This window comes from Carex rostrata, chromosome 11 (assembly GCF_964058835.1).
Source record: "Carex rostrata chromosome 11, lpCarRost1.2, whole genome shotgun sequence".
NCBI lineage: Eukaryota > Viridiplantae > Streptophyta > Magnoliopsida > Poales > Cyperaceae > Carex > Carex rostrata.
Genome location: NC_135928.1, coordinates 5534835 through 5678204, shown reverse-complemented (window position 1 = coordinate 5678204; position 143370 = coordinate 5534835). Strand labels below are relative to the sequence as shown.

Sequence of the window (143370 nt, the reverse complement as noted above, 5' to 3'; positions counted from 1 at the left end):
TGGACTTCACATCCGGGGATACCTATCGAAATAAATTTGCACCTTAATTTTGTTGTGAATTTTAAAGTTGCATATATGATTAGAAATATATTCGTACAATATTGGAACGGTCAGGATCATGTGATTTGAAGTATCTGACCATTCCCTGCCATTAATTAAGTACCCGAAAGGATACTAGCTGTCAGCTGCGCACAGCAATTAGGGAGAGGGGGGTTTCCGATGGGCATCGGACCAAATCCTGTTCGATGGGCTGTTGGAACCGTCGGATCTGCTTTAGGATTCGTGCCCGCAATTTCATGTCTGCTTTAAAATCCGTATACACGAATCCTAAATCAGATCCGATGGTTCCAACAGTCCATCGAACAGGCTTTGGTCCGATGCCCATCGGACACCCCCCTCTCCCCAGCAATTAATGTCAAAGCAAACAATTTTGGGGTAAATATTTTAACAAAGTAGTTTTAGTTTCATGCAGTGCCCATAAGTCCATACCATATGGAGGACTGTTTTAATTGTATAGTCCGTGCCCTGCATGAAGCCATAACTGCTCTGTTAGAATTTTGCCCCAATTTTGTAGCATAAGAGAAAAGAGGCAGAGAGTAAGACGACGACTATATATTTGCAAGTTTGTACGGAAAGAGGCAAAATTCTGAGACAAGAAGAATATTTGCAACCTCATAACATTAGTTAAATTAATTTGTAAACTATTTATACACGGACGACATGCATGTGCTAGGCAAAATTGGAAATAAATCTGTTACAACATGAATATGTTATTCTGATTCCAACCGTTGATCTTCATTGAGATTCGCGCATGAAAATCTTTTGAACGGTTGAGATCGGAATAAGAAGTTCATGTTATTTCCAAGGGATAACAACATAGATTTATTTCCGGCAAAATTACTTCTCACCAATTGATCTGCACAAGGATGACTCAGGAAAGAAGAAGTAAATACAATGCTTCTCTGTTTACATGCATAATAGTTCTCTTATATCTGACTGCATATGTTTAATAAAATAAAAATGTAGTTCTTCTCTACATTTTATTTCCAGAATGTAGCAGAATAATTTCTGTACTCTCCGATAAGAAGATGTTGTATATTAATTAAAGAGAGAAGTGACTTTGGTTAAAAGAAACATTTCTTCAGAGGCTCTAGAGCCACATTAAAGTTATATATTAAAAAAAAAAACCTATAATAGAGGTGTGTGATGAGTCATGACTCATGAGTAGGGCTGCTAATGATTAAGATTCGGCTCAAACTCGACTCGGCTCGGCTCGTCAATTGTAGCCCAATGATTCGGCTCTTAACTCGGCTCATTTTTGAAAGAAAAAACTCAGCTCGACTCGGCTCATGAAAGAAAAAGCTCGACTCACTCGGCTCATAAAAGAAAAAGCTCGACTCGACTCACGAACTCGCGAGCCGACTCATATTTTTAATACATGTATATCTTCATTTGCTATGAGGCCTACCTTCATGCTAATGTTTAATTAATTTACATGTAGAGACGATTTTTTTCAAATTTGTAATACATGTATATTTTCATTTGTCATGAGGCCTACCTTCAAATTTTTCAGATTTAAATTTTTTTTCAGATTTCAAAATTTTCAGATTGCAAAATTTTTCAGATTGCAAAATTTTTCAGATTTCAAATTTTTTTCAGATTTTAAATTTTTTCAGATTTTAAATTTTTTCAGATTTCAAATTTTTCAGATTTCAAATTTTTCAGATTTCAAATTTTTTCAGATTTCAAATTTTTTCAGATTTCAAATTTTTCAGATTTCAAATTTTTTCAGATTTCAAATTTTTTTCAAATTTCAAATTTTTTCAGATTTCAAATTTTTCAGATTTCAAATTTTTTTCAGATTTCAAAATTTTCAGATTTCAAAATTTTTCAGATTTCAAATTTTTTTCAGATTTCAAAATTTTCAGATTTCAAAATTTTTCAGATTTCAAATTTCAAATTTTTCAGATTTCAAATTTTTTTCAGATTTCAAAATTTTTCAGATTTCAGATTTCAAATTTTTCAAAAATTTTCATATTTCAATTTTTTTTCAGATTTCAAATTATTTCAAATTTCAAATTTTTTCTTTTTCAAACTTCAAAGTTTTCAACATGTAATATGAGCCGGTATTTTGAAATTATTTTAAAAAAATGATATTTTTTTCAAATTTCTTTAGATCATTTCTTTAAAAAATAATCAAAGTTTTTCAACATTGAATTTAAAGTCACAAGAATATCTCTATCCCACTTCAATCATTTCTTTAAAATAATTAAATGATCATTTTTTTTACATGTAATATGAGCCGGCTCACGAGCCGACTCGCGAGCTTGCGAGTCGAGCCGAGTCGAGCCAAGTGTTTACATGAGTCGAGCCGAGCCGAGCTTTTTTCTTTCAAAAGTGAGCCGAGTCGAGTTAGGGCATTTTTTAGTTTCGAGTCCGATTCATTATGAAATATTGAGCCGCTCAACTCATTGATTCGCGAGCCGGCTCGACTCATTAGCAGCCCTACTCATGAGTCATGGGTACGGCTTCCGAACTATTGATTTATGACATGTTGGTCGTCCGAACTTCTAATTTTGACGATCACGTCCTCTCAGAAATAAATCGATCTGCTGTTATTCCTTGGGGATAACAGGATCTTGTTATTCTTCATCCAGTCATTCAAATTTTTTCATGTGCGGATCTCAAAAATACTTTATCATGCACGAATCTCAATAAAGTTGAACAGCTGAATAGAAAATAACAGAATCCTGTTATCTCAAAGGAGTAACAGCTGATTTATTTCCCATCAGTGACAAACACCACCTCCGCCAGGGCAATTAATTTATTATTAAATACTCAATTTTAAGAACAAAAACGACTATACTATCTTTAATAAATTTATAATATTTTTATCAATTATAATACTTCAAAATTTACAGTTTTAATTTCCAATTAATAATAATTTCTTACTCCATAATGTTTGCTATTTTCATGTATAATTTAGTTTTACCTAGAGGTGCTATTGGGTCGGGTCGGGTCCGGATACTATTATATTTGGACCCGTACCCTAAAAGTGTTCGGGTCCAAATTTCGATCCATACACTTATCTGTTTCAATTCGGGTCGGGTCCAGGTCCGGATCCGGATACCTATCTACCCGTAGATATTTCGGGTCCAGTCTTTCGGTTCCGGGTAGATATATACCCATAACTTGTTTGTAGATTATCGGGTCCGGTTCGGATACGGGGCGGTTCCGGATCCGGAGCAGGTATATGTCACAAAAAAATCAGGAGGATGTAGAGAAAATAACTTTTGAAAAAAAATATATTGAAGAAGAGATGTAACTTTTAAAAAGTAAAATATTAGAGATGACGATTTCATTTTCTATGGTTCAAAAAATTTATGAATGGAATACTAATAATTTGTAGAAATGACATATCAATGAGAGCAATAAATTTCCATTATTATGCAAAGGATATCAAGGCAAATATTGAAGAATATATCCATAGTAATAAATTTTATTTAAAAAATTAATGCGGCTGTTATAGAAGGAATAAATTTGGCATCCATCTATATGTATAAACATAGCGAATATGTCACTGCATTCTATTTTCTCATATTCAAAAAAGTATTGAGCTCACCACGGCTTATGCAAAAATTAATATGCAAAGTTGTATTTTTATATATTAATAGCTATTGATATATGTTTTATCGGGTATTTATACGGGTATCGGGTCAGGTTCGGTTATGGGTCGGATAATTAAATGAAACCCATATCCTACCCATTACAGTATCGGTTCCGGTTTGGATCCGGGTCGGATATTAAATTATTAATTTTGTAACCATACCCATAATTTAACCGGTCATATTTTTTAAACCATACCCTATCCAAATTAATCGGATCCGAGTCAGTTGGGGGAAACTTGGTAACATGGAGAAGTAAAAAAACAGAATGTGGTTGCCTTATCTAGTGCTGAAGCCGAATTTAGAGGCATGGTGAAAGGGATCTGTGAACTATTATGGCTACGAAAATTGATCAATGAATTAGAACTAGGAACAAGAAATGAGATGAAGTTGTATTGTGACAATAAGGCTGCAATTGACATTTCACATAATCCAGTGCAACATGACAGGACAAAACATATAGAGGTAGACAGACACTTTATTAAAGAAAAACTTGATTCTCACGTTATTTCTCTTCCCTTTGTTAGATCAACAGAACAGGTGGCTGATGTTTTAACCAAGGCGGTAGCAACTAAACCATTTGAAGAAATGCTGGAGAAGATCGGAATGGTAGACATTTACGTACCCTCGTGAGGGGGAGTGTTAAGATTACACTCGATTCCAGCATAACTTGGAGATCAAGCCGAATCTTTTAGAAGATATATATCTACTCAAAAGAAGGAAAGAATAAATTGAAGAATATCAATCATATCTAGTGAAATAGGCAATAAATAGTATTTGATTATTTGTCATTAATTCTAAGGATTGGTTTTCATGTTTAGCATGATATACAAAATATTTTTGAATTGATAAATAGGCATGTAAGAGCTGTGTAATTCAATCAAGAAAGAAAAGAAATAAAAGATAAGGGAGGGAAGGGAGATTCATGGGAGTCTTATGTTCTTGAGTTGTTTTATTATTTTTTGACAGTTCTATTATTATTATTTTTGACAAATAATAATAATGATGATAATGATGATGACAACGATCATATATTGAAAGTACTGATAATGAAATAACAATACCAATAACAGTGTGCTGGACTGCTGGTGTACGGTTCTGTCAAATCAACAGTAACTAATCATTATGAATGATTAATATAACACAGCACCCTCCTACTAATAATTGGAAATTAATGCTGTGCAAATGTCAATAATATGATTTCCCCTCGGGCACCTAACAGAGAATCAAGGTCATACATGCTTACACACCTACTAATATATGGATCGATTATGATACAATTCCTTGCTTCAATGTATCTATAAGTGATTGGTTAACAGGATTAATTGTCCTTATCTCTACAAATTTGGTTAGGCAATTAGTGGCTAAGCGTAAGGCTCTCTGATTAGTTGTTATCTAATACAGCCTTTGGACCTTTGGTACCACAAAAATAGCAATACCTAGGGTACCTGATCATGACATTCCTATACGTCCTTTCTTATATGTCGGTACAGGTGCTGTTTATGGCTCGTTTAACTAGACCTTATCCTCAACTAAAACTCAAATTTGGGTTACAATTTTTTCGACATTTTTAATTAGCTAAGACTTGAAGAGAAAAGGCGAAAATTGAATAGAATATATAGTTTTTGGTTTTTTTTTGTAAAAATTTGGAATCAAGCAACTTAACTATTTATTATCCACAAAAGATTTTTTGATCCGAGTTTCGAACTTTGCGACCTCTTATACGGAGAACATTTTCTTTGCCACTAGACAAGACTGATTCTCATAACATATAGTTTTATAAATTAATGAATTATGTTTTAAATTGTAAATTAGAATATAGTAATACAATGCTGATAATATTTTTGAACTTTGGTTCATTACATTCGGTGGATCAGCATCGATCTTGGCAGCACAATTAATTATAAGACAACCTACCATTTTTGTCCAATGATCATGATATGCAAACTAAAAAAATCCTCCTAATCAAATTATCCATTTTTTGAATGTGAAATGAAAGGTCAAGTCTTAGTCTTGTATGATGACATTTCTTGTCATACAGTCCCCAGTTGAATAGTGATTTTGCGTTAAAACATCATGATTAAAAATGGTGTCATTGGGACAAGTAACACTATCTATTGCCATTCAAAGTCTTATTCATAGCAGATATATTATTTGTTTTTATCAGTTACATTTTTCTATAAAAAATTGATAGTTACACTTTCAATTAGCACAATCATATTATCATTTTTTTTTTAAATTACATGGAGTGTTCGGCCTTAATAATTATTCAAATATTGTAATGATTTGAGAACCACACTTGGCGCAATTGGTTAAATCTCAAGATCGCAATTAGTTTTTTTTTTTTTTTTTTTTTTTAAAAAGTGAATCTAAGTCCTTTCTTTACTAAAAAAAAAGAAGAAAGTATCGCATGCAATAATTTACTAGTCTTACAACAGGTATGAAGATACTATGACAGACATGGATTGCAACAAATATGGTTGCTACTTTGGAATATTGATTTTATTTAAGAAAAAAAAAATGGATCACTATTCACTGCAAACCAAATAATGGGCCATGACTAACAAAACTTTTTGAGCGCAATATGCTTGCAAAGCATGTGGCAAGTATATTCAAACCTGTAACGAGAGATATATATATACCCTACATGATTAATATATGAATGGTGAAGCTGTGATCCCCACTATTTCTCTTTGAAAATCATTCAGAAAACCCATGTCCCGTTGCTCCTTATCTCTAAAATATATTTTTAACGATTTATTTGATAAAATATATTTCTTCGTATTCAGACGATAACCAGCATTAAATGCAGTTGTGCAACCTGTGTTGGCAGTATACTGTTTTTGGGGATTTATATATATAATATATGTGGTGACCTCCAGGTGAAAGTGAATGTACAATGCACCGTTCACCGAATGAATATTGTATATATGTTCTTTAAATTTATATATATATATGTCGATCTTCCAATCTTTATATGTTGACTTCATATAGGTTTAATTTGTACCGAAGCTATATATATCGTCACAAGTACACTTCAAATATTATTGAAGTTTACTATATATGATGAATTTTGCAATCTGCAATTATGTATGTCAACAGACAAATAGTGGTACTGAAAATGATGACATGACCCCAGTTTCTTCCTGAAAAAAACAGGCAAATACTGGTAAAATCCAACTTCAATATATTAATCGCATTCTTTACCCACAAATCTGATTGTCGTTTAATGATCACTGTTTTGTTTAACATTAATTTCAACTCCAGCAGCAATTAAATAAAAGAAGAACAAGCAAGGTAACGCCAAAAAACACTCAATATTTTTAATTGAATTTATTAATTAGAAAAAACCGATTTTTTTATTTATATCCAAAAAAAATTTAAATAACTAAAGAGGGGCTGTATTTTCAAAACTACCCAAACCGGAAATTTTTTTTTTCCGGTTTTAGCATCAATTACCGGAAAAAAAAAATTCTGGAAATGGGACTTCTCTTTTTTTTTTTTTATAAACTCATTTACATATATACATATACATATATTATATATACATAGAGTAAGGCTACGGTGCTATGGGTTGCATAGAGGGCTAGGGTGCTACGGCTCAATATTCGAGTTTTCAAAATCCTAACGGTCAATCCGAACCGTTCATCTTGTTCTCCATATTAATATATGTTTGGAGACCAAATTTTACATTTTTTGGAAACTTTTTACTATTTTTTTAGATAGGTACGTAGAACAACAGACGACAATTGTATGCAAGCAAGAAACTGAGATGTTAGTTTTTTGGAACCAAAATAAAAATAAAAATAACAATGTATTTGATTTTGATTGAAATAAATATTGTCATATTCATAAAGCTTCTAAATATCTATTTTTCTCATCAAAATTTAAAAATTACTTATTTTCCTACTCTATTTGAAAGAAATTACTTATTTTCCTACTAAAAATAAATAACATTTTTTTTTTGTTTCTTTATTCTATGTCTAAATTTTTATTTGATTGATTATAATAACTCACTCAATTTTTTAACTTTTAATTTAAATTTTGAACTCTTTTTTTAAGTTGTAAACAAATATTATTTATTTTTTATCAATACAAATCTAGTAGCTAAACTTGCATATTAGCATTAAACATTATTTGAGTAGAATGCAAAAACAATATTGATCATAGTTTGACAGTAAGAATGTGTGTTTGAAGATTAATTAGTCCTTTGATCTTAAAACAAAATATTAATTATATAAGCTGAAATGAAAACTTCAAATTAAATTACATAAAGGGAAAATGAGAAAAATTATTTGTTTTTAGTGGGAAATTTTGATATTTAAAAGTTTTTTATTGATATGACAACAATCGCTCTATTTTAAAATGAAGAATTAGTAAATTTGAGTATTTGATAGAAAAATTGACAATTTAGAATGTTTTATTTAAAGAGTATACCAACAATTATTTCATATTTTTTAAACAAAATGGAAAGCAAACACAGTTCTAAATTAAAGCTTCAGTTAAATTTGATTGTATGTGGTAAACATCTCACTACGGTGATAGCATCGTACCAAAAAAATTAAACAACAACAAAGTCTATTAGTCCCCGCCAACTAGAATTACATATTTCGAATTTAAAAAAATTTTCCTCAAATTAGGTCAACTACTTGAGATATTAATTAGTTAAGCAATGTAATCATATTTATAATGGTATATTGCAATCGGCAAAATCAAAGTTGATGCATGCATGCGTATATCGTGGGTATGCACGCCCGTATTTTTTTTTTTCTAGGCACGCAGATCTTAGTATCTGACTCGATATCGATTTTTAAATCTTACTGAATCCCTTGAATCATTGTCAGTTTGTCACTTTTGATAAGGGACACCTCATCATATTAGTTTGTTTGGCAGTTTCATATATGTATTTTGATTCAACATCATTTTTTTTAACCACTTGCTCATCCTTTCGCTTTTTTTTTCCGAGTATACTTTTTCATCTCTGTTCTATTCTTTTTTATTTTCTATTAAGTTACATATGACAAGCATATATTTGATTAGGCACTAAGGGAGCCGCAATGGCCAGAATTCAAATTCCCTCAGGTTAACTGAGTACAATTAAATCGGACAATCCAAGATTAGAAAATTTTAATTTGGCACGAATCTCAAAGCACAAATAATACAACCCCCTCCATCATTCCGAACCAGCACCGGCTGATATTAAATTTGGACCGTCCGTTTCAATTTTTTTGAGTCAGGTACCTGGGAGGATACGGATCCGGCCAGAATAATTTTCCAAATGGCCAAGGGAGAATTAAAGCCAGTACTATATATATATGGTTTAATTTGATAAAAGATGTACAATGATTATTTTTTAAATTTACTGTACTCGTGATGTTTGTCGTATGCATGATTTTTAGCAGTGACCACCTATATTAGGCTACATATTGTGGGAAATAAACTATTGTCAGTATAGGTAGCTAGGTGGAGAATATTTCTATCATTAGAGTAGCTGTTACGTAATTCATCATTTTTGCGTACGGATTATATAGATATATAGCTCTATTTTTTGAATGATGAGCTAGCTGGTCAACTAATTCATACATGCTACAAGGTCACAATAATTCTACTATTGATCGATCATGCTTATAATTAACAACATGGTTAGTTTTTTCCAAGTCCAGCTAGAAGCCTAGAGGCTAGAACTACTTATTTTGAAATTAAATGAATAATTAATGGAGATAGGAGTTTTGCTAAAACTGACAAAGCCATAATTAATTACGATTATGCTAAATGAGAGCGTTCATGTTCTAAATAGAATTACTGCAAAACTAAGAGTGAAGCTATGGTACATTGCAATGTGCGGATTGGTTCATGCATTGAATTTATATCTTTGTTTATAAAGTCTAAATAATCAATTTGAACCGTTCAACATTATTATCATATGAAAATATACTTAGATATCAAATTTTTATATTTCTTGGAACTTTTTATTATTTTTTAGATAATTAGTAAATCACTTGATCAATAAATTTGGGCCATTCGAGAGTAGTGATTTTCTAATACCTAAAAAATAGTAAAATTTAATTTTCAAGTATATTTTTATATGATAATAATGTTGAACATTTTATTGATTATTTGGACATTGAAAACAAAAATATGAATCCAATACACGAATCAATCCGTTGCAATGTACCATAGCCTCACTCCAAAACTAATCATTATTGTTGTTAATATATCATTAATGCTCTAAACTACGTGTCACACGATGGGCGGTAGTCTAAAATGTAATTCTATTTCGATCTCTTTCTTTATAATTTGCTGAAAAAAATATAATTTTCTTTTGACTTTACGCTAATTTGGTGTTCTGTTTTTTATTTTATTTTTGTTTAATTACGGAACACAATGGCAGCAATTAATTAACGCAAATGGACCAGCGCCAATTAGTTATTAAAGTTAAGTTTGAACATTAGTTTATTATTATCATAGTGTAGAAGGCTAGAAGCGCATGCATTGAACCAAGCTGGATCAGTACCTAAATTAAGCTCCAGTTGGCAAAGCATATCAAAAGAGTAAAAGACAAATTACCAGCCTCGACTGAACACGTGTCGTCCTACTGAATCGCCACGATGCACGAGGAGAGCGAGCCACGCCTCTAATTACTGCTTAATGGGGAGTGGGAGTAAATAAACACAAAGCGGACGATAACCATCCTACATACAGCCGACCGTTGACTTAATTAGAGCATCTTAATTATCATCTAATGTGACCAAAATAACCCTCTTTCTTTGCTACTTGTATATATAGTGCAGTTATAAATTAATATAGGATATTATATAAGTGTCGTTTTTATATTATTTATTTCCTGTTTTTGTCGTTTTGGCCTAATGCCTATATATACAGGACAGCATCTGTGAATCATCAATAAAAGTTTAACGCGTTTTCTTTATTTAGAAATAAAAAATAAAAAAAAGGGCAAAGGTAAGGAATGTAGCTGATTTTTCAAAAATTGATGTAGGATAATGAGCGCTGCACAAAAAATTCACAGTTCGTGATTCGATTTGAGTTTGATTCAAAAAAAGTTTACAATTATTTAATTCGAAATTAGTTCGTTGTGAAACAAATTAAACCAGTTCGGTTCAAATCTTATTCAAATCAAACTCAAACTGGGTATAATTCATTCAAAATTATTAATATAATGATAACTTATGATAGAAAAATGTTTCAGCAAAGTAACAAATTAACAATGGAATAAGTTCTATTTGACTAGGTCCATGTCATGATTTTAATCAATCCAGCAACGTAAAATGTAAGAGAATCTTAAGCTGGCCCATAATTCATCAGTGTAAATTCTTAAAAGATAAAAGGAAACTGCGTGAATTTTGTTCCACGAGAAGAAAATTAATGCATAAACTACTAGTATAACTAGGATTGCCAAAAAAATTGTAGTTCGTAATTCGATTGACTTCGATTTGAAAAATTTGTAGTTTGCAATTTATTTGATTCGGAATTAATTCGTTTTGAAATAAATCAAACCAGTTCGGTTCGAATCTTATTCAAATTCAAACTCAAATTATGGTAAGTTCGATTCGGTTCAATTTGTTTGCACTTTGCAGCCCTAAGTATAAATATGTGGAGCTCCTCGCATCACAACATGGTACAGTTTAGGAGTGGAATTAGAAAATTGAAATAGTTTAAATGAATAAATAAGTGTTTTATAATTTTATTTTATAAAAAAATAATATTATAACTTTTTGCAAAAATATAGATTTTAAATGATAAAATAGAAAAAAATTCAATATATTAATAATAAGGAGGTGCTTAGCAGCGCCCTTTTGTCTAGACATACCTTTGTTCTTGGTGCGGTTGGTACGGAGTGATTATTTTTTGACGGGCCACAAAGATCACAAGCCAAACTATACAAAAAATGAGAATAATGGTCATATTGCACCAGCCACCAGTGATGCCGTGTGAGCAAATTTCCAGCATTTTATTTGACACGGTGTTATCATTTTTTTGCGAGTCACAGTCTGGAAAAAATTCAAATAAAAGAAGCTTACATCTCACATATATTGTCACGGCCGGTGTGAGAGGGTATTGAAATTTTATGTGGTAGCCGGTAGGTTAGAGAGCTGGGTTGAAAAATAATCACACCGCACGACCAAGTCAAAAAATAGTTTCCATAATTAATTACACCACACCGTACATTTTTCGAAAATCAACCTCGTTCATTCTCTTTCACGCATGAAATAATTTTTCTAAATAAAAATAATAATTTAACACTGAAGAAAGTAAAGTTAAATTAAACAGCTCCACATCTTCAAACTTAGAATATATTAATTTTATTATAATTAAGAGAACCGACATTTTTATTTTTACCCCATTAAAAAATCATTTTAATAATAATAACCAAAGTTTAGCAAGAATTTTAAAAATACCCCACCCGTGAAAATTTTCCACGGGCTGGAATTTTAATTCCCATTTTTTTTTTATAAAACAGAAATTTGTTTTTATTTTTTATTTTTTGTATTGAAATATTAGAAATGTTGGATATATTTCTTTGAAAATATGGAATACAATATAATTTGATTTATTAGAAAGACTGTAACAAATAACCCGGATCAATATTTTTCAGGTCGGATTTTTCGCGGCTGTAAAAAAAATTAATATATTTCTGTATGTGTTATTGGAAAAAAATAAAAATGCTTAGATTCTGAGTTATTGATCCCGGTTCAAAAGTCACTTCTATGTAATCTAGAAAATATTGTGATCCTTCTAGGACATTTAATTTATAAAAAGTTGTATCTATTTTGAGAATTCTTTTTGAATAATAATTATTAAATAACTTAAAGTTTTTATTTTTTTTTCAAAAATAGATACAACTTTCCATAAATTAAATGTCCTAGAAGGATCACAATATTTTCTAGATTACATAGAAGTGACTTTTGAACCGGGATCAATAACTCAGAATCTAAGCATTTTTATTTTTTTCCAATAACACATACAGAAATATATTAATTTTTTTTACAGCCGCGAAAAATCCGACCTGAAAAATATTGATCCGGGTTATTTGTTACAGTCTTTCTAATAAATCAAATTATATTGTATTCCATCTATTTTCAAAGAAATATATCTAACATTTCTAATATTTCAATACAAAAAATAAAAAATAAAAACAAATTTCTGTTTTATAAAAAAAAAAAGGGAATTAAAATTCCAGACCGTGGAAAATTTCCAGGGGTGGTGTATTTTTAAAATTATTGCTAAACTTTGGTTATTATTATTAAAATGATTTTTAATGGGGTAAAAATAAAAATGTTATTTCAAAATTATTATTATTAAAATATTAGAAATCTATTATTATTAAAATGTTTATGTTAAAATGCTTTTGAAATAATAATTATTTTGAGAAATCTATTATTATTAAAATATTTTAACATAAACATTATTTCAAAATTGTTAATATATTTAAAATGCTTTGGATATAATGTTTATGGTGAATTAAAATTTGTCATAAGAATGATATTTTCTTTCTTTCATTAATAAGACGACAGTACAAGAACTGACATGCTGAAATATTATATGGAGATGAAAAATAGCATTCTTCAAAGCATGGAACCGTTGCGGGATATGAATCGTTCACTAGCATCAAGATCTGCATATAGATTTCATATTTAGCAAAGGAAATAGTACAATGTACATAATGTTTATCTGAAACGGCAAGTGTGCGCTTTCGAAGTCTGCATGGAATTCAACTCTTTTTTTTAAGGTCAGAGGCATCGAATCCAAATTGGTCTGATGTTTGCATGGAACCGTCTGATTTGCTTCATAATTTGTGTGTACTGCTTCAATATTTATACACACGGCTTAAATATTTGTATGGACCAAGCATGCACAAATTATGAAGCAAATCAGACAATTCCAAACAAGTATCTACTCAGGGGCGGATCTACAGTGTTCCGAGGGGGGGGGGGGGGGCGGGGGGGGGGGGGGGGGGGGGGGCCGATGGACTTTGGCCTCACTGAATTTTTTTTGCTCCCCTCTGAATATTTAAATTGTAATTCGAGCTAAATTTAGAGTTAAAATTAAAATAAATTTCTTAAATTATGATTGATAATTAGAATTATAGTTAAAGAATCAGAAATTACAAGTCAGAGTATTGAAAAATACAAGTTAAAGCAATATTTTTTATCGAATATCTAATTAGTTAATAGATTTAAACCCGATTAACTATTTAAATCTGGTTCAATATATTTTTGTACTCCCTTAACAAAAATCCTAGGTCCGCCCCTGTATCTGCCGATTTGGGTCCAATGCCCATCGAGCTGCCCAGCTTCTGAATATATGTGTTATAATAGCTAACTAATTTAGAGGGAAACATAGCATCATTCAACAGTTGAAGTGCCGCATGAAATCTTGCGAGAATTATGTTTTTGCCATATGGATCGTGGTAGGGGACCGTACCAGAGTCTACACGGGCCTTACGCATGGCATGGTCGCAATTGAAGTGTCGGCAAGATCTTCTATTCAGTTTAAACTGTAATATTGTATGTTGCTGATTTGTGGACCGTCGAGATTTCAATATTTCATGCAGTGTATCATGTTGAGGCTACTTAATAGTTAATACTGTTGTTCTAAATAAATTATTAGAATGTGGAAGGTACTTTAAACCTCTATAACAGTTAGACAAAATCGTGATGATTGTTGTCGTTCTGACTACAATGTTTGCTAGATACTTTTGCAGACTTGCTTACACAAACAGTTGGAAAATACTTTTCTCTGATTGACTGATTGTAGCGTTTTGGATGCCTCTTTATTTACAGCCAAAACAACTTTAATAATTTGCATATGTGCAAGGCCTATATTTGATAGAATATTAAAAATTTCAATAACTATTTCCGGTCATCTAATAATTTTTTACAAATTTTGCATGTAAAAATATCCCTCATCAAATAGATTGATTTTAATAATTTTGATTCATCATTTAAAACCAATCAGATTTATAGATTTTGGAGTTGAGGTTGACAAATTTAGGCCCTGTTTGGTTGCACCAGTGGGAATAGGAATGGGTACGGGAATGAAAAATTTTGAACTGAAAATTACTGTTTACGTGGGAAAAAAAAAATTCAGTCTGAGTGAATTTTCATTTTCCCACGTGAACAGTGATTTTCACGGTGCAGCCGAACACGCCCTTAGTGAACTTAAGAACCCATAGTTTTACTACTACAATTCTATCAATCTATACCAGTGCTTAATATCAATGAGATCGTCTACAAAAACTTTACTTTAAGAAAGAAAAAAAAATCAACTTCTTAAAAAATTTCCTATGTACTTATCACATATACATATTGCATGTTCTACTTAGTTGGATGCTTTCGTTGTTTAACTATAACAAAGTAGACACTTTTTGCGAGGGAAACAGTGATTTTACGACGGTCGTCCGTTGCAAAAAGAAAAAACTGAAAAATAAGAGTAGTCCGTCGCAAAAAGTCACTTTTTTATTCTCGCGAAAAGTGTTCCATTACAAAAGGTCACTTTTTTATCCTTACAAATTTGTCATATGTTTAAAGATTTGATGGGTCCATTTTTCTCGCATAAAAACTAAAAAGTATTCTATTGTCTAATTTTAATCGGATGGTTTTAATACTATTATTCTATTTGGAAGTCTTGCTGTTCATTTTTTAGATTTTGAATTAATCCTTAGAATGTTGATCTAATGATTTGGAGAAAATGATGTTTCATGTACAATGCTTTGTACTGTATATTTCAAAATATTTCAGTAGAAAGGCTTATTGTAAAATGAAAAAATAACGTTTAATGCACTTTCTACTTCTATCATTTCTCGAACTCTAGAATATAAAGAAACGGTTTCATGTATCTTTTATAAACAATGTTTCTTATATATTATACCGACCATATAATATTTATATACCGATCAGATAATACAGAACAAATTATATAGTGATACATCATTTGATGATTAAAGTAAAATAGAAAAAAAAATACTATATATTTAATAGAATACATTCATTCTCGCACTCCAATGCCCCTCCTTATTTCTGTAGCTGGAGTAGAGAAAGGTTGTACTATGGTCCCCACTAATTATATGGTCCCCTTTTTTAGTCCCTGCACTTGTTCCCGCGTCAGCTTTTATAGATATAAATACTTGTGAAATAAGAGATTAATACTTGTGTAATAAGATATTTATACTTGCCTTGATATGATGATCCCTCTTTTTCAGTCCTACAATAGTTCCGCATCAACCTTCCCCTAATGAATTAGTGGGAACCTCGTATTCCCGCATCAACATTCCTATAACAAAAATAATTGATCTCATAGGTATAAATACTTTAGTGCATAGGTATCAATACTTACGAAATAAGATATTAATACTTGCAAAATAAGATATTAATACTTCAATGTGTAACTTGATATGAGATTAGACTTTATACAATGTATATACATATAAATATTTTAGTGCATAGGTATAAATACCTTCAGACATCATACATCGCCATATGTAAAAAAAAATTAAGTATTGTGGTCCCCCCCCAAAATAGTTGTAGCAATATTGATACTTTTAGAAACGTGTATGCCCCCCCTCTCATTTAGTTTGAGTGGTCCCCATAGGTATTTATGATGCGAGGACAGTTTGAGAGATTTTGTTGGGGAGACAATTATTTACGTTAAAGTACTGAGTATGGCTTAGGGCTGTAAATGAGCCGAGTTTGAGGGAGTTACCCCCAACTCAAACTCGGCTCGTTTAATAAATGAGTGAGCCAACTCGAGCTGAGATGATAATAACGAGTTGTAGAGCCAACTCGAACTCAGCTCGTTATCAACTCGAGTTGGCTCACAACTTGTTTATAACTCATTTAACCAGTGATAGTAGTACAACACAAATTCAAACTCAGCTCGTTATCAACTCGAGTTAGCTCACAACTCGTTTGTAACTCGTTTAACCAGTGATAGTATTACAATACAAGTTCAAACATATTTCACACAAATCTCAAAGCACAAATAACAATCTAGAGATTCGAGTTTGATTATTTTGAGATTTATTGTGACCAAAACTATGTAACTTTATGTAACTCGAGTTATAAATGAGCGAGTTGGGGCCAACTCGAACTTAGCTCATTTATTAAACGAGTTGGCCAACTCGAGTTGTAAATGAGCTAAGTTGTAAATGAGCCAAGTTAAACGAGATGTAAACGAGCGAGTTACGAGTTCGAGTTTTTTTGCCCAGCCCTACAAGTATATGGCTAATATAACATCAGTGTCATTTCGATCTATATAACACCAACTCCAAAATCTATCAAATCGACTTCAAACGGTGAATCCAAACTGTTCAAACCGATCTACTTCATTAGTTGTGCGTTTACATGTAAAATTTATAACATTTTAAATTTATTTGGTATCAAGTCAAGCGGTCAAACAAGTGAGTTTCTAAGTTAATTTTAATACATTCATTTTTCAATTTTTGTACCGCTTGATTTGATACTAAAATAACTCAAAAATATAAAAAGTTTGCATGTAAATGCATCACTCATAAAGTAAATTGGTTTGAACAGTTTGGATTAGTCGTTTGAAGTCTATTTAATCAGTTTTAAAGTTAGTGTCATATGACACCGATGTCATATTAGTCGGACTCTAAAATACTTTCGTGCATAGGTATATATACTTTCGTTCATAGGTATTAATACTTTAAATATTGTGTTGAAGATGATACATATTATATAAAAAAATTGTGCGGGGATGATCTCCCGAGTTAGTTATGGAAGATTATCATCGCCCTATTTAATATTGATGACATGGTACCGAAATAAAAGGAGTGCATTCATCTTTCTATTTTTATAAATTAACATATTTTTTAAACGCAGAGCAAACTCCATTTTGTATTTTAATATTAATAGAAAATTAAATCCCTGACATCAAAATAAAAAAATACACCATTCATTAAACCATTTCTTTACTAGTTTGTTCCTTCTAAAATAAAAAAAAAATGAATAATTTGTTGAATGTACTATGATATATATATAGGTGCAAAGTTTATAAAATGGGAAAAAAAAATTTAGAAGAATTCTACATGAGGTTTGATTTCTCTAATTCTTATTCTATAACAGAAAAAAATATTTTAAAATCAAAATTTGGAAGCATTCTACATGTGGTTTAGAAATTTAAAAAAAATATTATTCTTGCGTCACAATTAAAAATTATTACTTCTAACTTTTTGTTTTGTTTGCCGGTCTAACAAATCCACGAAAACAGATTTTCAGGGATTGCCTAAAATCATTGTAACATCTTGCTAAATATATAATTGGTTTTGCTAAATATTAACATTGAGTATTGACGTCATAATTATATTATAATGTTTTATCAGTAAGCATGCATATGCCTACAATATCAGACTTGTCGCAAAGCACCAAAATCGAACCTTGTTTTACTGATGTTTATTATAGTTTCCACTACTAATAAAGTCATTGTCCGTAATATGAATTTGAATTTCTTATTCGAAGTATTAGAAGAATCTGATTTATACACACCTAATATTTGCTAAAAAGAATTACTGCATGGTGACAATCATGAGGTGCCACATTTTTGTAGGTTAATTAGTCAATTAGATTATGCCTCTGAGCTGTTACTGGTAGCTTCCGAGTTTTTACATTTGAGCTGTGATTTGTATATATGCTACGGGTTAGATTGTAAACATTTTTTCCTTTTCATTAATATATCTGTCAGTGGCAAATTGCCACCTGATTTTTAAAATAAACTTAGCGAGCGAAACTTATTGGTACATACTGGAGCGAAGAAGCACTTAATTTTCTCTAATCCGAAGAAAGTTTAGGCAAAATTAATAATGAAAGAAAAGGTTCAGTGGGTTAAATCAAAGCCGTTGGTAATAAGAGCGCATCACATCCGCAAAAGCCAGGACAAGTTACATGGAGCCACTGGACATTTGCCACAGTTAAAAAGGTCACACAAGCACAAGCTTCATGGCACTGATGTGTGGGTCCCGATGGGTTTTGTTCCTTGTGAGTTTGAGGATTTGCGGGATCTGTCTTGTCCATGTCTCAATATTTTCGGAAAGCCTATGAAATACGCCACACTACTCATTATATTCCTAATTCCTCCTACCTAACCGTGTAACGAGTTGGTACATTACTGTAACACTGTTCACGTTAAATTGCAAAAATTACCTTACACTGTCGTCACAAAATAAACAACTGTTTGACCATAAAAGATGAAGCTTACGCTCAACCAACATGTCCAACTCTTTCAAGAAATTTGTCATACATCTTCACAGTTAGGTGAACTAATTTTTTTATTTTTCATGTACTAGCCATACCACTATATCACATTGACTAGGATTATTTGCAGCAGTCAGCAGCGTTTTAGGAGTAACTATTACATCTTCAGGACATTTTTATTTGTTGACAAAATATATTCTTGAAAAATGTAGGGGTGCAAAAATTAAATATAAATATTTGAATATCCATACGGATATGGATACAAATATAGTTTTGAATTTTAATTATCCGTATCCGAATAGTATCATATAATTTAAAATATATTATGAAAATATTTACGTATATATGTATGGATATCCGATCCGTATATATACGTACCTATCTAATATTCAATCCGTATTCTAAAAATAAAAATGGATATGTATATAATTTTACCACTGTCCGATCCATATCCGATCTGTTTGCAATCCTAGAAAAATGTCATATTTATCAAGATTTTTTTTTATGCTAGTGGTTTAGGACTATGTAACAGTAACTAGAAAAGGGCAAAAAAAAAGAGAGATGGAATTATGGAGAAGGTGGTGCCTCCTGCTTTATTATTTTGACGGGGTAAAAATCTGGAGACGTGGCCTTGAATGATTGGACAACAACAGGTCATTCGGGGGATGGCCCACGCACAGGTGCCTGACAGAGTGACAGGGAGATTGGGTGTGGGGTCCAGCTGATCATGCTTTTTCTCCGGCTGCGCCCCTTGCTTTTCCGTGGATTATTCAAGCTTCAAGTGTTTAAAAATCTACCGTGTATTTATGAGTGCGTATCCTCTGAGATATCTCATATTTTGCGTGACCAACGTGTCCGGTGCCTATTCGGGGGTGACGTAAGGGGCCAGTATTATTGGAGCTTTGAGATTCGCGCAGAACGTATTGAAACGGTTGAGATTTTCCAAAATGTCACGCAAAATATGAGATATCTCAGAGATTCGAATTCTGTATTTATTGAATCTTGCAGCGGCGCAGCCCATCACATGTTCCTGTATTTACTTTTTATTTTTATTTTTTCATCAGTTGATAGTAGCGTACAGAATTTTCTATTTTTTAAAAGATGATAAATATTTTTTAAAGAATCAGAAAACTGATAAAATAATTTTGATATCACAGAAGGAACCACGTTAGATGTATGGTTATTCTACAAACTTTTAATGGAACCGCATATTTAATACAGTTTCTTAGTGTTTTACACAATTGGAGTAGCAGTAGGGTGTTCTTAAGTTCATCAAGTTCTTTGGTGAACTCAAGTCTAAAACTCATTAAATCGGTTTCAAATGATGAATCTGAACTGTTGAAATCCACATATCTTACGAGTGATGCATCTACATGTGAAAATTTTAAACATTTGAATTAATTTAGTATAAAGTCAAGCGGTCAAAAAACGTTCAAAAAATGAATGCATCAAAATTAATTTATTAAGCTTCTAATTTTGACCGCTTAACTTTATACTAAATTAATTTAAATTTTTAAATTTTTTACATGTAGACACATCACTCGTAAAATAGGCGGGTCTCAACGTTTAGATTTGTAATTTAAAGCTGATTTGAAGAATTTTAGACTTGAGTTCACTCTACACAATTGAACACCAAAGTATATTGCGCTCTCTAAAGAGTCGTAAATTTGTTGCGATTTCTAATTAGCCTTTAGCAATTAATACTGGAGTGATTACTTGAAATGATTAATTTTAAAAGAATTAAATAATTTTCAAATAAATTTATATACTAAAAATTGAAGACTGACTTTATTCAGTATTTTATTTGACCTATAGCTAGTATACTAACAAAATTTCATACAATTTTTTTTTTCTTAGTGATGCATCAAAGAACGATAACTTAAATAGTTAAAAATAAATCAAAATCATTCAATGACAATGTGTTTTGACTAGTTATACTGTTATTTGAATTACGTGCTATGTTGCGACTTGCGATCAAAGTTAGATTTTTACATATCTGTGATTAAATTTTAGAAGAATGATTATGGCACGTTAATCACGTTGTGACAAATGGCGTTCGGTCGTATTTAATATTTTTTTTTTCAAATGTAAGTTTCTTTAAGGATGAAAAACTTGAAAAAATGTCAAGAATATAAAAAAATTATAAAATAAAGATGAAATATTGTAAGAAAATGTTACGTGTATAATTATGTTTGATCGTGTGGTGTTGTGTCGTGACTTAGTCGGTTCGTATGTTGTGACATTTTTTATGAAGAATAGTTATGATACTCAAAATGCGAGTAATGTCACACGACTAACACACATACTATGTCATAATGTATACAATCACGACATGACTTTTTTTTTTTTTTTTTTTTTTATATTTTAGAGTCTATAATGTTAATTTTTTTTTTTTAAATTATTGATTTTAATCTCGATCTGTAGTTGTCTTTTGACCATGGTTAGGGACAGGTCGCACGGAGAAGAGCGGTTTACTCAGAGGCATCCCCAAGAGGTGGGTCTAGAATTTTCGTCAGGGGAAGCAAAGAATTATTGAATCGGATTTAAACCCATTAACTAATTGAGTACTCGATAAAAAAATAATGCTTTGATTTATACTTTCCAAATTCCAACGCCTTGACTTGTAATTTCTGATGCTCTAACTTATAATTCTAATTACCAATCATAATTCAAAAAAATTATTTTGATTTTAAAACTAAATTTAATCCGAATTACAAATCAAATATTCAGAGGAGAGTAAACAAATTTTCAGAAAGGAGCAAAGTCGATCGGAACCGATAAATCACCACTAAAACTTAAAAACTGCTTCCTCGTGAAATCATGTAGGTCCAACCCTGGACCTAATATTTATCCTCAATTACAATTATATTTAACCTTGAAAATGTTCAGATTTATCCCATAGATAACATGGAGAATTATTCCTACTTCACATAAATTATCTCTCATATACATGTAGCGTAAAATATACACTAACAGCAGTCAGCAGCGTATTCGGCATTCTTAAATATTTTATAATTTATAATGCAGCATTTCAATTTTGATTCTGGAATATCTCATGTCAACTTATGTGTGTAATGTTTTTCCTTTTTTTAAGAAAGGAATTTGAGTTGCATTTTCTGACCTATAGATCTGTCGAATTTATGATTCTTTTGTACGGTGCAAAATGCTAAATTATTGGTCGGGCTAGGAACATTTATCTGGCGGTCTGAATTTTTTTTAAGGGCTCACCATTAATTTGACTTCATTTTACTTTACAGGTACACCATCAGTGCCGACACGCTCAAAATTAAAGCTCAGTACTTAAAATAAAAATCATGCTTAGTCATAAGTAAACCAATCTAGTTCTTGAAAAGATAAATACCTGATTAATATAATAATAGCGGTATTAGACAACATGACAATATTATTGGAGGCAGCTTAACATATTATTTTAGAGAAGATGCACTGTACAAGTAAGCACATGACAGCCATGAAATCTAGGCATGCTTCCTCTTGGCGCACATGATTCTCAAACTGCATTTCTTATATTAGTTATTCTATTCCTTAAGCCAGCTGGATTTAGGTAGGCGGCTACTTAAGCATACTTTATGTACTCTACACTAGAAAATGCAACATCATTTAGTACTTAATAACCTTAACTTTAATTCTTGAAGTCACAAGTTCACACTTATATTTTATAATTAGACAGTACAATTAGTATCATGCAGCATATTAGCGTTTTTGTTTCCTTTTTAGGATAAACCATACATGGTTTTATTTTCTTCTTTTTTATTATTGTTGTCCCTTGTCAAGAACCTTCCAAATTATCCCCTCAATGTGATATGATATTACCATTGGTGGATCAGTAAGCAGTACATTTGCCTAAAAAAAAAAAAATCAGTAAACAGTACACAATCGTGCAGGTAAACAGTGTGTAAGGTAAGAGACGCCATGCTACTTTCCTTATGTTTGTTGGATACATCATCCATGCAGCCATGCTACTTTTCTTGTGCAATGCAAACTCATATTATCCGTGTAATGAAATGTCTCGGTTGCATGACTAGAATAGCTAAGTTGACCTCCGGGTATACAAAGCACAATTTCTTTTTGTTGTTTGTCTTTTTGTTATTTTTGTTAACAAGAAGAAAAGAGAGATATTAATGTTTTGATAGCTATTAGGCACTAGGATTTCCTTAATAGAAATTTATGATTGAGATGTTTTAACTTACAGCCTTACAAGTGATTAATACATTGAAACAATTAATTATTAATTAATTGTTTGGATCAAAAAGGTCTTAACCTTTCAACGAAATCCTAGATGTAGCATGGCAGGATCCTCTCAACTAATCTTTATAATGGTGTCAAATGATTAATGGTCCTTGCCACCTAATTTAATCAAGACATCCATCCCTATAAGTGTAAGAGCCCCAATTATTAATTAGCTATGTAGTTAATTAAATAATTAATTTTTAGATTTTGTTACATTAATTGGAATGCCTGTGATTAATTTTCACCGTTTAAGGGAATAAACAATTGCAAGTAGGGTTTTAAGATGAAACAGTAGGGTCATGTCTGTAATTTGGGTCATGCATATACGGATGAGATTTTGGCAGGGTAAGCAGGAGGCAGCACAAAAGAAAATAAAGCACACGCAAATAGACCAGTAGAGAGAGAGGGAGAGAGAGAAGCAGCGTGGGAAGGAAGAGAAATAAGAAAGAGGTCAGTACCAGGACACAGAGAGAGAGAGAGAGAGAGCGAAGGAATCAAAGAGGAAGTTTGGAGAACAAACTTATAAACAAACAAAAGCTTCTCTCTCGTTGCAACCAAAAATCCATTACAATCCCGAAAATCACTCTCTATAAGAGATAGATTGCTTTCATTCGACGCTCTTTCCAACGCTTTTAATTTCCAAATATGGTGAGTTCTTTCTTTCCACAAATTAAATCTTCCACCTTTTACTCCAAACACCCAACTTAGGCAGTTTTACTTGATGCCACTATTTTTATATTTTGAAATCTGTGCCTCAATTTTTTTTTTGTCAATTCATGTTTGTGTTTCACTAATCAGTGGGATTTAACTATGGATTGGGGCAATTAGACTTTAGTTCTCCTAATTTAATAGTGTCATACCATCGTTTTGACAAGGACTAGGTTCATTGCCCCTTGGATTGGGACTTGTGTTGCATGCTTGCAATCTAGAGCTCATCGCATTTGCGAGATTTGCTCATCAATGGTATAGATTTGGTTCATTTTTAAATATACCCCCCTTTGATTTTTATCTCCACTTTTTGCGCAGGTTATTTAGCTTCTTGTTCCTCTGTTTATAAAGGGGCACTGAAATTGGACTATTTGCTCTACTGGTCTTTTTCTCTTTCTTTCCACTCCGCAAATTGCAAAACACAGTCATGGGTTGTGACCAATATACCCAAATTGAAGGGTTTGGTGAAGAGGTGTTCTTTGACTCGAGTGAGGATGTTCAATCTGTGTTTGATACGTGCCCTGGCAGCCCGGGTAGTCCAGAATCAAACGTGGATCTCAATCTTTTCAATTGGGTCTCAGGTGTGTGGACTGAGAACCCATTAAGCGTGCAGCAAAGGCGTGAGAAGTTTACAAGGTTAATGTGTTTGGATCCAAATGACAATTTGGGTGATGAGATCAAAATTGTAGAAGAAACCGACTGCTCGTCTTTGTTTTCCACTTCAAATTCTTCTCTCTCGACGGAAAGTTCAAGTGTTTCTGACGAGAGAATATCAGAAGAGAATCTCAGTTGTAGTATCAAGAATCTAGATGATGGAACAACGTTTGTTGTTAGTGAATTGAGCAAAGACGGTACCTTTACCGGCCTTAGGGAGATCGGGTCAAACAGAGAGGTCACATTGTCAGAATTTGAGAAGAATTTTGGCTCATCTACATTCATCAAGGAGCTCATGAGAAGACAGGAGGATAAACCAGAGAAACCCACAACTAAATCAGAAAAAAATTCAAGGAGTAAGAGAAGTGTCGGTTGGCTCAAGAGATTAGGTGTGAGTGCATGCATTGTGGACAGAGAAGGAGACGATATTTCTTCACCGAGCTCATCAGATTGTGACCAAAGTACAAGTGGCCGATCATTTGAGAGGGTTAAAGTGAGAGCTTGTAAAAAGAAGTCGAAGGAATTGTCAGCAGTTTATGGAGAACAAGCTGTAAAAGCACATGACGGTGCTATACTGACCATCAAATTCAGTCCTGATGGCCGATACCTGGCCAGTGGGGGAGAAGATGGGGTGGTACGCATCTGGCAAGTTGTGGTCTATGAGAGAAATGGAGAGAATGAGATTTCAGGAGAAGACTCCAACTGTGTTTATTTTAGAGTGAACGGTAATTCTGAATTAGCCCCTCTCGATCCTAATAATCACAATTGCGATAGGAAGAAGAAAGGCATGGGTAAATTTGGAAAAAAATGTACCGAGTCAGCTTGTGTCGTTGTCCCACCAAATGCTTTTCGAATTTCTGAGGAGCCATTGCATGAATTTCGGGGGCACAATGGGCAAGTTTTGGATATTTCTTGGTCGAAGGATAAGGTTTGCTTTCGAACTTAATACTTCATTTTTCTGTAAACTTCTAACGATTTCTCTTCATTTATTTCTTTCATTCGACTAAAATGTGATATCTGCTTTTTACAGCATATACTCTCTTCATCGTCCGATAAAACAGTACGGCTGTGGCAAGTTGAATGTGACACATGCCTAGGGGTTTTTCAACATAAAAACTATGGTACATAAATAAGTGCAATCTCCTGATATACTCTTTGATTTCATGTCCATTATTATTGATCTTGGTTTATATTTTATTTTAAACAGTGACAGGTGTGCAATTCAACCCAGCAGATGAGAGTTATTTTGTGAGCAGTTCTATTGATGGAAAAGTGCGTGTTTGGTCAATACCTAGTTGCCACGTTGTTGATTGGGTTGATGTCAAAGAAATTGTTACTGCAGTTTGTTACCGTCCAGATGGGAAGGTATTTTTTAATTCCTTTGCAAAAGAATTATAGTTAGTGGTGGAGTTTATATGAAGAAAATCTTATGTTGCTATATTTTTTCAGGAGGTTGTAGTTGGTACTTTTAATGGAAATTGCCGTTTCTACGATGCTTCAGGTAAAATTCTAGTCTATATTAAAATTTGTTTTCAACTTTTGATTCAAATATTTTTTTCTGGAATTCATAATTTATGTTTCATTTGTTAATGATTATGCCCTTAATTTGTGTAGATAAAAATTTGCAATTGGAGCATCAAGTCTCCTTGAACGGAAAGAAGAAATCCCCTCTCAAAAGAATCACCGGATTTCAGGTTGGTTAGCTAAGGATAAAGATGAAAAATATTGTTTCATTTCATCATTTATCTTTGTGATCAAAGACACCTGTTTTAACTATTCTCTTTTATTTTAATCATAGTTTTGCCCGAATGACTCCAAGAAATTGATGGTTACCTCAGCAGATTCCAAAATCTGCATCCTTCAAGGAGTCGATGTGATTTGCAAATATAAAGGTAATATATTAAATTGTGCTTACATTAATGACCCAAGTAGAAATAAGAAAATAATTTTTTACATATATACGGTATGTTATATCTAAGATGCATCTCATTTTCACTTTGATGCTTCAGGGGTTAGGAGTGGATCTACGACTCCAGTGCCTGCATCATTCACAACCAACGGGCACCACATCATATGCTGTGATGAGGATTCCAATATATACTTGTGGAACCACACAAACCCAGATCCATTAACCCATTTGAAGACGACATACTCTTGTGAGCGTTTTTCTTCTCCTAATGCATTGATTGCTGTTCCATGGAATGGCTCGTCTCCTCATGAAGACCTTTCCGGGTACGCATCGAGTGGCCCTGTAGCAGGGTCAGATGTCCAGTACCTGTCTCCTTCAGGAAGCTTCACATTAAATCCAGAGATCTTGGCCGAGATGCTCCCTCGAGGCACCGCAACTTGGCCAGAAGAGAACCTGCCTAGTGGAGCAGCAGTACTGAACAAATCACAATGTAAATTTCTGAGGACGGCTTGTCAGAATGACTCACATGCTTGGGGCCAAGTAATTGTCACTGCGGGATGGGACGGCCAGATCCGGGTTTTCCAAAATTACGGGTTGCCCGTTGTCTTATGAGGAGTTCATGGAAACAGAAATGTTTGTTTTAGGTGAAACAGAAACTGGTCCATGTAAGAGGATAAAGACATGGTACAAGGTATCACTTGCATGGTGGCACAACTCATGCCCAGGACCGGTACTCACAAGCTTTTGTGGTCCTTGAATGATATCTTGGTAACATCAACCAAATCATGTCAGGGCCTAGTGCCTTTAACGTTTTGTAGATCTGTGCAGTGTACATCTGGTTCATTTAGTTTTCACCTTGTATTCCATTATGTTCCAAATTTTTTTTTTTTTGTTTTCCTTTTCATTCAATTGTAGGAGATATTGGTACAAAAGATAGTTTAGTAGATGTAAAGAAAATCCACATCACCCAGAATAAGAGGTGGATAGATGTGAGTGGATATAATGAAAACTGTATTATTCTGTTTTTTGTTGTGGCATTATATGAAATTTAATTAATTGATTTACTGCAGTTATCTTTGAATATGATAATTATTAATTACAATGTAGATTTTGATGTGTGGTGGTTTGTATAGGGGACCAATATCTCTTTCAACGGGACACTACATGGTATCATGGGGCCTTAAGCGGATGGTGATTAGTTGAGCTGTTTAATTTCAATTATTTTTCTTTTGTGAATTGGGGACCTGATGAAAATGGTTTGGATCTAATTGGACCCATTTAGTTTGGTGAAATTGGGGGGCGGCGATCTAAAATCTGTCCTTGGAATTGGCTTTAATGTGATGTTTGTTTGATTCAAATCCTTTTGTAAAAGAGTACTATCAGAGGCAATGTTCGCTGTGTCTTTTTATGTTTGCTTTCTTATTTGATCTCCTGATGATTATTTCAACTACTTAATCATTGAAATGAAAGCACCCATTTAACTAAATTTGTACTGTTCATATAGATCTAAAATTAAGGGATAAGTATGCATTGGATTAAGAACATTTTCCAAATAAAAGAAACCAAAAGCATATTAGTTATGTAATCCAGAATACAGAACGAGGGAAAGTTATCAGCTTTTTCTCTGTTTTTTGCATTTTTTGAATGGAACAAGTCAGTCTTTTTTCTTTTCTTTTTTTATGGATGAATCGGGATCACACCAAATGCTTTGGGAGCTGAGAAGGTCTAAAGAAGGTGCTTTGTTTACCATAACAGCAATTATTGACCTACTGCTTTTAATTAAGAAATATTGCTTCCGTGTATGATGACATCATATGATCAGACCCTTGCATCAGTGATGACGATTGACGACTTCACTCGGTTAACTTGTAAAAAGTTTGATGCATGTTTTCGCTCCTGGTCACCTTCACATGTGTCAAACTTTCATCTCTCCCCTCCAATATAAAAATGTATTTTACATGGCCGATTTAAAGGACAAATTGCTACTGAAAACTTCGGCTATTTTTATTAATACCCTAAAAAAAAAAAAAAATTTAAAACTGCCCCCACATTTTTTTTTTTTTGAAAACTGCCCCCACCGCTGGGTCCACAGGCGGCCCAAAAAACCTAGCAGACCTAGGGGTGTAAACGGTCGAATACGAATCAGATAGTGACCTTACCATATCCGTATCCGTTATAATTTTTCGGATACGGATACGAATACGGATCGGATATTAAATGAATACGGATACGAATCGGATATCGGACGGAAACGGATACGGATATGAATATAATTCGGATAATTAAAAATAAATTACTAATATACATTTTAATAAAGAATAACATCTAAATATAACTTTTTTCATCCATAAATTAGATCTAATATTTTTCATAAGAAATTATTTGGTTTCAATCATAAGTATACATGTATATGTACTTATGTAGTTCAATAACTCATATATATATATAGAGATGGGCTATGGTGCATTGCAATGCATAGGCCATGGTGTGCATTGGACCATAAATCACCGATTCAAAGTTCAAATGACCGATCCAAACCGTTCATCTTGTTCTCCATATTAATGTGTGCTTGGAGACCAAATTTTATATTTTTTGGAATTTTTTTACTATTTATTAAGCCACTTTGAAAATCGCTGATCCAACGGTGACTGTTTGGAACAGTAAAATCAGAAGCCACTGTTGGATCAACGATTTTCAAAGTGGCTTAATAAATAGTAAAAAAATTTCAAAAAAATATAAAATTTGGTCTCCAAGCACATATTAATATGGAGAACAAGATGAACGGTTTGGATCGGTCATTTGGACTTTGAATCGGTGTTTTATGGTCCAATGCACACCATGACCTATGCATTGCAATGCACCATAGCCCATCTCTCTCTCTCTCTCTCTCTCTCTCTCTCTCTATATATATATATATATATTTGGTTGAAATTTTCCATAGGTCCTTGATTTATAAACAACAATATACAAATACATATATCCAGTACATTGCAAAATGGAGAAAGAGTGGTACACAGAGACAAAACAACTTTAGGGAAAATTAAACAACTTTAGTGACAGGAGAATTCGGATATCCGAATTAAATAAGTTGTCGGATACAGATAATTATCCGTATCCGATTCAATATCAAGAACCGTATCCGCATCCGTATCCGGTAAAAAATTATCCGAATCCGGATCCGTATCCGAATATCCGAATCCGGATCCGTATCCGAATATCTGAATCCGGAATTTTTCGAATTCGGATGAATGCGGATAATATCCGATCCGTTTACACCCCTAAGCAGACCGCCTCCTACAGAGGCGGGCCACACCACTAGCAGACTGCCGGGCGGTCCACTAGGCTCCCCTTTACACCCATGAACCCCACCCCCCTCTCCCTCTCCTCTGCTTACTCAGACCCTAAACCCTCTCCACCCTCCTCCGCCCCTCGCCGCCGCAGTCGCCCTTGCTGCCTCTGTGTGTGTCCCTTCTGCCTCTCTCTCTGTCCCTCCGCCACTGCCTCTGCCTCGCTCGCTTCTCCCTCACTTGAATGTGAGTTTTTTTTTTCTAATTCGATTAGAGTTTGGAGTTATGCTTAAATGTGATTAAATTGATTGTTGAATGTGATTCGATTAGAGTTTAGAATTGCTTGAATTGCTCAAAATGGTTGAATTTCTCGAGTTGCTTGAATGGTTGAATTTTTTGAGTTGCTTGAATTTCTCGAATTGTTTGAATTGTGGGATGTTAATAAAAATTTAGGGTTAGGATTTATGGTTAAAAATTTAGGGTTAGGGTTTATGGTCAAATTTTTCGAATTGCTCGAATTGTGGGATGTTAATAAAAAATTAGGGTTAGGGGTTATGGTTAAAATTTTTATAAGGAATTATAGGGATTATAGGTGTCTGTCTGGGTAGTGGTGGTAACTCTTCAGTAAACTCAGGGGAGTTGTGGTACCCCGGGTTGTCATAACCGGGGCTGTGGTACACTTGGTTGTCATAAGGGTAGTGGTGGTATCCCTGGTTGTCATAACTGGAGTCATGGTACCCCTGGTTTTCATAACCTGAATTGTCATAACCTGAAGGTCCAGCCGCGAGAACACTAGATGGTCCAACCCCAGACCGGGACACCCTCTTTGAATATAAGTCCATTACCGGGACCCTACTAGACTCAAATAGAGTGTACACAACTCTCCACAAATTCGCATCTGTTATAGGATACCTCACAAAGTAAGGTCTAACCCTCACCCCACCCCTTTGTGAGTTGTCAATCCGTGTAGCCAATTCTATTTCACACCTGTTGAGGCTTATAGCAGTCTTTTCGTATACTAGTTGCTTAAGTTCCTGAAATGTGGTATTTAAATTAACCTGGAATCAAAATGCGGCATCTTTCGTGTAATACACGCCATGTGCACCCTTAATTAGCTTGTCACTCACATATAGTGCAACTAACATCTTTTCCTTAACAAACTACATTTAAAAAATAATTTTATAAGGATTACAGTAATTATAATAGGTACAGTAATAAATGGCTAATTAGAAAATAATTAAAAAGAAATAAAAAAAAATACCTGTTGCTACAATTTTTGTAAAGTAATTATCGAGTACAGTAATAAATAGCTAATTAGCAAATAATTAAAAAGAATTTAACAAAAATACCTGTCGCTACAGTAAAATCGCCCTTTTCGTCCAAGAAATCACCTGGAGCTCTCTTTCTTTCTCCTTCTCTGCTTATGAATGGTTTAAAATGGTTGGAGTGGGCAGGAGAGAGAAAAAACAGAGTAAAATAGGCATCTATAGCGGACCGCCAGAGGATGGGGGGGGGGGGGGGGGGGGGGTTCAGCTATGCATACAGGATTGCCGGGGGGGAGGCGATCTGCTAGTGGTGTGGCCCGCCTCTGTAGGGGGCGGTCTGCTGGATTTTTTGGGTCGCCCGTGAACCCAGCGGTCGAGACAGTTTAAAAAAAAAAAAGAACACTGGGGCAGTTTTAATTTTTTTTTTTTTTAGAGTATTAATAAAAATTGCCGTGAAAACTTCATCCAAGATCAAGACATTAAACAATTCCCCCCGTTCTATATTCGTTTAATTAAATTTATTTGTTCTTTCAGGACCCTTGTATTATTTTTTGTCCAAATTGGCCGACTCTATACGTCGCACATTTAAACTTTACATGGTTTACGAATCCATTGTTGAATTGTTATATTTATTAACCCATAGAAATAAAATATATCAATTTCATATAATCACACGAAGAAAAGAAAATGTGGGACAAGTTGCTTTGTTATGTTTTTGACTTGATGTGTTAGAATATGGGTAATCGGACAAATTGATTCATAATTTATGCATCAAATTGAAACTCCGAGGGACGTAAATGATAAAATTACAAGTTTATTAGATTATTTGTCAGAAACTAAAAGGTCGGAAGAGACATTGCTCGTCTTGTTAATGAGTGGTTTACATTGTCCGTAAACAAATTAGATGGTTAAGGATGTTTGATCAGTCAACATCGAGTAATATCGAGCATTACTGCATCAGATCTTTACCACATGTTATCTTCAGGTCAAGTCAATGTTTTTGTCTATAGTTAGACTATTCAAATTGAGAAATAAATGGTTCTAACTATCACATAATTTCTGACCTTTATTAGTGCAGTCTAGGTCAATGTTTTTGTACTATAGTCGGATGATTGGACCATTGTTGGAGTGACATGATTTTACTGGGTCTACGGTCTAAATGCAAATCCTTAACATATGATCAAGTCAACTTGTATTTTATCGAATTCTTTTTCCATCACTCGACTGATTGATTGATTATTCATTTCTGCCTTTAACGTACAGATACGGTCATGATTTTTCTTCTCATCTGACTTTCAAAGTATCAAATTGAATGAAACACAAGAATAGGCGTAGCTGATCGCATTTGAATTTTCTTTTTTCAGTCAGAGAGATTGGGAGAAGAATGTGAACTAAAATTGGGCCACTCAAAAGCCCAAGAATAGTAGTCTCCTTTAATATTGGGCAATGTTTTCGGCGGGCCATATCCGTTATTCACAATAAACACCGTACGTAATTGGGCTTCTGGAGTCGCCAATTATCCATGTACTTTTATTTTGCATCTAAAGCCCAATGTCAAAGAACCCGTAAAGCACTCAGAATTGGCCATTCATGATCGGAACTCAGCCGTAAGCCAACCTCCTCCTCCTCTTGCCTCTTGCCTCCCGGCGCCAGTTGAGGAGACATGGCGTCGCCTCCGCCAGCCGATTCCATTGCCAATTTAATGCGCTTCCTTCGCAACGTTGGAATGGGAAAGAGCCTGCCATCCATAGCCCACAGTCAGGATTCCATCTCTCACATCATCCGCTCCATCCTGTCCGTCGATCTCATCCAACCCGGCCACATCATCTGCACCCTCACCGTCAATCCCACTGTCTCCGTAAGCCCGATTCCCTCTGCTAAACATTATTTTTACTCTCATCTTGCTGCAGCAGTCTTCATTGTGAATTCAGATCCAGTGCAATACCTGACTGAGTACAATTAGATCTGAGTCGTCAGTTTTAAATTCGCACGAATCTCAAAACGGACATAAGCACCAAATTCCAATGGCTCAGCTGGCTCATTTCAGCTAATTATACTCAGTCAGGTACCTGGGAGGATACAGATTCCTCAACTGTTAGGGTTATTGCTTTTTTTTTTTTTTCCTTACAGAATTTTTACAATACGTTACATGGAGGGGTGGTGGCATCTGTGTCCGAGGCCATGACACTGGCTTGTGCCAAGAGTGTGGCTGGAGACAAGGAGTTGTTTCTCGGGGAGATGACCACTTCCTACCTCTCTGCCGCACGGATTGATGTGAGTTAACTTAGTCTGGTTGTTTAGATGAGACTATTACGCTGTTAGAATGCATAGGACATAGATCATTATGTTCAATTCAACTGGTAATGTCTGGTTCCTTCAAAAAAAAAAAAGTAAAAAGGAACTACTGTAAAGCTATGTTGTTATCATAAAATTAATCAGGCCAGCCCGTGCTGTTTTATGCAACTTAAAATTAACATTGCCGCTGTAACTTTTCAGTAAAATTGAGGTTTGTTTGGTTGCTTCTGTCAATTCTATTTGGGTTTGTAGCTTTATAGTTTAAGATTCTCATTCCGTAGTGAGTGAGTCTATGGTACTATGCATATTACGATTTGTTACCGTGCTACGGCTTTATATTCGAGTTTTCAAATCCTAACGGTCGATCCGAACCGTTCATCTTGTTCTCCATATTAATATGTGTTTGGAGACCAAATTTTATATTTTTTGAAATTTTTTTACTATTTTTTTAGATTTATTGAAAATCACTGTTTTTGGATGGTCCAGAATTTTCAGATCAAGTAATTTTCTAAATATCTAAAAAAATAGTAAAAAATTTGGTCTCCAAACACATATTAATATGGAGAACAAGATGAACGGTTCGGATTGACCGTTAGGATTTGAAAACTCAAATATAGAGCCGTAGCACGGTAACAACCCGTGATATGCATAGTACCATAGACTCACTCTTCCGTAGTTCCATATCTTCTACTATTCATATCATATATCAACAGCCAAACTATCTGAGTTCTCTTGTCTAGAATTGACAGATCAGATCCTCACCAGAGATGGCTTTCTTTAATTCCCAATTATCCATAGAAATCGGATCTAAAGTTTAGAACCTTATCCGGATGGAAATGAAAGTTCCTACTATCCGGGAGCATGAATGACAGCAGGAAAAAACACCTTGATACCTTACCAATCTGGTTTGTTCTGATACCAAATCAATCCAAAATTGTTAATTAGGGGCCACTTATCGTTCTTTTCATGTACTTTGTTTAGGTCTAGTCAAGAATCAAGCTATAGATAAAGGGCTTGGGCTTAAAACTTTGTTATAGGGTTCAATTAGAAGATTTATAAAAGTGAATTGCATATGTTGTGATGATATTCTGTACATTGACGAAGGACCTTTTCAACAGTTCCAGCAATAGCTATAGGGTTTAAAGAGGTTATCTGAAAATTGTGATGATACTTTCATAGGGGTTTTCTGAAGTGGGTGCCAATCAATAACTATAGTATAGAAGGTGAAAATCATCTGAACACCTGTTGAGCCAAAGTTGTAATTTGACTAAATATATTAGTTCATGTTGAACCAATTGGACTCGTTGAAAAAATATATGAAACAAAGTTTGTTCTAATCCTAATAATTGAAATATGATTTAGAGAAAAGAAAATAACAGGTATTGATTAATTTTGATACCATGCCCAGGAAAAAGTAGAAGTGGAGGCAAGCATACTGAGGCAGGGAAGAAGGGTGATTGTAACCTCAGTTGATTTTAGGATTAAGACGACAAAGAAGTTGTTGTACACTTCTCGGACCACTGTCTACATTATGCCTGTAGCTTCTCTGTAAAGAGAAATACTGTACCCATTTTTACATGACAACCACCACAAGTTGATAACCAATAAAATATTGTCAAAAATTGAAAAAGTAAAATTGTAGAAATGTTTTTTGTTGTATAGATAAGTTGCATGAAAATATTAGGACGATTTGAACATTGTTTGGTTACTGATTCATATAAATAATTTGAATTATTCAATTTTCTAAATGATGATGGGTGAATTGATTTTTAAATTGAATCAAATTCAATTTACATTTTTTTTAATAGATTTGTTATTTTTTTTATTTGATAATAATTAGATTGTTTGTTACAGTTGTCAATTAAATTTATCGTCCAGCCAGATGAGCAGTAGCAGTGGCTTTCCAATTTCTAAGAAATAAAAGGGTCCAATGGTCATTTCCCTCCAAATTGCATTAACACATCTCCTATGGGATAACATACAAAGGCACTTCGATAATTACTGGCAAAAACCGGACTCAAATTGGATGGAGCGGGAGCTTGTTCACATTTACTGGTAATAAACAATGGAGTTTGTCAATAGGAGATGGGAAAATTACAATGGGATCCCTCAACTCTTCACTTTTTAAATATAGAAGAGAGGCGGGTAGTTAGAAGTCTATCCTTTTCTAATTAGGCGATTTTAACTTTTAGGTAGTTTTTTTGCTAGCAGTTTCCTTTTACAAGATATATGATCCCATTCCCACTGGAGTGCGTATTTCGCGTGACCGACGTGTCCGGTGTCTATTTGGGGACGGGCCAGGGGCCAGTATTATTTGAGTTTGAGATTCGTACAGAACATATTTAAACGTCTGATATTTTCCAAAAAGTCACGGATGCGAGTTCTTACAAGTGCATATCTGTCCAGATACCAGAGGTGCAATTTAAAAGAACAAACGGCCCAGATTAATCTCAGTTGGGCCAAATTCAATTGAAAACCGGTTGGGACTGTAGAGAGTCTGCTTTGAGATTCGTGCCACATGAAAAGAACTGTTCAGATTTATGGCTTGCACCTCAGGTACCTGGCAGGTACCTGGGGTGATATGGATTCAGTTCCTCCCACTGCAGGGCATAGATGATAAAGTTACCTCTTCACGGTGGAGCTACAGATTTGACTGTGGTACCCAATGGGTGGCCTACTAGGCTACTTGGATTAAAAAAAATAAAAAATGAAAGAAAAAAATTTTGTTGGGTGGTAACGTTGGTTCAGCTTAGCCAACGAGGAGGGACTGATTTTGGTTTTTTGGCAGTTGGAATTGTTAAGATTAAAAAAAAATCTAAACCGTTGATTCGGCTATCATTATGTACAATTATATTAGATAAAGCTAGATTCTCTCTCTCGCTGACTCGCTCCTCCCTCCCCAAATCTGTATCGGTAATGTAAAATTTATGTTTGGTACCATCAAAATCCGAATCAATTTCATTCTAGTTAAATTCACATTACTACTTTTATATTCGTATTAAAACGGATGATCCTATATTTTTTCTGCAGTTTTGAGTCGCCGCAAGCCCGCAACGAATACCAATTCTTCCCTCGGACGTTTAGTTGGATATTCAGTTCATTTGAAAATGGGCCAACAATCGGCCCGTTTCAATAAGCAACACGTCAGGTTATCCCAGCTCTGAGGATACGGATTCATCCTAAAGAGCGTCACTCAGATCAGATAGCATCAAAATATCCCAAAATATCCATTGTCAAACGGATAAACCATGAGTAACCCCGCTCCCACCACCACCTCCCCCTCCTCCGCCGCCATGGCAACCCAAATCTGCCACCAAATTCAATCCATCTTCTCCCTCCCACTTCCCAACAATCTATCTTCTCCACTTGATATCCTAACCACTGAGCTTGCTGCTCTCTCCTCCTCCTCTCCCTGCGGCCGTGTCTTTGTTTACGGAGTAGGCCGCGAGGGGCTAATGATGAAGGCCCTCTGCATGCGTCTCTTCCACCTCGGCCTTTCTGCACATGTAGTAGGCGACATGACAACCCCTCCTATTGCCCCTGGCGACCTCCTGCTTGCATCAGCAGGCCCCGGCGACTTCTCCACAGTCAATGCCATCTGCCGAATTGCAAAGAATGCCGGTGCGAGGGTTGCACTGATTACAGCAAAGCCGGATGCAGAAAGCGAGGCTAGGAGGTGCGCTGACGAAGTTGTGTTTGTGCCGGCACAGACAATGGCGGATAGGGAAGAGGAGAGCAGAGCAGGGGAGGTTAGTTTGCCAATGGGGAGTTTGTATGAAGGAGCTTTGTTTGTGCTTTTTGAGATGGTAGTGATTAAGTTGGCGGAGGTTTTGGGGCAGCACCCGGCCGAGATGCGTGCTCGTCATACTAACTTAGAGTAGTTCTTAATTATGGCTAAAATATGTATCGAAAATATTGAAAATCTACTTGTGATAATTTTTGTGTGTTCTCCAAGTCGTTTGCTCAATTTATGATTAATTCTCCGTAGATAATAGTTATTCGGTAGTGAGTTGCATAATTGAGCTCTACTGGGGCGTTCGGCAATACGAAATTAAGGTTCTTTACGACTTACTCTTTACGATCTAATCTGTATTTTTTTTTAACTTTTTTAGTCACTTATTGAACATTAAATTTTTAGTACGGATTAAGATCACTTTATTTAGTCTCTTTTTGTCTAGATTTTAATTCTTTATATTTTATTATTTTCTTTAGCTTCTTTAACTTTCACTTGTAAATTAAGACAATTGAATATTAGTTTCTTAACACTCTTTAAGCTTTTAATCCTTCACTCTTAATTTTTTATTATCAATTAATTCCTAATTAATTAGTGAATAGTGAATCGGGTCAATTGAGAGCTCAATTAGTGACAAACTGACAATGGCACCGGAAAAGGATGTCATCTATGATCGCTGGATATACCGGTCCCATGCATTATATACATAGATCCAAAATTGTCACTCTTGATTGACCAGGGATAAGAGTTGCCTTTTTTTTTTTTTAATAAAATCAGGGATAAGAGTTACATCCGGGCATACTAAAACTGTGGATAAGAACATTATCCAGAGGCCCAGAATTGAAATTGTTGTCGCTTCATCCATAAATTTATTTATTTTCTTTTGCGGATAACCTAAGCAAAATGTATTTTGAGAATGTTTTGCATGTACGGAAATATACCATACTATATGAAATTAGATAGATTTATTTTAAAAAACAAGTGAAGTTCAAGACTTCAAATTTTATACCTTTATTATTATAATAAATGATTTTTTTTTCATTCGAGTTTCAAACTCATGACATTTTATATAGAGATCATGTGCATTGCCGCTAGATTAAAAGCTATTTCTTAAAATTAGATAGATTGAATATTCAAAGAAATCCCAACAATAAACACATATATTTACTAGCTTGATTTGTGCACAGTGATAGGCTGGGAGCAAATTTGAGCTTATTTGTTCACATGAAAAATTAGTAGAGGACTAGAGGTACAGCATAGAGATGCTTGGAAGTCTTTCATCATTTGTTAAATTTAAGCTAATTTGGAGATGTTGTCTAATTTTTCAAAAGAAAAAAAATGGTGCTGTCGATGTCATAATGGCTGGAAAAGGGAAATGATATTTTATAGAAAGAAATATAATATTAGAGCGTAATAAATAAATAAAAAGATTTTTTTTTCCATGATATATAAAAAGACTCGCTAACTAGGAGAGGCTTGAGACATTTTGAGCTTGTTTACCATAATATTCAGGTGGTTTGATTTAGTAGACTCGCAACCAAAATTTAACAACAATGCTTTTAGAGGCGGATCCAGAATTTATATTAGAAAAAGACCTAAGAAGTTTATAATAGTACATTTTTTTTTCTTCTAGCGAATCAAAGCGGAGTAGTGGATAGAGATCTAAAAAAGTTACAGTACGACTGGATACGTCACGGCATGACACGACACATGTGTCGGCCACTTTCCGTGATTCGCGTGTTATGTACCGTGATCATTCACGTGACGTGACCATCTTTTGAAAACGTATAATTATGATCGTTAGATCTTGATTAAATGGTTCAGACCTCCTGGATTACCTTAGAGACAGAGAAGAATTGGATGCAGCAGATGCAGCCTATTTGCAACCCTCTAACCCATCTACTTCTTCATCCCATGCCAGCTCCTCTATAGCCAATTAGTTACCTCCATATTAGTTCTAATATCTAGACTTTACTAAATGATGTATTTCTTGCTTTATGTACTACTCTAAATACCTGCTATGCTCTGATTGCCTAACAATTAGAGTATTATTTTGTTGGTTAGATAATTAGCTTGATTTGGTTGGCTGACTCGTATCAGTCCTAACACACATTTTGTATTATCAAAATTAGTTTCTAATGAAACTGGTGGTTTTTTAAACCACTTTTATCAAAAAAAAAAAAAAGATCTTGATTAAATGGTGAATCTTGAATAAACTAATCTAAACTATAAAAAATAGTTACACGTGATCAAATGTGTCTGGTCATGTTTGGACACATCACGTGTGGTCACGACGTGTCTTGATCATGGCGTGATTAACGTACTGTGACCGTTCATGTGTTATGACCATCCTTCCAAATTTGATCACAGCACAACACGTATAAATCTAACTTGATCACAGTACAACACATGATCCAAGTCACATCGTTGACTAGTCATAGTGCAACACAACACATATTAGGTGGAGTAGCGAATTGGATTTTTTTTTCTTCTACGAATTATCAATTCTTTTAAATGGAGTAGCGAATCAAACTACGTCTTTTTTTTTCTTTTTTTTACGCGAATCAGTTTGAGACTTTGAGTTGACTTTATTTTTAGTATATATTTTTTCTATTGGACCGTGAATTAAATTCAAAAATAAATATTATTTTCATTTACAAATATGCATAGATATAAAATATTACTGGATCTACGGGTACACGTGCCTACATCTAACTCTTCTTAAATCCGCCAATCAATACTTCTATATCATAGTAAATATCTTTTTTTCTTTTCTTTTTTAGTTTAGTCGAAGTCTAACATATTAATTTTTCCTTGAAAATATTTCTAATTATAGACTGAGATATTTATTTATTACCTGCACAATCTCACAATAGCAGCCCTCTAGAACAATTTTTGGAAAGATATTTTTCAATGCGCTAGGAATTCCTAATTGATGATGGAAACTCAACAAGATTCTGGCATCAGTTCTGAATTCTGATTTCAACGTGTCCTCGGATTTCAATTTCTGATTTTCTCCACTTTTGTCCTTGAATCAGATGTCTCTTTCCGAAGATCTATGAAGATATAAATATGGATACGAGAATTTAAGTGAGATATTCTAACACAACCAGCAACAACAGTTACTGAACTTATATTTGACTGATCTAGTCTCATACAAGTCAGGTTCTGATCTTGAGCACAGTTACAAATTAATTATTCAAATTTGATTCAACGAAATAAAAAATTTATAATTTGAAAATAATTTAGATATAATTTACAAATGATTCAATAGAGCAAAAAAAAATTTGCGTTTTTTCGCATTTTATTCACGAATAATTCATAAAATACATTTTTTCGCGTTTTATTCGTTGTTCGGTTTGAAAACGTCAAAATAACAGAGTTTCATTTTAATTTAAAAGTATAAAACTCTCTTACAATCGGCAATATGAATACAATAACGAAATTATAAAATTTAGTTAGAAGGAGCTCAAAATAAAATACAAAGTTTTTTAATGCGTGCTAAGTAAGACTTGAACCTAAGTCTCTACAACCATAATATGATATTCTAATCATTATGTTACAAGCACACATTTGATATTACTGATGTATATAATATCTTAAAGAAAAAAAACTATTCAATTAAATTTTCAATATATGTAATTAAAGAATTTAGAATCATATAAGGATGACTAAGTACTCTTTGAATTGCATTAAGATTCGCTCATGTCTAAATGGCAGTTGCCTAAATTGTATTATTTGTGTAATTATGTAAAATAAATCCATTGAGTAATTATTCAATGAATTAATCCAAGAGTGATTGATCCTTGTTCTCTGCAGCAGGGAATGTGGTAACTCGCAACCCCGGTAAACTACTGTTTTGGATGATCCAAAATCTTCGGACTAGTGTTTTAGGGTTGTAAGCTAGTATATAAATTTGTTTATTAGTTTGTGAGCTAGTTAGCTAGTTAGTTAATTTTGTTTCTTTCAGAGTTGTACATAAACTTTTTTTAAAAACTCTTTTAGTATCAATATATCTGTTGGCGGCAATTCGCCGCCAACTATCAAAAAAAAAATCTTCGGAATAGTGATTTTGTACTAAATTTTTTTTTCAAAAAATAATAATATAAAATTTGATCTCTAAACACATTTTAATATGAAAATTATGTTTAGCGGTTCAGATCGACCGCTCGAACTTTAAAAAAAGAAGTAAGGATGTGGAGAATGACTGAAACAAAACCAATGATATATTTTAACTCTACTTTTTTTATTTAGATAGGTTGATAATCACCTAATCTAAAAATTCTAGATTATTCAAAAATAGTGATTTTCAACCTATCTAAAAAAGTAAAAAAAAAATGCTATAAAATATAAAATTTGCTCTCCAGTTATATTTTCATATGGAGATCATATCGAGTCGTTTAGATCAACTATTTGGACTTTTGGAAACAAAAATCCATAGCACAAACGAATACGCACATTGTAAAGTATCATAGCCTCACTTGATTTATAATATCATATTATATCTTCAAATTAATATTTTTACAAATATAGGGCTCATAATGAATACTTTTTTGTAGACATGGCGGGGTCAATTTTGGTTTATTTATTTATTATATATTAAAAGAGAAGAAGATATCATAGAAAAATAGAAAATAGCATAATTTTAAAAAAATAAATGGAAGTCAACTGACTCTTACACTCTGCATTTAAATCCATCGGTAGGAGCAATGTAAATCCGTCAATAATAAATATGAACTATTGCCTGGGGGGAGGAGACGAATCGGAAGTCATAACATATTTTTTCATGAGGAGGGTTCAAATGCCTCCATGTTTTTGTGCCTCCATCATGCCTCCATCTTTCTCCATCATTTTCAAAGTTCAAACAGTCGATCCGAACCGCTCAACCTAACCTTCATACTAAAATATGTTTGGAGACCAAATTTTATATTTTTAGGAATTTTTTTACTATTTTTTTAGATAGGTACAAAAATATTGTTTTTAGATGGTTCAGATTTACTGATTTTGTACCTATCTAAAAAAATAGTAAAAAAATTCCTAAAAATATAAAATTTGGTCTCCAAACATATTTTAGTATGAAGGTTAGGTTGAGCGGTTCGGATCGACTGTTTGAACTTTGAAAATGATGGAGAGAGATGGAGGCACAAAAACATGGAGGCATTTGAACCCTCCTCTTTTTTCATATCTCTATGATAACATTGGTCATGCTTGCGTATTAGAACTGCTTGTTGAACAGTTTATAAACAATTACTAAAGGGTGTAAGTGAACCTATTTCAATGAAATGGTCTTCGGCCTTTTAATAAAAAAAAAAAAAAAATCTATATGATAACACAGATTCAATGCTTTTACGTCCCCTCTACTGCTCAGTATGAAAGAGACTTCTGATTTCTTGTATTTTTGTTGCCTGTTGCAAGCTGAAGCTGCAGCTATGAAGGAAGCAGTGGAGTTCGTTAAAAAACTGGGGTTTCAATCATGCATTTTTTTCTTTTGAAGCAAACAATCATGCATTTTTTTCACTGATAACCAAACGCTGGCCACTTCTTGCTCCGCTTGGCAACCGCCGCTTGAAGCTGATTAGAGGGCATTTAGGGAGATTAATGATGTTTGGAGTCTAATCAAAGAGAATAATTTTAAAATACAGTACTTATCTAGAAGCCAAAATGGCATGGCTGATTATCTTTGCTAAATTAGGTGGTTCACTGATAGAGGGGTACACAGGATTCACTTATCCTGCTTTTAAGTTTTGAGTATCAAAAAGTTATCTTATAGCTACTATTGTAATCTGAAGATTGTTGTAACTTCACTTGATGATTTGAATGAAAAGCCTACGGCCGTGAAACGTTGCAAAAGAAAAAAAAAGCAAAAAAAAAAAGATTCTGGTATTTTCATCTTTCTTGTGCTTATCATTGTGGGTTTAATCTTCTTTCCTTTTCATCTTTCTTGGGCCCACTTTGCTATGAACTTATCACGAAATTTTTATTAATATCCCAAAAAAAAAAAAAAATTCGAATTCTACTTTGACAAAATTTCAAAAAATACTCAAATCATAGTTTTAATTCACGGTTTTAGGACCCAAAACTGCAAATTTAATAATTTGTCGTTTTATCCCTCTCAAAACAACATAACAAATCCAAGATTTCATAAAACCAGATATTAAAATTGCAGTTTAGATCTCAAAATAGATTTTATTTTCATGAAACTGTAAATTTAATTCACGATTTTAGTTTTTCTGATTATTTGTTAAATTAAACAGAAAATATTATAATTTATTTATTTTTTGTATTAATATATTCGAAATATTTTATATATTTTTTAAAAATAGATGGAATACTTTATAATTTTATTTATTATAAAGACCGCGACAAATAATCCGGATCAACATTTTTCAAGCCAAATTTTTGACGATTGTAAGAAAAATTAAAATATTCTTTGTATGTTATTGGAAAAAATAAATAAAAATGTTCTGAATCTGAATTATTGATTCCAGTTCAAAAGTCACTTCTAGATAAATACAAAATATTGCGGTCCTTTTATTTTTGAAAAAATAATAATTAGTTTGACAAAAATGTCAGACGAATTGAATTCCCATCATACTGTGGATTAAATTCACAGTTCTGAGATTTTTTTTTTTATTGTTAAAAACCTAAAACCGTGAATTAAATTCACTATTTTTCGAAACTGTGGATTTGTTCTGCGGTTTTGGAGGAGCTAAAACTGTGGATTTAATTTGTGAAAAGTTGGATCAAAACTGTAAAATAAAATTGTGGTTTGAGTATTTTTCAAAATCTTATCAAACCGTGAAATATTTGTTTTTTTTGTTGGATATTAATAAAAATTTCGGAACTTATCTGTATTCTAGAATTTCACCCTTGTTTTTTCCAAGTCAAATATTGAACCTTCATTTGTTGCTATGTATATGTCAAAATAAGCTAGTACGACCATTTCCGGCTATTACAAATTCCAATGTAATAGACGTCGTAGAAGGATATAAATACATTAGGAAACTTCTACTAAATTTCCATTGCATTACATCTCCGGATCTCCGGATACACAAATTAATATCACAAAAAAAAGTTAGCACCTCACGTATTAGGAAACTACTACTAACTAAAAAGAATGAGGAAGATTGAGCCAATAAAGCACATGGATAATGGATTGAAACATATGCTACCATGCTAGCATACTTATGATCACCTCTCCTAGATCGAAGTAAAAATAAGACACAGAATAAAAGCTAAGAAGAATCTAATCTAACAAAGCTGATCACAGAATAAAATGGAATATAACAATTTTTGATCTTGCTCTTGATTCCAATGCATTACTTGTTGCATTTTTCTTCTCTATATATCTCCAACAAGCCCGTACATCTCCTAATCTCTACCGTCTTTTCTTCTTCTTTGAAATATCTCTGGCACCTCCCAACTGCGGCACAACCTTGAGTGAGCATAATAAAATAGATAATCAGGGATATAAAAGCTAGCTTAAACATACTTTATCCCTATTCATGTAAACCCATTAATGAATAAAAAAAGACATGCAACTTCGTTAAAATTTTACCTGGTCATGCGACGCATCAACTTCCGAAAGAACTCGTTTGATCTTCCTGATTCTGTTTGTACTTGCGACAACGACTAAGTCTCTGTTCCCTGGATAAATCAGAAGAATAAGAAAATCAGATACAGACAAAGAACCTCAACCCATCATATTAATTATAAAATACGGACTTGTAAGCATTTATAACCAATGAAAAATCCGATTCAAGGATTGGATAATGAACACCTCTCCAACCATGAATATATTAAAGCAAAACAGAATGTGATAATGACAAATATTATATTTTTTCTGTCAGTTCAAAGCGAATTAAAATTTATTTAATCAAATATTTTTGAATAAAAGTATTCAATTGATCGATTAATTTAAACCAAATCAAATAAATCAAACATCTAAATTATTCGGTCAATTTTTTTTAATTTATTACTATAATATAAGTGCAAACTTGATAATCTCTGTTAGATCGGTTTTAATATTTCAGCTATTTAACTTTTTATTTTTTTATTTTTAATGTTCAAAATCAAATAATAAATCATAGATATTACTATCATAATTCTTAAATCTGAATTATATAAGCACAATTATTAAACTATTTTATTAAAATATATTCAATTTATAGTAAAAAAATCCGAATTATTTTTACACTCCTGTCTTTTTCTCTAACAAAGTACAGTCCATGTGTTAAAATATTTTTGAGTTCTCTTGAAAAGAAAAAAGTAACAATCAGTCTGCATATTCCAAAAGCTGCTTCTTGGTGCCACTGTGCCAGCAAACCTCCAACCATAGTGACGAGATTCAATTATTATACTCCAATAATTTGTTTTTTTTGGTGATACTGAACTGAACGTCAAATTGAACGTCAAATTATTCGGTTGATCGAACTTTGATCGAATTAAATCGGAATAATTCGCGAATTTTACAATTTTTTTCCGAATTTTTTCCAAAATATCTGATATCTCTAATCTAGATAATTTCAAATTTTTTTCAAATTATACTTGAATTATTCTCGAATCATAAAATTTTGAACTCCCCGAACCGAACTCATTTGTCACTTATGCCTCGAACAGCGCACTGAGGGGAGGACTCAGTGAGATAATACAATAACTATCTAGGGCTATTTTGGTAATAGCCTCATCCAACTACCTCTCATTATAGAATATAGATAATTACCATCAAAAAGTGGTGGTCATTGCGTTTATAATAGTCCAGGTAGATATATTATTTAATAATAATTTATTTATTTATTATAATAAACCTAAAATTAAATTAATCCAACTTAGAAATGAATTTAATTTGCATCAATTAGATCTTCATTTATCAAATAAAAACCGACCTGACTCCACTAGGAGCCGCCTTGGCCGGCTTGGCCGGGGTCGAGAATCTCCGGTCGACTCGGTAGCACTGTCTGGTATAAGACGGTTGAGCGGGAGGTCAAGACAAGTGGCAGAAGAGCATTGCTGACTTGGCCAGAACCCGGTAGCTTTCTTGCTGTTCGGACTGAACATACGATGGACGAAGCTCTCCTCCATCCAGTTGAGGAAAGCCGCGTGCCGCTCCTCAGTCCATCCCTCTGCATCGATCATCTCTTGCTGATCCATCTGACGGTGGAGATCGCAGCTATGGCTTGCTCGTGAAGCTGTCTGGGCTGCTTTCTGATTGTTGTTTTGAAAAATGGATAATTCAGATCCGGAGGCTCTCTTGTTTTTCCCCTTTTGTTGTTACGGAGGGTTTTTTTTTTTTTTTTGAGGGATGTTGTTATGGACTTGAAGACTGGTCGGGTGGCGCGGTTATAAGGAAACGAAAAAAAATATCAGAAATATCTTCCAGCTTTTTTCCACGTGGCAACGAGATATTTTTTTTTTGTTGACGGAGAATTTGATTCGGTGAGAGCGGGACGCAGACGAAATTGCTCCAGTAATGGATTCATCTATCTAATTTCAGGGATTTGCAATTTAAAAGGAAGAGTGTTTAGATCGAGGTGGAAAGTGAAAGTGAAATCCAGCTAGATAAATATGTCATTGATCCACAAGAAAAACAAATTGAGTCTCTGCTCCATTCTGACCGTTCAGATCAGATCAAGTGGCTTTTGGAGAGGCACCGCGCCAACTTTTACTGTATAATTTGAGGATTGTAGAGGATAAGACTAAAATTAAAATATTAACATGCCAGAGATGGCAGATGGGTACCACGAGAGAGTAAAGAGTTGACGCAATGTGGGGACAGCTATGTAGAGATATTTGCAGTTGCAGCTTCGGAGTTGTTGTGGGGCCCAAAATAAAGAGATCTTTTGCACTTTATGTCTTTGTTAATGCGGGGAGATTTTTTCTTTTTTCTTTTGAAACCAAGATCTTTTCCTATCCAATCAATAGCGTGATTAGTATTGTGAGATGTTTTAAGAGTGTAAAATAGTTAGATGATAGTCGTTGCAATTTGCAAGACAGCGGGGTCGAATTCGTATCCTCTGAGATATCTCAAACTTTGCGTGACTTTATGGAAAATTGAAACCGTTTAAATACACTCTGCACGAATCTCAAAGCACACATAATACTGAACCCCTACATCACCTCCGAATAGGCACCGGACACGTGGGTCACGCAAAATTTGAGATATCTCAGAGGATACGCACTCCGTGGGGTCCGGGGGTGGCGCTGGGGCGTGCATGCCAACCTAATTCTTGTGTTCTTTAAAGATTTTTTTGTTATAAATTCTCCCAATATAGTTTAGATAATTGTTGCGCTGACCGTAAGCGAAGATATTTTGTCTGAGAGAGACGGAGGAAGCGTCAGTAAATAAAATCGTACCAGCTATCACTTTTGAAATATCATATAATATATAAGAAAGGGGTGATGGTATTTGGTTGTCACTTGTGACTTGTGAGTCTTATAATGACTGGCTATAATGGCGGCTACCCATTGCCCAACGAGCCTTTTTGCCAGGTTTCTGTATAAGATCTTAATTTGCAGGAATTTTTTCATAAACCATAATTAATAAAACGTTTTTTTAGGAACCAATATGATTGCTTTTTTTTTTTTTTTTAAATCATAAGGACCGTGGGAACCCCACGGTCTCAATTTTTTTTTTCAGACCGTGGGGTTCCCACGGTCCCAATTTTTTTTTTTTTTTTATAAAACAGAATTTTTTTTAAAATTTTTGTATTAAAATATTAGAAATGTTGAATATATTTCTTTGAAAATAGATGAAATACAATATAATTTGATTTATTAGAAATACTGCAATAAATAACGCGGATCAATATTTTTCAGGTCGGGTTTTTCGCGGCTGTAAGAAAAATTAATATATTTCTTTATGTGTTATTAGAAAAAAATAAAAATGCTTAGATTCTGAGTTATTGATCTCGGTTCAAAAGTCACTTCTAGGTAATCCAGAAAATATTGTGATCTTTCTAGTAAATTTAATTTATGAAAAGTTGTATCTATTTTTGAAAAAAACAATAACTTTTAAGTTATTTAATAATTGTTATTCAAAAAGAATTCTCAAAATAGATATAACTTTTTATAAATTAAATGTCCTAGAAGGATCACAATATTTTCTGGATTACCTAGAAGTGACTTTTGAACCGGGATCAATAACTCAGAATCTAAGCATTTTTATTTTTTTTCTAATAACACATAAAGAAATATATTAATTTTTCTTCCAGCTGCGAAAAACCCGACCTGAAAAATATTGATCCGAGTTATTTATTGCAGTATTTCTAATAAATCAAATTATATTGTATTTCATCTATTTTCAAAGAAATATATTCAACATTTCTAATATTTTAATACAAAAATTTAAAAAAAATTCTGTTTTATAAAAAAATAATAAAAAAAAATTGAGACAGTGGGAACCTCACGGTCTGAAAAAAAAAATTGAGACCGTCGGAACCCCACAGTCCTTATGGTTTTTGAAAAAAAAAAAATCAATCATATTGGTTCCCTAAAAAACGTTTTATTAATTATGGTTTATGAAAAAAATTCTAATTTGCAGCTAGTACAGTTAAAATAATTAAAATAAAATAAAAACAGTCTTACGCTGGAGCTGTGACAAACCTCAAAAAAATCAAATCTCAAATATTTTTCCTTATTTTGTTGAAATATATATTAGAAATACTAAAAAAAAAAATCTTATTTTGTTAGCGATCAATATTCACTTGACTGGAATTTATATAAATATTTCATTTAAATCAAAATATATATTCCAAGTTCACTAGTAGTCGATGGTCTTAACTAGGGGTGAGTAAATTATTCATAACTCGTAACTCGCTCATAACTCACTCATTAAAAACTCATTAACAACTCGCTTAAATTCGCTCATTAACTTAATGAGCCGAGCATGAGCATACCCCAACTCGCTCATTAAGAATTTGTCACATCCAATCTCAAATAAATCAATGAATCAAGTTTTTGCCATATTAAATTAAGTTTCGCTGCCTCATTTCGCTTAAACTTTTGGGTAAATGAAACGTCAAAATCACCAAAACCTAAAAGCCGGCAGACCAAATCACCAAAACCTAAAAACCTAAAGCGTTCAATATGTTCCAAAATATCGTTTTTGTAAGAAACTTTGTGAGCTTCTGCCTCTATGCTTGATAAACCATAATTTGACGCATTAATTGACACATGGTTGACCCCAAATCTTATCCTAATTATCATGTTTTGCTGCATTTTATTTATTATTTCGCTTAATTTTAATTAATGTTAGTCGAGACACAAGATACTGCGCAAGTTGTTAATTATTGCAGAATTGAAGCATAAAACCGCGCGATTTGTATGTGCACAGAAGATAAAAAATGTCAAGCCGAATAGAGAAACAAATCAATGAAAATCTTACAATGAAAGAATTGGAGAGTAATCGGCTGAGCATCAATAATTTAGACATTTTCTTGGATTCCTACTTATTTTGGCTGCCGCTGACATTTTTTATTTTAGTTATCTTAGCTAGCACTTATTTTACAAAAAAAAGGAGATATTGGCTGGCGCATACTAGGCCTTTATTTCCGGCCATTTTTTTAATACCCAAAAAAAATATATATATATATAAAAATAACCTTCGTTTTTTTTATATATATATGCCCTGACCGCCTGGAAAGCAGGCGAGCCGAAATTTTAGCAAACCGCCTGTATGTGGGGCGCTTCATGCCATTACCAAACTGTCCCAACGGTGGGCGGTTTGATTTTTTTTTTTAAAAAAATGCCCCAGTGTTGGGCGGTTTGATAATTTTTTTTTAGAAATCTTAGTATTTTGATTTAAATAATTTTGTGAAGAAAAAATTGTTTAGAGTGTATGCCAAAAAATAAAACATTTGACATATTTATGAAGTGATGTCGTAATTCTTTATAACTTTGATTTTTTTTTTTTGGTGAACTTTGATTTTATTTGTCAGTTGGATGTCACAAGTCTAACTATAACACTAAAAATATCAAATTTGGTCTTTACTGATAAATCAGCAAGTCTGGACTGATACAAGGACCAAACTGCAAAAGTGATTGCACCAGCATGTAAAGCATTCAAAAATACACATAATTAATATAAATTTCAACTTATTTGGATTTTTCTACAGTCAGTTATGAATTTTCAAAGTTTAATTTTCGAAAAACTTTAAACAGCCACAACTTTGGCTAGAAAACTCGGATTTACGCGTATGAGCACTTTTCGGAAAGGGGAGGACGAGACGGATCCATTTTGCCCGGGTGCTACACCGTGCATTGTCGTATCGGAAGCATCAGAATTTTAAAAAAATATCGTTTGGAGCCTCAAAAATTCAATTTAAGTTTTCGTTCGACGGTAGGCATTAAAAACAGCGATTTTCAAACCATCTTAATAAATAGTAAAAAAATTCAAAAAAATATAAAATTTGGTTTCCAAAATGTATCAAACCGCCCAACACTGGGGCGTTTTCAAAAAAAAAAAAATCAAACCGCCCACCGTTGGGGCGGTTTGGTAATGGCATGAAGCGCCCCACACACGGGCGGTTTGCTAAAATTTCGGCCCGCCTGCTTTTCAGGTGGTCAGGACATATATATATAGAAAAAAACGAAGGTCATTTTTATATATTTTTTTTTGGGTATTAAAAAAATGGCCGCTTTATTTCTTACCAAAAAAAAATATTCAATGGGATAAGAGGATATATTAGGCTCTGGCTGGAAAACCGAGACCATTTTTTACTTTAGCATTTTTATTTTTCGTTACTTTGATTTTTTGAGAGAATTCGGCTAGAGAGGAAATTGAAGAAAAGGGAGACTCGGCCAGAGGTAAACCGAAGCAAAGGAAGAGCTGAATTTTATTGAGGTTTTAATTTTCCTTCTTCTTTTATTTTTCTGATTTTAATGAAATCAAATATGACTTGTGCTTGTGTTGAAAGTTTGCTTGGCTAAACATTTTATCTAGGGATATGGGAGTAACTTGATACTTTTGTTATGTTAATTTAGTTGTTTGAATTTTATTTGTGGTTGTGATGTTGATTTGTTTATGAATACTTGAATGGTTTGTTCAGTTATTTCTTATTTTATTAAGGGATCTGCTAATAATAAATTGAGACTGAAAGGAGAAATTTATATTAGAAGTACTTTTTAAAATAGCGATAGTTATGCAAACAATATTAGGTAAATTTGGTGATGGACCGAAATGAGAAATTGAATTACTAGAACAACATAAACAAACTTAAGTACTCGGAGCTACGAAAGTAGTCCAAAAGGCTTTTGGAAAAAACACGGGTTATTAAATAGCTTAATGGGTTTAGATTAAAACTGGTAAGCCACGAACGTAGAAGACCTATTTAATCTAGATACGGTGCGAAGCCGCGAAAGTGAATAAACATTTACCTTAGGATAACACCCCCTCAACAATTGCAACCTAAATATTAGAAAAGCAATTAAAAATATCACAGTGAAACCATAATCCTAGATATTCATTCCTTTTCTCATCATTTTCTGTTTCTGGAATTCAATCTGCATTCTGTCTGAAATTCAGGCTGAGGTTCTGAAATTTAGTCTGCATTAGTTTATAATTCATCCTGCATTTAGTTAATTCATCCAGCATTTTTATAATTCAGTTTATAAAAAAATCACTCAATATTTGCTTGTCTAGATTATTGAAAACTGGTAAACCAGTATTTACAATACCTCTCTATGGTTCGATATCCAAATTACTAAGCGATAAGGTCATGCGCTTGTGACCGAATTGTATTGGAATTAGGAATTAAATTGTTAAGCTATTAAAATTACATCAATGCTACTATGGATTTTTACTATAAAAAAAAGTTGAATGAATTATGACAATTTGTTAAATTCTGTAACTCATAACTCGTGACTCGCTCATTAAAAGTTCATTAATAACTCACTCATTTACCAACTCGCTTAAACTCACTCATTAATAATTCGCTCGTTAACATAATGAGCCGAGTATGAGCATACCCTTAGTCCTAATGCATCTTTTTTTTTTTTTGAAGAAAAATGCACCTGTTTATCTATGTTAAGGAAATATAATTTAGTTTGTTATCAATCTCATAAAACCTATACATTGAGCTACTTGTAAAATCATCTAATTTGCTATGTTAGAAAATAACAAATACGTGAAGCCAGAGAATGCGAATTGGTCTATTCGCGCCCGATTAGTAAATAGGTGGGCCTTCCGATTTTCTTCTCTGGGAATATAGACACAGCAGTAATTTTTGAGTTGCATGTGATATGTAACCCTTCCTTAAGGACGAAACGTCTTCTTCTTTCCAAAATCGACGCCGCCCAGAGGAATGCATAGCCGAGAGGCACTGAATCAAATCAGACCGGGACAGTTGCCACTCAGAGAGGAAGAAGGAGAGGGCACTGAATCAAACCAGATCGAGACAGTCACCACTTAGCTGAAAAAGACACTGAATCAAACCGGACCGGAACTGAATCAACCAGACCGGGACAGTCACCACCCAGAGAGGAGAAAGAAGAAGGAAAGAAGAAGAGAAAAGAGAGGAGGAAGGAGACAACTCTTTGCAATCTCATTATCGGCATCAACCATAAAGCATGTACCTTATTCACATATATATAGTTATAATAGATAAAGAGAAGAGACAAGAAGGAGATCGATGCTAACAAGTATCGTCACGAAGCAGGGAAAGGTGGTCTTCAGCGCAATCTGAGGTCGGAGGAAGCAGAGACGAGAAATCCATATCGCTGCCGACAGATTGTGACAAGGACGACGGAGTAAAACGAGGCGGAGTAAATGAGCCGCGACTAGATCCAAAGTGGAAGCGTCGGCTCAATGGAAACGAGGTGACAGTAATTGATGAAGCGTCGCCTCGAAAGGAGAACCTTGTCAACTTGTCGGCTCAGCTCGAAAGAAAGACCTCATCAGCTCGGCGTGAAAAGAGAACCTCCTCAGTAAGTGGACGGAGTGAGGAGCAGCAGGGTGGAAGCGGGACAAGGGGCGGCGGGGCAGAGGGTGGCACCTCCGACTCTCAAAACGGCACAGTAACCTAGCTTTCTTCTTCTTCTTCTTTTTATTTTTCTTTTTCGCTTCTGAAACGGAACTTACGAGGCGCACCCTATCGTTCAGGTGTTGTTATTTCATATATGTTATTCTATAGAATAATTGATATATATAAAATTATTTATATTATGTTTTTAACTACACACATAATTATATAATTTCTATTATTATGATTAGATTGATTTATACAATATATTATATAAATTTTTATTATGTAATTTTTGACAAATCGATTTATTCAACAGTTTTAGTAGTTTTTAGTTAGCAATTTTTGAAAAAAATAATTTATATAATTAAATATTGTTTTATTTAATTAATATATTAAAATTTCAAAATATTGGATTCAATACTTACAATTTTTAAGAACCATGGACTTACTACAGTGGAACGAGCCTTTGTCTATTTTGGAAGAGATGCACGTTCAATTCTTGTGAATGACATCTAAAATATCTTAGAGTGTATCAGAGTCCTTAATAAAAAAAATAGAAAAAATTATAATTTTTATATATTTTTTTTATATTATGTACATGATTTGTTTAATATATCTATTTGTTTGTTATATTTTGGATTAATTATATAATTTATTAATTTCTTTAATAATTACTTGTTATGCGTTTGTTAAACAATTTCTCATTAAAATCTGATAAAGGCGAGCTTTGATTCTGGATTTAATCAACTTATTCTAGTTTTTTTTATATATTTTCTCAAAATAAAGTTATTTGTGAGAATTGCTTATATTAGGATGTAAGAATCTTATTATGAACAACAATTTCATGTATTTTTGGTGGCTAATTAATTTATTATTTTTTAAGTGAACTCAGGTGTAGCAAATGGTTGCAATTGAGTCTCAATTGGTGAAGTAACTAGTGTATTAAGCATTAACTAGTCCGTATCATTTAGTACTGGTATATACCATTCGGTACTGCTCGCTGGAACAAGTATATCAATTGGTGTAACAAAATACCAGTCGGGACTCTGGACCAATACCAACAAGTACTTCAATATTGATACAGTTGCCTGGATCAATGTTTTAGAAACTTGACCCAGTTTTATTTCAAGAAAGCAATATAGAGTTAATTTACATATAATTCGGTTTATTTCTAAATATTTCTACTCTGCTCTTTTATACTGGCGCATGCCAGTTGGTACTCGTACTTATTGGAACCAATGCGAACTGGTGCTATGGTACAATTATTAAACTAAAGAAAACCAAAAAATATTGAATGATTAATAGGAGAGAAATTTCAATTCCAGGCTTCGAAAAGAGTCATTGAAAACTTTTTTTTATCACGAAATAATTTGCATACTTCTTAAATAAAGCTAATTATTGTTTTTTTGTTTGTTTTTGTTTTTCATGTACCATGAAAAAATTTCAGTAAAGTAAAAGAAAGATTTTTGTTGTATTGGCATTTGCTTTTCTCTATCGTAATCAGTTAAAAGTTTTTTTTATTTTTTTAACAAAAACAAATTGAGAGACTGATCTTCATTTTTTCTTTAAAAAAAATCTAATTGATGTTTTGTTGAAATTTTGATCACTAAAATTTTATTATGAAAAACTATCCCTGCTATAAGGAGAGAGAAGTCTATTTGATGTCTTCATTTGTCACAAAAATCGTACAGGATGAGATTTTAGGGAGTTTGAATCTAATATTTAATTTACGAGAACCCACATTCATGGATATGTATGCGAATGGTTGTAGAAATGTGTTAAAATGAATGTTCAGTTGTACCATGAAATTAGTTGTGAAAAATCTTAACTTTTTTTAAATACACATATCTATTTAAATTTTCTCATTCTATATAATATAAGTACAAAATGGTAAAATAATAATTAGAAAAAAAAATTGAAGAGTCGATGGACATTGAGTCAATCACGATGGATGAGTTGAATGGGCCAAATATACTGTAAATTTTCTCATCTATTTAAATTTTAATAATTTGTAAAAAATATATGTTGCAATTTGTAAAAAAGAGTGAGGCTACACTACAATGCCTAGTGCATATTGGTCAGTACTACGGATTAATATCTTAATTTTAAGTTTAAATAATCAATCTGAACTGTTCAATATAATTTTTTTTTGAAAATTTACTTGTAGACTAAATTTCATATATATTTTTTGGTAGATAGAAAATCACTACTTTTGAATGGTCAAGAATTTTTAGATCAAGTGATTTTTCTACCAATTTTACAAAACAATAAATAAAAAGTAGAAAATGTAAAATTTGATCTAAGAGTATATTTTCATACGATGATAATATTGAATAGTTTAAATTGATTGTTTGAACTTTGAAATTTGAGATATTGATATGTTGTACGGACGAATATGCACTATGCACAGTACCAGCCTCATTAAAAAATATGTTGTCCAGAGCTAAATCTGGTTAATTTCACAAGAGAAACTTAAACATATAGAGATATTTATATATAACCTTAGTTGGACTTTTTGTTGAGACCCAAATCGCAGAAGGCAATGAAAAGGGGAATAGATAGAAAGGAGAGAGGTGAGAGCAACTAAGAAAAAATCTTCCTGGCCTCGTGAACTTTTTGACACTAATTTATGTTTGCTTTGGAAATCTATTTGGGGGTGGAGAATGGTAAAGAATAAAAAAAATTGACCATCCCAACGGACCCTGAAATAATATTTCCAGTTATTAGCCTTCAATTTTTCACACACTACAAGGATACATTGTTGTAGACTGTAAACAACATCTAATTAGAAATACCTTCATTTACAAATTCATATAAATTTACACATTGGCAGTTCTTTTGTTTTTCTTCAGTTGGTCTAGTTGGATATTTAGAAGAATATCTCAATTTCATAAATTAGTCCACTGTAAAAAACGTCCAGATAATTCATCAGATGTGCATTTTTTTTCCTTTTTTATTTTTGTCTTTGTTTTGGTTTGAAAAGAAGAACTGTTCTTTTCAAAATACTAGAATACTAGATTATTGATAAAGTTTCGAAAAAGCAGTTCTGTTGTTGATATTACAGAATAAAAACGTGATTTATATGAAAATGTCATAATCAAAACCAATTAATTAGGCCTAGCCTAGCTAAGGCTGCCTAATCGTAGGGCACTGAACTTGCGGACTGAAAGTTTTGTAAAATGTACGGGAAAAATACCAAAAAAAAGGCTTCATTTTCATAGGAAAAAAAAGATACAATACAAGCATCAATGGAAATTTTGAAATCGGACTAAACTGAAAAGTATTGTATGTAAAAATCAAGAAAAATTGGAGCAGGCCGCGGCCTTGATCTGTCACCAATTCAACCTGCATATACTTTACATTTTTTACATTAGAAATAAATATAAACAGGCCTCCACAAATCCCAATTGTTTTTTACTCTTCTTTTTGAGACTTCTTTTTTATTCAAACATGTGGTCACCCATCTAAACACACAACATTGGGTTAGAGCTATTTATAGCCCATTCAAAAGTAAAATGAAAATTCCAACAAAATCTTAAACACAAATTGCCCCTCTTATCAGAATTCGGATCACTTCAGTACCCCACGTCCAAATACTAAATTCAGACTATTATTTTAACCTGGCATGAATCTTAAAGCGGACCCTCTATTTCTAAAGACACAGGATTGAGTTTAGCCTGACTCGGAATAAATCTGGACCGTAAAATTATAGGTCCCACTTATACATTGAGACAATACAAACTCCTCTTATCATCGCTCGCTCTATATCGGAAAGATTCTAGTCTCAAATATAATATCTGAACGGCTAGCTCTAAACTAACCTTTTCTACTTGAGTACCGTACTATATATATATATATATAGGGTCCGGCTAATTTGTTGCCGGCAGCATATCTGCCGGCGGTGCTGCCGCGTTTTATTTATTTTGTGATGTTCAAACAACAAATCCAAATCGTTAGATGTTTAATCTATACTATAATCTACTTGGAGACCAAATTTTACATTTTTTTGGAATTTTTTTACTATTTATTAAGTTGGTTTGAAAACCGCTGTTTTTAGTAAATTTCTGCAGCATTGAAAACAGCGGTTTTCAAACCAGCTTAATAAATAGTAAAAAAATTCCAAAAAAATGTAAAATTTGGTCTCCAAGTAGATTATAGTATAGATTAAACATCTAACGGTTTGGATTTGTTGTTTGGACATCACAAAATAAATAAAACGTGGCAGCACCACCGGCAGAAATGGTGTCGGCAGCAAATTAGCCACAGCCTATATATATATTAGTGTTGTAAAAAACGTCCGTGACAACCGATTAATCAGTGACGGTGGCCAAACCGTCACGCATACCCTTAACGAAGCCATGTTTGCAGTGAAAAACGTTTAATCAACAGTTTTACCGATTAATCGGCTGATTATTCTCGTTTATTCCCATTTATTCCAATTTATTTCGGTATTTTTTTCACATTGATTTTTTTTACGTGATAGTGTGTGATAATAAGTTTTATAAATTATGTATTGCAGTTTTGTTTGTGTTTGGACATACATTCAATATTTTTTATATATATGTTTTTTCTTCTTACTTACTTTAAAATTGATTAATTCTTCTTCTATTTATTTATCATATATTTTTCTTACTAATTACTAATGTAATTTTTTCAATTAGTACAACATATTCATTTATGAAACTAAGTTGTTATTATAAACTAAATTTAGTGATTTTATATTAGAATGTTTCATTTCTTTCACATAATATGTTATTAGTATTTGAAAAAAGGTTTAACTCTTGAATTTATTTTTTCATTAAATAAATGTATTACAGACACATGTAAAGTGCTTATGCGTTAAAAAAAAATAAGTGTAGTGTCATGTTATAATAATAAAATTAAGTTTATTTGATAAGTTTAATAAATTATTTTTAATAAGTTATGATATATATACATAAATTTAATAAAAACATTAAATTGTCCGCATAATTCTGATTAATCGGCTGCATACCGATTAATCACTTGGCGGTACCCTGTCTGTCCGACAACTGCATACCGTTATTTACAACACTGATACACACACACACACACATAGAGTATGGCTAAATTGCTACCGGTAGCACTTCGACCTAAGTGCTTACGGAGTCATATCTTCGTATTTGATGTTCAAACAACAAATCCAAACCGTTAGATGTTCAATCCATATTAAAATGTGCTTGGAGACCAAATTTTACATTTTTTGAAATTTTTTTACTATTTATTAAGATGGTTTGAAAATCGCTGTTTTTATTAAAATTCTGCACCATTAAAAAACAGCGATTTCGAACCATCTTAATAAATAGTAAAAAAATTCCAAAAAAAATAAAATTTGGCCTCCAAACACATTTTAATATAGATTGAACATCTAACGGTTTGGATTTGTTGTTTGAACTTCAAATACAAAGATATGACTCCGTAAGCACTTAGATCGAAGTGCTACCGGTAGCAATTTAGCCATACTATATATATATATAAATATTTTGAAGAAAGGCCCATTTCATTGTTGAAATAGGGGTTACAATTGGGATTTGATCAACATGCCTCCACAAATAACCCTGGAGTATAGCTAACATTGATTTTTACCTAATTTGTCTAATTCAACTATATTGGACCAGAATGGTGAGTGAAAACTTGTGCTTGTAGATGTGAAGTATTTGTGTGACACAACATCTTTCCATAATTCTGAGTATTCAGGATCTTGAAACTTCCACCGCTATTTAAGTAAATGTGCAGTATTAATCTGTTCTATGTCTAATATGCCTAAACCATACATTTAGCTAAACAAGTTAGTTTCCAATTAATTAAGGTGTATTTTTTCTTAGATCCATCAAGAAAGTTGCTTGTCATAAGAACCTACGTACATTGTATGCTATCTACTTTTTTTTAATAACTTTAATGGAAACTCTATATAGTGACAAAATCTACAATAGAAGTATAGAACTATTGATAAAAGTGGTTTGTACTTATTTTTGGAACTTTCTCTGGTTCATTAATGGCAACATAATTTTGATTTTACGCGTATTATTAGAAACTTATAATAACGTGGAATTAGTTCAATATTAATTATGGCCTTCCAACGCAAAAGAGCTTAACTTCATACTATTCATCTCTAACTGCTATCAAAATTCCAAAATTTCTGAATGGAAGCTAATTGATAAATTATACCTTGCTTTTCCTTTCTTTACAACTGGATCAACAACACCAAACAAGGGCTACTCTTTCTTTTGGGCAATACCTACTTCGAATTGCATTCGAGTCGAATCCAATCAGTATTGAAACCCAAATTGTTCATACCCTGTAGTTACAAATTAAAGAAATCAGACTGCCAACAATAGCTAATTTCATAGTAGATTCATATCTTATTCTGATTTTGTCAATTATCAAGTCTTTTTTATTTATTCTAGAATGCATATAGAAACTCAATATTGCTTGTTGCACGTACGTAATACAACCCGAAATTTTTTTTAGTTACCATCTTATAATTTCTTACCATTGTAATTTTGTTAACAGTAAAGTATGGCATCTTATTTGTTTTTGACAAACCTATAAATTTATTTTTGAAAGTTAGTGGTTTTAAATATATACCAACTAACAATTTCATTGATAAAAAAACGTATTTACAATAGGTTAAATGACCGTACGTAATTTCTGAATTTACTCTTTTATTCTCATAAAATCTAATCTAGTATATATTCTAATTTTCATCTCGCTCCACGATTGAATCTGCTTCTTTAGCCACCGCCGCACTCCGATAGCGACTGGATTTACTTACTGTCGCGCTCCAATCGAGATATTGATCACCCTAACGCTATCTCGCTCCACAACTGGATCCGCTTCTTCGACCGCGGCCACGCTCCAACGACGATCGAATCTACTTACCGTCGTGTTCCTATAGAAATATGAATTCTACCCTCCGAGCTCCGACGATACCGCGTTTCTAGCTCCGATCGTCTCCACTCGGCTCTGGTTTCTCACCTCTCTCTCATTCTCCTCTCCGCTCGAGAAGGTAGAACTGAGAGAGAAGATGTTGTGTCAAGACTAAAGACTACAATAAATGATGGAGTTGAATGGAGAGAGGGAGAGCGAATTGAGGTGAGATGGCTGTGTAACCCTAGATCCAATCTAATCGCCTGATTTCCCTTGGAAGTGAAAGAGCACAACTCAGTTCGCCTATAAAATTTTAAAGCAAGTTAAACCTATAGAATTTTGTTATGCAAGTTAAACCTATAAAATTTTAAAGTTATGTGCAACAAACCAAAAATTAAAGAAAAAATTATCAATGTTAGAAGAAGAACATATTTTTTATAGCCATAATTTGTTAGAACTGAAAATCATTTCAGGAATCACTGTGGTTCATGATCAATTTTCTCAAATTCATTAAGAATTATAATAAAAACCCAGACAATCAAAGGTCATGTCTTCATTTCTTTTTATTTTCTTATATCATGTAATTAGGAAGTTCATTTTTTATTTAATGGTCTCATTTAAGTAAAAATAATTTTATTTTTTATTTAGGTACACAAATGCATATAAATTCTAGAGAGAGGAGATAAAATCCTTATAATATGACGACAACAACAAATAATACAACTTATTTTGATTTTTTTTTTCTCTTGTTTACTCATTAAACAACATAACAAATAAACGGTGTACCAATAAAAGAAAAGCCCTAGGTATGTCATTAAATAATGAGTTTTAAATTTATATGAGAATATATTGGATGTATCGTTTTTATTATTGAATAATTATTCCTTTTATTATTCTATTTTTTATGAAAATATGTTATCTTGTATGACAATATTTTTTTTTTCTCTTATAATATATTTCCGTTGTAACATACGGAACGATGTATTATATATGTATTGAATTTATTCAAATTCTGCATGTGACATTAACGTACGCTTCTGAAATTCCTTAAATCATGAGCAAAATCCCGTTTAAAAAAAAAAAAAACATAAAAGCCATATTGACAATTTTCATAGAAAGTTCTACAAAAAGTTCAAAGCATCGGAAAATGTAACAATCATAGATACGAGGCTTCAAAATTCAGATGAGAGAAATCATTTGTTATAACAACAAGGGTATTATTAAATAGCTAAATGGCTTTACCTTCACTCTTTACTAAAAAAGAAAAAAAGAAGAAAAAAACAATCATATACGGTAAAAACAAAGTCAACAATTAATAATATACAGACTTTCAAGATATAATTATAGGCACAAGTATTAGCATCGTGCAAGTCATTTTCTTATTTATCATTCAACCGTTTTCATTATTAAAGCAACATGCTTGAATTTGTTGGAAACTAGAAAATTTGAATAGGGATGCTAATTTTTAAAATGTAATATGTGAAAAAGACAAAAATAGTGTGATTAGTCATAATTGAACTCATGACCTTATACATACCAATTAGAACTAATCACTAGACTACTAACACACATTTTTTATTTTATGATGGAGCTAGACTATATAAAAATTAAAAAAAAAAATTTAATATATATAATTAAGAATTTAAAAATTATAGGATAACTTAGCACCCTGACATATATGTAGATCTACTCCTGAAAATATATAATATATATTTGTTCTTTTCTTTCCATTACGTAATTACGGTCAATATCAATGCACTTGCCAAATAAATATCTAGATTTTTTTAAGCATCTATTACATCCATGAAAGACGTAAATTTAATTTAATGCTAGTCATTTAAAGATGTAAAGGAGAGCTAATTTTAGCTAAGTTATTATAATATTGAATGGTGAGATAATTTTTTTTTCTTTAAATATCTATTTAATTCATCTACTCCAGAACGACTTTAGAAGAAAAATTGCGGAAAGTTAAATCTGACACTGGCTACATTTGAAATCCAATTGCATACTCTAGTTTTGATTGAGAATCCACCCCTAAACTAGAAGTTTCCTGCTGCAGTATCTAGAACTAGAAGCATCCTGCAGTATCTAGTTGTCTCTTTATTATTTGTTGGGGCGCCGGATTTCTCGAAGCATCGATCGATCAAGCTGCGTTGGCGCCGAATTTTAGAAGAATCCATGAGAATCCACCCCTAAACTAGAAGCTTCCTGCTGCAGTATCTAGAAACATCCTGCAGTATCTAGTTGTTTCTTTATTATTTGTTGGGGCGCCGGATTTCTCGAAGCATCGATGGATCAAGCTGCGTTGGCGCCGAATTTTAGAAGAATCCACCCCTAAACTAGAAGCTTCCTGCTGCAGTATCTAGAAACATCCTGCAGTATATAGTTGTTTCTTTATTATTTGTTGGGGCGCCGGATTTCTCGAAGCATCGATCGATCAAGCTGCGTTGGCGCCGAATTTTAGAAGAATCCAACTGAAGCCGTCAAGCGAAGCCTTAAAACTTTACCCCCAGAATCATCCTTTAAGAAAGCAAATAGGAAACGTTAAATCCGACCCTTCAAAGAAGTTCATCACTATGTACCCAAAAAAGGCCGAACGTTGAACCTGATCACTGAAATCTGACCCGCATTAAATACACCATCGGATAAACTTCCAGAAGCATCCCACTTAATTTCTGGTCGTTTCGCTACTTTTATTCCACCTGGATTATTTCTCGACCGTTTTTTTAGTACCACCCAAATAAATCGGAATTAAATAAATACCACCGGATTTTATAAATTTAAGATTCCGTCACGTTCGTCAAATGAATTTGCGCACCGACCCGTTTCCGACTGACCCATTTCCTGACCCGTTCACAAAATCATTACGCAAACCGACCCGTTCCCGATTGACCCATTCCCTGACCCGTTCACAAAATCATTCTGCGAACCGACCCGTGGACCCGTTTCCGACCTGACCTGTCCGCCTGACCCACTCTAGATGACCTGTTCGCACAACCATTCGGCGAACGTGGTGCATCCGGATAAAAGGCAGCGACAGTGCCATTTACCAAGCCGAAGTGGAGTCCCTGTCTGTCTGCGCATCGGACGGAAAAAAAGGTAATTTTTTTTTAAGTAGTTTAATTTAATTTAAGTAGTTTAATTTAATTAATTAGTTTAGTTTAAGTAGTTTAATTTAGGTAGGTACCAAAATAGTATTATATTGTAAATTAGACCATTTTTTTTATTTTGTAGATACTTGTGTAAATTAGACCAAAATTGTATGTTGTAGTATATTTGTAAATAATTGTGTACATATTTTATTAAATAGTAGTATATTGTAAATTAAATCAAAATAGTAGTTTAGTTTAGTTTAGTTGGGTACCAAAATATTTGTGTATTTAGACCAATTTAGAATTGTGAATTGTATTTAGAATTTAGAATTTAGAAATGTACCAATTTAGAAATCGACAAATTTAGAAATGTCAAAAAATTGTAATATATTATTATTATTATTACAGTGTTGTATTTAGACCAAAAGTAGAGTGAAAATGGACCAATTTGAATTTCTTCTTCTTCTGAATTAGCGTAGATTGTATGATTTTTTACCGATTCATCCAAGAATGGTGATATATTATTGAATTACCATAGATATTTGTACTGTTTGAAATTAAATAAAGATGCCAAAATTGACAAAATTGATAAATTTGATATTAGTATGGCGTCAACCAGCGGTACCAATGAAAACCGTATGCAAGATGATTTACAGTTGGATTTATCACTGGCCCGAAACATATTTCCAAATATGACAAAAGAGAGTATTAGCCCTCTTTGCTGGTATAAATTCGAGGAGCACAAGATCAGAAACGCATATGTAAGTTTACGTTTTGAGAAATGCAAATTATTTTAATTTTCATTTAGATAAAAATAGGTAAGTTATATGTTTGTATGTTTTGAAATTGAATGCAGACTCATACCTTAACGGGGACGCGGAACAATAAGATGAGTATCCTCTACGACGAGCGTTATGCTCCAGCGTTGAAGAGTTTAGGTCTGTGGCATGTCTCACAGCTGACCCCCATTGTCGCAGATGTCGCTCTTCTATCTGCGTTAGTCGAGAGGTGGCGGCCAGAGACACACACATTCCACCTGCCCGTTGGAGAGATTACAGTGTCTCTGCAGGATGTTAGTTGTCTCTGGGGACTGCCTATTACTGGACGGGCTGTGACGGGTGTGGAGTACGGGGACTTCACAAAGGACGTTGAAGAACTGTTGGGACCCAACCTGATGAAGGAAAGGTCCCTGCGAGAAGTTTTAAAGACATGGTTGAGCGATTCGGAACCGTTGCTAGTCATTATTTCCCAACGAGATCCATCATCCATAGATTGATACACCTTCCATGGCTTAGGTTGTTCTTCCTCGTCATTTTCATTATATTTGCTGCATGTATCCAAATAAGCCAACCAAGCAGGATTTCGCCTCCCAATTGAATCAAGACCTTCTTGCAATCTTCTTCTCTTCTTCTTTTTAACCATAACCTTGAAAAAAGTGGAAGCTACCTTATCCTTAGTGTGCTTTCCAAAATTCTCAAACACATGTTGAGAGCAGTAGCGGTGAGCACACTCCCATTTCTCCTCACACCAACCCAAATCATCTTGAATAAACACTTTTTTTTATGCCCTTGTGTCGGTCAGATAACACACACATGTATCTATTTCGCCCAATTACAAACTCCCACACCCACTTCATGAACCATCCCCAATTCTCAAAATCCTCGTTCTTTACTAGTCCAAATGCTAACGGGATTAACTGGTTCTCTACATCACATCTGGTTACAATTAACAGCTTACCCTTGTATCTGCCAGACAAGAAACAAGCATCGATACTGATGACGGGTCTGAGGTGACCGACTGCGGCAATACATGGTCCCCATGCCCATGCTGCTCTCATGAAAAAATGATACCCTGGCTTAGTGGTTGACTTTGAAACAATTTTATATTGGGTTCCCGGATTTGACCTTTTTATTGCCTCAAACAAAGGGACAATCAGCCCGTAAGACCCCTCCCAACTACCGAAGGCCCGAGCAATTGCTAACTCTCTACCACGCCATAATTTGTTGTACTTTGGAACGATGCCCTCGTACCTTTCAACACATAAGTCAGCGACTGCCCGGATAGTAATATCAGCATTTTTTCCAATGATAATTTTATACAGTTGGCGACCATAGCGAACGTTAACTGTGCATGATCTAACCTGGATGCCGATGCGTGACATGTGTGCTTAGCCGCATTCTTCGTGATGGCCCAAATATTACCAAAGCCTGTAGCCCTCGCAACCAACGCCCACCTACACCGGGCGCTAACACACTTGTACCTCAATCTGGTGGTATCGTTGTGTGTATTTTTTATCTCCCTATTTTGTTGAATGTGCCAGTGGTTAATTGTATCTTTCATCTTATCCTTGCTGTCATATGTCATCCCCTCAGACAATTGATGTCTTTCTCCCTTTTAATTTACAAAAGAAACATAAAAAATTAAACAACATCAATTTAATAATAACAATTTAATAATTAAATTAAAATTAAATATAAATTAACAAACATACCTCACAAGTCACAAAAAAAGAGCTATCGGCCTCTTCAAACCCTGATGTGTCATGAAATTGCTCAAACAGATGTCTTTCCCCACGATCCACTATAGGCCACTTCCGTCTACCAAGCACAAGAATACCAGTATCCTCATCACTGTGATCTGATACTCCACCGTTCCCATTATCATCCCAATTATCCTCTGCCTCCCTTGCTTCAGGATCCTCGTCCGTATTATCACCATAATAAAGTCGTTCTGGAGTTTCAGATCGGTCCCTTTCAGGTTGGACTCGGCTAGAGGACGAGGATGGAATCGGGGATCGACCCCTGTCAGATTGGACCCTACTAGAGCCAGCTACAGATGGCGCCCGACTAGGACCCGCTACAGATGGGGCCTGACTAGGACCCGCTACAGATTGCTCGAGCCCCAAACCCTGAGTCAACTGCAACAATTGTCTGTTGTTCTGTCTGGAGTTCTGTCTAGGGTTTTGTCTGGGGTTGGCTACCACATATAACTCTAGGAACTTGAAAGGAATGGTTATATTCATTTTCATATTGACATATAACCCCCAACTGCTATCGTCTTGTACCGGAAGCTGTTGGAACCATGTTTGGTTGCCTTGGCCAATATTGATTCTTGCGGAAATTACCAGTTCATAATTACAGTGGTCAATACTGAGTTTTTGGTACACTTCCCTATTTATACCCCTAAAATCCAAACCTAAGCCGATATTAAACATTCTCGGTATTTGGTGGCTATAATAAGCGTCATTTGGTCCTTGTAATACTTCACCACCAAAATAACAAGCAGTTTCAATCATAATCGGTTGAATGAACCTAATATTACAAAATAATGCACTAAATTAAATAATACTAAAAAAAAAAAAAATTTAAAAAGGATGGAAAAAAACACACCTTTGCTACTGCCTTTGGTGAAGAATAAATGGAGAATGGAAACAGAATCGATCTGATGTGTATATATATGCTAAAGCTATGAGTGCGCAGATTCATCGTGCGAACAGGTCGGTGCGCAAAACCATTTTGTGAACGGGTCATGGAACGGGTCAGTCGGGAACGGGTCGATTCGCAGAATGATTTTGTGAACGGGTCAGAAAACGGGTCAGGAAACGGGTCAGTCGGGAACGGATCGGTGCGCAAATTCATTTTGCGAACGTAGCGGAATCTTAAATTTATGAAATCCGGTGATATTTATTTAATTCTGATTTATTGGGGTGTACTAAAAAAAAACGGGATTTCTCGAAGCATCCTCCGTAACCGCGTTCCCGCCGAATTCTAGAGCGATGCTTCTGGTCGTTTCCAAATTTTGGCAGCTACTTCGTCTAGAAGTTTTCCGCCTGCCCTCTCTGCCCGTCTGCCCCACATTCCTGCTTTATAATTTTCTGCACCAACCAACCACATTCGCATCCATCGATCCGTACTTGCTTGTCTCGATCGTATTTCTACTACTCTTGACTCTTTAGTCTTTACTCTCCTCATCTCACTCGCTCACATTATTCGTCTCTCTTATTTATACTTCTTTCAATACTTCTAGAAGCTGCGAAATATCTAATTAAGAAACTACCAGTACCTTCGTAGAAGTTTCTTCAACCCATAAACCCTTCCGAAGTAGGTAGATGCAGTTGCCTAATTGGGAAGGCAAATTAAACTATAAGAACACAACACATATATATGGCACGTTCCCGAGAGGTTGAGCTGGGGCAGAGGATTACGCCATTTTTGACGAAAACATATCAGCTCGTTGATGATCATAGCACCAACGATGTGGTCTCATGGAATTCAGATGGCGCAGGTTTTGTCATTTGGCGGCCTGCCGAGTTCGCGCGTGATATCTTGCCTCTCTTCTTCAAGCATAACAACTTGTCCAGCTTTGTGCGACAGCTCAACACTTATGTAAGTTCAATTTATGTTGATAGCCTATGTTAGTTAACATATACGTATATACTATAAAAATTTGTGAGTATTCGCTAGAGTAAATTAGAATGCTTAACAACATTGGTATTTTCGTGAAAATTTCTGTTGGTATAGAAACATGTTTGAAAATAACAATATATGTTGTTTTACCTTTTTCAATAGTTATTTTTTGTATCTTGTGAATTAATTATATATGCATATATATATGTATTACAATTATCATTTTCAGCTCCGTTTCTCAATTTATTAAAGAAATATTATTTATTCACACACTTTCTCCTTCCCAAATGAAACGATGGAGGATCTTAGCAGCATTTTCAAACAACGGCATGCTTCACTTCATTCTCTTTGTTAATGCTTTTCGCCTTCTCTATCTTACATTAGATAGCTAGTACATAAACAAGGAATAAAAAACAATGAAATTGTTACGACCTTATAAAAGATATAAGGGATTAAAATGATAATGTGATGAAAATAATAGGGAATGCCAAATCAACGACAATAACATAGCTGAAATTATGAGAAAACCGAGAAAGGCTGTATAGAAGTGCAGATTAATTAACCCTTCTCCGTTTACCATCCTATCTTATTTTTCTTAACATTCTCTATCCTCTTTAATCTCTACTCCAAATAATGTCTGAATTTCTTATGATTTTTCATCATTTTATGAATTTATTCGTTGGCTCTTTATTCTAAATCAGTAGTTGTAGCCCGTCTCCAATGTGATCAACATACCTGTAATAACAGAGAAGTCTATATTAAAGTTGAGCAACTCGTGGATGGTGTGCGCACTTGAAGTATTTTACCGACCTCTAGTCATGGTGCCTTTCCCTTCCGTCTGATTTCATAAAATAAGATCTCATTTTCAATACAAGACCTCCCCTTTCTCTCGGTATTACCTCCTCGAGCGAAGAGAAGAATGAGAGAGGGGAGGAACCGGAACCGAGCGGAGATGATCGGAGTCAAAAATGTGGTTAGGTCAGAGTTCGGAGCGTAGAGTCTCATCTCGGTCGGAACGCAATGGTGAGTAGATTCGATCGTCGTCGGAGCACGATGGCAGTTGAAGAAGCAGATCTGATCGTGGAGCAAGAGGGTAGAGATTAGTGTCGAGCGGAGCCAAATGGAGTGGAGAGTGCGGTAACGTCGGAGCTCGGAGTGTAAAGTTTTCATCTCAATCGAAGCGCTACGGTGAGTAGATCCAATTATTGTCGGAGCGCGACGGCGATCGAAAAAATGGATCCTATCATGAAGCGAGGTTGAAAATAAATTTTAAAATTGAGTATAAATGTAAATATTTATTTTTTATGTTACAAGATAGAATTTAGAATTTGTAAATAATTTTTTTATTAATATATTTGTTAGTGGTAGTTTTAATCACTGATCATAAAAAAAAAAGTCTATATTAAAGTTCTTTGAATATCTAGACAGAGATCTTTTATAGATATATTAAATTAAAGTTAGTAGATTAGATCTCTCTTTTTTTATTAAAATTAAAAAAATAAATAAATAAATAAATAGGGTGGAAATAGGGCTTTCCACAATTGAAGATTTGATTCCGGCATCAACATTAGATGGCAATCCGTCAGCTTAAATGGAGGTCGATCTAACATAAAATTACAATTAATTAGTACTCCATGCACTGAACGGTACTAGTTTCCCTTTCAAGTTTCAACTAAAAATAGCCGCAAGGATGGAAGATTCGTGCAAGGCCTACTAAAATAGCTTACGTGCTCAAAATTGTAAGTTGTTGATCATATACCTTTTTTAAGTCATGTTTGATGGAGGTTAAATGTCGAAAAAATTTAAGTTAATTATTTCAAGTTAGACTGATCTAATTATTTTTGTTTGATGGAGATTTCAAATTAAAGCTCGAAATATAGTGTCATATATAGTTTTTATGATCAAAAAATATTATAGAAGCACTATAGCGCTCTATTGAAGACTCTTGATAGAAACTTATCTTCTCATTATTAAGATGAAAAAAAGTAGAATGGCAAAAAAAGTAAAAATTAAGCGCTACTAAGGAAAAATAAAGTAATGAGTGCGAGAAATATATAGCTGGAACAATTAATATAGTAACAGTAGGCCTCATGTAACGGCTAGCCTCTGGTCATTTGGCGGAGGAAAGGAGTCTTAACTTGTCCTTTAGGTCGATCGAGAACCGCTTGAGCGACTGTATGAGGAAATTGCTTATGGGGTCCCCGAGAGCCAGTAGACGCGTCAGCATGCCAGGCATGTGTTACAGATGCTTAGGTTTTTTCTATAAATCTCTATGTATATTTTGTATTGAAGCACTCGGGAAGTTACTTCGCAATGCCACACAAATTTCTACACCAAATTATCATCAGATACTTGAAGAATTACTGGGACCCAGACACGTGGGGTGAAGGATCCTCTCCATTCAAGGTCGGTTTCGTCCGTATCATCCGACAATTGCCAACTGTTGAAGCATGAATGCAATCTTTCTTGCTCACGCAAGTGGTGTGGGGGCGCGTGGCAGAAGAGAAGATGCAAAAACTTAAATCAAACGCCACACATTCTCAAAGTTTGCACGGAAGTCCTTATAAGTTTTCATTAAATATAAAAATTTGATGCAACAACTTATATTCCAACGGCGATCCAACGACCAAAATTAATTCGTTATTGGTGAATACATATATGACACATGCTCAATTGTTTAAAATTTGTGATGTCTTCGTATAGAATTTTTTTGCCGTTACATATTTTTGACGAATATTATCTTCACATGATATATTTTTTTAATATAGCTTTTATTTTTAGACATCCAATTAATAACAATTACTTATTACTGGAAGTAAATTAAATTAATTAGCTAACCGTATATATGTTTTCCTGGCAAAAAAACATATATAAAGACGGAAATTGGGATGTTGTATTTTGTATACTTTTTTTACTTAATATAAATAGTTAATGCTAAAAGTTATCCATGTTCTTAACGTAGCAAAGAAGTCCGGCTCTTTACTGTTGAAGAAAATAAGGACCTTTATAGTAGAGCGCCGGGCAGCATTATTTGTCATATTCAACTTACATTATTGACTACGAGTTCTAAACTTTTTTTGTGATCGTAATTAAATCATTTCATAATGATCCCATAATAAATTGAAATAACAATTAATTAGTAGATTAATCTACTCCTTGTGCGACCATTAGAAATGGTCGTCAATCAAGTCATAATACGGATATGCACTAGTTGAATGTACATATATCAATTCGGTTATTAGCAGTTTCTGTTCTTATTTATTTTGCTTGATATAATGGGTGCCTGAATCTAATTCCTGTATACTCTTTTTTCTTATTCTGTTTTTTTTCTAACCGTGCAGATAGTCTTATATTATAATTGTTAGTACTGAATATATAGGATTTTTCTGCTGTTTTGTAGGCATTTCGGAAAATTTCTGACAGATGGGAATTCACACATGCAAGCTTTCGACGTGGTGAAAAGAGACTCCTCAGTGAGATCCGTCGCCGGCATAGATTCTCACCAACACCAAATGGACTACTGACTGATGTTGATGCATCACCAACAAACTCCAATGAGGAGCAAGCAACATCCTCAGATAATGGCGCCAACAGTAATGTCTCAACACAACTGGAGGAAGAAAATAGCAGACTTCGTCAAGAGAACAGGAGGCTTTCAGATGAGCTTGGTCGCATGAAAAGAGTATGCAATAACATATTCAACCTTGTGTCTAACCTGAACGGTAATGAAGCACATAAAGGTGAAGCTGGCTCTTCATCAAGGCCAACTGGCCCTTTGCAACTGTTAAACTTGATGCCAGCTGAAGTTGTAGTACATGGTGATAACGGAGAAGGAAGCAGAACCAAGCTGTTTGGTGTTTCCATTCAGGCTACTAAAGCATCTAGGAACGTTCTACTTGGTGATTATATGGATTTGGACATAAATCCCAGGTGAGATAGAAAAGAAGCAACAAGTAAAAATGATTTGCAACTGACGCATTTAGTTGAACTTCCTTTTTATCGTTTCCCAGCTTGTTCATTGTTTTGTGCATGTTTTATTATTCCAGGACGCACGACCCAGGTACAGGCATAGCAGGGGCAGCAGAGCGGGTGCAGGCAAATGGGCATGCAAATGGTGGTATTTGACGACTACAAGTTAAAGCGGAGTACAACCATGTAACTTTTTGTTCATTTGTACTAGCAAAGTCAAAGCTGTATCTTTGTTTGAGTTGTAAGATAACCTAAAGCGTAGCAGAGGTTGAACTACCTTTTAGATGATGTTTAAGACTATGTACAAATAAGAAGAGTGTCTGATAACTTGTTTCTTTTATTTCTTTATTTAAACTCACTTCAAAGACGACTGTATCATCTATGTATGGTAGTGGTGAAATAAGATGTAATGAGTTGTAAGTAGTGTTCAATAATAAATTGGAAATGTTTTTCATGAAATATACTTGTGTTAAAGTTTATAGAGTATGATTCTTTAGTTTAACGGATTTACCAGCTTTACTCTTTTGGCAATTGGTATGTATCTACGCATGAACAGTACAACATCGTTATAATTAATGCAAATCTAAAAACACGCTCAAAGGGTGCCTAACAGGAAACTCAGGCTCACACATTTGTTTATATACATGGTTCAAGACATGCTGGAAGATATTTTACTTGGGACGCACGGAAGTTTAACAAAGCTAAGCCCTATGCTTATATTACAACACTAATTAAGTAATTATTGAAAAATAAAATGGACCTATTATATATTCTTCTATCATGGAAGGAAAGGCATGGTACCGTTACTGCAGCTAGTCTCTCACCAGGGCTTGTTTTTTATTTCTGAAGTGGCATTCTGGAATTTCTTCTTCAAAGCCGTGAAGCTCCCTTGTCTGGTCAATGTCCAGTCAATAGATGTGCTTCTCTTGAATATACCTGATAAATGAGGCATTTTGGAGGACGGATCCCTTTCTGGCAAATCATCATATTCTGGTGAGAAACAGAACGTATCAAAAATGCAGTCACTTATAGAAATCCCGAAGTTAATATTAGTAAACATCATTAAAACGACTGCATATCGTAAAAACAAAAGATGAATAAATAAGCCAAAACGCCATATTGGTATGTACCTGAAGATCTGGGTAGTTCATAATGAAGTTTCAGAAACTTAGAAGCGTCTCTGTCTCTCTTATGACACAAAACCCGGAGCAGGGTTTGAGCATCTTTGCCAGCTTTTGCACCAACTGTTGGATTGGAATTTCCATTGGGTTGTTCACTTGCATGCATCAACATTTCAATAATTGTCTGAGTCTGATACAAGGGAGAAAAATCACAAAACATAGAGAGCATTGAGTACTGAAGTATAATTTTCACAACTGACTCCCTTCTTTGGTAAAATTTTTTTATGATTCAGACATATAGACATTAAGCAAATACAACCCTGCATTTTCAAAATAGTTGTAAATTATCACTTCCACCCACAAATTCAAAAAATAAAGTCTGCTGTTGGCTCATACACAACTACAGTTGTTTCAATTAAGGGCATTTAAACCTTTTACACTTTAATCCCTGAATTCTTGCTTACGTTCAGTTAAACCTCTCATCGTTAGCACTAAACAATGCTGATATGGCACTTGTCGAGTGCTGATGATGCACTGACAAGGCTCTCTAGTGGTATTCTGCAATGATGCAACACCCTTTGATAACATAATGCTGATGTGGCACTCTGTCAAACAATGATGTTGGCACCACATCATCATGTCTAATTGAAGGAATGGTCACATAGAACCAAGTACAACAGCTCAGGGGCTAATTGAACCAAATAACAGTTTAAAGCCTAACTGAAGAAAAATGCAGTAGTTCAAAGACAAACCAAACTAGCCTCTAAGTCAGATTGTTGATGAGAGCTCATCTTACCTCACTGCAATGACACCGATCTTTGCCACAGTATCAAATACATATTTATTCAACTTCCATTCATAAAATGGTGATATGGCATTTTCTGTTCAACTAAATAGGGAATTGGGTTAATAAGGGGAGCTGCAGCTCTCTCTCAATGTATGGGGGTGTGTTAATTTAAAAAAGGGATTAATTTGATTTCACTATTCATGACCAGACAGTAATCTGGGATGTCTTCAGGTGACCTGTTAAAACAATTGTAATGTGCAATTGTATTCCACAGCAAATGAAATACTTTATGGTATTTAAACGTAGACAACTGACCTTGAGTGCATACAAATCCAAAATTTCCTGAGTTAATTTCAACTCTATCTCCACCTCATCAGGAGGAAGGCCATGGCCATCTGCTATGAAGAGATCCTAGAAATTGAAATATATTTTGGTTCACAAAAGGAAAATGAAAGAGCTGCCTGCAAATTATGTCAAATAAGTTTAAAAGATAATGACCTTACCTTCAATATAGTTAAATCTTCTTGCATATGTTCCACGTCACTCTCAGAGAAGGCACGAGATGGCCCTCCATCCAATAGTATCCAAATAAACCCTTCCTGTTTTAACATTTTTTTTACATTTAAGGAAAATGTGCACTCACTTAATCGAGAACATAGCTTAAGGGAGTAGAATGTTACCATAGATGCTCTACAAATACTCAATACAACTTGGTCCCTCAGTTCGTCAACGATCAAATCACATATCCTGTCAAGAACCTAGAGCAAGTGGCCAAATCACATTAATGCAAAATATGTAAAAACTAACTAATGCCAAATCAAATATACAAAGACTAGGATTAAATAATTATAATTGGGCTTACTTGGTCAAGTTGTGGAATAAAAATCTCAGATCGAGCTTGATCGACACTGCCGCGATACAAAGAGAACAGAAAGGATTGCCGTAAATCCAAAAATATGGCTCGTGCTCCTAAAAAAGTTTATGTTTAAAAACTAATAGGAGGTACTTACTAACATCCATATAGTGTGTGGCCTACCTCTGTGGCAGTACTTCAGTCAAAAATAGTGTGTGGCCTACCTGTGTTGACACATGGTTTGGTTTATTTTATACATTGAAAAGATCTCTTACCAATAAAGTCAAGTATCTTTTCGGTAGCTTCAATTGAACTTCTTCTGATATCATCAAAAACAGTAAAAAGTTCATTAACATATTGTTCACATGCCAGAAAGTTTTCCTTGGAGCCTGTGAACTTTTGTCCCTTCAATATACATGAGAAGTAGTCTGAAAAGCTCAAACCTGTCACAAGAGAAAAACATATCCTCAAAAAGTGGACAAAAAACTTGCAGCAGGGAATGAAACATTTATCTCTTAGATGAAGAACAAAAAAAAATATACGCCTTTTAACTCTAAATATATTTTGTACACTTACTGCTATAATTAAATGGAATTATGAATAATAGTGCTAACAAAGAAGTAACGAAAGGCATAAAAAAAAATTCATCAATCCACTTTTACCTAACTGGAGATGCCTCCATGATTCTGTTATGGAAACTTCCAATGAATCAAGCTGATTCCGAATATACTGCCAAATATTATTTATAAGTGACTCAAAAGAAAGATATGAAGCAGATTAATATGATGTAACATGAGTTTCTGAAAAATGGGATATTGACTGGTAGCTACAGGGGAATCATCAACTGTAATAGCGTCATTTATTGAAGTCAATGCTATCAGAACCAAACCATACTGACCCGATCGAGGCTCAGGTCATTGTTCCACTGATTGGATAGGTGGGCCAATGAGTTGAAGTATCGATATTGTATTCCAGTTTTTCACAGTTGAACCAGTGATCAGGTAAGGTTTCAATAACATTGATTAAAGTAGAACAATGTTTAGCCTTTGATAAAAGCTTAAAAGGAATAAATATGAATAGTGACAAATGTAATGTTAAAGGGGCCTCACCCAGAGCGTATTCAATTTTACACACAGCTTTGGTACTGTCAAGCTCTTCAGTTTAATGGTCACTTTCTCCTCAATAACTCTTTGTTCAAGGTGCTTCCTCTTTATGAAGTGATTGGTTGACTCGGAATATCGTGTCAATATTGTTTTACTTGGGTATAGAACAGTCTTTTCAACTAAAACAAACAGAAGGGAAATAAAAAAAATAATAATAATAAGGGAAAACAAGCATGACCTAACTTAGTCTTATATGTTATAATAAAGGCAGAACTTGTAAATGCTACTTCTAGAGCAAACATGAATATGAAAGAGCTAATACAATTCATGCATACCTTGTTGACCAACCACATGGAGTACATAAGTTTCAAGACTTCGCGAAATTCCAATCAGTAAAAACCGTAAGTGGATGGTATCCATGGGAAGGTTTGAACTAAAAAACTGTTCAATGGTCTGCATAAACATAAAACATTAAGGATAGTGTCCCTGCCAGGAAGTAAGGAATTAAATCAAATGTTGAGTTCAAGTGAGTATAGTTTGTCTAACACACATACCTCCTCCATAATTCTAAAAACTTCAACTGCAGAGTTAGCTTGTCTTTTGTTAGATGACAAGGGCTCCCAATCCTGCACAAAATAAGCTCTTGCTTAAAATTCCAAAACATGAATGCAAAAATGTCTTCCAACGAGTGTCAGATGATAAAACATTTAGCAAGATGATGTATATAAAAAAAATAGAACATCAAAAGAAGAAAAATTTAGGCTTTCAAGCATTATTGAACAAATAGGAAAGGCCATTCACTGGTAAACACTAAATTCATGCATGCCAGGCCCAAACCAGTGGTTAGGAACTTCTACCTCCTTTGTGATTATTAGGTTTTTCTTATCAACTTAAATTGATACATAACCTCATATGTTTTCCTTCGTAGTTACAAACCTCTAATTCAACAGCACGGTTTGTCCACTCCAAGATCTTCTCATGCTGAACTTGTATCCACTTGAGAATAAGCGGTGAACTAAATTCTGGAATCTGTACAGAATTATAATAAAACTATCTCAATCAACATTTGTTCACATTTTCAAAAGAGAAGGACTTTGTCTGTATCTGGTTTTCACCTGGTAAGGATCCACATGTTGGTTCATTGGTGACTCCACACTTTCTCCATACAAAGAATACAGCTTACGTGCCAAGGAAAGCTCTAGATTGTTTGAAGCAGATAGCACCGCCTTCACAGGTTCTGAAAGATGTGTAATCTCCTTCAGGAATGGTTTCTACAAATCATTAACCAGGTAATCCATTACAATCATGTCTCCAAAATAATAAAAGAGTTCTTACTGCGACAGTTCCTATTCCAAAGTTTCATTTTCACTAAAGGGTCTAATTTGGGTTTTGGAATAGGGCTGGTGGTTGTTGACCACACCAGACAGACCCTGACAAGACTGACCTGCTACTAAGCCCTTAATTTTTAATTTTTGTGAAAATAAAAAGGCTAAACTCCCAACTGGCCCAGAAATTTTCATACAGGGATTTATGTACAAATAGAAAATAGATATAAAAAAGAAATCCAAATTTGACAATCTTTGGCAGTGCCAACCAATGGATCAAACACAATGATCTGGCCCCACCAATTGGCATCAGTATTTGCAATCATTTCAAGTTCAAAATCATTGATCAGTAAGGCAAATTTGACTGAAACTATAATTCAAGCCGAGCAATGGAATGACAAGAATGATTTCTCTTACCAAACGCTCCCCATAGAATAAGTGCAAGAGAACAAAAGCAACCCGTCCAGCTTCGCTATAGTTAGAACAAAGTATGGTGCCGAACTTAGTGAACTCTATCTCTGCTATTAGTTTTAGTTCATTTGCAATTAGTGCCAGAGGGTGGCTGTCCGAGCTGGCTATGCTATCTGAGATTTTTGTAACCTGAATGAATCCGCATTGAAAAAACAAATGATAAAAGGAGATAGTTCAAAATATTGAATAACATGTCCTCAAATGTGCAGTTTCATGCTGAGATATGGCATTTAAGAGATAAACTCACACGGTTGCATGCAGATAGAATGGACTTCTCAACGAAGATATGGAGCATCTTCATTTCCAGATTGGTTTCAGGTGCAATGACCTGCACATAACAGTTAAAGGCTTGTATTAGAGGTAAAAGCCAAGACTTAAAAAGAGTTGAAGACTAAATGGACATGTCAAAAAACCTGCCATACGTGGAACATACTAGAACTGCGCCAGCTTATAATTCAACACTCCCAGGACTTCTAGATTTATGCCTAATTAGGAATCAGTTGGCAGTATAACTTATATCTAACCTTCATTACTTCAAAATTGTCATGATGCTGAATGCCAGACATCACCATAAGTTTCAGCACATCTCCAAAAACTGAATACTTGTCCTGCATTGCCATATTAATAATAATCAGACAATATTATTTTTCTTTCATTGTGTCAAAACAATAAATAGACTTCTAAGAAGTGATATACAAAAAGCAAACCTGATTAAAATGCAGATGATAGTCCTCTAATTGAAAGCGGCACCATGTACTTATCTTGAAGACAACTGTCTCCACCAAATTTATATTTCTTCTATCACCATTTTCTTCAATTGAACAGAGAATGCTGTCGACATATGCTTTGTCATTACTTTCATAGCTACATTTTGATATTACCTTTTCTATCTCATGGAGTGCATGCTTCAATAGAAGAACTTCACCAGTTTCAATGAACTAGAGGAAATACAATCAATTAGGAACAAATTTTAAACGGCAAACTGATAAATTTAATGGCAATAATATTTTAATTTGTGCTAATTACCCCAAAAGAAAAAAGTAAAAGGAACAACTAAAAGAGCACCTTTTCAAAAAGCACCCATACAACCAAGGCATCATGCAACTCTTGTGTAATACCCAATGTAGGCCAGGTCAGCTTAATAAGCTCTAGAATATCTTCTGCTTCCTACTAAAAGATACAAGAATTGAGTTAACATAGTACGTAACATCTTAAAATTTCAGATAAACAAGAAGACCGTGTAAATAAGAAAAGGAAAAGGCAAAGTGGAATCTATTTCATTTTGTGCTTGATGACAGTCGGAATTTTGTGCAAAATAGAAATTATTTTTTGGAGAACTTGAGTTCTTATTCTGAGAACCTAAGATACAATTGATTTTATTAAAGTTCAAAGATTCTAACTAAATACTCCAAAAGATCTTTGCTAGTTTCCAACAAGGGGACAAGAACTAGAGTTTTGAAAGGCGTATGTGTTTTAAGAAACCCATTTTGTTTACCTCAACAATCTGACCGTCTTCAAGAACATCAAAAATACTACAGAGAAGCTTCTCGTACAGCCTGATATTGAAAGAATAGCTGCTTGTCCAGTAGTAGCTCTCTTCATGGAGGTCAAATTTGGGGGGTAAATCTGCTAGCGTTGAAGCATATCTTTGCATCACTGTCAGGACCTCAACTGGGCCATCCCCAGAATTCACTACCCACTCCTGTTAGCATGCATAAATACACGGAATTAAATCAAGGAATATTTTAGTTTAGGCAATGATAAGATCTTTTACCTCTGAACTTCTGATCTTAGAGAGGAGAATACACAATGATGTGCGCATATTGGAATCAGTATTGGCAGAGCAAAGTAGAAGCTCCTCTAAAATATTTGCCTGAAACGAAAAAAAAAAAAAGAACAGAGAGAAAGTAAACTACAAATCTAGGACTGATGATATCGTGAATGTGGCATATGCTTTCTGAGTTGGATGTTTCATTACATATTGGTTTCAACAAAAGAGTATTTAGTCATATGATATATCACTTGGAAGTACATCCATCTAAATTGATGGCCAAATAGGCAACCAGTCTGAGGTTAATGTACTAGTTTCAGTACAACAGTAGGGTTTCAAACCCTACTAAAGGGAAAATATGTACAGAAAATTAATTCATAACACTATCCAAAATAAGAGGGTGCAAAACGAATAAGAAAATAGTATATTGCTTCCTACACACCGTCATTTTGCAACCCATAACATCTTGGCTTCCAGAAGGATGCATATCATAGCTACTGTGCTTAATAAAGAAACTATGAGAAGCAAGCTACCAAAATAATAAAAGGCTTACATGTCTTTTTATGAAGTTAGAACGCAATCGTTGAGTCCGGAAATCCAGCTTGGAAATAGAATGTAGCAACTCTAAAGATATAGAGGGGACATTAATTTGTGCAGCTCCCTTTCTCTGGGAAAAGGACCTTAAACCTTGCTTCATTAGTCCATCCATTGCTTCTGATATCTGAGGAAAAAAAACAAACGCAGGTAATTCTGATTGCAGCTAAACTTTAGCACCCCTCCCCCGACCCCAAAATAAATAAATAAATAAATAAAACAGAGAAAGAAGAAGCAGCAAGGAAGATAAGACTTGCCTCTAGTTGAGCACGGATTAAGTTCAGTACATCAGGATAGCATGTTTCTGGTTCTGAAGGTGGACTTCGATCTTCCTTTTTTCCTTCCTTTTTTGGTCGTAAACTCTTGAACAAACGTGATTTCTTCTCTTTCTTCTTCTCTTCAGGAATGAGTGGGGGAGGACTGCTAAGCAACAATGATACATAGTTTAGCAAACATGGAAGTGAAGAAACGTCATTTCTCTGGTAATCATAAAGTAATAAAGACTACCTGACAGACTGAGGAAGAGTAGGAAATATGCAGGCAAGAAGGACCTCATAAGCTGCTTCTCGCATGTCTATATCACCCAGGCCTTTCAAAAAGAAAAAACAAATAGAAAATAATCAGAAAATAAAGTTTCCTTCCGGTTCCATTTGCTATCTTGTTTCACTCCTTAGAACATCAGACCTTTTTGGTTATGACATGCCTTTTGATTGCTGATCAAGGAATAAAGAAAAATAAGAAAAACGCTAATAAGAAGTACTTTTACCCGTGGTTAACTCAGGGAGATTCAGTGAAGTAGTGTCAACAGAATATAAATGCTTGTGACCCTGCATGCTACCTTCAGCAGAATCAGTACTGTTTTCAGATTTTGGTAACCCGTTTAGTTTACTTGATATGTCATCATTTCCATTCTCACATCTTGATACTTCATGTATCTTACTTGATATCTCATCAATTCCATTCTCAGATTTTGGTACCTCATTTAACTTGCTTGATATATCAGGAATTATTTGTGGATGAACTGGTTTGTTTTCAGCAACTTTTGTTGTACCAACACCTGGAGCTCTGCGCTGAGGAGGCGAGCCTGAGGGGTCTGGATCAGAAAGAAAGAACAATGGCTTCCCTTGTGATGAACTTGCCTACAAATTTTAGACTATTCACTAAGCTTGGTCCCTTGAAAGGTATATAACTGCAAAGCAAAGGTTCTGGCTACAAAAGTTCATTTATTATTAGTCTTTCAGAACTTTCATTGAGAGAGAGAGAGAAATGGGCGGAGAAATATAACTATTAGTTTATTACCTTTAGTTGAGATTTATTTTTATCTTAATTATTTATTTATTTTATTTTTATTTTGTTACCTTTGCTTAGGAGATTACATTTTTCTGCTACTGTTGATCTGTTGTTTTATATTGTATTTATTTACCAGGTTTTTTAATAATATTTCCAAACAAACAATTAATACAATTGCAGTATTTTATATTCAGACAACGATAATCTACAACCTTTTTTGTGAATAAACCAATCTTGAACTACATGACAACAAGGAGATGGCTACATGCATGTTAAATTAGTTATTTTGAGGTCTTGTTTTGGGGATACGTAATATGTACCCTTTTATTTTACTTTCTTCTGTTCTTGTTTTATCAAGTTAAACTTGTAGAATTTTTCATTGTCAGCTGACCTTAAAAAAAGATATATATGTGATAAAATTGTAGACAATAGTAACCACAGGTAAGTGTATTCAATAATAATCTTGTCAATTACGGCTAATTCTAAGTATTGGAAGTTCAAAAACAACTCAGAGTCAGTCCATAATAAGCAGAAGAAAAAGACAGGTTCTCACTGTGATTGGATATCTCAGCGACTGGAAGTACCTCCTAGTGGCTTCCGAGGGATCAAACTCACTGCCTGGCACGAAACAAGTACGAAGTATAGAAAAATTAAAGGAACAATTAATATGCAAAATATAATTTGAAAGTGGAGGGTTTTGAGAAAGGAGGAGGGTTTGGTTTGTACCAGAAAGAACGCATTCTATGACATAATCAGGGCTAACGCTATCCAAATCAACCCCAGCTAGATCGATTGAGGGTCCAGAGCGAGATCGAATGAAGCCAGATGAGAGGAGAAATTGGAGGAGGTTGTGGCGATCATGGTGGTAGCGATTGAGCATGTAACAAGCATCCATGGATTGTATTTGATCAAGGTTGTGAAAAGAAAAGGTAGGTGTAATTAGTAGAAAGTGCGGAGGCATAAACGATGGGGCTCGCGCTTTTTTCTCTCTCGTGTTCTGCTCCCGCGCGCAGTTGCTGCCATTATTTCCTCCGTTTGGGCTGGGCTGGGACTTAGCTGGCCGTGATCTTGAGCGTATGATTGGACATTCGGACGGCGTGAGTAAACCGTCAACCTATGTTACACAGTTCATATTTACTTTAAAAAAGAAAAAGAAAATTAAGCGTCTTTGCTATACACTTAGCCGTCCATCTAAATATTTATTTATTTATCAACATTTAATAATACTTGTTTCTATGTTAAGAAAAAAATATACATATTGTTACTAATAAATGTGACAACTTTCATAACTATTATATATATATTTTTTTATCATTGTCAATTATGTATTTTTAATTCACAGATAAATAATTATTTTTAACAAATAAATTGATAGACAATTAGACAGAACATAGGAAGATAGACACATAGAGAGCCATACACTTGTCAGATTAGGAAATAAATCTGCTGCAATTTTTGGAATCACATGATTTGTTATTCTAAATCCAACCCCTCGTTTAATTTGAGATTCATGCATTTCAAAAAATAAATGGGTGGATTTAGAATAACAAGGTCATGTGATTTCAAATCATTAGAGCAGATTTATTTCTGTCAGATTAAGGATTGAGATGAATATCACCAGGGCCCCTTCTGATACTTGTGCTTAAAAGTATGAGTGTCTGAGAGAAAATCCGAATCACTCGATTTAAAATGAATGATTCAAATTTATATGCTCGTTCTTAGAAATATTTAGTTTATATTATAGATGTATAGCATATTGATGATGAATAATAAATCTTAGTATATTGCTCAAATCAAGCCAAACAATTTTCGAAACTTAAAATGTTGTTAGAGATATTAATAATGTTGTAAAATGAGAGTCAATTGATAGATTAATCAATGACAACTAAAGTTCATCCATTGAAAAAGCAAACCAATTTAATGAGCAGTACACACACACATCTTAATCCTCAATATTATTATTTATATGCAATGATGTAAATATCATATAAATCTAACCAACCACCTGTCGAGCACGAAGAGGAGGATGAGAAGGAAGTCATCGATTGGTATGACAATTGTATCTAAGAAGCTTAGGGCTAAGCTGGGGACAGTGTGGTCCCTAATTGCTAGACTTGGTCAAAACAAGTAGGCTAATATAGACAACTTGGGGTTGGGGCCTTGGGGGGCTGTTTTTTAATGGTGATCCTTGAATTGGATTTGAAATTCTTTGCGCATATTTACTCAGGAAAACATTGGGCCGGACTAATGCCGAGCCTGTGCCCTGTGGGTTGGGCCAACCAAACCACATTTGACGTTGTATATTTCATTCCAGTCCCCCAACTATTGTTCTTCTTCGCCGCTCGCTGTATATTTCAATTCTAGTCCCAAGCAAATTGCATTTAAGGCCATGAGGGTCTGATCGGAAGTTCGGAACCCAGCACTTCTCAGAATTCAGTTGATTTTAATTTAATAGAATTCAATATAGATTAATTTCAATTAACTCTGTTGATCGGAATCAAAATGAAAAATAATTGAATTCTTCTCTAATTTATTATTATTATTATATATAGTAAAGCTAATATACACTTAAGTGTACCGTACACTTAACTTTATGACCGTCAGATTTCTTTAAAAGTCGTGTAGATTCTTTAAAAGTCGTGGTAGCACGACTTTTAAAGAAATCTAATGGCCCTAAGGTTAAGTGTACGGTACACTTGGTACACTTAAGTGTATATTAGCTTTACTCTATTATATATATAGAGAGAGAGAGATGGGCTACGGTGAGTTGCGAAGTAAAATGCGTTTCTACTTCACGCCGTATTTTTATTTTGAAAGTCCAAACAACCGATCCGAACCGTTAAATGTTTAATCCATATTGAAATGTGCTTGTAGACCAAATTTTACATTTTTTTTTATTTTTTTTACTATTTATTAAGCATTTTTGAAAATTGTTGTTTTGCTGTGAACAGTAAAAAAATAATAAAATTTTCTGGACCATCAGATCAGTGACTGAACTCTCTCTGAACATAACAAATCAAAACTGAACTTTCTCTGAAGGAGTGCTTCTGAGCCCAAATTTGCACCTCTAATTAACATATCAAAACACCTTCAAAAATCATGAAGCACTCCTTCAGCAGTTCGGGCAATTTTTGAGAGCTGATATCTCACGATCTGTTTTGAGATTTTATATGAAACTTCACAGTCTTGTTTTATGAAGTCAAGAATGCATGTCGGTAAATTTTCATGATTTTTGAAGGTGTTTTGATATGTTAATCAGAGGTGCAAAGTTGGGCTCAGAAGCACTCCTTCAGCAGTTCGGGCAATTTTTGAGAGCCGATATCTCACGATCTGTTTTGAGATTTTGTATGAAACTTCACAGTCTTATTCTATGAAATCAAGAATGCATGTCGGTAAATTTTCATGATTTTTGAAGGTGTTTTGATATGTTAACCAGAGGTGAAAGTTGGGCCAAAAAAACAATATTTTTTTTCTCCAAACTCTAAAAAAAAAAAAAATCCGGGCCGCGGAAAAAATCCGCTCTCGGAATAAAAAAAAATTCGGCGCGAAATTTTTTTCCGCGGCCCGGAATAAAAATTCTGGGTTGCGGAAAAAATTCGCGATTTGGATAGTTTTAAAATTTCAGTTCAGATCTGGTTATTTTTATTAAATTAATTTTTAATGGGTATTTTTAAAAAAATCGGTCCCAAACGGCAATAATATTTTATTTTTCTTTTCAGATTTCTCTCCACATTTTCTTTTCCATAAAACTTCATTTATTTTTTCTTGGCTCTCTCATACTTACTTCCTATACTCCATTCACAGAGAAGCTCCATTTCCAGAGAATTGCTCTTCGCCTCTCTGGAAATAGTCTTCCCTTTCTTAGGCGATTGGTCTGAGATTTATTTTTATTGATTAAAAAGTATACATAATAGAAGAAAAATGATTTTATTTTAATAAAAATAGCACTTATATCCTTAAACTAATTAGATATAATTAGTAATGATATGATAATTTCTCCCATTTAACACAAATTATATTAATACAATGTCACAAAATTTGAACAATCTCACATTACTTTATATAAACTATTCCTTCGTGTACAACACAGAACTTTTTAAAATGAATAAAAATAAAATTCTCAAGATAAATATGCCTGGTATCATCTTGTAATGGATGAAGTCAGAGGTTGACAAAAGGAACTTTACAATAATAATTTTTATATTTTTAATGAAATAAAATATCAACTGTGCATTTTATTCACGAATTAGACAGTAAATACCATTTTTTGCAAACACATGCATACACTTCACTTATTTAAGTAAAATAAAAGTCTGTCTATCACTCTTTTGGCCTGAGCAAAGCATTTAAGCTAGTATTTAAGTAAAGTAAATTATATTCTCAATTTCAGAAAGACTCAAAAGAGAGATTTCAATTTAATGAAGCGTGCTCGATTCAGCAAAGCTCTATTCCAGCAAGGTAGTCGGATTTTTTTTCCATTATGCATATATAGTACTATTTCAAAAAAATTGAATGTATTAACAATTGAAAAATTAACCGATAATGCACAACATCAAAATATAATTCATGAATATTGCCTGTAAGAGTATGAACTGAGGTCAATTAAAAAAAAAAGATGAGGTCTAAATAGTATTTCTTTTATTAAAAAGAATAAAAAACTCTTCCCAATATGTAAATTTGTCAATGAAACAATCATAATATGAATCTACCGAAATCAAATTTTAGTTGGACTTACACGGAAAATAAAAAATCGTAGAAAAATGAAAATTAAATTGCAATATATTATGATTAATTAATTTCAATGACAATCAGCTTCAAAAAGAACACTCCTCTCAATAACTTTATCGGAACAAGTACTGAAGTTGTTTGCAATTGGACCAGTAATACCTTTTTTTCTTACTTTTTTTTTGTTTCGGAACTGATAGCTGCTCCCTATTTGGCAGAACTTTTGGGATTGGGAAAAGGAATGAGCTGCAAATATTTTGAACTGAAAATTACTATTTTTGTAGAAAAAATAAAATTCAGTCCGAGTGAATTTTATTTTTTCGACGTGAAAATTAACTCTCAGAGTTATTGCCGAACATGATCTAAAGATGTAAGCTGGATTATGGATAATTTAGAATGCAAAGTCACGCCAAGCGAATTCTCGTAAAATCCTATCGTTATTCGTCGGAGTTAAAATTTCTGTCAAATTCAATCAACTGCGGTCAGCATGTGGGTTCCGATCAGAATTTAGAAATTCATCGATTTCGTTTCTCGTTTTAAGAGGGAAGTGATGGTTCCCATCACACCCTGACTCGTTTTTCCCTCCAAGAGTTTAGTAGCCCCGTTGAGAAACCTAAGAGCCTAAAATCTCAGCGGCCTCCGCCTTCCCTCCAAGGCCAGACGGTTTAATCTCAAAACCTGAGAGGGTCAAATCCATGGCCACTTCGTCTTCCTCCGGCGACGCGCTGTACGACATCCCATGGGTGGAGAAGTACCGTCCGTCGAGGGTTGCCGATGTCGTTGGCAACTCCGATGCCGTGTCCCGCCTCCAGGTCATCGCTCGCGATGGCAACATGCCCAACCTCATCCTCTCCGTAAGTCCTCTTCACACCTCCATCCAAATCCCTCTTTTCAGTTTTTATTTTTTATTTGTTTGTCTATTCCATTGCAAGAAAGAAAGCTACCTCAGCATTCTTCAGTCAATCCACCTCATGAACGAACAAGTTGCAATTTGAACCATGGTTTTCTTAAGTCGCCATGTGAAATATTAAGAATGTGTTAAATTTAATGGTATATGTTGACTTTAAGGGCCCACCTGGGACTGGGAAGACGACTAGTATACTTGCTCTGGCACATGAGTTACTCGGGCCTAATTACCGGGAAGCTGTTCTCGAGCTGAATGCGTCTGATGACAGGTGAAGGTTCCTACAATTTTTCTTTGTTTTTTACTTTTTTATCAACACAAGTAACAGGGCTAATTTTACTTGTTTGCATCTTGTTAGAGGCATTGATGTAGTGAGGAACAAGATAAAGATGTTTGCCCAGAAGAAGGTTACTCTTCCGCCCGGGCGCCACAAGGTTGTGATTTTGGATGAGGCGGATAGGTACTTCATATTTCCTCTTTTTTTTTCTTACATGATTAAGATGTAAAACACATTAGTCAGGAGACTTTAGAGACGCGGGTATTTATTAGACAAGCATGTATCTCATGGCCACTGGATTGGTATAAAAATATTTGATTTGAAGCAGCTATGAACCAGGTTGTAGTTAATGCTATTATCGTTTACCAATCCAGTTGGTAATGTACTTGTACATATCCTTCTGGATGAAATAGTTGCAAGAGTAAATAATTGATCCTCCCACTTGCTTCTGAATTCGATCACTATTTCTTCCATGTCATTTGTAATCCTTTCCCAGTCTCTTTGTAAACTCTTTTTCTTGATTTACTAAAATTTTATAAAGTAGGAGAAGCCTACTTCAGAAAAAAAAAATAATAATAAAAAAAATCTGATCACTAATTCTGATATATGATGTAGCATGACATCGGGGGCACAGCAGGCCTTGAGGCGCACAATGGAGATTTACGCGAATACAACACGATTCGCACTGGCTTGCAACACTTCATCAAAAATTATAGAGCCTATCCAGAGTAGGTGTGCTCTTGTTCGCTTCTCCCGCCTCTCTGACGAGGAGATCCTTGGCCGCCTCATGGTTGCGGTCACTGCTGAGAAGGTACATTTGTTTTTCTTTCTCAGTCAGTTGTTTAGCTAAAATCTGCAATTTGTTCTCCCGTTATGTTCCCTATGGAGATTTGCAAATGGTGTGTTTGTGTTTCACCTGTAAATTTTCCTCATGAATTGCAAGCTCCTAACCACTTCTTTGTCCTGGTTCATTCTTTTTCATGAACACATTATAATTTGTTTGAATGTTTTGCTTGTTTGTGTGTCCAGAACTATGTTGAGATTTACACTTTAGAATAGATAGGTTGACCATCCATGTCACGGATAGCTCTGTAGAAAATAGAATAAAGGTCAATAGAAAAGACATAGGCGTCAAGTAGTTGTTTGTGTGTATAGTAATTAAAAAGCTATGATGATTGTTCTATAGTTCACAGTTTATGTTGATTGCACAGGTGCCTTATGTGCCAGAAGGGCTTGAAGCAATTATTTTCACTGCTGATGGAGATATGAGACAGGCTTTGAACAATCTTCAAGCTACTTTCAGTGGGTTTCGATTTGTTAACCAGGATAATGTTTTCAAGGTAAGTAGTTACTATTACAGGTCATTATCAGGCATAATCTCTCTCTTTTTACTATTTTTACTATAATTTTGAAATGTTTAAGTAGGTCTGTGATCAGCCTCACCCTTTCCATGTCAAGAACATGATAAAGAATGTAATGGAGGGGAACTTTGATGATGCATGTGCCATTCTGAAGCAGCTTTACGATCTCGGTTATTCCCCCACTGACATCATCACAACTCTATTTCGCATAATTAAGAACTATGACATGGCTGAAGTTCTGAAGCTAGAGTTCTTGAAGGTAAACTATTTATTTAGACTTAGATTTGTGTAGGTATTTGGATAGTTAACATTGCCTTCATGTTTTCTTTTCCAGGAGACAGGATTTGCACATATGAGAATTTGTGATGGTGTTGGATCCTATCTCCAGCTCTCTGGCCTCTTGGCAAAGTTTGCATTGGTGACACAAACTGTTAAGGCTTAGGGTGACAAAATCTGACCAAAAATTGTTTTTACTCGCTCCATTTTACTATATAATTTGATATTCTGTAGTATACTTGCTGATGTATTCTGCTTTCTTAAACCCTCCGAGTTGGAAGTTTCAGCTTGTTTTATTAGCTTTGTTATTTCCGTGCTAGCATCTAAAATTCCACTTGCTACCTAGTACCATATTTAGGTAGTTAAGCTTCAATTAATATTGTTAGATTTGTCCTTGTCGCCCCAAATCACCATAATCATCATCTAGATAACTTACATTTATTTTTAACCACGTGTTAAGGTTAGCACAGTACATAAATCGATGGAAACTGTTAGCTGACAGATCTAAACAAAATCGATGTCATGTACAAGCTTTGTTATCAGGTAAATTAAGAAACTATCCATGTCGTGTGCAAGCTTTGTTGACAGATTTATGGTGCAATTAACTCGATAATCTGCAGGACCAAAACTGCAAACGAGTAGATAAAAAAACTCTTATGCTCAACTAGTCATTAGTGTGACTAGCAAATATTTTCATTAGTCTCCCAAATGCCACAGCTTGGCAATTACAAAAATTACAGCCAACAGGTAGATAGCAATTCATTTGACACTGATAGATACATAGATATGCATATAAGCCAAAAAAAGGTCAATAAAAAATATTAAGTGAGATCGAGATAACAAAAAAAAAAGATTAAAAAGGGAAACAATAAATAAAATGTCTCCTTCGTGGCCTTTACCCTCTAAATATTCGACCGTGATGAAACTAATGGTGGAATGAGACCCCAATACTGATATTTTTTTCGTTTTCATTCAACTGGTCATTCAAGCATAACGAGTTGCTTTGGGTGCTAGTTTAGCATAATTCCCTCATTTCACCTCATCAATTAACACCTCCCGTTTTCTCCCTTCACCTCCTAGAAAGCTCTGGAACGAGACGTTGAAGCAGCTCAGGAGGAACACCTTCAAGCTCTATATGAAGAATGATCAAGCAAGAGACAATTTAATCTGTTACAAACATTGTTAAAGTTTGCCATATATATAAAATATTAATTGGAAATGGAAGCCAAATACAACTGGTACCTTGAAGAGTAAAATCGATGAGAGGAGGCAGAGTTCGTCCATTTGGGAGGCGAGTATTTGGGTCCCGCAATTCATCAAATAATGGGTGAGCGCACGCATCCAGCTGATAGAATAAAAGAAAACAAAAGAAATAATAAAATGGAGGAATACTTCATTGTTTGTACTTCACAAGAGGAGACAGCCTACTAGTTCTGTACTTGTATCATTAAGAAAGATCTTCTATAGTTCTTAGCTTTTATTAGCAACAGTTGCTCATTATATCCATATTCTGTACTTGTATCCATATTCTTCAGAATTAGATATGTGATTTACCTTCCAAAAACAGTCTATCACATTATCGAGAGTTGAATCCCATTATCCCATTATTACTGACCCCTCAAACTAATCCCCTTACCTATAAGCAAACACCTTGTGCAGATTACTAATTTTGGACTTCCAAAGTCTGGACGACTTCTGACAAATTGTTAGATATCATTTTGCAGTGCTTTTTAAAAAGTGGACAGGTGTGTGCGGGGAGGGGAGGGGGGGAGCGTGTCTTGTGAAAAATACAAACATGGACTTACAGCTGTGCATCGCAAATTTGGAGAGTATTGCAACATCCTTGATATAAGATCAACAGCCTCAGGAGGTGTTCGCTTATGAAATACCTGAGTAATGCAAAAACTTAAAGAGGCTAGTTATGAAACCTTCTCACAAGCTTGCTTTATTATCTTTCTAGTAATATAATGTCTATTGCAGACCTTATGCCAAGGATGAGCTTTGATCTGCGGGAACTTGAACTCAGTGTAATTTGGGTTCATGCACTTTATCTCTTCTCTTGTTGGAGTGCCTAGGATCTGTAAGAGAAGTCACAATTGTAAATACTAAAAGAAAAACATGTAAAAACAAAAGGAGTCTACTAAAAGCTTAGAAAATGGAAGGAACAAAAGGCATATAGACATATTACCTTAATGATTTCTACAAGCTGATCAACAGCGCTTTCTCCAGGGAAGAGAGGCTGTACAAATATCATGTCAAAAAAATATGACCAATTGTATCAGTTGTTCTGTTGTCGACGTACTAGATTGACAAACTATCACGAGAAAAATTGAAAAAGGCTTACTTGTCCTAGCAGAAGCTCAGCCACAACACAACCAACAGACCACATATCTATAGCAGTTGTATACTCGGTTGCCCCAAATATTAGCTCAGGAGCTCTGTAGTACCTAGAGCATATGTATGATATGTTTGGCTCTCCCGGCACCTGATTTTTTATTGAAGAAGTAAAAATCAATTCAGTAGATGTAGAAGGAAACCACACTAGCAAATGTGCAATGAAGTCAGCATATTGTGGCAACATACCAATTTCTTTGCACTTCCAAAATCACAGAGCTTTACTTGATGAGTTTGTGTATTTACCTATTACAAAGAAAACAAATTTGGAAATTAGTTATATTTCCGTATAATATTGCAAAATGGATGTTAGACTTTAATGAGCCTTCTTCAACAAAACAATGTGAGCTACTTACCAAATATTTTAAAAGAGCAAAAACTTGATTAACATAAGGGCAGTGCCTTCAAAATAAAACAAAAATAATAGAGAAAAGTTACCAACAGATTTTGGGGCTTTATGTCACGGTGGCACACCCCTACAACACGGTGGCTGTAAGCCAGAGAACGACAAATCTACAACAGAAGGCAACAGAAAGCTCAATTAGTTACTTAAATTGTAACCGACCTAAAAAATTCAACCAAAAAAGTACTTGCAAGACATTGCAAAGTTCCTTCCCAGTCCTCACAAACATTCCAATTTGTATCATTTCCATCTCTGTCATTGTTTTCTAGTCAGAAATAAAAATGCCTATGAAGTGTGAAGACAATTCTTTTAGTTGAAAGAACTTTTCCATTTCTGCGCATTCCTTTTGCACAAAATATAATGATAAAGCCCGAAAAATGATACAAATCAGAATGTTTAGGACAAAAAGAAAACTCTGAGCCTCCAAGTACAAAATGAAAGAGATGATATAGGGGTCATTTCTTGAAGGTACTCGGACTAAAGAAGAGTGAGAGACCTGATAAGCATACAACTTGACAAAAATAAGAGGCATGTGCTGGTTCATCCTACTGTAGTGCTTGGTGACACGGTACACAGTCTCAGGGACAAACTCGAGCACAAGGTTGAGATAGAGTTCGTCCTTGTCAGTTGTTGAGAAGAAATGGTGTTTCAGATGCACCACATTTGGGTGGTTGAGCAGTTGCATGATTTGGAGCTCCCGGTTTTTGTACCTCTTATCTTGCAAGACCTTCTTTATCGCCACCGTTTCTCCTGTCTCAACACACTTCGCCTGCTCAGTAAATAGTACAAATTAAAATTAGTCAATCTAGTAACTTCATTCCTCTCATTTACTTTGGGCTCTTATGCAAAAAGCTAAGAAGATTAGATTTATCTACGGAATTTAAATCAAGCAGGATAGTTGTGAGGTTCCAATTTAACATGAACTTTGTCAACTACATGCGAGTTATATACAAGCATTAGAATAATTAATTCATGATTTGTTTGACTTAACTTGTTTTAAATGACAAGATATAATTTACAAATTACCAAAAAAAAAAGGAAGGCGCATTAATTGCAAATGCGAGATGTTTCTGGCATTCTCCCAACTACACAATATTTGGTGTAATTTGCAAAAGACCCTTTTATTAATTGATTTCTGTGCATGATTAACCATTTTGCTCAATTCAAACAAGTATTTTATTCCGGTTACCTGAAAAACTGTACCAAATGAACCGGTCCCTACCACGCGCTCGGCCATGTATGAGATTGCCTGTCATCCAATCAACATAGTGTTGCAATCAAAGCTAGAAATTGTGGCAGAAAAATAACAATAACAGACACATTTAAGATGACCAGGATTTGACATTAACAGCAAGTCAACAGCTATCCTTGTGCAACATGTGATAATAAGATTGCTAATATGCATCAACAAAGAAAATACAAAATATAACAGAAGAATAAAAGATTTGATGATTATATATTAGGATTATAAATAGTTGCATGATAACCTTAAAAATATGTTAGACTATCATGTGTTCCCTTGAAAGCAAACAAATATCTAATCTGCACAACTTAACAAGGAATTTCAGACCATCCTACTTGTACTAGAATTTTGACACACCAAATTACCCATCTTTCCAAATTTGTCTAGAAAGAAAAAGTAACAAAAGAGGGTAATTTTTTGCATCATTTGAAGTTCATACAAGAGGGCACGGAAGATCTATTTTTTTGGCAGGGGATGCATGATAATTCTTAGATTTTATAGAGATATCTTTTATTCTTCTTGTTTTGCAGATTATACCATATAATTGGGCAATTTTATAAACGGAATTTTTCCCACGTATAGATTATTTTTTACTTGACCATTTATAATTTACCTTGGATCAAAAGCTCCATTAGCAGAAATGAAGAGCACAAAAAATTATATTTTTGAGAAATTAATTACCTGCTTTGGCTGTCCATTTCTTCCACCAACAGTAGTTGTGATTACCTGACCTGTCTCAGTTCCATTGTCGTTCGCCATTGCACTCTCAGCCTCCTTTAAAGAAAACATTAAATAGCAACTGAATGCCACACTGAGAGTCTATGCACATGTCAGCAAATTTAAGTAAAGATGCAAAACCAACCTTCTCACAAGAGTCATCAGCTTTATCATCTCTTATTTTCATGTCATGCATTTCCTTTGGAAGTTGATCAACTAAGTCATCAGTCCTGGGAGCAGGAGCTGCACTAGATGTGCTAGCTTCATTATTCTCTAATTGAGTTGTCGTCTTCATTTCTTCTCCGTTGGAAACACTTTCTCCGGCCAAATGTGGTTCAATTATAATCTCTCCGTCACTATCCTGATCAACCTTAGCTCTCTTGGTCCCTAAATCTCCATTCTTCAATTGAAGATCATAATACATATTACAACCCAAATATTTAAAAGGTAATTGAGAAAGCATGAGGACCAGTAACTTGGTAGCCGAACTTACAATGGTACCTACAATTTAGCCTCTAGACATTTTTCGCCTGACAACTTCTTAGTTTTCATAAACTTGTCCTTTTTATTCATATAGTTCCACCCAGTTATCTGCAATTTGCTGATTTGCTCTGTATTCTCTCTAAAAAAGTTTAAATGACTGGAAAAAGAAGACCAAAAAGATTTTGCTCTCTTTGATTTTAAATTTCTTTTTCGTCTCGGACTGATGCAAAAAAATATATCTAAATAGCAACTCGATGATATCACAGCCGAACATCGAGGATCAGATGCTGTAAGAGCAGGGAGAAAAGTGGAATCGGTCCCCAATAGATACGTGAATCAAATAAAGTAAAAGCCTAAGGAAGCTAGCCTTCTGTCACAATAAAAAAATAGATCGGAAGACACCTAAAATAAAATGCATTTGAACGCAAAAGAGACAAAATCGGATAGGCATTCTTCCATCCGGATCGGAGAGGCAAAACGTCACCCAAATCGAGACGCATTTAAAACAAAATACAAGGCCAAAACCAAATTCAAACTAAATAGATAATAAAGTACTGACAGGATCTGAAACTGAAGATCGACCCGACGCAATGCTTTTGAGTCGCCTCATCATATGCATCCTTCTTCCCTCGCACTAACAGGAACCCTAGCTCTAGCTCCTCTCTCGCTCTCTCTCTCTCAAAAACATCAAACAAGAAGGCGATTAACAGAAAAGGATGCTCCTCCCCTCCGTAGACAAGCTGGGGAGGCGAGACGAGAAAAGGAGCCAGCCAACTAGCCAAGGAAAATGGAAAATGGAAAATGGAACGAGTTTCTCTCTCCTCCCTTTTTTCTCTCTCTTGTTCGTTCGGTCTGTCTCTCTTTTCTTGAAACAAAAATCGCCAGATTTCGGTGTTGGCCCGATCTTTTTTTCCCTTGAATGGACCTCTCTTTTTTCGGACAGGTTCGTTTTGACTGCACTCGTTCTTCGTACACCTTCAAACCGAGCATAATTTTCCTGTTTTGAAAATCACTTGAATGGCATAAACAAGTTTGAAATAATACTGAACACTCCACGTGGAGACTAGAGACAAACTAGAAAGGAGGACAGGATTCAATGAGGGTAAAATGGAATTTTTTTCTCTAATCTTTTCCATTGTATTATAACTTGAAGGGTCGGTTTTTATTTAGATATAAAGTAGGAAGATATTATATTTATTTAGAGTACAATTTTTTTTTCTGTTTAGTCTGTATTTGATAGAGAGGCAGAGTGAATAAATAAAACGATAAATATTATCACAACTCTCAGATGGAAAATAAATTGTTGTCTTATTCTTCCACTTCAATCATCTATCATGCGTTACCTTATTAAAAAACTATATTGTGTTATTTAAAAGTTTTTTCATCTCCTTTCTTAGTTTTTATTAGAAAAGAAATTCAGTTGTGTTGTGGATATTATAGTAAATTTGTTTTTACTTTATATAGTCACAATAAACAGAATAACAAAATTAAAATTGTTTAATGCAATGCGTCACAGAAAAGGACAGGCAAATATAACTATGAAGTCAAATGTAATTCTTAAAATTCTATTAAAAATAAAACTAAAATTAAGTTAATTAAACATTTTTTAACTTTTCCAACAAATAATCATTGTTAGTAATTATTAGAGTATCCTAGATTATTCTAGTGATGTTTTAGTGTGTCGATTTCAGATTATTTTCTTAAAACCATGTATTTATTTTCTTTCTTTATTGCTTTCCTTTTATTTTCTTAATATTTCTTAATGCTTAAATTATAACATTTAGTTGTCGATAAATAAAATATGTGGTTGGTTCTGGCATTTTTATATAAAAAAAGAACCTTAATGACACAATTGGTAAGAGTTGCTTTGTTGCAAGTGAAAATCTCACTTTACTATTTCTTAATATTGTTTGAGAGATGGAAAAATTGAGGAAACCATTGAGAAGTACTACCAACTAGGCGAGTAGTGCCTCCTAATTTATATTCTCTGAAGGGCATTTAATCCAACTTGTAAAGTAATTACATATGCTAGTGCGATGATTGTAATTTTAATTGTAGAAACGAAAAGTAATTATTAAATTAGCATTTGTTTAAAAGTAACACCTCAAATTGTTACTATTGATAACAAGAATTTCAAACTTAAAAATTACGAAATTACAAAACACAATTGAAATTGCATGAATGAATGATCCGAAACATAATGATAGATAAATCGTCAATATAGCAAAAATATCATCTTAGTTTTAGAAATATAGATGTTTTTCTTTTCTCTCTCTCTCTTTTTTTTACTATCTTTGTTATTGAAATACTAGATGCAAGGTTTTTAACGAAATACAAATTTCCTAAGTTATATTAAGAATCAATTTTTAATTGAGTGACAAAAGACATTATCGAGTGACAAAAGATATTTTTAATCAATTTTAAGAATCATGAGTTAGAAATTCTAACAGAGAGTATTTCAAAAACATTAAATGAAAGTTAACAAGTTAGACATTTATCTTATTTAAAAAAATTAAACAAAACAAAATTTAGGAGTTTTAGAAACTTATTAGTTATTAGCAATGATTTTTTTTTCACAGTACATTATTCCGTTTTGGTTAGTAAAATTAATTTTTAAATTAACTTTTGTAGAATTTATTAAAAAGATTAATTTGATCCCGGCTACACCGAAAACATCTCAATGCTTCTAATTTTGAAAAAATAAAAATAAAACATTCCATTACCGGTGTTGATATGGTTCTCACGAAACATGACCAATTAGAAAATGATGTTCAGCTTCGCTGGGTCGCCGGTCAAAGCCTCGCAGTGCGAACCCCAATCATTTCCACCTCTCTGGAGTAGACCGTACCCCTAGGCTATTCCAATCTCCTCCGTCCGATCGTCTAGACCTACTTTAATCTGACGGCCCATAGACAACGGAGCGTGAACGCAACAATTTCTTGGGGGCGGAATACGCGGATTCTTGTCTGTGCCTCCCTCCATCTAACTTGTAAATTTCAAGCGCGTCCAGGAGCGGTCGCTAGATTAGTTTTATTCTAGATGCACGTGGTGCACGAGAGAGAGCCTTTGAAAAGTGGGATTCAACAATCTCGTGCTATGCACCTGGTGCAGTTTCGAGGGGAGAAGGATAAATTGTTTCCCGTGCACCTTGTTCTGATGGACCACGGACATGTTGATTCCGAATTTTTTATTAATAGAAAATAAATAAATAAAAGGGATCGACTAACATTCCCCCTACTTCAGTCTCATATCTGTCTCCCGCACTAAAAGATAAAAAAAATAGTTAAAATGTTCTAACTGCCACCAAAGAGCAAAATTAATGTTATTTTATTAATAATCAAAATGTATAGTATTCATACCTACGAATTTATAGTATTCATACTTATTATCATAACCATTCATCATATGTAAACACAAGCTGGAGGGGACCAGTAACGACCAGGGGGACCGCTGAAGTCTTGTGACAGCCTGGATTGGGGACCGCAATCGTCTGAAAGCGACATTTGCCAAGATTGGGGACCACTACAGTGAATCTATATATTATTCATACCTAAATAAAGAAATATTCATATCTAAACAAATGAAGTATTCATACTGACGATTACGAAGTATTCATACTGACGATTACGAAGTATTCATACATGTTTGAAATAATTTATACAATTCAAAATTCAAAGTCAGATTCATCTCTCTCACCCCACCTCTTCCAAGAAGTATTCATACTGACAATTACGAAGTATTCATACATGGTCGAAATAATTTATACAATTCAAAATTCATTGTCAAATTCATCTCTCTCACCCACCTCTTCCAAGAAGTATTCATATCTAACATGAAATATGCATATCTAACAAATGAAGTATTCATATCTAACTAATGAAGTACTCAATATCTAACAAATGAAATATTCATATATATAACTATTCATATCTAACTAATGAAGTATTCACACATGACACTAACAATATTCACATCTGACACTAATAATATTCACACCTGCCCAGATTGGGACCAAGAAATATTCTCAACAGACTAGTATGCATATCTAAAACAATGAAGTATTCATATCTAACTAAAGAATTATTCATACTAACGATTACGAAGTATTCATACATGTTCGAAATAATTTATACAATACAAAATTCAAAGTCAGATTCATCTCTCTCATCCCACATCTTCCAAGAAGTATTCATATGTAACATGAAGTATGCATATCTAACAACTGAAGTATTCATATGTTGCACTGTGACAACCTTCGCTGGGCTAGCATGGACCCCCTCCAATGGTGCACCACGCTCTCCCCGCCGAATCTTGACGGTACACCATGCTCTCCTCGCCGGATCTCGACGGTGCACCACGCTCGTCTCGCCGGATCTTGACCGCCATCACAACTGTCGGCGTGGGTAGATGGTGGCGAGCAGTAGAGGAGAAGAACAGGGTGAGTTTTGAGTTATGTTGAATTTTTTTTTCTTTCTAAGAGAAGATTGAAAAGGATGGGTTTTGACCACGTGAGGGAACAAAACAGGAAGGCTGTTAGGGGGACAGATAGAGGACAGATTCAAGGGGGACAACATCTTTACTCTAAATAAAATATTGAAAAAAAGGATAGATTTTGATCTTTGTTGAGAAATAAGTAGACCGAGTTAGTTTATCCCATCCAGCGGATGGGTCTAATTATCCCGTCCAACTTAATTTAGATAACAATCAAAATAACCAAACTCAACGGAGAGGAAAGGGGAAAAAAAAAGCTGGACGGTATAATCCAACCCGTCCGGGGTTAAAAAAAAAATATATATATATGAGACGGTATGCTTAAACCCGTCCGGGCTCCGGGGTTAAAAAAAATGCGGACGGTATAGTTAAACCCATACGGGACCGGAAAAAAGTGAAGACATGGATGGGGTTTTTTATACCGTCCAGGCGTGCTATTTAAATGAGGCTCAGACAAAGAAAGGCTCAGATAGAGAGAGAAGAAGGCTCAGACAGAGAGAAGCTAAGTCGAGAAGCTCATCTGAAGGCTCAGATAGAGACATAGGTGATTGTTGTTGATAGCGAAGTCGGATTTCAAACAAGTAACTCCTTAATTATATTTTATGATGTGTCATTCAGTAACTATTGTAAAATAATTTAATTAATATTAATTTTTATTATTGTAATAATAATAATATGTAATTTATTCATTATTATGTAGGTTAATTTATAAAAATAATTAATTATGTTGATGTTGAGTATTTATTTTGGTGGTGAAATACGACACGATCGTAAAGGAGTAGAGTATAATATTAGTCCTCGATTCTCATTGAGTGTGACTGATGAATACGGTTGGTATGATGTGAAAAGTGAAATTTATCGTCAACTTGGATATTCCGAGAATGAGTATAACCTAAAAGCACATGCACGGGTTAATGTTGGTACAACAGTCCGACGTTATTATGAGAAAATTGAAATTGTGTGCGATTAGAGTTAGAGAGATATTTATATCCAAAGTATGCGTGCCCAAACCCGGTATACTTTTCTCTATTTATACATTGAGTTGGTTCCAATCATCGGTGAAATGCAACTGCAGTTATTCGTTGATAGCATGGTACTGAAAATATATCCAGAACCTTGATAGACCCAATATAGTGGTAACTATGCGGGTCCCATTTGTTGGGTTTTGTGGAACGGTTCAAACCCATTTAATTAGCTTAAGCTGCGGAAAGAGTAAAACAAAAATTTTTACATCTAACTTAAGCTACAGATTAAATGAATCAAGAAGATTCGTTTAATCATATTTACAGATCTACTCCATAATTGATTTCCTAAAGCATTAAATCTATTTACAAATTAAATAGATTAATATAACAATTTATACCTTGATTCCAAATCTCAGTTAGAATGCAAACCGAGCGAGTAGAGCCTCACCAGGGATGGAATCGACTCGCAGTATCACACGTGTGATACCTCTATTGGTTATCCACCAGGACTAACCGGAGAGCGATTTACTTCTTCTGCCAGAAATACCGTAAACCGCGGAATTCTGCAGAAACACTATTCACCGAGAAAATAATGAAATAAATATATTTGTGTCCCGAAGTAACTCGGTTTTGCTTAAAAGCTAAACCGCAGGATTACACAAAATATATTATTTCCTAATCTCGAAATAACCGAAATCAAGGAAGAGAGAAAAACCGATTAACAAAGTAATCAGATTAACATGTGAATTAGCAAATTTTCTCTCTACCCTCACCCCTCTATTTATAGTGTTTTGAGGAGGTTCGCAAAAGACCAAAATACCCCTCAAAACAAATCTATTTACCAAAAGCCCTTGACACCTCATCCTTTAATATGTGAAAAGACCAAAATACCCCTTCCACACCCTTCCACACTCTTCTCCATGTTTCTACACCCCTAAGGTGTCATGCAAGGTGGCATAGGTGTGAAATGACCATTTTGCCCTTGGCCCATTAAGGCATGAATAGTAAAAGGCTTTGATTTTGGGCTTTGACCTTGGGCCTTTAATTTTAATTAAGGCTTTGATTATTTTGGGCTTTTAAACCCATAATTCAAATCCATAATTAACAATTAAAATTCCAAATCATATATATATAATTGTCATGTACAATTATATTTCTTTTCGGTTATTGTTCGGTAACTTTTATACAACGTAACGTGTACGTTTATAAATTAACCGTTGTTTCTGCTTGTCATTCTAAATGACATTTATAATTTAATTATATCACGTATAATTAATTATAACCATCTTAATATTAATTATAATCAATTTATAATTAATCAGTAAGATTCTCCGAGTAGCTCCTATATGGTGTGACCCAATAGGATCTGTGTTATGTTGGTAAACAGAGTTAAAACTGTTTTAACTTCTGTTAATCATGGGTGGCATCTGGCAACACATCATGACCATCCAATTACACAGATGATGCTGTACTGTACAATATCACGATCCAGTAAACAATTTACTTGTGTCAGTTCTTCTGTCTCATAGCTATCAGATCAGTTTCAAGGTAGATGTGTGTCATCCTTGCTAACTGTATCTTTTCTTGATCTTGAGTAGATTATCAAATATAATTACTCTTGTAATTATACCGCATGCAGATAATCTAACTCTATCAAGGGGCCCAGTGATGCTATAGCTCGTATAGAGATACGAGGGACAAATAGTATTCTTGGCAGACTATCACTTCCTCACCTAAGCTATACATATGGAAATGCTACCGTTATGGCTGCTTTTTACGGACAGCGTTAGATAACACTTACTCATATATATTTCTTAGTGGGAACGATAAATACCTCATACTGTAGAACTTTGACACTGAATGAAAACATTAATGACACAAACACAATTCTATTTAATGTTTCATTCGGGGTCTGTCAAATACCATGTTCCTAGAACATGTATCTATGTGATTAAAATGACATCTCGTGTCAGGTGGTTTGTAAAACTTAACCATCTTTTAATCCACATACTAACCTTATAGCGGTAATTAGTGTTCCTGCTAATTACCTTGGTTAGTGACCTTTTAAGAGTATATATCATCTATATTATGGAGTTTCACAATTTCAGTCATGAACTCGAAATGATCCATAAATACAATAATACTCAAGGCAACAAAATGATATATAAATAAACATTCAATTCATGAACAAAGCTTTATGATTAATTTATCGTATTATTGACTTCTAGATTATTACAAACTAACACCAGTTTCTTCGAAAATTATTCGACACAACAAACACCGAGGCAAGACCCTTATCTGCACCCTTATCGTAATGTGAACGAGTTGTCACCATCTGTTCAGACATAATACAATAATTAGAATAGCCCATGAATCGATCCACCAGAGGTAGTTGATCCTAATACTTATTTTGATGATGTGCCGCAAAGTGATGACGAAGACGATGCTGACTCATGTGAGGATGACGCTGACTGAGATGATGAAGCTGATTTAGAATGGGATGTCCGGGATGATACCTTGACACAATCACACCAAACACCACGTGTTCAGGCAAAATGTTTTTCCATATCTGACCGTGGTGCAAGTCACCATGTGGCAAGCTTCAATGACACCTCAGCATTTCAACCCGCAGATGTCAACTTTTTCAGTAGGCCCCAACATCTCCATGATACACTTGCTGTAGGTAATGAGTTCTCTTCAAAAGAGGCACTACGATTAAAAACAAATGATTATCACATCAGAAAGAATATTGAAGTAAAAATTACGGGGAGCAATAGAACTAACATGGTAGTCAATTGCAAGAACACCAGGTGTATGTGACGTTTGTATGCCAAGTCTAGATTATTTTCATCTAAGTGGGAAATTAAAACAATTTCAGGACCACATACATGCCATGCTGATGCTCCTCGTACTGATCATGCACAATTAACTGCAGAAATGGTCGTTGATGTTATACAAGAAGATATTAGGGAAAATGTTGTCTTAACCATTAAAAGTGCTAAAGGGCTAGTCCGTAAAGCCTACAAGGGAATCACTCCCAAATATAACAAGTTGTGGTGTGGCCGAGAGCTGGCAATTGCACAACTATTTGGTAGTTGGGAAAAATCTTACAACCTTCTCACTCCACTGTTGGAAGCAATTAAAAGAGACAATCCAGGAACAAAATACGGAGTTACACACGAACCCACAGGAGATCCAACCAGAAAGGTTGTTTAAGGCAGCTGCGTGGGCTTACGGTCCGTGCATTGCTGTAGTGCCTCATCTCAGTCCAATCATTAGTATTGATGCATGCTTTCTTTCTGGTAAGTATCAAGGGAGATTGCTGATAGCGTGCGGTTACGATGCTGAGAACCAGTTGCTTCCTCTGGCTTTTGCATTAGTCGGGGAAGAGAGTTTCCAGACATGGGGATGGTTCATGAGGTGGTTGTGTATGGAGGTAATTGGTAATAAGTTCATGTGCGTTGTTTCTGATCGGCACATGGGGATCAAGAAAGTATTCACCAATAGATATGGTAGTTGGTACGAGGATGGTGGCGAGTGCGTTCATAGATTGTGCTCACAACACATTGCTGAGAATTTGATGAAAAAATACACAATAAAAAACTTTGTGACCTATTTAAAAGACTTGTGAATGAAAAGAAGCTATGGAGGTTTGAGGAGTTCTTCGAAATATTACGAAAGAAAAATTCAGATGCAGTGCGTACTTAAATAATGTCGGTAAATATCAAGATACTAATCATAATGAGATCCCTAAATCATGGAAGGTGTATCAATGCATGCACAACGACGCTCGTTGGGGAATTATGACTACTAACGGATCTGAATTGTTGAATGCAGTATTCAAATATAGCCGGAGACTGCCAGTTGTTGCACTCGTGGAAGATACATATTACAAGTATCTCGCTTGGTTTAGGGATAGACGAGAGAAAGCAATGGCCTGCCTAGCTAATCAACAACTTTGGTCAGCGCGAGTTGAAGAGCTATTAGCAAAAAGAATAAAAAAATCTCTGGAAATGAATTCCATGCCACTCGGTGTGCACGGTGAACACGAGGTCAAGGTGAATGATGAGAGGGTCGTGTACAAAGAACGAGACATAAATTTTACTGCATTTTAAAGTGTCCCTAGTTAGTTATTAGATTTGAAAATTGTTAGAGATTTTTTAGATGTGGTCATGGTCAAAGGTTTAAAGTGGTTCCAGTCAAAACAATTAAGTTGTTAAAGTGGAGGTTGAAGTGGAAGTTAAAGTGGTTAAAGTAGAGGTTGAAGTGGAAGTTAAAGTGGTTAAAGTGGAAGTTATTGGGTATTACATAGAAATGAGAATTTTATGTTGACATAATTTAGTATTGAAGTTTACCGAATTTAGTATTAAAGTTTACAGAATCAATTAAAAAAGTTGGGAAATTTTTGAGACATTGTAGTTGGGGACTGTTAGCTGCTTGTATATATTAATTCGTACGAACATCTGATTTCCAGTATTTACTCGGTGGTAAGAACTGGAGTGTCCATTGAAAATTAAATGGAGGGATTCAGCAACCGAGATATAATTGCGTCAACAACAAATGGCAAACGAGAGGTCTAGAGGAAGTTGTTATAGTTCGAACAATCCGCTACATTGTGTATACAACCAAAAAGTGTACTGCCTAGCTATCCTGATGACACCACGAGCAACAGAGTTTACTTAGTAGATATAGCGGACACGTGTCTATCAACAAGTGGACCATAAGGATCGTCAAACATCCACTTGTTGTAGGAAATCTGATACGAATTTGTACAGGGAGAAGTGAAATTGGAGAGCGACGGAGCGAGAGTTCTACTGACGAATTCGTATCCTCTGAGATATCTCAAACTTTGCGTGACTTTTTGGAAAATCCCAACCGTTTAAATACGTTCTACACGAATCACAAAGAACATATAATACTGACCCCTACGTCACCCCCGAATAGGCATCAGACATGTCGGTCACGTAAAAGTTGAGATATCTCAGAGGATACGCACTCTCTACTGACAAGGAGGAGTTCGGAGTAGGTCCAATGCCCATTGGACCTACTTTGGTTCGATGGTGTTGTGGCCATCCAATTGCATCAAGATTCGTGTACTCTTATTTCCGTGCGGGTCTTTATCAATTTCCGTGCGTACATATTTTAATGCTGATCGTACGGTAATAGAGTCCATCAAACCTAAAAATAGGTCCAATGAGCATCGGACCTACTCCTATCTTGTTAAGCAAAAGAATGGTTCGACTCATAGCTCAGCTCGGATCAGATTGCTCGTTAAGGGAAACGGAGATTTATTTCGAGTTTGAGCCGAGTTCGGGCTCAACTCAAATTGAGTTCAGCTCAAAGTCCATGAGCCGGCCCAGCTCGTTTAACAGGTCTACCAATAACCCAGAGCCCAGAAAAAGAAAATCTCAACCCTTCGCTACTGAGAACAACGCAAAGAAAAATCGCCGCACGAAGAAAAGAATCGCCTCCGCCTGCTCTTGCGCCTGCGCGAAGAAAAGAATCGTCGCGCCGCGCCGTTTCTTGTTACTGCTGATCGCCGCGCCGTCGCTTGTTACTGCTGATCGCCGCGCCGTCGCTTGTTACTGCTGATCGCCGCGCAGTCGCTTGTTACTGCTGATCGCCGCGCCGTCGCTTGTTACTGCTGATCGCCGCGCCGTCGCTTGTTACTGCTGATCGCCGCGCCGCCTGTTCCCACTTCTTCCTGTGCCGCTAAGTAGTTAACTCTAGCCGCCTCTACTGTTGTTCGGTAAATCCCTTTCTCTGTATTCCAGTAGCTCGATTTTATTAAAATTGAGTATTGCTACCTAGACTCTTTGAATTGCTGAAGCAATTTGAATTGTATATTGTTGGTCTTAGTCTCATTTCGTGTGAGATTTTTGTAAAAATTGGCTGTCAATGACTGAGATATTGACTTAAATTTTGATGATTATGATTCAGTGAGGTTGCTTATAACTTGATATTGAAGAAAATGAATATGTTCAAATCTAATTTCAAGTATAAAAATGTTCACTTATATATTTAATTTCATAATTTCTACAATTTATTTGATATTTAAATTTGGTCATTTTGACAACCTGCTTTGTTATTTTTGCACAGAACAATGTACCAACTCCAAGTTGAGTGTTTTTAGTTACTGAAATTGACTTAAAGATATAGACAACGGTGAAGTTTCATTATTTTTTGGATTTTCTAGGTGTGTCAAACAGTATGTTAAATGCAAGACAGATTAAAAGTGCCAGAGGTACAATACCAGTATATACATTTTTAAAAGGTGAACTTCAAATTCAGTATTAATTGTAGAAAAATCAGAATGACATGAGGTTTGTACCTAAATGCTCATGTTTATGCTTAATTTTGAGTTTTGATTAGGTTTTGTTTCCGGTTTCTAACAGAGGGTTGTTTTATACATTTTTTGTACCAGCAATGCATGCATTGGTATTGTGTCAACCTAAAGACTGGGACAAGGCTTTCACTGTGTGATTCTTAGTAGGCTTGAGATTTAAATTTTGTTTACTTGGCATATTATGATGTAATCTAGACTAGTAATTTTATCCTTTAGATGATTGATATATGGCAAAAGTGAGGATGACTTGATCTGATGAGCATCTGTAACAGTAGGAGATTTATTTTGGTTTTGTGGTGCTATTTTGTTATGTTTTCTAGGTCGATCTTACAAGTAGATGCAATGTTTGTCATTTGTGTAATATTTTATTTTTCATTGTAATATATATTTTTAAGTTGTGTTTCTTGCCATAACTATATTTGTTTTCGTGAAAAATTAGTAGCGTGATTTAACAATTCATCATGAAAAATAAGATATATTAGTAACAAGAATCTTTCTGCATAACATTTCATATATAATTTTTTTTTTGGGACCAATTTACGGTATGTGGAAGCAAAAATGCATTAGCTAGAAGTTGATAGGCATGTTGTGCATATTATATAGATTGCCGTGTTGTTTAGCCGTGCTGGTTGTCCAGAATGATATTAAGGTGAACAGGGGCCCCGTCCATTAGCAGCACTACTGGATTCTCTTTCCCTCCCGCCCCTCTCTCTCCTGTGCCGGCTTGCCTCAATCGCTCTGCTCCAGCTTCCCCGTTGGTTCTCTCTCTCTCACACACACATTGTTAGCTCAAATAGCTACCCAATGCCTATAGTGCTTCGAGAAATATTTGATGTGCGGGAAGAGATCTATTCTGATTTCATTCATAGATATCATAGGCGTATCATTAACCTTTTAAACCAATTTCATGACGGTATAGGTGTAGTGGGTCCTTCAAAACTCACCAATGACACGAGATGGTCTACAATTACATTAACAAATAATATAGGGAGGAGCATTGAAATTGTTACAAGCCTTGAGTCACTATGGCTCTATGGATACCGTCGATTAAGTGATGAAAACAATATCTTGCCATGGAGATTAGTTAGCGGGTACACCCGTGAGGGTAATTTTTCTAGTCTTCCGGGTCAACACGAGTCTCTAGGATTTGACGGCAAATATACCTCCTCTACATCGACACAAAATGTTTCAAGACCTGCTTTGGATAATGCGATAACAGTTTTGGATAAATATGCCCATACACCGGCCAACTCAGATAAAGCTAACGATTGTTTTCTTCTTATAGTTATATATTTTGTAGAGGCTTTACGAATTTTACCTATTCGTGATTTGCTCTGCAATAGTTTTGATCAACACGATACGGTTGAAGTTGGCATTTTTAATATGGCCTTAGCTCGCAATTGGCATACAATATCCACTGAATTTCTAAACGGATCCTATTTGCATGAAGCAGTCGAGTATCACATACACAATGCAGACGATGTAAAAGAAAAGTTATGGTTGGTCTATAACAAAAGTACCAAGTTACATGATCTAGATGGTGTACGGGATAGTAGGCCGGGAGACCCCGGAAATGGAGATGAGACTGGACCTCGTGACAGTGGTATGGGAAGCTATTCAGGTGACGGTGGGCCAAAACGTTCCGGTGGTCAGGGTGGTTCTAAGAATGAGGGTGGTCAACCTCGAGACCGAGTTGCTGGTAGTAGGTCACAACGTCCAAGATTAGAGAGAGTGAGAAGTGGTAATTTGGTCCATCTCCCTCTATCACATGATCTAGTGGTAATTTGGTTCTCTCTTTTATTTCCAATTTGTATATCGTAATATATATTCATTATGACAAAATATTTTAACATTGTTCTAAGTGTTTATTTTATATGCACTGTCTTTATCAAAATATTTTTATTTATTCTTTGTACTTTAAATATCTAGAAGATGCACAAAAAACCACGTTGTTACTTTTCTGGTGCTATTGCTGGGATTTGATTGTCTAATTTTTGTATAGTAGGTGCTAATCTGTTGTTCCTGCAATTTCTTTCAGGGTGTTATTCAACTTCTTTCAACCTACACAAGTGGATCTCCGCTACCAGCTAAAACCCTTCTTCTTCTTCTAGGAATTGGTGGGACCTTAAAGGCAATCCTCTCAGGCTCTGGCCTAGTTGCTGGTACAACTGTATCACCTGCTCTGACGAGGCCACCAGAACAGGTACATTGACCACTTGACATTTGTAGTAGTAGAGTTACTTCAAGTGCAGTTACATATATGATATTACAGGCCATACCTGTACAGATATCAGGTTTGTCTGGTACGATCCTGGTTAAGCATATGTGGGACGTGGCTAGAAAGAATGGGGCACAGATGATTTGATGTATTTTAAATGACCAGATGCAGATAAGTAATTCAAACAAATGTAGCGCACATGGTGATAAAACTTTATTTTCCTTATTTTAAACTCTGGTTGCAAAAAATAGTAATGTAATGGAAACTTGGTGGGTCATCTGACATTTTGTGGTGGTCAGATGATGCTGCTCAATATCTATTCATTCCTATATCAGAGCAAAATTTAATGCTTGCTTTCCTTACTCTGTTGTGGTTTGCAAGTTTGGCTTTTTTGCTACATTTGTTTCTTTTTTTTTATTTGTTAGGCAGTAGACATCTGATTTCTATTCTAGTCTTAGTTTCTCATTATTATTTAGGAATAATTATTCATCATTTAATTATTCATCATTTAATAGGAATTTTGTAACATGCTATAAAAACTGATGAAAGATTTTATTTAATATAAATTTAAGTAGATTCAAATTATATTTAGTATCCAAGACAGGAAGTGGTGGAACTTGTGTCTTTGGAGGTATAATATAATTAGCCATCATACTACATAAGTCTCCCCTACCCAGTAGGCTATTTACTTCTTTCCACTGTAAACTAAAATACATAGGACCTTCTTGTTTGATAGAAAGTAGTAAGATAATTTTATGCAAAGCCCAGATTTAGCCATATCTAATCATGTTACCATTTGTGTCCTCACAGATATTTGAGATTGTTAACCTTGCTGATGAGCTTCTCCACTCACTACCTCAAGGGTCCATCTCTCTCCCCATTAGCTATAGTTTTCTCATCAGAGGCATCTCCAGGAAATCTCGTGTTGCATCTTCTAGCAAACAGGATGAGTCCTGTGTTACTAATGAAACCTCTGTCTGTGAGAAGCTACTGGAGGAGCAGCCTGAGCTTCTTAAACAGTTTGGCATGGACCTTCTGCCTATTTTAACGCAGGTATGTGATTTTCTTAACTTTGGTGTGGGGGTAGATGGCGAAATAAAGATGCAAAAAATATAAGGCTTAGCAAGAAGTTATTATAATAAAGTAACCCAATTCTGACTCTCTTTTTTTTTTTGCTCTGTCCGAGAATTCAGTGCACTGAATCATCATCTACACAGAAGTCCTCAACGAATTCAGAGTCTGGATCTGCCAGTGCAGGTCCTGCGGCAACAGCATCATCTGGTTCTGGCCCAGTAGCCTGCTGCTCCACAAGATACACTAGGTTGTCAGTAAAGATTGGTGGTGGCACATCTGGCAAGGATTCACACTTGTGTAATCGGGTCTGCATCCAATATATCTCTATTAAAACTATTCCACACTTGTGCCTCAACCAAACCTGGGCTAACTCGAAATGTAGCAATGTTTTGGTACAGTTATGCTAGTGGGCAAAACTTGTACCATATCAATAAGTAAATTTGGTGGCTGTTGAATGGGGAGGTTTCATACAGTGATTTGTGGTGTGAAATTTGTATGACTTGTTTTTGCAGGAACTGGACTTGCATGATATCCTCTCATTCGACACTGAATTTGGAAAGATATTGCAAGAGTTGCAGATCCTTGTGCATTGCAAGAAGTACCTGGAGTCCTCTGGTGACAGTACCCAAGCCATTGATGATTTACGCTTCCGTGGGGCCCCAATTGAAGACCTGTGCCTCGATTTCACCCTTCCTGGCTATCCTGGTTACGTGCTTAAAGAAGATCAAGAGAGCACAAGTGTAAGTGTTAAATTGCCTTGATTCTTGTACAATTGCATATGAAAACTCCATAACTTTTGGTTTAATGAATGACCTTCTGTGAAAGAGGGGATCTTCATTGTGGCTAACGTGTGCCACAGCCATTCTCTTAATTTTGCAATCTGTTATGCATGAATAAGGGTCTGAGGATTTGTACAATTATTTGGTTCAAAATCTATTGTTGGCCCCCCACAAAATTATTTTGTTTGATATTTAAGTTGTATTTTACAAAGTGAATATTGACTGTACTTGATTTGGTAGCTTCTATAATATTCCATGTTTGGATCATGTTGAGCATCTAACTTCTGTTTTTAGGTCAATATTGACAACTTGGAGGAGTACATCTCCTTGGTAGTTGATGCAACAGTTAAGATGGGAATAGCACGGCAAATGGAGGCATTTAGGACTGGGTTTAACCAGGTAATCTTGCTTAATTAACTGGATTTGCTGGAACATTCCATTGAAAATTCTTCTTTTGCATTACAAGGGGTCATGGGATAGGTTTGATGAAATGATAGTTGAGATGTCACTTTTTGTTGGAAGAAGGTCCGGTGCATTAATTGCATGTTAATCTGAACCAATTATTTCTATAAAGTGAAGACATGGGACCCTTCTTTGACCAAATCATCTGACTGGGACCAAAATGAAACAGGAGAAACTATTCAATTTATGCAATTTGTGTTTGTGGGTGATGTTTGCCTGGCTGGAATCTGTGTTTTGGAGTCAGATTTGCAAAGATTCTGTCATATTACCATTTTATTCTTCTCTTGCCTTCTTTTATATGGTGGAGTAAACAGTGAGACTGTCAGGCTCTAGATAGGATATATTAAAAGTATGTGAAAATGGAGAAAGTAACTGATGGGCTTGGCTGATAGAGGTGGTGAGAAAAGCAACCTGGTAGTGAGAGGTGGAGTTGAGACAAGATGGATCTTCAATGGTTAAAGTCATTAAAGATTAAGGGGAAAATAATGTCATTCTATATATAGATTTGCCCATTCAACCTGGAAATGATTCCTGTGGAATCTTTTTTCTATGGTAATCAATGTGGTCTCAATCTAGCCTTAACATAGTTTTATGCTTTCTTAAATATTGTCTTGACCTTTATTCTTTGAAGTTAAAATTTTAGTTTCTGTTTCTACAGGTCTTTGACGTCACCTCACTTCAAATATTCTCGCCTAATGAGCTCGACCACTTAATTTGTGGCCACAGAGAGTTGTGGGAGGTAATATACATTTGAACTTAGTGTTCTCTACTTGCACTAACAAAGATTTAATATTATTTAACTGACAATGAAAATGGTATATTTTTCAGGCTGAGACCCTCGTTGATCATATAAAATTTGATGGTGGCTATACTGCTAAGAGCCCTGTTATTGTCAATGTAAGAATGTTTTTTCTTTTCCTGATTGCACGTTGCAAATGCATTCAAACATTCGGAAAAATAACTCAGTACTACAGTTAATAGCATTTACGTTAAGATATTCTAGAACATAATTTATGGAAAATATTGGACTTGAATAAGAGTAAAGCGTCTGAATTGTTTCATCATAAATAATCAACCAAGTGACAAATTCAAAATAAACCAGCTTTGATCTCTTTGGCTGGTAATGCACAGAAACCATATGATCTTTTATAAGACCTTCCTCTGAAGATTAATTATATTGTTTTACCTTTCTTTCAGCTCCTAGAGATCATGGCAGAATTTTCACCAGAGCAGCAGCATGCATTCTGCCAATTTGTCACTGGTGCACCCTGGCTTCCACCTGGTGGCCTTGCTGCTCTCAGCCCAAAGCTGACTATAGTCAGAAAGGTATTACATTTTTTGAATCATATAGCAATTCTGATTCACTGTCCTTTTGCCCCTTCGTGAACTGAATGTCAATTCTGATGTCCATTGTCAGCATCCTTCTAATGTGACAAGTACACCTACTCGAACTAGAGCTACTGAATCTACAGACGAGGACTTGCCCAGTGTCATGACGTGTGCCAATTACCTCAAGCTTCCTCTGTACTCAACCAAGGTCTCTCTCTCTCTCTCTCAGTGTGTGTGTGTGTGTGAGGGGGTTGGGTAGTTGCTGATGGGAGCATTTTTATACATTTGCAGGAAGTGATGTACAAGAAATTGCTCTATGCCATCAATGAAGGGCAGGGGTCATTTGATCTTTCTTAGATTTGCCGAGCTCAGACAATATGTAATTTACTATTACCTTTTTACCAAGACCCCAGTCTTTTATTATGTAGCTCTGCAACCATTGATCAGGTCTGTTCTTATAATCTGTTTTTTTTATTTTTATTTTGATCTTACTTGTGTTTTTACAAGGATTGCTTTAATTGATTGCATTTGCTGTGCAGTTGGAATCTGTCTTTTACAAGGCGTTCAGGCAGGAAGCGAGAACCTTTGGGGACTTGTCTGTATATAAGAAAGCTTTTGATTTTTGTTAAAGCTAGATAAACAGTGGCAATGAGTAGGGTAGAAGTGGATGTCTTCATCAATAACTTTTAGTGGTTTGACGCCCATTAGATAGTGAAATTGTTTCTCCTGAATTGAAATTCTTGAATGAACAAGCCGGGTGGTCGACTTGTTTGGTAAGACCTTTCTTGTGTATAATTAATTCAAGGCTTGCTATTTTATTAACAAGCTTAATAGCATATTTGACTATAAATTGATGAACCAAGACCCCAAACTGGAAAGTAATCTGCATTAATATCCCATGACTTAAAGCCACTAACCTTTTTAAAAAAAAAATAAAAAAAATCCCATGACTCAAGTAATGTTACAAGTTAGATAACATGATGAAATAGACTCAAATACTGGTTTGTGCTTTAGGTGGTGGTTTCGAGACGTCTCTAAAATTTGTACCCCACTATATTATTTTTTTGATGGTTGTACCCCACTATATTAAGCCAATTATATATGGAATTAGTGATTACGATTTATGTGAGATTAAGATTGGCATGTACCTCTTGCGTTGAGCATGAAACAAAAGGTCCTGAGCAGGTCAGTTGACGGTGGTTAATTGACCCTCAATTTTCTTTTGATTAGAGTATTAAAAGGACATTCATTTGATCTCTATACGTAATTTCTGAGGGTCGACTTCCGTATCTTTTCAAAAGTAGGAATCAGCTTGGTTAATCTTTATTTGCTTTTTTGGTATCGCAAGACTCTGCAGACGTGAACTCCCATCCATCAACCCACGGTCCACCACACGTAATTGGCCGAAGCGTGGCCGAATTCGCATGCTTCTATCAAACTTTGACCCTTCTTTGGAAAATCCAACTGTTCAAATACATTCTGCACGCATTACTAGAATTCTAACTTATTGCATACCTTGAAAAATAGCTTGTTGTTGCATGGAAATACCCTTGCATTAACTTCCCTCACAACTGCTAAGTAGTTTCAAGGACTCCCATGCAACAAAGGCGCATGCAACTACTTTCAGAGTTGACCCTGTTTGTAGTATTTGTAAGGGGAGACAACATGGGTCCCATCTAGTTATTTGTAAAAAGAGTAACGCGGGTTCCACCTGAGATTAGGAATCGTGGGTCCTACTAGACTATATGCAAGGTTAAAACACGTGAGTCCCACCTAACTATATGCAAGGCTAACAATGGTGCTTTTTGCATGCTCCATAGTTCTTAATATTTGCATGTATATATCAATGCAAATAATGACCATTATATTTGCAATATATCAGCATGCACTAATTCTACAATCCTCTCTGTACTGATCTAGTACCAACCTGGTACGTACCAAGCCAATAATTTTTTAAATTTCCCATTAAACCAGACTAACATATACAAATATTGAAATATAAAAAAAATATATATAATAAACATCCATCAACATAGTATAATTATCATATAGTGTACAAAAATACCAAAAAACATTATAACAAAACAAAAGTACTAAATGACATGTCAAAAAAGCATTACACATTGAAATTCATAATATTCGCAATACCAACAATGAAGGTCTTTGCTATTTTTTAGATTATGCTACAATTTGCAGCAGCAAAAAACCAATTAGTACTACCTTAATATAGCCTTCACTGCTCTGAGCGCCTCGTGACAACTTTTGCAGTAAACATGTGACCAATATCTGAAAAGTTTCGAAGCAATTTAGATGGCAGTACTATAGCTAAAAAATGATGGGAGTTGATTACATGTGATAGTAATATTGGAGCAATATCATAAAAGTGATGAATACATGCATATCTCAAAAATTATTGGTGAGCATTCATTAATTGACTTCTCAGGTATAGTCAGTCAGTCATAACAACACACTAACACTACTGCAAGCGTCTATCATTGAATCAATCAGCTGCAACAAGATTTGTTAACTTGTATTTGTAACATAAAAGATTAAATTAAAACAAATTATAGATTAGAACGGTAAATGCAAAAACTAGATCAGTTTTGGAGTATATCTAGACTTATCTTTGCCTTGAAGTACTGTAGCAATCCAAGATGCCAACCTACCAAATAAATGAAACACAATCAAATTTCCACGATACATAACTTTGTTTATAACTTAAAAATGAGGAAAGATATGAAATGCCCTTGCTTCCAGCCCCACTTATTTCAATTATGTAAATAAGGCCTCAATCCTTGTCGGTTTTCTCTTCTTCATTGATACCATTTATCCAAAGGTAGAGATTCATGGAGGAAATTATAACAAAGCACATTTAATTTATGCATGCAATATTATAACAAAGCACTTTTTTTTCTTTTTGATAGCTGCACTTAGCACCATAATTTTGGAATTATTTTGGAGTAAATTAGTAAATGTTGATAGATGTTGCCAACTTCATCCCCAACTTGTAACAACTATAGATAACAAAGTCAGAGTAATTTAATGAACTTCTTGTTGTCTTTGTGTTTCAACTAGTGAGGATTGCCAAGGATCAATCCAGAGCTTTAGAGGCTCAGTTGAAAATAGAGGATTATGAGTCTTGTTGAACCTAATTCGTATTAATAAAATGAGATCCTAGAACCACACTGCAAATTCAAGGACTATGATTGACCACTAAATAAAAATTAGAGAAGTGATTAGGAGCGCACCTCGTCAGCCCCGCTGCCCCTATCTAGCCATGGAAGGCAACAAGAAAAATGACTTGAGAACATCCACCATGCTCAGTCCTAGGGCAGAGCACCCAAGGCAATGGCCCCGGGCCCCAGGATCCAAAGGACTCCAAATTTTTTTTTAGTATGTATATGTTACAAAAAAAATTATTTGTATATATTAAAAATAAATAAAATATTAGAAATCAAACTTTGTATAGAGTTAGGCTAATATGACATTGGTGTTATTTGAAACTAAATAACACCACATCTTAAACCCTTAGATCTGCTTTAAGATTCGTACAAAATAAAGTGCTTGAATAGTAAAAGCGGATATTACGAATCTTAAAGCAGATCTAAGGGTTTAAGATGTGGTGTTATTTAGTTTCAAATAACACCAATGTCATATTAGCCTAACTCCTTTGTATATATAAAAACTCTAAACTTTTCTATAAATTGGAATGATCTATTGGCATATTAATAATATATATATATATATATAGAGTTGGGTTATGGTGAGTTGCGAAGTAAAATACGTTTCTACTTCACGCCGTATTTTTATTTTGAAAATTCAAACGACCGATCCGAACCATTAGATGTGATCTCTATATTGAAATGTGCTTGGAGACCAAATTTTACATTTTTGAAATTTTTTTACTATTTATTAAGCAATTTTGAAAATTGCTGTTTTGCTGTGAACAGTAAAACCAGTAAAAATTCCTGGACCATCGGATCAGCGATTTTCAAAATTGCTTAATAAATAGTAAAAAAAATTCCAAAAAATGTAAAATTTGGTCTCCAAGCACATTTCAATATGGAGATCATGTTGAGCGGTTCGGATCGGTCGTTTGAATTTTCAAATCACAAAATATGAGTGTGAAGTAAAATAGTCGCTTTACTTCGCAACTCACTGTAGCCCAACTCTCTCTCTCTATATATATACCTCCTCCTTATTAAGGAGCTTAATGTCTAGATCATGTAAAGGTCTTGATTTACTGTTTTTTTTGTTGATTGAATCTGAACCATCTAAATATATAATCTGTATTTCTTTGATTAAATGCACCCTTTCTCTGTGTAAAAGTCTAGATTTAGTTCAAATTGGACTCGCTACATGTATAGCTACACGGATTTTTCTTTCTCCCCTCAGTCGCTGGCAGAAAAGCAGATCCATTTCTCTTCCTTCGTCTTCATCTCCTCCCTCTTTTCTCTCTTGGGATCCTCTCACTCTTTCCTTTTCTCTCTTCATCTCCTCAGTCGCTGGCTTTTCTTCCCTCAGTCACGAGACAACGATCCCATCTCTGCCCTTCTTCCTTTTCTTTCCATTGCTCTTCGCTATCCTATCCCCGCCTTCTCTAACCTAAGTTATAACCCCTAACCTAATCCCCACCAGCGAGACAGCGAAGCGACTAGCCCCCCCAGACGCGCCGCACACAGTGCTCTCCGCGATCTGTATCTTCGGCTTCCGCCTCCTTGGCCCTAGGTTTTTGAGTCGCTCAACACTCAACTTGTTAGGGGTTTTCTTTTGCTTGTGTGCCTCGGTATCACTTGTGCTCGTGGATTGGAAGCAGGACCTAGAGGTGAGGTCGTAGGGTAGCACCACGACCTTGGTATCGTTCTTTACCATTTCAGGGTATGCGGTAAGCTAATTTTTCCTTAAAAAAATGTATAGAGAAGATATGTAAAATCACAAATTGCAAGGTTCTATATGTAAAACAAGAAATCCAAATTTGTGTTTGTGACAACTGTAATTGTTTTCTTTTAGGTTCTTGTAAGAAAGGGGAAGAATCAATATTCATGGATTGGGTTTTCTGGAATTCCAAAAGCCCTGCAAGTTCTCAAGGTTTGTGCCTATTTTCCTTTTTCATTAAAAAATTAAGGTAAAATTTAATGTATTGTATATAGTTTTTGAGATTAAAACGAGATAAAAATGTTCTTATGTCCCTGTCATCAGGATAGCGCAATACAGGATCCTCTTTTACCAAATGCACAGGACAAACTGATTAAAGTAAGTTCGCTATTATCTCTTTCTTTTTTCTATTTAAGATTCTGGTCTTGCATATTTGATGTGCACTTTTCTTGCCAAATAATTTTCTTGGCTAAAATTACAGTTCATATTTGCATTGATTTACAATGTTATATTTCAATGGAAATTTTAAATGAAAGCAAGGGCAAAATAAAACTTTTCAGAAATCACAGTCATGAATAAAGGCTTAACATTTGATTTCAATTCATTATTCTAAATTTTGATCTTGAATAAATGTTTTTGAAGAAGATGATGAATTACTGAATCAATGCACGTATTTTGAGGGAGAGAAATGAACTGGTTTACTTGATTCCTCTCACATCAACTGTGCTGGCTTTGGACCAAAGCCTGGTGTTGCTGGTCAATTTTTGGAAAAACCAAATATTTTCTCAGTTTATACTTGTTATATGTTCTCATTTTTTTATGTTGAACAAATTAGTTCTAAAGATGTATTCTTTTTTGTTTTCAGCTTTGGATCAAAGGAGAGAGAAGTCCCTTGGCCTCCTTACTCACAACTTTGTCAAGCTTTTCATCACAACAGATGTAAGTTGTTAAACTCAGATTTTGCATGTTTATATTCGGAGAAATTTTTATTTTTCTTGTGTTAAAACTGATGGCACGTATGATAAAGCTCATTCACTTGCCATAAATTTTGGATCAGAGATTGGTTGGTCCATGCAAACTATACTAAAGGTGGTCAAAATAAAAAATTATTTCAACTTCAAAACATAAGAACCAACGAACCAGATTGCCAACCAAACCAAATAAACTTAAAAGTTAATACAAGATTTTTTGACCAAAAAAAATGTTAAAAAGCTAGGTAGCAAAAAATAAATTCAAGAAACAAGTAGCAACCCATCAAACAAGCAGAGCAACTTAAAACTCCTTTTGGGATGCCTCAATTTTTCCTAGCAGACCAAAGGAAACCTATTTCCTTTTGTCATAGCATAAGAAGTTTAACAAATCATACTATCCAATTAATCACGTTGCAAAGCTTAGCAAATAATTGCTCTTCTGAATTATTGTTCTCTATTGTTTAATTTATTGCACATTATGTTTATGCTGATATAATATCACTAGACGAGGCTGCAAAGATACTCCTTGGAGATGCACATGATGCTATCAATATGAGAAGTACTGCCACCAAGGTTAGTTTGGTCGAATTTTGGTTTATTTATATATATGTAGAGTTCCATATGTTTAGGTCTGTATTCATGTGGGTAGCATGCTTACCTACCTACTATTGTATCTTACCAACAAATTTTGTGTCATTCAACCAACCATAAGGTGCATACATAAGTGACTGAAGTATCCCTTTCATATCAACTTGGCAAATTAATGTGTTCCTACTTTATTTCTGCCGAGCTTTAAATTTGGTTTATGGTGCTTTCTGGTAGAATCCCAAAATTTGATTGAAGCTACTTCTTATACCATATAATTGAGATAATGATCATGCCTGCTGCGCATCCCAAAATGTTGCTTCTTTGTTGCAAAATATGATATACAGTTACCAATGTTCTTTGCACATTACGATAAGATATAGTGTGATTTGCAAAAATATGCCTACTTAAAGTAAAATTCGACATAAACACACGAACAAAATAAATCTAATCATTTGAATTTTGATTGTTTTTTTTTCATATAGCAATGAGTGATTTTTTTACTCTCTGTGGAGGCAACTTCTTTTCTTTAACTGTTGCTAAAAGAAAAAGTGATTTTTTTTTCTTTTGCTCTTCTTTTTGCTTCTGTGTTGTTATTTCCAACTCTCCAGGTGCATTGATCTATTCCATGCTGGTCATGTTGAGGTCCACTTCACTCTCTCAATTTTAATTTTTTGAATTGCTTTTCCTAATTTGACAAGTAGCTGGCCTAAACACAGACTCCAAAATGACTTTTAGATTTCATAGATTGAAATTGACATAAATTGATCCGAAGGATATTGAATTCACAACAGCTAGGTTTGGTGGAGCTGCATGTTATCTTGAAGGTGTTGAGAACAAGGATATTAGTGCTCCTTAATTATACACTGGCAACAAATATAAGGATAGCTTTTAAATTAATTTTAGGGAATCTTTTATATTTACAATCAAACATGTGTATCCCAAAATAGATGTATAGCTTACGGTCATTTGAATGCAAAAAAAAAGAACTTACATAATTTTTACTCTCTCCTGATTTATTTATGTAATTACATTTAATATTTATTTATGTAATTCCTTTGTTAAATTTAATCGAGACACTGTGTGACGATTAACACAAGAAAAGATGTGAGAAAAAACAGTGCACATGTGAGATAATTAACAAAGCACATATAACATTTGCTTGCCACGGATATTTTCACTGTCCATTTTAATCCCCAGATGCCAGAATATGAAGAGTTGAGACTTAGGTACTTCTAAAATTAAAATATCAAAATACTCTTTGTCTTAAACTAATAAATATTAATCAACTTGAAGTTCCTTGATTAAAACAATTTGTTTACTATGTGCAGACTCAACATGCCATGAGGTGCTACCAAATGTGGTGTCAGCGTATTGAAATTACTTACTTCAGTAGCTTTTAGGTTGTTTGTTTTGTTTTAGCTTTGTATGTTTATGGTTTTTATTAGAGAATGCTATATTTTTTTATTCCTATATTCAATTCAGAAATAATATCTTTGGTTTACATTCAGTGATATTTATTTTCTCTATTTTTTATGAAAAAAAATACTTTAGTAAATTAGATTTTCTACTACATAATTTGCTCCCGTTGCTATGCACGGGCACGATTACTAGGCTGTAGTTTCTCCTACATAATTAGATTATTACCAAATATTGTATAGGCTGTAGTTTCTCCTATTCTTATCTATCTCTGATCTATATATAGCTAGCAAAGCATGGATGTAAAATACAAGTTTAAAATAAAATAAAATAAGGGAGGGAGGATTGAGGGAGTGTGGTGTTAAATTTCTGTGATTGCTTGATTTCACAACAAGGTCAGAGGGAAAAGCACCCAACTAAACAAAACAGAGCAAGACAACAGGTCAAGGCAAACAACCAACAACAGAACAAGGCAAACAGAACCAGAACAGAGCAAAGAGCAAGGCAACAAGCGATCAAGCACCACAGAACAGACCAGAACAGGTACTGGTACGGTACCAGTCAAGCATCAACCAAGCCGTAGCAAGGCACAAGCACACACACATACAAGACCGAGCCAACCAGGACAGAAAAGGAAGGGGAACAAAAAGGGGGGCGGCCATGAGGACAAGGCGCACAAACCCAAGTCAGATCCTTGCCGAGAAAATTAACAACTTGCGCAAAGACAAATTCCGATCAATTTAAACGAGTATTTCAGAATTTTACCCGATTTGAGCTAGCACGAGATGGAGTGGGAAAAGAAACGGTCGGCTCCAAGCGAATACCAGAACAGCACCAGGCCGACACCAGCACGGCACCAAGCAAGCGCTAGTCAGAATAGTCACAACAGTCACCAAGCTCACCAGCAAGCACGACAACAGCCAAGTCACAGAACCGAAAACCCCAAACCCTAGGGTTTTAGGAGATCACAGTAAACACATAACAAGGAGGGGAATAGAGTGAATAACCTCAACACATGAGCGAAAACAGAACCAGAAAGGAAACAAAGGGAGGGGCAGAGGGGGTATATATATACCCGGAAAAAAAATGAGAGACCACACGCAATAATCAGTACGGCCAAGCCCTCTGACAGGGTAGGCAAGATAGTCGCACTGGGCAGGTGAATTTGGCGCACAAGTCAAGCTCTCGCGTGAAAGGCGGAGGGTTCTCTGACAACCGACGGGACACCGAGAGAGAGAGGGAGCGGGAAGTGATTTCCTTCTACACGAAGGAACAGAATAGAGAGGGGACTCACTGAGTGGGGCCGGGGTGCAGAGAGAGAAGGGAGGGTAGGTTTAGGGTTTTTACGGGAGAGGATGGAGGAGGCGGAAAGGAAGAGAGAAAGGAGCGGTTCGGGGGTCCCCTGGGGCAGGGAGAGAGAGGAAAGGAGAAGAGAGGAGGGATTTAAATCCCTTGCTTTAAGATCCGTGCGGGGAGGGTCTAGATAATGAGATCAATGGCCCAATTAAATCAGAGATTGTAATACTTGATCAGTAGAACATTAGAAATCCGTTTTCTAAATTTATTTTGAATCGAATTTTTGTAAAATTTTACAATTCATTTCGTACAAATAATTTCATTTATTTATATCCCAATTCATGATATGATTAATTTGATATCAAATTATTTATATATATATTTAATTATCAGATCAATTATTTATACATCATAGATGAACGAATTTCGTATATTTATTCTTCCTAATTGGAACTCGGTATATTTATTTATCTTTCACAATCATTTTATTGTTAAATCTCTAATTTTTTTAATGTACATAATTTTATAATTCATTTATATTTCGAAATTTTAGATTTGTTTTAATCAGTCAGATAAAATCTGAACGCTCGTTAATTTAATTAAAAGTTTTATTTAAGCGTAATGATCGATTTAGCAAATTAATCCAGTTTTAAAATTTCAGAATATAACAACCTCCCCCCAAATAAAAAGTTCGTCCCGAACGTCATGGGACTACTCTGTCGATGCGAATAACTAAGGGTATCGCTCTCGCATCTCATCCTCGAGCTCCCAAGTCGCCTCTCGTGGAGTGTGATACTCCCACTGCACTAGTACTTGACGAATAACCCGTCTTCGTAATTGTGCATCTTGTGCGTCCAGAATGCGTATCGGATTGGCCTCGTAGGTCCTATCCTGAGTGACCTACAAGGCTGCAACGGCTCATGCTCTAAAACATGCACCTCGTCCCTCATGTAGCGTCGTAGTTGAGACACGTGAGGACGTCATATACACTGGCAAAAGACGGAGGTAATGCAAACTAATGAATTCCTAAGTTTGAAAAGTAGATATCAAGTGGAGGTGTCAATTCTATAATATATAGATGAATTGCTAAAACTTTTAAATTAGGCATAAGATCAAATTCATAAGAACACATTTCAATGTTATATTTGAGTCGAGTGAAATCAATTTGGTCAAATTAACGGCAAGTTTTATGAAGTTGGTAAATAATCAAGGAATCAAGTATGAGATTGACTAAGTTCAACCTTAGCCGCCATTAATTCTTAACATACGAAGATTTGGATTTGATGGTCTAGCTCGATTATCACGTAGAACAAAAATAAGATACATTCTAATTAACTTAGTTTAGATAAATCAAACAAATTCAACGGAGTCAAGGTAGACATAACTGAATTAGATATATAGAATTCAAATGGTCAGTGAATAAGCAAATTCATGGAATTGATAACAAACGTAGTAATTGAATAATGAGTGATCTATGATAGTCATATTATTGTGTATATGGTATTAACGATACTTCCATTTGGTGTGTTATCAAAAGAAGGTTTTGATAAAATATTCGGGTTGATAGCGTAAAAGAGATCCATGTGGTTGTTAGTAACCTAGGATTTAAAATAAGAATAAAGTTTTATATCAAATTGTTCAGATGATAGGATGACCATTCTATTCAGAATTATATCAAGGGGAGGTCCTTATAATAAATGGAGGAAGATTAATGATTGATGGTGTAAATATGACCTAAGTGGTTTGTCGACCCTCTAGACTTTAGAGAGAAGACTCAACAATAATATGTGCATTCATAAGTATGACGTCACTATCTCGTAAGGAACCAAAATAAATCAAGGGTTCAAACACGAGAAACGAAGTTTAGAATCGGGGGAATTAATCTTATGGTCAGAATTGGAATGAAGAGATGATAGGGACTTCAAGGAAATGATAGGGATTTGAGTAAATCACTTAAATACTAAATAACTTTCTTACTAATAAGGCACATTAATTGCTATTTTAAATCTTAAGCAGTATTGTCAAGTACATAAACTTTATACATCTAACTGATTATAATTTTGCAAACAATATTTCATTCTTTGTTATGCATGAGAATTATAATTACTAGTTTTAAAATGAAATATATAAATCTAATCCAGGAAATATATTTGCCAATTTAGCTAATTAGTCAATGGTAAAATAAGCTGTAATCTCTAGCACCGTCAATATTCAATGGTAGATACTTAAATATTATTACTTAAGAAGTTAAGACATAATGAATCCATTTCAATTCATTCTAGGTAAATAGAATTAAAAATCTATGAAAATATATTTCAACGAATATATGAGTAAAGTACACGGAAATTGAACTAGAATATAATTCAAATAACCTTATAAATGACAACTTCCTTAAGGTTGTTAACATGGAAGAGTTTAAGCATAATATGAATAACGAATATTGTAATTAGGTAACGAATTAGAAAATAAGATAACTAAATGAAGTTACGATCAAATGATAAATGATAATAATTCTATTTGGTGTTTCTACATAGAGATGTGAAATTTCCGAAAACTTGTTCAAGAGGTTCGTGAATTTTCTAGGACTTAAAAGAGGGATTTGATATTGGACAAGGATTAAAATTAGAGTGAATTTTGGAGGTAGTTATTGCATTTGTGCTTAAGGATCAATTAGGGTATAGATAATCAAATTTTTAATATAGGATAGATAACTAATTGAATCAACCTAGCTCAATAATTTACAGTAGGAGAGAGGACATCGATTCTTATTAAGTTAATATTAATAAGTCAATTTAGATATGGTCAAGAAAATTTTTATTAGATAGAGGTCAATGGTTGGATAATAGGAAATTTTGCAAATTTATTTATTTATTTTTTTTTCGGAGAAGGGTTTAATCATATTTATAATCAGTATAGGTTGTAGCTTGTTAACGAGGTAGAAGCAAGCATACGGATTAGAAAGTCAATGAGTCCTAAAATAATTTCACTTAAGGCCCTCTCGAAAATCCTAACTAAAATTTTTAGAACAGTAATAACATAAATTAAAATTAGAGAATTAATTGATTTCCTAAATTTTCTAGAGTTGCAAAACTAGCTTCCGTAGTACGTAAATTCGTAGGGTGTCGTTACCCTTAACTCAATACCGTGGACACAATGTATGCACTCCATCCGAAAGTCATCATCTGATCTATGACAGTTTTCACACCTTTGAACGAACTGATGCACATCCTCCATTTTCGGCCAATAGAAGTGCTTCTTAGCTCTGTGACAAGTAGCTGTTATCCCCGAGTGCCCCCCTAAACTTGAGGCATGTACTTCTCTCAAAACTGCATCCCTCCAATCTTTTTGATCTCCCACACATATTCTATTCTTGTACCTTACCACCCCTTGTTGCTCAGTCAAACGATGACTTGCAGCTTGATCTGAATTTTCTGAACTCTCCCTCAACTTCCTTCTCAACTCCTTAATCCACTCATCATTTACATAATTTTCTTTAATATCATTCACCCATTGAGGTATCAATTCACTGACACCATTAATTTCAGTCTCATCTTCTCCAAAATACCCCTCTCTTCTAGATAGAGCATCAGCCACCTTATTCTCTACTCCTTTCTTATATTCAATTTTATAATTCAGCCCTAAAAGTTTGCTCAATCCCTTGTGTTGCATAGGAGTATTGACCTTTTGCTCCAACAAGTATTTCAGGCTGATTTGATCGGTTCTGATTACAAATTCACCCCCTAACAAATAATGCTTCCATTTAGAAACTGCTGTGAATAGTGCTAGCAGCTCCTTTTCATATGTAGAGAGGGCTTGACTCTTAACCCCTAGCTTCTTACTAAAAAATGCAATAGGCCTCTTGCACTGCATCAATACTGCTCCTATTCCTCCTTGACTTGCATCCACCTCTACCACAAACGGTTGCTTAAAATCTGGTAAAATAAGAACCGGAGCTGCAACCATTGCCCTTTTTAGCTCCTCAAAAGCCTCCTGGGCTGACGGGTTCCACTTGAATGCTCCATTTTTTAACAATTCAGTTAAAGGTCTAGATATAGTACCATACCCTTTAATGAATTTTCTGTAATATCCCGTGAGGCCTAAGAAACCCCTTAGCCCTTTGACATCTTTGGGTGTTGGCCATTGCACCATTGCTTTCACCTTTGCGGGGTCAGTTGATACACCGTCACTTGAAATGATGTGGCCTAGATAGTGCACTTGTTGAACACCGAATTCACACTTTGACTTTTTTACATACAGCTGATGCTCCTTCAGGGTTTGAAAGGTCAGCTCCAAGTGCTTGGCATGTGCTTCTAGATCCCTACTAAAAACAAGGATATCATCAAAAAAAACAAGAATGAATTTTCTTAGAAAGGCTTTGAAAACCCTGTTCATTAGTGCTTGGAATGTGGCAGGAGCGTTTGTCAGCCCAAATGGCATGACCTTGAACTCATAGAGACCTTCATGTGTGCAAAAGGCTGTTTTAGACACATCTTCTTCAGCCATCAAAATCTGATGATAACCGGATCTTAAATCCAGCTTAGAGAAGTATTTAGCTCCATTAAGCTCATCTAGTAGATCATCGATTATAGGTATTGGAAACTTGTTTTTCACTGTCTCCTCATTTAATTTCCTGTAATCTATGCACATTCTCCACGTCCCATCTTTTTTCTTCACTAGCAATACTGGAGAAGCATAGTTACTGGTACTGTGCTGAATCAGTGAATTTCTGAGTAATTCTTGTACAATTTTTTCCACCTCCAGTTTTTGAAAATGAGAAAACCGATAAGGTCTTTGGCTGAAAGGTTGGGAACCCGGTTTGAGCTCAATTTTATGGTCAACCCATCTTCTTGGTGGTAGTGACTGTGGTTCTTCAAAAACTGAATTGTACTTATGCATAATTTTCTGAAGTAAAGGGTCTGGATCAGAACTTTGTTTATCCTCTACTCCTTCTAGTTTAAACAGTTGAGCATATATCACATGGTTACCCTTTTTCTTCTCCTTTGTCACATCAATTTCACCTTCACAAACATGAACCTCAGCTTTTACTCCTTCTGACACCAGTCTGATCTTTTTGCCATCCCTTTTTATTTGAAACATTCCCTCTTCAAGGTTCATCTTAAGGGTACCTAACCGGGCAATCCAGTCCACACCTAATATTATGTCATAGCCATTGTGTTCTAATACCCTCAGGTTTGCTGAAAACAATTGGCCTTGTATGGTGAATTCTACTCCTTTGCACATAGTATTTGAAACCACCTTATTACCCAGAGCACCCCACACTCGTAAGGGTTTGATTTTGACTGTTTCTAGGCTCAAATTATGGACCAGATTTGGGTGTATAAAAGAATGAGATGCCCCAGTATCGAATAAGGCACAAATAGGAATCTCTTTCATGAATCCCTTGAATTGTAAGGTTTGGTTGTAAGATGGATTACTGATACTGTTTAGTGTGACAGTTTGTTCTTCCTCTTCCTCTTCCTCTTCCCCATTTGGGTTTGCTTCCTCTTCCCGTTGTTCTATGCACCCTTGACCCTCTTCTTGTTCTTCCTCAGCATCAATAGCATGAAGACCCCTTTGACATTTATGCCCTTGAAACCATTTTTCGTTACACTTATAACACAGATTCATGGCTCTCTTCTGTTCCAGGGTGAGGTTAGTCCTAGAGATGGTTTTAGGTGCATCATTCCAAGGTTTTTAATTTGTTTTAATTGTTTCTGTCCCTTTATGTACATGATTATCTGGTGGTCGGTTGGGTCTAAAATTCTGATTCAGTGGAGGTTTGGAATTGAAGGTTGTTTGAGGCTTGAAAAGATTAAGTCTCTTATCTGTGGGACCTATAATCTCCTCTACCTCGAGAGCAAGATTTATGGCATCATTTAGGCTTTTTGGTTTGAACAATTGAATGGGGTTTTGCAATTCTACTTTAAGGCCGCTGATGAAATTCCACACAAAAAAGAAATCATTATCAATGCCCGTCTCAGCTAGCTACATACTCATCTACAGTTCCAATTTGCTGGATTTTTCTCATTTGAATTACTGAATTTGAACCCTTTCTAGGTCTAAACCTCACAAAGATTTCATCAACCAGTACCGGCCATGGTGGGTTTGCATGCCCCAATCTAAAGCTGCTGAACCATTCTTTAGCAACTCCAAAAAAATTCATAGTTGCCATTCTAGTTTTGTACTCTTCAGGAATCTGATACATATCAAAATAAAACTTGCATTCTTCGAACCAATCAACTGGGCTACCCCCTCCAAACGATGGAAAATCTATTCTAGGTAAATTTACCCTTTGAGAGTTGTGTTGGTAGTCATGGTACCGGTATTCTCTTCTTAAGTCATGCCTGTCCCCTTCATGTGATTGGCTTCCCTCATGGAACTCCCGTCTTCTAGATGGACCAGTTGCTCTCATGGTCGAATTGCTGCCATCACCTGCTTCTCTTTGCTTACTCGAGATATAATCTGTGAACATGCGAGTTAGTGCTTCAATCTTGCCATCCACTTCTTTAATAGCAGCACAATTCCCTTGAACTGTACTCTCTAGTCGATCACACCTAGCATCACGAACTTGGGCTGACATCTGAGACTCTCTAGCCATCCCTGCTAGCTTCTCGTTGATTGTCGCCATGTCCCAGATGTCCTCCTCTTCTGGAGGATCGTTCTTCCTTGATTTCGGCATTCTTGTCTCTTCTTGGTTGTTCGAACTACTACTGCCCAGCTACAACCGAAGGCTCCTGATACCAATTCTGCTACGATCTTAGATCCCAGCAGCTAATTGGATTCAAATGGAATAGAATCCAATAAGAGAAAAGAGAATTTGGGTGGAAACTGAGAATACGGAAAGAACAGAATTTTATTTCAAGAACAAGATGAATTTCACAATTGTATTATTTCCTTGATAAAATTGGTTCTCTGATTACATTGGCCTTATAAAGGCGATTCCATTCCAACAAAAATAACAGAAAACGGTTAAGGAATTCTTCTAATCCCTATTGCTTTGACACATCAGCTTCTAGAGCTTTGCTGTCTTCTTGCGTGTCTGAGCGACTCTTCAATCATATGGAGTTTTCCCTTCTTCTTCATCTCCAGTTGCAAGCCTCATTGACCTCTCCAATTTGTGATTTAAACTCTGGGCCCCTTCGTCAGTATTTAATTTCTCCTGAACTCCAACGATCGTCCCTAATTCTGCTGAGCCTCGCTACATTTTCAGTTGTCATGAGAGACGAAGAATTCAAGCCACGTGACTACAGAGATTTTTTTGGTGTCATTTTCCTCTGCAGCTGCAACCAAGATTACAACCAAGATTTCGTCATCTTTGATGCCGAGGCCCTACAGCTTCCGCAAATTAATTCAGAGGTCTTTCTTTCTGGAGAGTTAAATCTTTCATTTCATTCACACTAACATAACCTACAATTTTATTTTTTATCATACCAGCCCTTCTGTCAATATCTCAGCCCTATTTAACAATCTTATACTTCAAAAAGCATCCACCTTAAACCATGTAAAAACACTTTAAAAGAACATCTGTCAATAAGTTTCTTAGTTTCCTATAATATTGATGTAATTATCATGTTCTTTGTTAAACCAGTGACTTGTTTGTTTTTCACACCACGTACTGCAGCTTAAGATTTAAAAAAAAAACATAAATATCATAAAATTAAGAGAGAAAGACGAGATAAGCATAAACAATAGATCGATTTCTAGGTTGCGAGGCATATACCTTATAACCAGACTCTGAATCTCGCCGTGCGGAAGAGAAAGGCGATGCAGAGTTGTGCGGGAGAGAGACAGAGATCTGGTGGGGTTGCGTGCGCGAGAGAGAAAGTCGGCAAAGTTGTGCACGCAAGAGAGAAGGCGACGCAACGAGAGAGCGAGAGGAAGCATGCGATGCGGTGTAGATTTCATCTCTCTATTGGGTTAAAAAATTTTAGTGAACTAAATTTGTTTTGGGAAGCTCCGTTAATCCATTATTTCATCAGACCCTTTAATCAGAACTTGGATGAGAAATGATATTCTACGGTAGATCTGTCCATCGGAATCAAACTAGGTCCAATGGGCACCGGGGGTTGAACCCGAACCAGTCCGTCCATGACCCGTATGGTATGGCCTTATCTAACCGTTTGTTCATTCTTATTGATATTTTTTTTTGTTAACTGTATTCAAATTTTATAAATTGAAAATTGAATTTTTTGGGTGCGTGTCTAGTTTGTACTTGAAAAATAAAGTATTGATATTTGATAAGATCATATTAATTAACGATGAATAATATTTTTAAATCACCATTATTTGGAAGGATTTAATTAGATTATTAAGCAATAATTATAAGTCATATAATTTGGGTCGTCCTTATTTGATTTTTTTGTGCTTATCCATCTTATATATTTGACTAGAACAGTTCAACATATATATTTGACTGTGTTTGAATTGCAGATATAGCTTATGATTGCTAAAAGGCATTTTTGAAGAATTTTTATGATTCATGAACTTTTTCATGACTTGTTTGTAAAATTTTGAATTTCATATGAAAACCAATTAAGCTGGATGATTTAAATTTTATAGTTATTAGTACATCAATAATTGATTGTTGGAGATTATACATGCACGTAGTTTTGGATGAATAAAAATATGATATTGGAATTCTGACTCCAATCAACACAAGGGGATGTGCTTGAAGAATAAAAAAATTAGATTATATATAACAACTATTTATTTATCAAGATATTAGAGTCAAAGATGCTTAAATATTAATTCCTTGAAACCTATATTGTTAAATTATTTCCTCACATCAATAATTTGAGCTTCATGGATCATGGTAGAATCTGTCAATCTGGTACCGAAATCTCTTGAAACAATCTGAATTGTCGCATACAGCGATCCGGATAAGTATACTCAACGATCTAGTAAAATATCAATGGACCGCGGTACAAGTAGTAGGGTTGGTAAATTTATTAAGAATGTGAATTATAATTTATAAGTACGTTGACAAATAACTAAATAAATAACTTGATTAAAACATACCCTTCCCTCCTGAGTGACTCTGGGAAGCTTGTTGTAGACACTCGCGTATGGCTCCCAATCTATCCGATCCTCCGTTAGTCCCTGAAACTGATCTCGCGGGATACGTGCACCGGCGGTCTTGGCGTGAGAGGATGCCTCATACTTGTGCGGACAACACCATTTGTACGCAAATGATGTGCATGTATCAGCTATTGGGGCACCCTAGGCAGGTTGCTAGTTTTTATCTTTAGGTTTCGACCGGTGAACTGGAAAGCGGGTCCACGACCAGTGCTGTAGAAGCATCATCGGACCATTTATAGATCCCCTCCCGGGATCGGCAGTGACACATAGATTTCGATATAGATTTGCAAGAATCGCTCCACCCCAATTGTATTACACCGGCTGGTCCAAATCCACAATTACATCGAGATACCATAGCGGTATCCCGTCCCCGCCACTGTCTGCGAACAAAGTTGATGACAATAGGTCCAAGATAAATACACGGACGTACCTAACAAATTTCAAGAGAATATTAGTACATATTTGATATGCTAAATAAGTTGATATATATATATAGAGAGAGAGATGGGCTATGGTGCATTGCAATGCATGAATCCCCTTATACATTGCACTATAAATCACGGATTTAAAGTCCAAACGACCGATCCAAACCGTTCATCTTGTTCTTCATATTAATATGTACTTGGGGACCAAATTTTACATTTTTTAGAATTTTTTTACTATTTATTAAGCAATTTTGAAAGTCGCTGATCTGATGGTCCAGAAAATTTTACTGTTTTTTACTGTTCACAGCAAAACAGCAATTTTCAAAAATGCTTAATAAATAGTAAAAAAATTCTAAAAAATGTAAAATTTGGTTTCCAAACACATTTCAATATGGATTAAACATCTAATGGTTCGGATCAGTCGTTTGGACTTTAAATCTGTGATTTATAGTGCAATGCATAAGGGAGTTCATGCATTGCAATGCACCATAGCCCATCTCTCTCTCTCTCTCTCTCTCTCTCTCTCTGTCTCTCTCTCTCTCTCTCTATATATATATATATAGAGTTAGGCTGGGGTGCTATGGATAGCATAGAGGCCTCTATGCTACGGCTCAATATTCGAGTTTTCAAAATCCAAACGGTCGATCCGAATCGTTCATCTTATTTTCCATATTAATATCTGCTTGGAGACCAAATTTTACATTTTTCTGAATTTTTTTACTATTTATTAAGTATTTTACAAAATTGTTGATCCAACGGTGGCTGCACAAAACAGTAAAACCGTTGGATTAGCGATTTTCAAAGTGGCTTAATAAATAGTAAAAAAATTCAGAAAAATGTAAAATTTGGTCTCCAAGCAGATATTAATATGGAGAATAAGATGAACGGTTCGGATCGACCGTTTGGATTTTGAAAACTCGAATATTGAGCCGTAGCATAGAGGCCTCTATGCTATCCATAGCACCCCAGCCTAACTCTATATATATATATAGGCTGTGGCTAATTTGCTGCCGGAGGTGTTGCCGCCTTTTTTTATTTTGTGATGTTCAAACAACAAATTCAAACCGTTAGATGTTTAATCTATATTATAATCTACTTGGAGACCAAAATTTACATTTTTTTGAATTTTTTTACTATTTATTAAGCTGGTTTGAAAAACACTGATTTCAATGCTGCAGAATTTTAATAAAAACAGCGATTTTCAAACCATCTTAATAAATAGCAAAAAAAATTTAAAAAATGTAAAATTTGGTCTCCAAACACATTTTAATATAGATTGAATATCTAATGGTTTGGATCGACTGTTTGGACTTTGCAAATTGGAGAACCGAACCGTTTGTTCCTGAGCCCAGGAACAAACGTTTTGATGTTAGCCACTCTCTCTATCTCTCTCTCTCTCTATATATAAAATACTTACCACTTCAGCGTTCGATCATCGCGCTCAATCGACAGCTTCTGAAATCGATCATGGAATTTAGATTTTAGGAAAGTCAACTCCATGGATTTTTCGTTTCCTTGATGCCCCTATTTTTTCATAAGTTCACTTTGCTCATGCTCTTTGATCCTTAACAATTCGAAGAGCTGGCCTTTTGCAAGCGTCCTGTCTGTACTCCCCGTCACTGAGATTCCCATAATGCGCAAACCCCACAAACAGCTCACATCCTCCAACATAACTGCAATTTATTAAATAAAAAAGATGTTACGTTAAGGAAATTTCTATAATAAAAATGAGAATGTTTAAAACATAATCAAAATTTTTATTGTTGAACTAAGAGTTGAAAATTATAGCGTATATAAAATTGAGAACAAGATACAATCTTTTATGCATAAAAATAGGTTTAAAAGCTTCTTTTATCAATATCCCATACTTGGAGGGTCTATTTAGCAAAATGACCAACATAACTCAACTCTTCTCCCTCTCTTTCCGTCCCCTCTCTGTGTAGTCCGCCCCTCCCTTTGCTTGGTCCGCCAAAAGAAAGAAAAAGAGAGGGAAGCCCTCTTCTCCCTCTAAAATCCATCATATACCTTGAGATCTTGAAGAAGGAAATTGGAAGGGTTGATTATCTCCCTCTAGTAAGCATCTAGTCCCTCCATTGGTAACTCTCTCTTCTCTCTTTCAAAAATATGAATTTTATCTCCATTGCTAGGGTTTTGCTCAAAATTCGAAATTTTTGTGTAAGTTATGCGTAATCTAGATTTTTTTTTATTTAGAATTACGTTAAAATAATTCATTCAAACAAGCCTCCCAAGACTCGATTTTCTGTAACTAGCCTCCACCGATCCCTAGGATCGGTGGAGCAAAAAAAATCACAACTACACCGGTCCCTAGGACCGGTGGAGGCCCATTTCGCCCTGCTGTGGCAGCTGCACGAAAAGCTACAAAAAAACAACCCTACACCGGTCCCTAGGACCAGTGGAGCCTCAAAACCATCTCTGCACCGATCCTGTGGATCGGTGGAGAACGCAGATATTTCAGGTGCAACCCGCACCTCTCTTCTTCCCTCTTCTTCCCTCTTCTCCCTTCTTCACTTCTCTGCCGCCATTCTTCTTTCATTTTTTTTTCATTATTTCGTTTTTTTCAATAGAATAGAGGAGTTGCCATATGAATAGATCGTCACCACCATTGTATTCAGCATCGTCTCCTGATTATTATTGTGAGTTTTTTTTTACTCATATGTTTATATTTAGTGTTGTAAAATTAAAAAATATTTGGAGTTAATTTAGAGTTTGATTTAGTGTTTATTTTTTACTCATATGTTTATATTTTAGTTTTTTTTTACTCATATGTTTATATTTTGAGTTTTTTTACTCATATATTTATATTTAGTTTATTTTTTACTCATATGTTTATATTTATTGTTTTTCTGTACTCATATATTATGTAGTGTTTTTTTATATGTTTATATATTTAGTGTGTTTTTTTTACTCATATGTTTATTTAGTATTTTTTTTTTACTCTCATATGTTTATTAATTTAGTGTTTAATTTTTGTTCAGCAAAATGTCACTGCTATTGATCAATGTGTATTATGGTGGTAACCTCCAAAGCACTTCAACAGGTGTTGGTTATGACATAGGGGCTGCATTTACCTTTACTGTATCTGATTCTACCAGTTTTGCTATTATAAAACGGCAAATATACGTTGGACTTGAATTGCTTCCGAGTCGAGTCAAATTGACAATCAGGGTACGTATGAACACAGCACCGCCCGGATCGTACCATTTCTCACTATTTCGGATAGAAAATGAGGAAACTTGGGATGTTATTAAACAAACTGCAGCTCAAGTGGCAGGATTTAAGGTTATAGAATTGGTAGCTGAGGCGCACCAGGCTAGAAACCAAACCAATTATGATCCGTGTCCAGATAGTTTGCCCGGAGGTAGTAACACGTCGTCGGTTCAGACCGGCTTTGATCCTAATTCGGGCAGTGTACCTGTACCCACCTACACACATCCGGTTCAGGCCGGTGACGACCTTTGTGAGCAATCAGATCAAGACACAGAATCTGATAGAAGTTCTTTTGATGATGATGATTCGGATGAAGCATGGAACGCAGATATGGACGAAGCGGAGGCTGAAATGAACGACCGAGAAATATTGAAGGATTGGCACAACTCGATCCCATTTCTCAATCGAGGACCTAAGCATCCATGTTCCTCATTCCACGATGATTTGCCAATGCCATACGCGGATCGTGCATTTTTTGCGAACCCCCCCCAGGTTAGATGAAAAATTTGCTGAAGGTCAAATGTTTGAATCCAAAGCCAAACTAAAATCAGAACTTGCTGAATTTCACCTGAACAAAAACACAGAGTTAGACGTGCTAAACAGCAGCAAAACCAAGTATAGAGTTAAATGTAAATCTTCAAAATGCCAATGGAAATTGTATGCAATTGTAGTACCAACAGGTGCATGGACAATTTCCACCAACCCGTTTATCCACACATGTTTTGGCAGTGCTGAAATGTTGGATAGTCATCAAATGACTTCTAGAGTAATTGCTGATATTATTAAACCGGCTTTGAAAGATGATCTGGAGTTAAGCATTAAAATGGTCAAGCATCTGGTTAAAGTTAAATTTGGGACAGTAGTGCCCTCGTATAATAAGTTGTGGAGAGGTAGAGAACTTGCAATTGCGGACTTGTTTGGGAGTTGGGAGAAGTCTTACGAGGTGCTGCCATCGTTTTTGGCTGCCATCAAAGCGTCTAATCCAGGTACACAGTACCTACTAGAAAGTGAACCATCAACCAAGTTTAATATCAATATTTTCAACCGGGTTGCATGGGCATTTGGGCCATGCATTGAGGCATGGCCTCATCTTCGACCCGTTATCAGTGTTGATGCCGGGTTCTTATCCGGAAGGTATAAGGGTAAACTTTTTATGGCTTGTGCTTACGATGCAGAGCAACAACTCTTGCCACTTGCATTTGCAATTTGTGAAAAAGAGTCTATAGAAAATTGGGGTTGGTTTATGAATTGGTTGCGTACCAATGTTGTCGGACCAGGAAAAATATGTGTCATCTCGGACCAGCATCTTGGTATACGAGGGGTGTTTGAGGCTCCTAATCTGGGATGGTGTGAGGAACAAGGTGAAGCTGTACACCGACTGTGTTCACAGCATATTTGTGAAAATATTTGGAAAAGATACCCTCAAAAGTGGATCAAAAAGGTATTCAAGAAATTTGTTGAGAAAAAAAAATCTGGAGATTTGAAGAGAGGATGGATTTGATTAAGCAAAGAGATGCAACTGTACATGACTACATTATGAAATTTGGTAAACGGCTCCGCAACTCTGATGCAGAGCCTTTGGCTCTGCATAAGTGGGCACAAGTGCATGATGGATTCCTTAATCGGTGGGGTATAATGACAAGTAATGGCTCTAAGGTACTAAACAGTGTATTTAGGATTGCCAGACAACTACCTGTGTGTGCAATTGTTGATAAGACATTTTATAAGTGCGTCGACTGGTTTGTAAATAGGCGGGAGGTTGCGATTGGATGGGAGGCAACGGGATTGAATTTTTCAATGAACATTACACAAGTTTTACATTGTCGTAATGAGAAAGCAAGAAAACATGATGTAAGACCGATGTATTATGGCCATAACAACTATGAGGTTATTGATAAAGATAGACTTCTCGAGACAGTAAGTTTTTATATGAAAAATCTAATTATTTACTTTCACGTAATACATTTGATGTAAATAATTTTTTTTAATTGAAGGGAGTTCGGGGCGAAGTGAAGTACAATGTTACCTTCCCTCCGGAAGGAATGCCTATATGTTTGTGTCAGAGACCTCAATTAACAGGAATCCCATGTAACCATGTTCTTGCAGTTTGTTTCGTGAGGAGGCTAAATCCTAACAACTATGTTAGCCCATATTACAGCTTACAAAATTATATAAACACTTGGTCTGGTCGTTTCAATGGATTTGGAAATAAACGGGATTGACCATTGTATAATGGCCCCGTTATAAGGCCAGATCCGGATAAAGTAAATAAGGGTAGGAGAAAACACAAGCGAATTAAAATGGCTATGGACAAGATGGAGGCCCCTGCGAAGAGGCGTAATGCTTGACAACATAATCAAGAGGCAACTTCAGCAAGACATTCGGGTATAACAATTTTAAAATTCAAAAGACAATTCGTTTGCATAATTACCATTTTATTTGAACTAAGTTGTACTCATCTGTAACAGGTGCATCGACTTGATAAACTCCTAGGAATTTCTAAGAATTGGTTGTGTTGACATCATTTGTAAAAGTTGCACTCATTAATGTTTCTTATTTAGACATTTTTATTGTATTCTAAGAATTGATTCCCTTCTATGGCAGCAGCATTTTTCTGCACACCTGAACTTTAAAGATTAATTCCCGCCAATTGGCTACACCAAATTTTGTGTTCTTTATATGAAAATTTCCCTTAAGTCATGATCTATATGCATGTAAAACAGTTTTGTAAAACTCGGTCCAGAGCTATGTGAAATATGTGTTTTTGTACAGGAGAATCTGCTGGTATTGAGGCAGCAGCAACAAACAAGCATAATTTGAGCAACATATTTAGTCATACTACAAACATTCAAATAAGCATAATTTAAAGGATAATTAAAGTAAGTCTAATTAAAGTTACAATAGTCCATTAAACATAAATTTAAAGCCAATCTAACATTAACCTTACATTAATGGATCCAATATAATTACTCTTCAGGTACCTCTGCAAAAAAAATTTAAAATGTATCATGCATTATGCAATAAATGATGGATCCAATCCAAAAATTAAAATGTATCATGTTTAATAGAGATACTTACTCAGTCAAAACATGTTAATTCCTTCGTCTGCGCACACGCGGTGGTCCAAGGGCACCAGTCCCGGGAGTGTACGGGTCAGTAGGCTGCCTTGTACGGTCTCCAACAGGTGGATCCCAGTAGGATGGAGCATAATCTGCTGTAAGATTTCCTGGATCTGCAGTGGAAGGAGCATAATTTGAAGTGGATGGAGCATAACCTGAAGTGGATGGAGCATAACCTGAAGTGGATGGTCCCATCATACTAAAGCCTCCCGCTAGTTCATCAATCATGAACTGAGAAATCTGTCCATGCTGTGTGCCGCTCATGAAGTTGTCCCACGTCGGGGGAGGCTCTGTAGCTGAAGGGATATGGTAATGCTGATCAGGGATATCATCATTCAAATTGATCATGTCCAGGTCCGTAGGGATCCCAGCACTTTCGAGTATGCCTCGGAATATGTGAATCTGATCAATGTCCTCCATAATGGCACAGGCATGCTCGAGCATCAGCTTGCCATATGCCATTTGTCCCGGGATCTTCACCATATCTATTGCCTGCATAGTGAATTGTATCTCTCGAGAAATCTGCATAACACATTTTGAACTGTGACATATTGCACATTATTATTGAAAAATCTAATTTGATTGAAAAAATAAATAATGTACGAACCACACGAGAATGCCTATGACCATGAGGAACGTACGCCATTGTTGCAACCATCCCTTGTTGCGTTGCCATCGTGATGCCACGCCTCTCTTAAATAACTGATCCCATCAAATGGTAGAGGAGGAGGAGGCGGGATCTCTTGGTACCTACCAAACTGGCGCATGACCCTATCCGCATGCTGATACTCTACCATCCAGAAATGGATTACGTAACCGCAGCTCATCCAATACCTTTTTTGTCCTCGAACATGTCTAGGTAACTGATCATAGTAATCAACGTATGGTCGCCAGTTAACTGTCTCATCAGCTAGTCTGTCGAAGCTATCTCTATATGTGGCTGTACCACCTGTCAAAAAAAATATAAATTTTAAAAAACAATTATAAATCTATCGAATTCATCTCGAATTATAAATCTTTATACCTAAGTGAGGGTTGTGTTTCCACAAATGTCGAGTGGTCCACTTCACACCGAAAGCATTTCTCGTATCCTCATCTGCACCACCGAAGGGAGGTGGCTCTTCCCGGGGATTAGGCCGACCAATAGTAAATCGAGTCCATGACCAAATCTGTAACAACAACATCGGACCCGCTATCGTGTCTACTCCTGCAAGGCAAGCACGTGACAACTCTCGATAGAGATGTGCGAGTACGGCACCTCCCCAATTGTATTCTTGTGGAGTCTCTAGATCATTAATGAATTGCAAGTACATCGCAGGGACTCCATCCGTACTAGAATCCGGAAACATAACTGACCCGAATAAATCCATACAAAAACCTCGGGTGTACTGTGCAAGTCTCTCATTACTGTCCCACTCTTGTAAGGGTTCACTAAATTTGGCCCGCACCCATTTCAGTCTAATCGAATAAGCAGAGACGGACAATCGTTCTTTCGATGTGTTAGGATTATAAATCCTATATTTATATGGCATTGTCTCAATGAGGTTATCGTAAAAAAGAGCCGGATCAGCCCCTAGATCATACTCTAAGTATGGGTTCCAATCAGTATCGCTGGTGCCAGTAATCGGGTCACCTGCAAATTAAAAGAATTATACAATCAACAATTCACCTTAAAAAATTAGTTATTTAAATTAACCGATAAACAACTTTAATTAGTTAATTACCCTTAATCGGTAAGCCCCATAGACATGCAACATCTTCCAACGTCACTGTCATCTCACCGACAGGTAGATGAAATGTATTGGTCTCCGGCCTCCACCTCTCAACCAGAGCACTAATCAAATGCGGATCAATCTTGCAATCATTAAGGCGAGCAATTTGATACAACCCTAATCTCTTCATAGCATCTTCCATCCGACTGTTGTAAGTAATACGAGTCTTATGTGAATTTATCTGGTTCAATGAAGAGGAAGGCTGCCAAAAAGAAATAAAACATTATAAACCCTTCAAATACTTCATATAATATTTATTTGCAACAAATAATTAATAGATATAATCAAAATTACCATATCACGAACTTTCCATGCTCTGTGGTTCTATGGTGCTAATTTCAACAGCTCCGGATAATTCACATTATCCATTGACTCTGTTAGAAAATTTGATAAACAATATTTTTGCAACTAATGAGAGTCATCACACATAATTATATAAACAAACATTTTTTTCAAGCATATGGCTACAATAATCAAAATTTATGTAAAAAACATATCATCTAATTTTGATTTTAATAATAAACTTCATGAATATTACTAATTTTATACATTATAATTTTATCTAATTTTAAACTTCATGAATATTACTAATTTTACACATTTATAATTTTATCTAATTTTAAACACCATGAGAGTCATCACACATTTATCTAATTTTATACAAATTATAATACATATTACTAAAAAGTTACATTATACTACATGAATACTTAATTACACAAATTTATTCTACATAAATACTAAATTACACTAAATTAACATCAAATGAACTATAAATTAACACTACATTAGCACTACATTACACTAAATTAAAATCAAATAAACGCTAAATTAATACTACATTAGCACTAAATTACACTAAATATACTCCAAATTAACACTAAATTACACCAAATACTAATTTCACACTACATTTCACAAAAACAATCTAAAAATACTAAACAAACTAAATTAAATTATTTATTTATTTTAATTCGGCTAAAATAAAAAAATTACAAAAAGAAGAATTTTTACCTTATCAAAATCATAGATCTGAAGAGTTTCTAATTCTCTTCGACGATCTGAACATTTTGAAACAATTGGATGGACAAATGGTTGAGTATATTGAAAGAATAAAAAAAATAAAAATAAAAGAACTCACCGTTTTGGAGAAGAAGGCTCGGACAGGGGAGAATAAGGAGAAATGGGCGTGGCTGCGGGGGGATTTTGAGAACAAAGCTCCACCGATCCTAGGGATCGGTGGAGGGCTTGCTGGGATCTTCTGTGGCCGAGTAATTGCGGTGAGGAAAAGTGACCTACACCGGTCCTAGGGACCGGTGTAGTTTTGATTTTTTTTGCTCCACCGATCCTAGGGATCGGTGGAGGCTAGTTACAGAAAATCCGGCCTTACAAGGCTTGTTTGAATGAATTATTTTAACGTAATTCTAAATAAAAAAAAAATCCGTAATCTATCTCCATTAAGCTTCTATGTGTTAATTTGGTGACTCTCTTCTCAATTTCAACTAAATCTTGATTTTTCCATTTAGGGTTTGTCTCAAATCCGAAAATTAGAGAAGGTTTTGATTTGTCTAGTCTAATCCAACTAGGGCTGCTAATTGGGCCGGTTTGTCCATGGACAACCGTGCTGGACAAAGCAGGGCTGAAGTTTGGACGGGCTATAATTTAAACGGGTTTAATATCCAATTCAGATTTAATTGAAAGAAAAAATTCGGACCGGTCACGGACAGGACATGTTAAATAACCAAACCTTTGTCCGATTCTCTCAGTTCGAGTAATCCAGTCTAAAGCCCAGTTGAGAGCCCGGTTTTGAGCCCGTTTTAGCAATCCATCGAGCAGACAATGAGCAGCCCTCTCTCTCTCACGTTCTCACAGCGCCTCCTCTCAGACTCCATGGCGCCGCCCCTCTTCTCCATCACGCCGCCCCTCTTCTCCACTGCGCCGCCCCTTTTCTCCATCCCGCCCCTTCTTCTACCAGGTTGGTTACACTTAATTTCCTCCAATTTGTTCTCTTCTCTTCTCGTCTCTCTCTTTTCCCTCAAGTACTGCCATTGAAATTTCAGGCCAATAAACTGGAGTCGCTGAGGAAGGATTTCTTGCAAGTTGGTTGTTTCCCTGCAAGACTCACTTAGTCTCTCTCAGTTTTCTCTTCGACTGCTTCTAAAAGGTTGGTTATAAGTTCAAATCCAAACTGGTATGTACTGAGATGCTTTTAATTTGCTTCTTCTCAGTTTTTACTTGATGCTATTAATTTGCTTCTAATTAGTTGGCTAATCCTTGGAAGGATATGGGAAGCACTATATCAGTGTTATGCAAAACTACTTGAAAGAATGCTGAATTTTATTTACTTCACATTATTAATTTTTGTTTAGTGATATTAATGATCCCTATATTTAGTATTTTAACTGTACATGTATAAATGTATACATTTAGATAATGCTTATCAGAGAGTCAGAAGGCAATATGTGCAATTAGTAGTCTTATAAAATATATTACTATTTTCTGTATAGTTTTAGTTCTCTGTCTGTTGACTGAAACTCGTTCAGATTTGATTTGTCATAAGTTAATTGGGGATTTTAAATTATTAATCAATAATATACATATACTGGTACGTATAATAAACTAAGGCACATTAGAGAGATAAATGTTCTTACTCCTTACCAGTATGCAACTAAGGCACATTAGAGAGATAACTACACAGAAACGCTGGGGTATTATAGTCACAAATTAATTAATTAGCAAGGCAGCATGCGCCGGAGTTATGTTAAATGTTAAATATATGTGTACAAACCTATGCATGTTTAGCTTGTGTGGTATTATGTTAGCTAGTGTTGCTTTCATGTGATCTGGTCTGTTAATAGTACCTAGAAGCAAATTTTACGCTTCTCGTTCGCATGTGGTGTGATTACTTTCTGTTATTGGCATATAAGGGTTAGGAATTATTGGATTTGTTTTTTCTTTTTATTTATTTTAGCATGTTCTGTTCCGTATCAGCCATGTTCAATGGGATACACAATAGCCACACCAGTAGCATACTGAACCAGTCAAAATTTGTTCTTACATTTAATGCCCCATACACTCATCAGGTCACTAAAATAACCATCACCGCGTGATACTAATACTGCTATGAATTAACTGCGCTAGATAGATACTAGTTCCAAATGCTCATTTAAGGCCTCCTATTGGTAGAAACCAGATGTGCCATCTTGCAAATAATAATTTTACATCCCATCCCAGATTGTGAATACTACATTCTTATACTTTACTATCTCTAAATTGAAACCTGTTGTACTCTAGGAATGATAATTACTCAATACTAATTAAGTCATAATGTTTGTTTGGCCAAATGTTGCGGTGAGTTTTTTTTTTTGTTACCAGACAAACAAAGGCCTATATCCATACTGAGTTACCTCTTTGTTTGGTAAAGAAAAGATGTACCAGGATTATCTTCCTAACATACCTAATTTAAAAATATGAAAAGAAATACCAGTACCATCTTTGTGTGGTAACTGAATCGGTATGAACAGTACTGAAAAGAACAGTACTGAAATATGAAAAGAAATACCAGTGCCTATATCCATACTGAGTTACCTCTTTGTTTTTTTTTTTTTAAAAAGAAGAAGTTAGAATCGGTATGAATAGTACCGATTTTATTATCAATTGAAAAATAGATATACTCTTTCTGTTTCTCTCACTTATTTTCTATTAATTACTACCAATAAAAAATTTTCTTATAATTTCCTAGAAGACGATCCATATAAGTATTACTTATAAATAGTATATGATGACACTTATTTCATTGCCGATATTCATTTAATTTTTTTTGAGTAAAAGTTAGAGGTTCAAGTCACTTAATTAATTAATATTCATAAAAGATATATCTTTTGGATTTTGAACTTGCGACATTTCATACAAAAAGTATTGTCTTTGTTGCTATATTAAAAGCTGGTTCTCGATATTCATTGAAATTAATATGTAATGTTGTTAATAATAATATAAATATTCACGTTATCTCCATTGTTATGCGATACATCAGTATTTTTTGGAATGTTAATGCATTATGAGTTTATGATATTGTTAAAAGTATTATTCTTCGTAAGAAAATACAGAATTTTTAAAACTTACAATGATTTTATTATCTATAAGGAGCTTATAACAAACAATTGATATTTTGAAGAACATTCATATAATTTACACTTCAATCTAACTTTTGCTGAATTTGATCACTTCGATCGGTTATTTTACCACCAATTTACTATCATTATCATCCATGGCTGGCTTGCTCGAAAATATATTAAAGAAATGTACTCACAATCGTCCGTAAAGTTTTGCTCCAAACAAGCCCACTAACAATATTGTGCAACGTTAATTATCATCTATAACTTACGAATCATATACAAAATTGTAATTTGTATAGCGTATCAATATTGTATAACATTCACTCGTCGTGCAAAAAAATTAGTGAGCCAACTCCTGAAATTTTAATTTCTACCATATTCAAAAAAAAAAAAAACAGAAACATCCTCGTTTAATCAAAATTTGAAATTCACTCAGGCCGCCAAATCGTTTGACGACTCTAAAGACTAGGGGCCGCCATGACCCTGTAGCCCTTGTCTAGAGCCTCCAAATAGTTTGGCGGACCCAATTTTTTTTACAGAAAAATTATTAACTTAAAAAAAATTAGTTTTTGTTCCAGCGAGGATTGATAAATGGAGTAGGGATTAATAAACTTGGGTTCCTTTTTTGGTTTTTAGTTAATAATTTTTCTTAAAAAAAAATAGGGCCGCAAAACCATTTGGTGATTTTAAGAACTATGATGAAACGGTGTTTTGGTTTATTTTTTTTATTATGGTATAAATAAAAATTTCCGAGCCAACTCTGATGAAATTTTACATAATACATCCATAGCAGGAGTAAATATTATTATATTATATAACAAATGTACTAATTAAGAATGATGCATTTACTTACTAATTTATATGATTTCTTTTGATTTAAGTTATTTAAGAATTGGTGAATATATAAGTTAAAGCATCAGAAATTACAACTCAGAGCATTAGAAGATATAAGTCAAGGCATTGTTTCTTTATCGAGTATCCAATTATTTAATGGATACATAATTAATTTCTAAGTTGAAAAATAGATCTCGGCATGAAATTGCATTATTAGGCCAAACCTTCACTAATTGTTAGCCAATTTTAAATTAAATGCACACAATTAAATAATAATTAATAATACTGATTATAATAGGACTAAAAATTAAATTACATGGAACTATTTTCTGGACTATTTGGTTAGAAAAAAATAGAGTCATTTTTAATGATACTCAACCCCGCCTATCAGGTCTATCGGACTTAAGATTATTTCTTTAGCAACATTTTGGTGCAAATCAAAATTTGAAAACTCTTTTATTAAACTAAGTCTAATGCTTCCATCTAATGTTAAGGATCTCTCAGATCAAATAATGGAGGAGGAAAATCGGTTGGTATCCATGGCACGGGAGGAAGTGGACCCACTTCAAGCTCCTGGAGTTGGCAG

At 34.9% G+C, this 143370-nt stretch overlaps 12 protein-coding genes, 2 long non-coding RNA genes and 1 other non-coding gene across 22 annotated transcripts; 10 read left to right on the top strand and 5 right to left on the bottom strand.

Annotated features, from left to right (window-relative positions):
- The first annotated feature begins 23480 nt into the window (after positions 1 to 23480).
- On the top strand, positions 23481 to 27473 carry LOC144561588 (uncharacterized). The gene is made up of 8 exons (XM_078310592.1): positions 23481 to 23788; positions 24167 to 25430; positions 25533 to 25623; positions 25710 to 25867; positions 25952 to 26003; positions 26117 to 26196; positions 26301 to 26394; positions 26512 to 27473. Exons 2-8 carry the CDS (start codon positions 24276 to 24278, stop codon positions 27021 to 27023), a joined length of 2142 nt encoding a protein of 713 aa, XP_078166718.1. The 5' UTR covers positions 23481 to 23788; positions 24167 to 24275; the 3' UTR covers positions 27024 to 27473.
- Positions 27474 to 32553: 5080 nt separating this feature from the next.
- Positions 32554 to 35006, top strand: LOC144562356 (Thioesterase superfamily protein). 2 transcript variants are annotated; one of them, XM_078311575.1, is made up of 3 exons: positions 32554 to 32821; positions 33094 to 33237; positions 34240 to 34656. In XM_078311575.1, exons 1-3 carry the CDS (start codon positions 32627 to 32629, stop codon positions 34243 to 34245), a joined length of 345 nt encoding a protein of 114 aa, XP_078167701.1. In that variant the 5' UTR covers positions 32554 to 32626; the 3' UTR covers positions 34246 to 34656. The 2 variants fall into 2 exon arrangements, with proteins under 2 accessions (XP_078167701.1, XP_078167700.1); XM_078311574.1 differs by lacking the exon at positions 34240 to 34656 and adding an exon at positions 34667 to 35006 and having other exon boundaries at positions 32560 to 32821.
- A 1419-nt stretch (positions 35007 to 36425) lies between these two features.
- LOC144562409 (Sugar isomerase (SIS) family protein) lies at positions 36426 to 37227 on the top strand. Its single transcript, XM_078311625.1, has one exon. It carries the CDS (start codon positions 36507 to 36509, stop codon positions 37137 to 37139), a length of 633 nt encoding a protein of 210 aa, XP_078167751.1. The 5' UTR covers positions 36426 to 36506; the 3' UTR covers positions 37140 to 37227.
- Positions 37228 to 44127: 6900 nt separating this feature from the next.
- LOC144562394 (uncharacterized) lies at positions 44128 to 46310 on the bottom strand. Of its 2 annotated transcripts, none has more exons than XM_078311611.1 (3): positions 45877 to 46310; positions 44550 to 44638; positions 44128 to 44414 (listed from the first exon to the last, which is right to left on the bottom strand). In XM_078311611.1, exons 1-3 carry the CDS (start codon positions 46139 to 46141, stop codon positions 44370 to 44372), a joined length of 399 nt encoding a protein of 132 aa, XP_078167737.1. In that variant the 5' UTR covers positions 46142 to 46310; the 3' UTR covers positions 44128 to 44369. The 2 variants fall into 2 exon arrangements, with proteins under 2 accessions (XP_078167737.1, XP_078167736.1); XM_078311610.1 differs by having other exon boundaries at positions 44128 to 44426; positions 45877 to 46309.
- Positions 46311 to 66966: 20656 nt separating this feature from the next.
- On the top strand, positions 66967 to 71501 carry LOC144561539 (heat stress transcription factor B-2b-like). Its single transcript, XM_078310510.1, has 3 exons — positions 66967 to 67315; positions 70737 to 71266; positions 71383 to 71501. The coding sequence occupies exons 1-3, from the start codon at positions 67094 to 67096 to the stop codon at positions 71459 to 71461; spliced, it is 831 nt and encodes a 276-aa protein (XP_078166636.1). The 5' UTR covers positions 66967 to 67093; the 3' UTR covers positions 71462 to 71501.
- A 407-nt stretch (positions 71502 to 71908) lies between these two features.
- LOC144561538 (DNA topoisomerase 4 subunit B (DUF810)) lies at positions 71909 to 81677 on the bottom strand. Of its 3 annotated transcripts, none has more exons than XM_078310508.1 (26): positions 81347 to 81677; positions 81174 to 81238; positions 80097 to 80469; positions 79838 to 79919; positions 79588 to 79753; positions 79290 to 79457; positions 78740 to 78838; positions 78461 to 78667; positions 78031 to 78132; positions 77673 to 77903; positions 77490 to 77573; positions 77213 to 77293; positions 76912 to 77094; positions 76285 to 76440; positions 76106 to 76198; positions 75724 to 75795; positions 75505 to 75622; positions 75176 to 75348; positions 74729 to 74795; positions 74342 to 74509; positions 74076 to 74182; positions 73894 to 73971; positions 73717 to 73812; positions 73529 to 73624; positions 72436 to 72616; positions 71909 to 72295 (listed from the first exon to the last, which is right to left on the bottom strand). In XM_078310508.1, exons 1-26 carry the CDS (start codon positions 81579 to 81581, stop codon positions 72126 to 72128), a joined length of 3651 nt encoding a protein of 1216 aa, XP_078166634.1. In that variant the 5' UTR covers positions 81582 to 81677; the 3' UTR covers positions 71909 to 72125. The 3 variants fall into 3 exon arrangements, with proteins under 3 accessions (XP_078166634.1, XP_078166633.1, XP_078166635.1); XM_078310507.1 differs by having other exon boundaries at positions 79588 to 79750; positions 81347 to 81663; XM_078310509.1 differs by lacking the exons at positions 81174 to 81238; positions 81347 to 81677 and having other exon boundaries at positions 80097 to 80185; positions 80308 to 80434.
- A 4237-nt stretch (positions 81678 to 85914) lies between these two features.
- RFC2 (replication factor C 2) lies at positions 85915 to 88457 on the top strand. The gene is made up of 7 exons (XM_078311286.1): positions 85915 to 86199; positions 86414 to 86520; positions 86608 to 86709; positions 87142 to 87337; positions 87738 to 87866; positions 87952 to 88146; positions 88222 to 88457. The coding sequence occupies exons 1-7, from the start codon at positions 86041 to 86043 to the stop codon at positions 88327 to 88329; spliced, it is 996 nt and encodes a 331-aa protein (XP_078167412.1). The 5' UTR covers positions 85915 to 86040; the 3' UTR covers positions 88330 to 88457.
- Positions 88458 to 88841: 384 nt separating this feature from the next.
- On the bottom strand, positions 88842 to 94293 carry LOC144561617 (shaggy-related protein kinase alpha-like). Of its 3 annotated transcripts, none has more exons than XM_078310631.1 (13): positions 93963 to 94293; positions 93066 to 93320; positions 92885 to 92977; positions 92150 to 92209; positions 91457 to 91729; positions 90996 to 91070; positions 90747 to 90803; positions 90508 to 90648; positions 90352 to 90402; positions 90146 to 90241; positions 89969 to 90052; positions 89406 to 89508; positions 88842 to 89294 (listed from the first exon to the last, which is right to left on the bottom strand). In XM_078310631.1, the coding sequence occupies exons 1-13, from the start codon at positions 94020 to 94022 to the stop codon at positions 89233 to 89235; spliced, it is 1410 nt and encodes a 469-aa protein (XP_078166757.1). In that variant the 5' UTR covers positions 94023 to 94293; the 3' UTR covers positions 88842 to 89232. The 3 variants fall into 3 exon arrangements, 2 of the variants coding, with proteins under 2 accessions (XP_078166757.1, XP_078166758.1); XM_078310632.1 differs by having other exon boundaries at positions 92885 to 92974; positions 93963 to 94288; XR_013513899.1 differs by having other exon boundaries at positions 88898 to 89294; positions 89969 to 90068.
- Positions 94294 to 101796: 7503 nt separating this feature from the next.
- On the top strand, positions 101797 to 102490 carry LOC144561978 (uncharacterized). The gene is made up of 2 exons (XM_078311086.1): positions 101797 to 102066; positions 102167 to 102490. The coding sequence occupies exons 1-2, from the start codon at positions 101797 to 101799 to the stop codon at positions 102488 to 102490; spliced, it is 594 nt and encodes a 197-aa protein (XP_078167212.1).
- Positions 102491 to 104269: 1779 nt separating this feature from the next.
- LOC144562307 (uncharacterized) lies at positions 104270 to 105599 on the top strand. The gene is made up of 2 exons (XR_013514056.1): positions 104270 to 104608; positions 105284 to 105599. It is a non-coding gene; the product is annotated as an uncharacterized LOC144562307 (long non-coding RNA).
- Positions 105600 to 107730: 2131 nt separating this feature from the next.
- LOC144562497 (small nucleolar RNA snoR98) lies at positions 107731 to 107825 on the top strand. Its single transcript, XR_013514114.1, has one exon. It is a non-coding gene; the product is annotated as a small nucleolar RNA snoR98 (small nucleolar RNA).
- Positions 107826 to 108942: 1117 nt separating this feature from the next.
- Positions 108943 to 111498, top strand: LOC144561817 (E3 ubiquitin-protein ligase UPL3-like). The gene is made up of 7 exons (XM_078310915.1): positions 108943 to 109237; positions 109571 to 109675; positions 110397 to 110477; positions 110567 to 110635; positions 110936 to 111064; positions 111156 to 111275; positions 111359 to 111498. The coding sequence occupies exons 2-7, from the start codon at positions 109628 to 109630 to the stop codon at positions 111422 to 111424; spliced, it is 513 nt and encodes a 170-aa protein (XP_078167041.1). The 5' UTR covers positions 108943 to 109237; positions 109571 to 109627; the 3' UTR covers positions 111425 to 111498.
- Positions 111499 to 115512: 4014 nt separating this feature from the next.
- On the top strand, positions 115513 to 117193 carry LOC144562128 (uncharacterized). Of its 2 annotated transcripts, XR_013513988.1 has the most exons (4): positions 115513 to 115952; positions 116078 to 116155; positions 116267 to 116320; positions 116808 to 117193. It is a non-coding gene; the product is annotated as an uncharacterized LOC144562128 (long non-coding RNA). The 2 variants fall into 2 exon arrangements; XR_013513987.1 differs by having other exon boundaries at positions 116078 to 116320.
- A 6110-nt stretch (positions 117194 to 123303) lies between these two features.
- On the bottom strand, positions 123304 to 126892 carry LOC144561976 (uncharacterized). Its single transcript, XM_078311082.1, has 3 exons — positions 126207 to 126892; positions 125944 to 126145; positions 123304 to 125850 (listed from the first exon to the last, which is right to left on the bottom strand). Exons 1-3 carry the CDS (start codon positions 126890 to 126892, stop codon positions 123304 to 123306), a joined length of 3435 nt encoding a protein of 1144 aa, XP_078167208.1.
- A 9164-nt stretch (positions 126893 to 136056) lies between these two features.
- LOC144561494 (serine/threonine-protein phosphatase 7 long form homolog) lies at positions 136057 to 137382 on the bottom strand. The gene is made up of 3 exons (XM_078310459.1): positions 137088 to 137382; positions 136240 to 137012; positions 136057 to 136176 (listed from the first exon to the last, which is right to left on the bottom strand). Exons 1-2 carry the CDS (start codon positions 137374 to 137376, stop codon positions 136684 to 136686), a joined length of 618 nt encoding a protein of 205 aa, XP_078166585.1. The 5' UTR covers positions 137377 to 137382; the 3' UTR covers positions 136057 to 136176; positions 136240 to 136683.
- Positions 137383 to 143370: the final 5988 nt, after the last annotated feature.

Bases quoted from the DNA above. Each gene is read 5' to 3' on its own strand.
- LOC144561588 (XM_078310592.1), top strand. From the start codon at position 24,276: ATGGGTTGTGACCAATATACCCAAATTGAAGGGTTTGGTGAAGAGGTG. The intron at 26,004-26,116 runs GTAAAATTCTAG...TAATTTGTGTAG, and splicing joins CCGTTTCTACGATGCTTCAG to ATAAAAATTTGCAATTGGAG. The intron at 26,197-26,300 runs GTTGGTTAGCTA...TTTTAATCATAG, and splicing joins AAAGAATCACCGGATTTCAG to TTTTGCCCGAATGACTCCAA.
- LOC144562356 (XM_078311574.1), top strand. From the start codon at position 32,627: ATGGCGTCGCCTCCGCCAGCCGATTCCATTGCCAATTTAATGCGCTTC. The intron at 32,822-33,093 runs GTAAGCCCGATT...TTTTCCTTACAG, and splicing joins CCGTCAATCCCACTGTCTCC to AATTTTTACAATACGTTACA. The intron at 33,238-34,666 runs GTGAGTTAACTT...TACCATGCCCAG, and splicing joins TCTCTGCCGCACGGATTGAT to GAAAAAGTAGAAGTGGAGGC.
- LOC144562409 (XM_078311625.1), top strand. From the start codon at position 36,507: ATGAGTAACCCCGCTCCCACCACCACCTCCCCCTCCTCCGCCGCCATG.
- LOC144562394 (XM_078311610.1), bottom strand. From the start codon at position 46,141: ATGGATCAGCAAGAGATGATCGATGCAGAGGGATGGACTGAGGAGCGG. The intron at 44,639-45,876 runs GTCGGTTTTTAT...TGATTTATCCAG, and splicing joins GCGGCTCCTAGTGGAGTCAG to GGAACAGAGACTTAGTCGTT. The intron at 44,427-44,549 runs GTAAAATTTTAA...TGCTCACTCAAG, and splicing joins TTGATGCGTCGCATGACCAG to GTTGTGCCGCAGTTGGGAGG.
- LOC144561539 (XM_078310510.1), top strand. From the start codon at position 67,094: ATGGCACGTTCCCGAGAGGTTGAGCTGGGGCAGAGGATTACGCCATTT. The intron at 67,316-70,736 runs GTAAGTTCAATT...GCTGTTTTGTAG, and splicing joins TGCGACAGCTCAACACTTAT to GCATTTCGGAAAATTTCTGA. The intron at 71,267-71,382 runs GTGAGATAGAAA...TTATTATTCCAG, and splicing joins GATTTGGACATAAATCCCAG to GACGCACGACCCAGGTACAG.
- LOC144561538 (XM_078310508.1), bottom strand. From the start codon at position 81,581: ATGCCTCCGCACTTTCTACTAATTACACCTACCTTTTCTTTTCACAAC. The intron at 77,574-77,672 runs GTTTGCTTTTTG...ATGGCAATGCAG, and splicing joins ATCATCTGCATTTTAATCAG to GACAAGTATTCAGTTTTTGG. The intron at 72,617-73,528 runs GTCAGTTGTCTA...CCCTTGTATCAG, and splicing joins TGGATTTGTATGCACTCAAG to ACTCAGACAATTATTGAAAT.
- RFC2 (XM_078311286.1), top strand. From the start codon at position 86,041: ATGGCCACTTCGTCTTCCTCCGGCGACGCGCTGTACGACATCCCATGG. The intron at 86,200-86,413 runs GTAAGTCCTCTT...GTTGACTTTAAG, and splicing joins TGCCCAACCTCATCCTCTCC to GGCCCACCTGGGACTGGGAA. The intron at 88,147-88,221 runs GTAAACTATTTA...TTTCTTTTCCAG, and splicing joins TGAAGCTAGAGTTCTTGAAG to GAGACAGGATTTGCACATAT.
- LOC144561617 (XM_078310631.1), bottom strand. From the start codon at position 94,022: ATGCATATGATGAGGCGACTCAAAAGCATTGCGTCGGGTCGATCTTCA. The intron at 93,321-93,962 runs GTCAGTACTTTA...CTTCAATTGAAG, and splicing joins GATCTTCAGTTTCAGATCCT to AATGGAGATTTAGGGACCAA. The intron at 91,730-92,149 runs GTAACCGGAATA...TTTACTGAGCAG, and splicing joins CATTTGGTACAGTTTTTCAG to GCGAAGTGTGTTGAGACAGG.
- LOC144561978 (XM_078311086.1), top strand. From the start codon at position 101,797: ATGGTCGTTGATGTTATACAAGAAGATATTAGGGAAAATGTTGTCTTA. The intron at 102,067-102,166 runs GTTGTTTAAGGC...CTTTCTGGTAAG, and splicing joins CAGGAGATCCAACCAGAAAG to TATCAAGGGAGATTGCTGAT.
- LOC144561817 (XM_078310915.1), top strand. From the start codon at position 109,628: ATGGGAATAGCACGGCAAATGGAGGCATTTAGGACTGGGTTTAACCAG. The intron at 111,065-111,155 runs GTATTACATTTT...GTCCATTGTCAG, and splicing joins AGCTGACTATAGTCAGAAAG to CATCCTTCTAATGTGACAAG. The intron at 111,276-111,358 runs GTCTCTCTCTCT...ATACATTTGCAG, and splicing joins TTCCTCTGTACTCAACCAAG to GAAGTGATGTACAAGAAATT.
- LOC144561976 (XM_078311082.1), bottom strand. From the start codon at position 126,892: ATGCCGAAATCAAGGAAGAACGATCCTCCAGAAGAGGAGGACATCTGG. The intron at 126,146-126,206 runs GTATGTAGCTAG...GAATTTCATCAG, and splicing joins CAAATTGGAACTGTAGATGA to CGGCCTTAAAGTAGAATTGC. The intron at 125,851-125,943 runs GTACATAAAGGG...ACCCTGGAACAG, and splicing joins ACCGACCACCAGATAATCAT to AAGAGAGCCATGAATCTGTG.
- LOC144561494 (XM_078310459.1), bottom strand. From the start codon at position 137,376: ATGTACTTGCAATTCATTAATGATCTAGAGACTCCACAAGAATACAAT. The intron at 137,013-137,087 runs GTATAAAGATTT...TTTTTTTGACAG, and splicing joins GAAACACAACCCTCACTTAG to GTGGTACAGCCACATATAGA.